The 101,749-nt window shown below is 51.3% G+C and overlaps 3 protein-coding genes and 1 long non-coding RNA gene across 11 annotated transcripts; 2 read left to right on the top strand and 2 right to left on the bottom strand.

Moving 5' to 3' along the window:
* Positions 1–7,468: 7,468 nt before the first annotated feature.
* Positions 7,469–14,850, top strand: PKDREJ (polycystin family receptor for egg jelly). Its single transcript, XM_016126717.2, is given in 2 exon segments — positions 7,469–9,075; positions 9,077–14,850. Coding segments are annotated over 2 exon segments (6,819 nt in total). The 5' UTR covers positions 7,469–7,858; the 3' UTR covers positions 14,679–14,850.
* Positions 14,851–19,333: 4,483 nt separating this feature from the next.
* On the top strand, positions 19,334–24,945 carry CDPF1 (cysteine rich DPF motif domain containing 1). The gene is made up of 4 exons (XM_016126737.2): positions 19,334–19,627; positions 21,565–21,677; positions 22,584–22,695; positions 23,918–24,945. Exons 2-4 carry the CDS (start codon positions 21,565–21,567, stop codon positions 24,062–24,064), a joined length of 372 nt encoding a protein of 123 aa, XP_015982223.2. The 5' UTR covers positions 19,334–19,627; the 3' UTR covers positions 24,065–24,945.
* A 209-nt stretch (positions 24,946–25,154) lies between these two features.
* Positions 25,155–83,328, bottom strand: PPARA (peroxisome proliferator activated receptor alpha). Of its 8 annotated transcripts, none has more exons than XM_036237667.1 (9): positions 83,253–83,328; positions 80,954–81,035; positions 73,836–74,019; positions 50,478–50,724; positions 45,067–45,227; positions 43,252–43,390; positions 42,269–42,471; positions 35,790–36,237; positions 32,613–32,863 (listed from the first exon to the last, which is right to left on the bottom strand). In XM_036237667.1, the coding sequence occupies exons 4-9, from the start codon at positions 50,683–50,685 to the stop codon at positions 32,616–32,618; spliced, it is 1,407 nt and encodes a 468-aa protein (XP_036093560.1). In that variant the 5' UTR covers positions 50,686–50,724; positions 73,836–74,019; positions 80,954–81,035; positions 83,253–83,328; the 3' UTR covers positions 32,613–32,615. The 8 variants fall into 8 exon arrangements, with proteins under 8 accessions (XP_015982222.1, XP_036093560.1, XP_036093559.1 ...); XM_036237666.1 differs by lacking the exon at positions 83,253–83,328 and adding an exon at positions 81,646–81,939; XM_016126731.2 differs by lacking the exon at positions 73,836–74,019 and having other exon boundaries at positions 50,478–50,727.
* Positions 83,329–91,033: 7,705 nt separating this feature from the next.
* LOC118613821 lies at positions 91,034–96,271 on the bottom strand. Its single transcript, XR_004955927.1, has 2 exons — positions 95,300–96,271; positions 91,034–91,924 (listed from the first exon to the last, which is right to left on the bottom strand). It is a non-coding gene; the product is annotated as an uncharacterized LOC118613821 (long non-coding RNA).
* Between the last annotated feature and the right edge of the window lie 5,478 nt (positions 96,272–101,749).

Here is a 101,749-nt window from a genome sequence, read left to right as displayed (position 1 = left end):
CTGTGATCCTTCCCCCCGTGGCTGGGACGCCACACGCGTGGTCGAGGGAGAGGGGACGCGTGAGCCTTTCCCAAGGATGGTGTGCGCCTCAGCCCTTCCGGGTCACAGTGTCCCTGGGGTCCCTCATGGTCACTAGGCGAAGTGGCCGGGGCTGGTTCATAGAGGCCAGCTGGGCTCTCATTATGGACGGCGCCTGCAGCCAGCGGAGGACCGGGGACAGGCGAAGCGGCTAACGGGGGAGAATCAGAGGGTCTCCTTCGGTGGAGGAATAGAAATCGATTGCTGGAGGTCCTGCACCGGCCCCAGGGCCCCGGTCGTTCTCGGCCCGCCCCCCGCCATCTGCTGGTGTCCGCGTGCCACTTCCCTGCACCAGCGGTGCAAGCGGCCGCGTGCCATCACCCCAGCAATTGTGGAGGTGGCCGCGTGCCGCCTCCCTCCACAGGGTGGTGACCTCGTTTCTGGTTGTTCTTGGGGGACCTTCCAGAGGAAGGAACCATGCTCCCTGGAGTGTTTGCATGTGCCGGGCCCTGTGCTTGGGACTTGCTTTACCGGTTAGGCTCCCTCAGTCCTGTCCCTAAACTAGTTGGGTGAAGCAGTATTGCGCCCATTTTCCAGGTGAGGAAACTGAGGTTCGGAGAGGCCGAGGCGCCCAGTCCCCCAGCACAACGGAGCCCGTGGGGAAATGCCAGTTCGATGGCGGTGCAGCGGCACAGCCGGGGAATGGGCCCCCGGGACCCGGGGGACGCGCCCTCCGAGAGGTCCCCCAGCTTCGGCCGGGGGGCGAAGCGTGAACAAGGCAGCTGTCACAGGCCACATGGAAACAGCCGGCCTCCTGCCCCTCAGAGGCAGAAAGGCGAGGCCGATGTGGCTTGACAGTGGGAAGGAGCCTCAGTTTAGGCTCAGCGGGTGGTCCCCATGGCCGAAGCCCCGGCACCCAGTGCCCGCAGGGTCTGAGCCTGGCTCTCCTGCCGCCGCCCCTTCCGCATTTCTCTCTCATTCCTGGAGGTGGCCTGCCAGGCCCCGGGCGCCGGTCTCCCTCTGGCCGTTCTGGCTCTGGCTGCAGCCTTCCCACCGCCTCTCATGCGTGCCTGTCGTGGGGGCCCTGCCCAGCCCCCCGCCGAGCGCGTGGCGAAGGCTGGCCTCTGGGAGAGGCGGCACGGTGCCCTGTGGCCCTCAGCCGCTCCCGTCTTCTTTCAGGAATGCAGCTTGTTCTACTGCAAGCGGTTTTGCCTCCCTTGTGTCCAGGAGAACATCGCCGCCTTCCCTCGGGAAATCCGGCAAGACTTGCAGAAAAGGAAGGTTCCAGCAAAGAGGCCCGGCGCCCAGCCCAGTTCTCGGGCCTGAGTGCCGCTGGCTGCCAGGTCCCCAGAGGCGCCTGCACGGGCTGTGGGTCACCTGGCCTCTGTGGCCGTGTCTGGATGGGCTGAGCCGGGACAGCGTGTGCAGCTGGAGGGAGCTGGAGTCTGGCCCGCAGCAGTGACGCCCCCGGGGCCGTGCCGCGGCGGCGGGCACAGGGCAGCCCGCGGACTAGACGCCCTGCGAGCCCAGCCCGGCGCTGCAGAGCTCGCGAGCCGCTGACTGCGGGCCCTCTCGCCCCCTCCTGCAGGGCTGTCCCCCGGCTCGTTTCCTGCTCACGCAGGCCTGGGCTCGTAGGTCTGAGCAGATTCTGTTGTGCCCTTGTCCACGCCGCTCCGCCGGGCCCTGCGGACACAGCGGCACAGGGACAAAGGCCGCTGTGTGGCGCCGCGGGTCCGGTGTGGGGAGACCCTGTGTGGTCACAACGGCACGCCGGACCTGGAGGTGCATCGGGAGGTCGAGTGTTGGTGCTTCCGGCCTCTCGTCACCCCTGCTCTGGCTCTAGCTCGAGGTCAGGCCCACCGCTTGGTCGTAGAAGTTTGTTCCAATCAATCTAAAAGAATAAATGCCTTTCACGTAGCCAAAAACAGTGCAAACATCTTTTTTAAAAGTGGACTGGCATCGTTGGACTCTTGACATGACCTGTTGGGTTGCCTAGTGTACCCCAAAATGATAGGTTTGAAAGTATGCTCTAATCTATACTGAGTGTATCTGCAGATGTAAGGAGTCAAGACGAGGTCATACCAGAGTAGGGTGGGCCCTAATTCCAATGGCTGGTGTCTTTATAAGAGAGATCTGGACACAGACCCAGGCACAAAGGACAGACAGCCATACGAGGAGCGTGGAATGGTGCAGCTGTGAGCCAAGGAAGCCAAGGACTGTCGGCCGCTGCGACAGCCAGGAGAGGAAGGAAGAGACCTCCCTGGGGTTCTTGGGGGGTCCGAGGTCCTTGGAGGGTCTAGGGCCCTGTTGATGTCTTTGCGGTGAGTTAGAGAGCAAATTTCATCTATATTCGCAGCCACTCCCCAGTGCCAGCATCACCACCTCAGTTCTGCCTCAGATCATCAGGCATTCGATTCTCATAGGCACCGCTCCCTGGGGCCAGAAGGGTTGGAGACAGCCGGTGTACAGAGGCCAAAAGGGGTGGGAAGGGCACGAAAAGATGTCAGATACACACGGTGGAATTCCCCGGCAAGCTAGCTGATTTCACCAGGCCTTTCTTTCTTGCATGGCCCTTACGTTTCGAGAAGCTTCCTTGGTCCTTATGCTGCGTGGATGGAGTCAGCAGGCAGGGGTCTCAAGCTCCTGGCAAAGACGGGCTCTCACCAGCCACAGTTGTGTATAGACCCAGGTACATCCTGCTCCTCCTCTAGCTCACTGCACGAGTCAGCTTTCTGGGCCTCAGTTTCCCCACATGCCACACAAAGCAGTGGGACCTCACTTCTGGCACCCTCCTCGTTCTGAACCGTGGGCTCCCGCACTGGTGGCAGAAATGCCGGGCGATGTGGTGCAAGGTCTCGGAACAGACACGGGTGAGAGCAGTGCATTCGCAGAGGAGCCCTAGGCGGGTCCCGCGTCCCCACTGGAGGAGCCCTGGTCACAGCCTTGCAGGCCACACCTCCGCTCTGAGAGCGGGCCCCCTCCGGGTGCAGCCTTCAGCACCCTCACAGACCACGCCCTGGCCAGGAGCCCGCTGCTGGTCGCCTGCCATGCCAGACGCCCGCAGAGCTGTTTCTGAGATCTCCCCGGTCCTGGGCAACAGAGAACAGACATTCCCTCTCAGTGGCCGGCTCAAGTCACCGCGCAATTTAAAAAGGACCCGCCACTTCCTGAACCGCTGGTCGTGACGCCAGCTCGGCCTGAGACACTGGTCCCGCCCAGGATGCCTCAAGGCCTCATGAAGAATGTTTGGGTCCCTAGGAAGCCTCGCTCTACCCCAGTTCCCAGAGATTTGGGCCGGCGCGGGTCCACGGGCCTCAGTGTTGATAAGATCAGAAGTGCTGATAAAGACGTAAAGCTCTGAAAGCGTCAAGTACCGAGCCTGCTCACAGCCATCCCCCCAGCTTTACTGCAAGGGCACAGCAGGTGCACATCAAGCAGGACATTGAAGCCAGCCAGCGGAGCATCCCTGTACACCTGTGCGACGACCGTTCGCTTCCGGGCACGAAAATGTAGCTATGAGATGCGCCCGAAATCTTTTGAATGAGACATTGAAAGCGTTCACCAACTCAGAAAGCCCACCAGGGACCGTGACCGAAGGGCCGCTGCTTCCCGTGCGGGCATACCTGGGTCAGGGCGGCGTCGAACAGCCTGCAGGCCTCGTTGCTCGGGGTCGAGAGCGGGAGCCCAGCATCCTCCCACGCCTGCGTGCAGCAAGAGCCAACATCACGGCCTATGCCACGCAGCCCTCCAGACAGAAACTCACAGGGATCCCCACCCGCGATCTCAAATCTCCGGTGTCCTGTCCCTCCGCGTTCCTCATCTGCAAATGGGCCAGGCTCCCTGCACTGGCAGGTCCCCAGGGATCCCTCACTAACACCTGGCCTTGCTGTGCCTTGGTGGGATTAATACATTGTTAGGGGGTCCTGGGGCACTCGGCGGACCCAACGCGTGTTGCTGCTTATCCCAGGGGCCTCACGGGAGGGGCTTTTGGTCCCTCTGGGCGCCCAGGGCCCACGTCTCTCTGCGGGGTGGGCCTGCGCCTGCGCCTCCGCCTCCGCCTGAACCGGGGTCGCGCGCAGGTCAGATCCAGGCCCGCCAAGCCACCGCGGGGTCGCGCAGCCGCTGCGCACGGGGCCTCCGCATACCTGGCAGTCGCGCAGCGGGGCGGGCGCGGCCAATGGTGTCGGGGATTTCAGTCAGGTACAAACTCCAGAAGTCCCCAGACCTTCGGGTGCGGGCAGAGTGTGGCGCACCAAGGGGCGGGGCGGAGCACCGTGCGCTCCCGCTGCCTCACTGGTCGCCATCGGACCCGCCCGCCGCCCACATGTCACCGGGCGGGCCGGCGGTCCCTGAGTCCACCGTGCCTGCGGACAGCGCCGCCCTGCGGCCGGTCTGCACGAGCAGGTCCGCCGTGACCGGGCTGCTGCAGCCAGCACACTTCAGAGTGCGCATCCCTGTCCCCGCGGTCCCCCACCCGACAGCGCACCAGGGGTGGGAGCGCCAGACGCTGGGCCTGGGGAGCCGCTCACCGTTTTCCAGCCCCATCAGGACCCCCAACCTTCATACGTTCCTGGTGACAGTGTCAAATCGGGCAGCCGCTTGAGCTGATTCCTCAGAAAGTTAAACACAGAATGACCCAGCAATTCCACCCCCAAGGATACACCCAGGAGATCTGAAAACAGGGGTTCAACCAACCCCTAGCACACTCATGTTCGTAGCAGCACTACGCGCGATTTCTAAAAGGTGGAAACACCCCAAACGTCCGAGAACAGATAAATGGATGAGGAAGCTGTGGTCCGCCCGGACTGTGGATCGTTACTCAGCCATAAAAAGGAATGAACTGACACCTGCTCCAAGGCGGACGGACCTCCCCACCCGCTAAGTGAAGGGATCCAGACACGAAAGACCCACACGAGGCAAATCCACAGCGACAGAGGGCAGCTTAGTGGTGACCGGGGCTGCAGGGAGGCGGGAATGAGGGTGGGGTGAGGGCTAGGGGCGCTGGCTTCCCTTTGGGGTGATGAAAATGTTTGGGACTAGATGGAGTAGGGGGTAACATAGCGCTGTGAATGTGCTAAATGCTACTGAAATGCACTTTCAAATGGACAATTTTATGTGAAGTTGACCTTAATACAAAACATTTCTGTTGATTTTTGAGGTATTTGGTGTTGCCACCCCTACACTTCGCACCCCAGGCGTGTGCCTCTGTGCTCCACCCGTACCGCCTGGGACACCCCCACTTCCTCCCCCTCCTCCAGTGTAAGCTGGTGCCATACACTGGAAAAGAACCTACAGTATCTGGCGGTGTAAGGGAAGATATCCAGACCCGAGACGGACATGGCTCCCTGCGCGACCAGAAGGCCCAGCATTTCACGGACGCCACCGAGGTGCGGGCAGGAAGCAGCGGGCCAGGCCGCCCGAGCGGGGCCTGTGGGGAGCCTCGCGCTGCACCCCTCCAGGGTAGAGGTGGGAGTCGCGGGTGGAAGGGAGTCTTTGGAAACTGTACCTGTGATGTGGCATCTCCCCTCCTCTTTCCATCACCCAGGAGCAATGGCGTTATCTTCACGGAGGCCCCTCGATCTGCGCCCCTGGAGGGCGGAGGCCCAGGAACTGGTGTCAGTAGCTCTGAGCGACGAGTGGGAGTGAGGACCCTGGGGGGAAGGACACACTCCCAAGTGGTCAGAGCAAAGGGTGCCTGCATTTCACATGGCCCCGGTGTGGGTTCGTGGGCGTAGAGGGAAGACGGGCAGGAGCAGGCCTTTACCCAGGACAGTTCCCGGGGAGAGTGAGGGGCTCGCTGGGGATAGGAAAAACAATCTGCAAACCCAGGGCCAAAGAATGTCAGGGGGGACCTTGCCTGAGTGGCAGGCCGGGGGAGGGGCCCGCAGTGAGAGACACCCTCCAAGGAAGAGTCAGGACACAGACACACACCCGCAGCCACGCCACACCCTCCACCCAGGTGCAGGCCCTTTCATCTGCTCTGTCCTTCATTCTCACACAGAGTCTAGAGGGGGCCTGGGGAGGAAGGACAGGCCAGAGCTTGGTTGAAGAGACGTTCGATGTACGATGACGTAGAAATTTTCTAATTACCTGGATCCAGACATTTTAATTATGAAGAAACCTTTCTTTCTCCCTTCCTTTCCCTTCCTTCTTTTAACAAATGGTGAATGAAGAACCTTTTATCCACGGGAGAGAACAAAAGTAGCCTCATATGCGTGGGAGGGGGGAGACGTAAATGTGTTTTCTTAAAATCTGAGACCAGCTTACTTAACAACCGGGCACATGCAAGAGGGGACGAGCCTGAGACTGATTAGCAAAGTTATTTATGGAAAGACACAGTCATCGACCTTGACATCCATCGGAAAACAAATAAATTATAGCATATTCCCTCGACACACCCAGACAGTGCTGACCTATGATGGTTTCACTTAGGGTTTTTTAACTTTATGGTGGTGCAAAAGCGATACACATAAATTACATGGAACAGTCAAGACTTCATTGTAAAACAGGGCTCGCATTCGATGATCTGACAACTGTAGCCTAATGCAAGTGTCCTGAGCACATTTAAGGTGGGCGAGGCTAAGTGAGCTACGAGGTCCGGTCGGTTAGGTGTATTCGATGAATGTATTTTCGACTCACGATATTTTCAGCGGACGAGGGGTTTATCAGGACAGAACCCCATTGTCAGTCGAGGAGCATCTGTACCAGGCAGCTGTGAAACCGAATGAATAAAGCTACATGAATCATGGGGGTCTACCCTCATGACCTCGTCTACACCCAGTGACCTCCAAAAGCCTTCCCCACCCCCATACCTAGCACCATCACATCAGGGATTAGGGCTTTACCACATGAATTTGGGGGTGACACAAACACTGAGTCCATAATCCCCCTAAGACCAGACTTGGGTGAGGTGACCCACAGGAAACTGCTGAGATCTGACCGTGTTTGACCTTCAAAGCGGCAACTCTCTGGGGCCCAAGCGAACACATGCCGTCATGGGCAGCTCTGATTGGGCTCCAACGGGCAGGACGTGCTCAAACCAGTCAGGACGCTGGTTCGTTCTTCTTCACTCAGATCTAACACCAGGGCCGGTTCCCCGGGTGTGCAACCTGGGCAGTCACACGGGTCCTCACACTTAGAAGGCCACTGTGCTTGGCTCAAAGCTCTGCTGTCACCATCTTGAAATCTTAATCACTTTTGAATAAGGACACCCCGTTTTCATCTTTCCCAGGGCCTCGAAAATCATGAGATTTCCACGGAAACTCCAAATGTCTGGAAATTGAACAACGCACTCTTAATTCACGGGGCAAAACCAAGACAGGCAAAATTAAAAATACTTTTAATCCAATGACATAAACACCAACTAAAATGTGGGATGCAAATAAGCTGAGATTGGGGGAAACTTACAGCGTGAAATGCCGCATCAGAAAACAAGGTTGAAAATCAATGACTCACGGTTTCGCCTTAAGAAAGCAGAAAAAGAAGAGCGGATCAGAAACGCAGTTAGACCTCCCTGGGGCACAGGGAGCTCCAGGCCCTCTTGATTCCCAGCGTCTCCTGAGGGTTCTTCCAGGGGCGGGGACTCTGCTATGGGGCCCTCTCGGCAGTCAGGAAACTGGGCCGCATGAATCCCGCAAGCAGGCCCGGCCCTGACGCCTACACAGGCGGGGCAGGGGGCCCGGCGCCCGCAGCCCGTGTCCCACTCACGGCTCCACGGACGTCAGCAGCCCCGATCCCCGTGACACCGCTGCCCCTTGACCCCCGCGGCTCGCGCCCCCTCGGCCGTTGGCACATCCCGGAGGACTCCGCAACGCCTCCCGGCTTCCCCTAAGTTGGCTCTATGCGTCCTGTGTTCGCGCTTGTCCTCCTGGGCCTGGGCCTCGGCCTGGGCCTAGGCTGTGGCCACCTTCTTCCAACCCCGACTCCTCGAGGGACCCTGGTCACCATCCGCGTCCCTGCCGTGCCTCCTGCAGAAAACAGTCCCCCACCCAAGGCCGTGGCCCATGTATCAGCGGCCACACTGTGCTCCATCGTGCGCTTCAGAGGGCTCACGCTATTCTCAGGCCATGTCTGGCTCAGGCTGCAGCCCCGGACAGCCCAGGGCAACAGTGTCTTCCCGAGTGGTCACCGCGGCATCGCCTCATCCCGTGGCCGCGCGCGGCTGCTGCGCGCGCACCGCCTCCACGTGCGCGTCCTCCGCCGCGCCGCACCCACCCACGTGGTCTTGCCCCTGTCAGCGCCCCGCCACTGGCTCTCCCTGCAGGGGCTCTGCCCTCTGCGACGCTCACCTAGGGGGCTGGAATGGACCTTTCACCTCGGGGTGGTCAGGCCCCGCGAAACCTCTTCAACCCACCGCCTGTCTCCTCGCTCCCTTGTGGCCGGAGACCCTCATTCCAACGCGGGGTTCTTTAACCAAACCAAGTTTCCAACAGATGGACCTGAGACTGTTGGTATAGAAGCAGACAACTCAGACATATCCCAAGCCATGGACCCTTTAATGTCCTCTCAGTTATCAACAAATGCAAGTTGTGTTATCAAAAAGGTAAAGATCAATGCCAACAAAGACGGTTCTCCCGTGGTACTGACCATGAAGATGGACCTTTCTCTCAATGCTACCGCTGAGTATGACTGCCCGTTTGCAGAGTCTGTTGTCATTCGCTGGGATATTTATTCTGTTCCTTCATTATATGATTTGCCGGACTGGAGGAAACCTTTGGATATACCAGAACTCCAGCTCTCATCAGCTAGAACAGATATGCGCATTCCCAAGAGGTCTTTATCATGGGGGGTGTATGTGGTCATTTTCTCATTGACCATTACCGCAAAAAAACCTAGAGTGAATGAGGAAAGTCGTTCGCATCGCATCTATATCACTGTTGTTAGAAGCCCCCTGGTGGCTGTCATTTCTGGGAGCGCCAACATAACAGTTAATTTCACAGATGAGCTGGTTCTGGACGGATTGAAATCCTCAGATCCTGATGCAGAAAGCCCTTTAGACGGAATCCATTTTTCGTGGTACTGTACCACGAATCCGAACAACTACGAGAAACAGAAAATAAGTAATAAACAAGGAAGTTTGTCACCCAGATCAGGCCGATCTCCAGTGGACAGGGGCTTCTGACTCTATACTGACTTTTTTGCCAAAAATACTTAAAGGGGACCGTGTATATTTTTTCAGAATGGTGATAAAGAAGGGTGACAGAACAGCTTTTTCTGACAAGAAGGTACATGTGCTCCAAGGACTAAGACCTACAGCAAATATTGTGTGTCTTGAAAATTGTGACACAGTTTTGGTTATATCAGAGAGATTTTCTTTGTTTCTAAATTGCCCAAGTTGTGCAGTAAGCCATGATGTCTTTCAGTGGTCGCTTCGATCATCTCCAGAGAAGGAGATGTCCTTTGATTGGCTGGGGCAAACTGCAACAGGGAGGTATAGCGATTATCTGTCTGTAAAAGCTTTTGCATTCAAGCAATTTCCTGAAGATCAGTTTTGGTTTTACCTAGATCTAGACACTTGGAGTGGAGTGAGATTGGTTCTCAAGTACCCCTTTGTTATTAATCGTGCCCCTGAAATAGGAGAATGCGAAATCGATCCAGCTAATGGGACTGCATTTTTTACTAAGTTTGTTGTACGGTGTAGGAATTTTAAGGATAAGAACATCCCTCTTACATATAGAATGATAGTCTCTGATTTGCATGGTTTTGCTAGAATCAGTTCTTTAAAAGAGAACACGTTGGGCTCCATTCTGTATATGGGTGATGCGCCAAATTCACCACCTTCCTTTCTCCCTGCGGGTGTGCTGGCCAATAGCTACCACATTAAGATCTATGTCCAGGTGTATGACTCTCTAGGAGCTTTTTCTCAGGTGACTTTGTACGCCACTGTACATGCTCCTACTGACAAAACCTCATCAAAGACCGTGCTGCATCAATTACTCAACTTCACCATGGGCCCAAATTCGGTGATATCTCCTTTGCTTCAAAAGCAGGACTTTTTATCTGCAGGTTACTTGACGTATGTCGTAGCCTCTGTTTTGAATAGCATGAAAACAAAATCGACTCTGCAAGCAGACAAGGCCCGACTCCGTGAATACCTCATCAATCAGACTTTGAATTTCCCTATAAGCAATTTGATGGAAATTAGCCAGTTAGTCTTGGCTGTTGCCACACTGACCCAGAAACCCTCGGAATTCACTCACATGGCTCAGAAAATCACCACAGTGAGGATTTGGGAAGCAAATCAAGCTCTGCAAGAGTATCAACAAAAAAACAAACTCTTTCACTCTGAACAAATAGAAATCTTGAGCACTGGAATATTAACGAGTTTGTCTAATATCCTTAAAGTGATTGCTCATCACCAAGTTGTTGCAGATCCTTTCTATGTATTAGAATCGCTGGCAGACACAATATTGGCTGGTAAAGTGCCTGAGAATGAAACCACCATCATGTGCACCACGAGTTTTAACATATACGTCAAGAAAACAGAAAGAGAGTGTTTTACCGGCATCTTAGGCAATGAGAAACACTGTCGAAATTGTTTTCGTCCAGCGCTGAATGTGAGCAGTGTTCCTAGCTTGCTTGCGAATGCGCCAATTTCTATGATGTTCTGTGAGTTTGCAGAGGACCCCTTTCCTTGGTTAAGTTATCGGGAGAACATTTCTGCAGATGTGGTTGGATTCAAAATGACAGCAACCGCAGCGAATGGAAGCATGATAGAGATCACGCCTGACGTCGCGGAAGTGTACCTCGGCAGGAAAAACTTGAGCTTTGCAGCTTTTAGTCTCATAGTGGGACCCGACAATGAGCCTAGTGAGGTCGACGAGTCCTTGAGAAGGACATCAGGGGGATTTAGCTTCAAAGTGGACAGCGAAGCAGGGAAGGAGGTGCTGGTTCACATTTTGACGGAAGTGACTGTGCCGTTCACGGTGCTGGTGTATGCCGGCAGTCACGTCAGCCCTACGGCTTTGGTGGCCACCTTCCTCGTGCCCCACGACATCCCTCCAGTCGCCAACCAGAGTGACCTGTTTGACCCAGCCTGCACAGTTAAGGTGGCTCGTGTGGTTTGCCTTCCACTGTCCCTGCTGAAAGCCATAGCTCAGCGAAGCCAATCAACAGAGTGTGCCATCTCCGTGGTCCTGCAGGCTCCTCGTTTTGTCACGAAGCTCAGTGACAAGATAGTCAGAATCTCTCTTTTCTACGTTCACTGCTTGGACATGTTTGGGATCCAGAGTGATTGGAGGGAAGACATCTGTGTTCTCGGAGAGGTGACCACCTGGGACAGAGTGCACTGTGTCTGTAAGAACACGAGGAGGGCCAGGCGCCAGCTGAACACAATCAGACTAGGCAACACTCACCTGCATGCCCGCTACTTGACGGCCAAGGTGATTGTGGTGCCAAATCCCATAGACCTGCGGTTAGAGGTCATCAAGGAAGTCAGCAGTAACCCCGTGACCATTTTCACTGTGCTTTTCATTATGCTCACCTATATATTGTTAGCATTATGGACCTTGTACAAAGTTGAAACTGACGAGTTTCTTCGGGACCATGTGCTAGTTCTACCTGATGATGATCCTTATGATCAGACATGTTACCTAGTCACAATTTTCACGGGAAGCCGTTGCGGGTCTGGAACCAGGGCCAACGTCTTCGTCCAACTCAGGGGAACAAAAAGTACCAGTGACGTGCATTGTCTCAGCCACCCACATTTTACCACTCTCTACCGAGGAAGCATCAGCACTTTTCTCCTGACGACAAAAAGTGACCTGGGGGACATTCACTCCATTCGTGTTTGGCATAACAATGAGGGCAGGGCCCCCAGTTGGTATTTAAGTAGAATCAAAGTGGAAAATCTGTTTAGCAGACACATCTGGCTGTTCATGTGTCGAAAATGGCTTTCGATTGACACCTCTTTAGACAGAACGTTCCAGGTTACCCACCCAGATGAGCCTCTAAAGAGAATGGACTTTTTCCTGATAAATGTGACCGATGCTCTGGGGAAAAATCACATATGGTTCTCTGTTTTTGCTGATGTCGTCGGTAGACCATTCAATAGGCTCCAGAGGCTGTCCTGCTGTTTGGCAATGTTGCTGTCCTCCCTTCTGTGCAATATCATGTTCTTTAACCTAAATAAGCAAGAAACTGAGCCGAAAAGAAGCCGATACATCAGATCAATTGTAATAGGATTGGAAAGTGTCTTGATTACTCTCCCTGTGCAAGTGATGATCACGTTTCTGTTCACATATTCCCAGAGTAGAGATCGAGCAGCACTAGATGAAGTCTCTCCTCGAGAGCATTCCTTGATGTTGGTAGAAAGTGAATACTGGGAAGAACGTTTGAAAAAGTGGCATGCTCAAGAAACTGCTGAGGCTGTGACCAGAGTGGCTCGAAAGCTTCCCCCTTCGAAAAGACCTAGACTCCGTAAGTCTCCCTCCAAGGCAACCTCAAAAAGACGTCGAAAGCTTAAGAAAGCAAAAAGCAAGGTCTCACGTGCAAAGACAAACACAAATGAGAATGCCAATAACGAAACCTCAAAAGACAGTCAAGGTGTTGAGTCTGCAGAGCTGTCTTCCCACCCGGTTCCTCCTCCCATCCCCACGAAACCCTGGATTGTTCTGCCTCAGTGGTGTGTTTATGTCTCGTGGTTCTTGGTTTTTGCCACTTCTAGTATATCCTCATTCTTTATTGTAGTTTATGGACTGACTTATGGCTACGAAAAGGCAATAGAATGGCTCTTTGCATCGTTTTGTTCATTCTTTCTGTCAGTGTTCCTGGTGCAGCCATCTAAGATCATGCTCTCGGCAGGCATCAGACTGAATAAGCTCAAGTACTGTAAAAACCTTCCGTGGGTAAGCCACTATCGTTATACCGAGATCACGCTGCAAAACATGAAGTTGGACCCAGATGAAATGCGCAAGCAACATGACTACATCGTCGGCCTCCGAGGCACCAGGATGTACCAGCCCCTCAGGGAAGACGACATCAGAATATTCAAAAGAAAGAAGAGGCTCAAGAGGAGAGCGATCCTGTTTCTGAGTTATGTTGTGACTCACTTTATCTTTCTAGCTCTACTGCTGTTGCTGGCGGCCCTCCTACGCCACACAAACACCGTCTATTATAATGAGTTCCTTCATAATCAGTTCTTTGTGGACCTGGATACGGTGACCAAGCTGCAAGACATCTATTCATGGCTCAATGATGTGCTGGTGCCTCTGCTCCACAACAGCCTGAATCCAACCTTTCTTCCTGAAAGCGCCTCTGTAATCCTCGGCCTTCCACTGATGAGGCAGGTGAGGGCCAAATCTGGTGAGACAGCTTGCCCGCCTGCCAAAAACTTTGTGCAAAGTAGCATCAAAGGAGAGATCCACTGTCATCCCAAATATGGCACTGACCCAGAAGACACGGAAAACTACACTAGCTCTTGGATAAAAATCAGTAAGCGGGCAACAGACAAGAACACCAAAGGGTTTACTTACAAGCCTCAGGAGAAGAGATGGCCGTATCATTCCCATGGACTTCTCCACACCTACGGGTCAGGGGGCTATGCTTTCTACTTCTTCCCAGACCAGGAGCAGTCCAATTCCACAGAGAGGCTCGAGGGACTGCGAAGCGGCAAGTGGCTGGATGAGAGGACGTGGGCCGTGATTCTGGAGCTGACGACGTTGAACCCAGACGCAAATCTGTTCTGCAGCCTGTCGGTCGTGTTCGAGGTTTCTCCGTTGGGAGTTGTGAACACGAGCCTGTCCCTGCACTCCTTTGCGCTTGCCGATTTCAACAGAAAGAAATCAGCAGAAATCTACTTGTACGTGGCCATTCTCATTTTCTTTCTTGCCTACGTTGTTGATGAGTGCTACGTCATTACGCAAGAAAGGGCCGCCTACGTGAAGAGCGTGTACAATTTGCTCAACTTTGCTCTAAAATGCATATTCGCCTTGTTGATCGTGCTGTTTTTAAAGAAACACTTCCTGGCCGCCGGCCTGATACAGTTTCACTCATCGAACTCCGCGGATTTCATTCCCTTTCACGCAGTCTCTCAAGTAGATCACGCCATGAGGGTCACGTTGGGTTTCCTGCTCTTTCTCACGATCTTGAAGACCCTCCGGTATTCCAGAGTTTTTTATGATGTGCGCCTGGCGCAGGGGGCCATCCAGACGGCGCTGCCCGGCATCTTCCACGTGGCGCTCGCGGTGTCCGTGTACTTCTTCGTGTACATGGCTTTTGGCTGCCTGGTGTTCGGTCAGCACGAATGGAACTACAGTAACGTGATGCGTGCCACTCAGACCATCTTCTCCTACTGCGTTTCGGCTTTTCAGAACACTGACTTTTCCGAGAACAGGGTTCTGGGGATCCTGTTCCTGTCATCGTTTGTGCTGGTGATGATCTGCATCTTGGTCAACTTGTTCCAGGCAGTGATTTTGTCTCTCTATGAGGAAATGAAGCAGCCCGTGTACGAGGAGCCTTCAGAAGAGGTAGAAGCGATGGCCTATCTCTGCGGCAAGCTCAGGACCATTTTTGGTTTTCTGTCCTTCCGATTCAAGGTATTACAGGAGCCCGAGTTCTTCATGGACATGCTGTATGGGCAGCCGGAGAAGAACAGCCGCCGCTACCTGGGGCTGAAGACCAGAAACATCAACGGGAGGAAGATGGTTTATCTGGTGGTGTGATGGCCCATGGCAGTTTCTAGAGCCCCAGGCAAGAGACTCCCCCGGAGGCTCAGTCTTGGGCTTACGGAATGGTTAGCGTCTCAGTCGTGTCTTTCTACCCAAAGCCCCATATCGCTCACAGTGCAGCACCTCCGCCTTTGGAAGTATCCCCGCTCTTGGCCTCAGCTCTCAGGAACATGAAGGATGGGGGTCCGAGCGGAATGCAGCGCCTGACGAGAGAGGAGGTGACAGTGTGTGAGTCCTGGGTGAGGGAGTCCTCTAGAGGGAGTTGCCTGTCTTTGGAGCCCAGGGCAGTATAGAGGGTTAGAGGCCCAGGTTTGGGGGAGGGAGCTCAGGAGCCCCCAGCACACCACCCTGGGAGTTCTCTTTGCAGACCGGCGCATCCTCCCCCTCATGGCCTCCATCCGCCCCCATCCCTACATTCTGGCAGGGCCAGGAGGAGCCTGTGGGGAGTCCCAAGACTTGCCCTGGAGCTTGAGAATACAGGGGCGGAAACAAGGGTCAGCATCCTGAAGCTTCCCATCTACTCCCTAAGCCTCCTTCATGTTAAAATGTAAAAGTGAATATCACTTTCTGGCCTTGAGACAAAATGTTTGTTAAATACCGAAGAGGTGCGTGTATGTGTTCAGAGAGATGGTGAATGTCATATATATTGGATATATAAATATATGCTTCCGGGATTTGGGCTTTTGGTTATTTACAGCCTGGATTGTTATTGAATAATAAAGAACATGTTTTATTGTTTAAGAGAAACAAGCGCTGACAGCTATTGTATTTTTGCTCAGAAGCATGGCATTTATGGAGCTGCTGTTACCAGAGTTAAATGTGCGACTTCTGTGAGATGCACAGTGACCTCTGCACGAGGGGCATCAGCACAGGCATCCTTGCCTGGAAGACGGGGCTGGGAAGGCAGGACAGCAGAGTCAGCCACTGACATTTCCTGGGCGTTACTTGTTAAGGGAGCACCTGTAATCCTGGCAGGCACCCATGGCAGCTTCTAACCGTGCCTCCTGGGAGACCTCTTGGGGACACCTCCAGGGCACAGCTGGTGTGTGGGGAGGAATCTTCTCTGCCAGGTGAGAACGTGAAGGTGTTTAGTGACCTGCTCGAGGCCACTCACACAGTTTTGGTCAGAGGTCAGATATAGATTTTCTAAGCCCCCTGGGAGTAGGTCACTGTAGGTCATGGGAGTGACCCATTCCACAGTAGCCCACTGGTTCTGCTAGGAGCACACATTTCTAGTTAGCATCTGTCTTCACCACTTGACTTCTCAACAGTTTGAAAATAATAGTCGACTAGGGTGGGGGCAGTTGGTGTGAAATGAGTGATTACTTTTTTCTCTTGGAGGCTGGGCATCTGCCAGATGCACCTGTCCATGGAACCGGGCAGCAGTTCATGGTTTAAGCGCCAGTTGCAGGTAGGACGGGGTATGCCCCCATTAGAGCAGGGCTCCCCAGCTCTCCATGCTGTGGATTGGTATTGGTCTGTGTCCAGGGAGAACCCGGGCTGCACAGCAGGTGTTAAGTGGGGGATGAGGGAGGCGAAGCTTCATCTGTATCACAGTAGCTCCCCAGTGTCAGCATCACCTCCTGTGCTCTAACTCTGAACATCAAGTGTTTGATTCTCATACGAACACCAGTCCTGGTGCCAAAAAAATTGGGGACGCTATGTTAGAAGCTGTGAAGACCAGTGGCAGGTGTGTCAGAGACTCACAGCTCTGGGGGAGGGTGGCAGCGTGCCCAGACAGCCTTCCTAAACGGAGCAATCAGCTGAAGTCCTGCTCTCTCCTGGCACCCTGGGAGGATCGGGGTTATACTGGCTGGCCTCCCTTCCCAGGGAGACATTTCCAGGGCTGGGAGGAGCCCCCCAACCCGGGTCAACAAAGAATCTCATGATTGGGAGCTGTGAGATGGAGGTGGAGTTACAGGGTCGTATACGCAGGGCCCAAGGGGGCAGTCCCTGCCGAGGAGACCTCAGGGTTCCAGTTGGGGGACCCCGGTACCAGCATAGAGGTGGTCCAGAATGGAGCGAGGACCAGGATGGCAGCCGCGTGTCCTGCAGTGGAGACTGGACTCTCAACATGTGGTTACAATGAGGAGTCTAGGCAGTCACAGGGCCTCTCCCATACGTGGCCAGGAGCAGAGAGCGTGGCGGCTTCTAATCTGGTAGAGTCATGACAAGCATTACATGGTTTACAAATTGAGATGCCAATTATAACATTATCGAGAAAATAAAGTACCAAGTGACACAAATCAAAATTCAGGTTTCTTTTGAGGGGCGTTATCAATACTTTTCTTTATATTCTAATCTGCATTCAATTGCTTATTTCTTGATTTTCAGATTGCCTTTCTCAGTCTGCACTTAAATACATAATGTGTAATACTCATTTAGGAATGTGATTTTTAGAAAGCTTATAAGAGATTCTCATAAGACCACTTTTATGCCACATTTCATAAGTATTGGCAGAATTTATAGGTAATTATTTTCTCTAGCAAGCCCACCCCTAACGCTGTGGGGGCCCAGTCCGGGATGAAAATCTGTACATATATAAGTATTTAATTAAAGTTTATATAACAACCGACAAACCATTACATAAGATAGTTTAATCCACCTATTTGACAAATACACCTCCATAAAGACAAAATGCAAATTATATGTAAAGCCATGGTTTTCAGATAGCTGAAAATGGGCAAATAGCAAAGAACTGAATTATTGTGCACCTCAAGGGTTTCTGTTCATGGGCCTCTGATGCTCAGATGAGTCCATAACCTGTTATGTATGTATTCTGGAAGATTCGTTCTGCTTGGCTTCATTTCAAAAAAGTCATTGCGTTGATAATGATTTTCACACAATTGTGTGGTATCGACTATAGTGCCAAGTTAGACAATCTTTCCTGAGTCTATGTAATTTGCAGGTAATTTTTAAGTATTTGAATTGGGGGACACTTTACTGTGCTGAGCGAGGGGCGACTGGACTCGTCAATAAAATTCTTAAAGCTTTAGATTTTGGATTGAATCATGAATATTGGTATCATGTTTAAACACTGCGAGGAGGACGCACATGAAAAATTATCATCGTTGCAGGATATTTCCATTTCATTATATAACTGTTATTTTTTTCATTATCACCACCATTTCTTACAACATATCTAGATTGATACAGTTATTTCTTAAGTTTTCTCTTTGCACATTTCTTAGTGCTGGACTATTTTAGAGAAAACAGAACTGCAGCAGGTTGCTTTGTTCTACTCTCTCTTCGGCAAAGACTATACTTTGACACACAGTGGCCAGAAAATGGTCTCTACAGAAATTAATTTCAGGATTGTTTGTACATGAATCTTCTTCAGATTCCAGCAAATGTTTGCTTCCTAGGTTTAACTGGCATAGGTTGTATTTGAATGTCAATTTTATGTTTCATTTTATAACTATTTTTTAGAGCCGTTTGGGTTCATATCGAAATTGAGGGGAAGGTGCAGAGATTTCCCATAGAGCCTCTGCCCGGGGCCCCTGCATCCACCAACATGCCCCGTCAGAGTGGTATAGTTGTTACAATTGATGAACCCCATCAACACATCATGATCACCCAAAGTCCACAGTTTACATAATGCTCACCCTTGATGTTGTATTTTCTGAGTTTGAGTAAATGTATCATGACAGGTATCTACCATTATAGTATCATACCGAGTATTTTCACTGCCATAGAAGTCCTGAATGCTTTGATTTTATCCAAAGAAAGTCACTGTTATAACCACAGTTGAGGTCATGTTTTCTAGTAACAAAATCAATTCCTGGGTCCCAGGCCGGGGCTCCTCTTGCCCACCCAGGTCTAAGAGTAGTCTGTTCCCAGAATTACTAAAATATCTGTATAATCGTAATTTCTCAATTCCCCAAAGGAAAACGTCTCAGACGCCAGGCTCGCAGACTACAGAGTCAACCCCAAACCCTATAGAACGGCGCCTCACGTACACACGAGTGGAGGCCAGGAGTGAGGCGGGTGGGACCGCCATTGCAGGCACTGGGACTGGGAAGCCTGGGAGACAGGAGAACCTTTGGAAGCCGCGGGGGTTGGGGAAGATCGGGGAGGTCGAAGCATAGGCCCAGATCACGACGGGCATGGCAGGCCACTTTAGGGCTTTCAAGGAGCACAGTGATAGGTCCCAAGGGTCCACGGCTTTACAGGGTCCCAGGGAGCCACAGGGCTACGCAGAACCCACCTTGCCGGTTGCCTTAGGGCAAACTCGCCCTTGCCTGCGGCTCAGGCACAGAGGTCCTAGTGGGGGACAAGCAGCACGCGCGTTAACTAAGACCAGGGCACTTCAATCCGAGGAGCGCGAAGAGCGAAACCAAGGAGGGAGCGCGATGGGGATCAACCTCCGCGCAGTCAGGTTCTCTGAGGGACGCACATCGGCGGGCTCGACCCAGCAAGAGACGGAGGACCTTGGAGCCGCCACAACAACAGGCCCAGTGGGCGGGCTCTGGCCGCCGAAGGCCCTGTCCCGCCTCAGACACCACAGTTTCCGAAGCCCAGGATCTGACTGACCCGTAGGAGGTGGAAGTCCGTCACAAAGCCCGCCCTGCGCCCCGGGCGCGTGTGGAACGGGCCGCGCATGCGCCGTCGCCTGCGCACGCAGGGTCGGGGACGCACATGCGCCGTGCGCCGGGGCCGTCGGGGGCGGGGCCGCACGAGGTAGGATGTGCGTGCCAGGTACGCGTCTTCGCGCGTGGCTGCCGCTCGCCACCTGTCTCGGCCCTCAGTGGAGGTCTGCGGGATTCCAAGCGCGGTTCCGAGCGCCAGTGCTCAGAGCGGCTCCCTGAGGCGTCGGGAACGCGACAGAGGACGCGGGAAAGGCCTCCCGCTGCTGAGCTCCCGGGGTCGGGCCTGGACGTGCGGGCCCTCCGGACCTCGGGAGGGGCGTTTCAGGAAACCGCGAGGAAGGCTCAGATGTAAAGGTTAGGACTAAAACCCAAGCAGAGGTGAAGGGAAAAAAAAAATAGGTATACTCCCCCCAGACTGAAACACAGAGAGGAGAGGGCACAGCGCACCCCGGACAGAGGCCGACACCCTGAAATTTGCAGCTGGAATCCCAGCAGGAGGAGGGAAGGAGAGGAGAGGAGATAGGAAGGAGGAGAGAGAGAGGCAGTGACGGTTAAGAATTTTTTAAAGACAATGAAAGATTACAAACCGCAGGTCAAAAATGGCTTAAAGAAACACACAGGCAGGATAAATAATTTTTAAAGAAAAGGAATTCTGAATTTTCCAAACTGCTGAAGGCCAAAGAAAATATCTTGAGGGCGGCCAGAGAGAAGTTGCACAGGCATGAGGTTGGCGGGGCTTCTGGGGGGACGGCAAGAGCAGAGGCAAGCCACAGGGAATTACGGGGTGCGGGGGAGCTCTGAAGGTTGGTCCCCGAGCCTGGCGCGCGCGTGGCAGAGAGTCGAGTGACTGCAAAGATTAATACACACACTAGAGAGGCCTCGCATGCCTCTGGGGAGCCCCTTAGCATTGCAGCACCGCGCACAGCCTTGGATTTTGTACAATTCTTTTGCATCTTACCATGCTTTTATGCATCCGTTGGAAGTGAGAACGGGGCTTTCTGGCTTCTTTAATCTGTGGCTATCATGAGTTGCATTCATGAGTTTGCCCATGTTAAACCCGCGTTGTTTTCTGAGATCGGTTATGATCACTTAGGCTTGTATATTATTTTATTCGATTTGCCAGTATTTTGCTGAAGATTTTTGTATGTGTGCGGCTGAAGAGCATGTCTGTAGCCTTCCTTTAACTGCTTCATCTGGTTAAGGGTAACCCTGGCAGTTTTGGTGTGCATGTAACACCTGCTGTGCAAAATCCCTGGGGAAGTATGTATATTCTGAAAAAGTTTCTATATGTTGGTATTACTTCTTGTTTAAATGCTTGACAAGTCACTGGTAAAGCCATTTAGGCATGGTTTTTCTTGTGCACGTGTCATTTCGTTTTCTGGGAAATTAATTATGAATGCAATTTTCTTAATAGGAACAGGGCTATTCAGGTTTTGTGTTTCTATTTGAGTCACTTTTGATCATTGGTGTTTTTTCAAAAAATCCATCCATTTCATCTACATTACCAAATTTGGTAAAAAATTGGTCACAATATTCCTTTGTTTTCCTTTTAATGTGTATAGGCTTAGCGACATCCCCTCTTTCATTCCTGATTGTGGTCATTTGTATCTTCTCCCATTTTTCTTGATCGGTCTAATGGGAGGTTATCAACTTTACTCAAGTTTTGAAATAACCAGTTTTGATTTTATGGATTTTTTTCTTTGTCCATTTTCTATTTCTTTGATTTCTGTTGTATATTATTATCTCCTTTGTCTCTGTTATGTTTAATATGCGTTTTCTAACTTCTTCAGTTAGAAACTTAGATGATTGGTTTTAAACCTTTTCCAACTAAACATTTAAAGCAGCAAATTCCCTGTGAACACTGCTTAAGCCGTGTTCTACATACCCTGATGCACAGTTGTACTTTAGTTTTCATTTCTAAATATTTTCTAATTTCCTTTGTAGTTTCTTCTTTGAACAGTGGCTTATGTAGAAGTATATTGTTTAATTTCCAGATGTTTGTAGATTTTCCAGGTACCTTTGTTACTGATATTAATTATTTTGGTATTGGAGAATGTACTCTATGATTTTATAGTCTTTTACACTTTGAGGCTCATTTTTATGTCCTAACATATACTGTTTCTTGGTGAATAACTCATATGATTTGAAAATCATGTGACCTTGAGCAGGTCTTGTACTTACCCTAAACATGAGGTTTCCAGCCCCGTGTCTCCAGATGAGAAGCATGCAGCAGGAGGCTTTGAGATGTGGGTATTCTTTGGTTCTGATGTGCCTGTGTCTTGATCTTGCAGATGGCGTGTGAGGCAGAGCACCGTCCCTTGGGTGTATTTGAGTGCCAGCTCTGTGCCTTGACAGCTCCATACAGCTATGTGGGGCAGAGGCCCCCCAACACCCAGTCTGTCGTGTGAGTACCAGTGTCCAGTGGCCCAAGAAGCCCCGCCCAGAGCTGGCTGGCTTGGGTCTGACACGTGGCTTGGGCGTTGGCTTTAGATCCACCCTACCCTGCTCTAGACCTTTCACTGTGTCCTGAGGGGGTGTGGGGCATGGCTCAAGGGCCATCCAGTTCTTCCAGAACGTGCGAGCCCCTTCCTTCCAGCTGAGCCTGGGGTCCAGCACCTTCTCCAGCTGGGGGCAGCAGCACTGTGACTCAGGCCGGAACCGCTCAGCAGCTGGGCGTGAACGGAGCTGCGGCCGGGCCTTGTCGCCATCCTGCTGGTTCTCAGCGGAAAGCCTGCCTGCCTGCGGCTCGTGCAGTGGCGGGAGTGAGGGCTGAGGGCCGGCTTCCTGTGAGCTGCCCAGGGAAGGCCTAGGGTACGGCCAGCAGGTCCCCGGGCTTGATTGTTGTCCTTCATGAAATGGCACGTCTTGAGGAGGTTGACAAGTGTGTCACCTTGGACAAGTGGCAAGGGGCAAGGCTTCTTTCTTCTGGCCGGTTGTTCTGTTGACCGCAGCCCCACGGGTCGCCTTTCTGACGTGTGCTGAGAGGCCAGCACTGTGCCCAGGTTCTCCCTGCCTGGAAGCAGACATTTCGGGAGTGGGTGTCACCGTGCTGGGGCGAGGGGAGGGCTTGAGAACTGGATGGAGGCCTTGTGCCTCCGCCCCCATCCTGCTGGGTCTGGGGGCTTGAGCTGTAGCTGCCCTCTTTCCGGCTGAAGAGGGGCGGTCGTCTCCACCGGGGATGTTTCAGCCCAGAGCAGGGGACCAGCCCCTCCCGCACGCGCCGGCCTGTGCAGGCTCCGGGGAGGTCCGTGCTGCTGCGGAACTTCCGCCGGCAGAGGTGCCGATGCTGGCGTCACTTACTGTCCTTCAGCCTGCTGGAGGAGAGCTACACCATGAAGGACCCCTTCGCCTCGGACGACAACAGGTTCCTGGTCCTCGGCTCGCGGTGCCATGTGTGCAGCAGGCTGGTGTGCGCGGGCCCGGTGAGTGCGCCCCGTGCGGCTGTGGCTGTGATCCTTCCCCCCGTGGCTGGGACGCCACACGCGTGGTCGAGGGAGAGGGGACGCGTGAGCCTTTCCCAAGGATGGTGTGCGCCTCAGCCCTTCCGGGTCACAGTGTCCCTGGGGTCCCTCATGGTCACTAGGCGAAGTGGCCGGGGCTGGTTCATAGAGGCCAGCTGGGCTCTCATTATGGACGGTGCCTGCAGCCAGCGGAGGACCGGGGACAGGCGAAGCGGCTAACGGGGGAGAATCAGAGGGTCTCCTTCGGTGGAGGAATAGAAATCGATTGCTGGAGGTCCTGCACCGGCCCCAGGGCCCCGGTCGTTCTCGGCCCGCCCCCCGCCATCTGCTGGTGTCCGCGTGCCACTTCCCTGCACCAGCGGTGCAAGCGGCCGCGTGCCATCACCCCAGCAATTGTGGAGGTGGCCGCGTGCCGCCTCCCTCCACAGGGTGGTGACCTCGTTTCTGGTTGTTCTTGGGGGACCTTCCAGAGGAAGGAACCATGCTCCCTGGAGTGTTTGCATGTGCCGGGCCCTGTGCTTGGGACTTGCTTTACCGGTTAGGCTCCCTCAGTCCTGTCCCTAAACTAGTTGGGTGAAGCAGTATTGCGCCCATTTTCCAGGTGAGGAAACTGAGGTTCGGAGAGGCCGAGGCGCCCAGTCCCCCAGCACAACGGAGCCCGTGGGGAAATGCCAGTTCGATGGCGGTGCAGCGGCACAGCCGGGGAATGGGCCCCCGGGACCCGGGGGACGCGCCCTCCGAGAGGTCCCCCAGCTTCGGCCGGGGGGCGAAGCGTGAACAAGGCAGCTGTCACAGGCCACATGGAAACAGCCGGCCTCCTGCCCCTCAGAGGCAGAAAGGCGAGGCCGATGTGGCTTGACAGTGGGAAGGAGCCTCAGTTTAGGCTCAGCGGGTGGTCCCCATGGCCGAAGCCCCGGCACCCAGTGCCCGCAGGGTCTGAGCCTGGCTCTCCTGCCGCCGCCCCTTCCGCATTTCTCTCTCATTCCTGGAGGTGGCCTGCCAGGCCCCGGGCGCCGGTCTCCCTCTGGCCGTTCTGGCTCTGGCTGCAGCCTTCCCACCGCCTCTCATGCGTGCCTGTCGTGGGGGCCCTGCCCAGCCCCCCGCCGAGCGCGTGGCGAAGGCTGGCCTCTGGGAGAGGCGGCACGGTGCCCTGTGGCCCTCAGCCGCTCCCGTCTTCTTTCAGGAATGCAGCTTGTTCTACTGCAAGCGGTTTTGCCTCCCTTGTGTCCAGGAGAACATCGCCGCCTTCCCTCGGGAAATCCGGCAAGACTTGCAGAAAAGGAAGGTTCCAGCAAAGAGGCCCGGCGCCCAGCCCAGTTCTCGGGCCTGAGTGCCGCTGGCTGCCAGGTCCCCAGAGGCGCCTGCACGGGCTGTGGGTCACCTGGCCTCTGTGGCCGTGTCTGGATGGGCTGAGCCGGGACAGCGTGTGCAGCTGGAGGGAGCTGGAGTCTGGCCCGCAGCAGTGACGCCCCCGGGGCCGTGCCGCGGCGGCGGGCACAGGGCAGCCCGCGGACTAGACGCCCTGCGAGCCCAGCCCGGCGCTGCAGAGCTCGCGAGCCGCTGACTGTGGGCCCTCTCGCCCCCTCCTGCAGGGCTGTCCCCCGGCTCGTTTCCTGCTCACGCAGGGCTGGGCTCGTAGGTCTGAGCAGATTCCGTTGTGCCCTTGTCCACGCCGCTCCGCCGGGCCATGCGGACACAGCAGCACAGGGACAAAGGCCGCTGTGTCTCGCCGCGGGTCCGGTGTGGGGAGACCCTGTGTGGTCACAACGGCACGCCGGACCCGGAGGTACATCGGGAGGTCGAGTGTTGGTGTTTCCGGCCTCTCGTCGCCCCTGCTCTGGCTCTAGCTCGGGGTCAGGCCCACCTCCACACCGAGGTGGAGGCCCCCCCGGGTTCCTCCTCAGGCCCGCTCCTCCCAGCCATTCGGTTGCTCGCCTGCGCCCTCTCCATAGCAAACTTGGCCCTTGGTGCCTGCGAAGTGCAATCCTGCAGCCTGCCGGGGTCCCACGGCACCGCTCCCCATGGCGCCCTGTCTGGACTGTGAGCCCACCTCCTGTCTGCTGGTTCTTAGCGGGAGGCCCTGTGGTGTGACTGTTGCAAGCCACCTGCACCTCCTGGGAGTCTTAGAAATTTGTTTTGTGAAGAGAAATAAAGAGCCTTCGGGACCAGGCCTGTGCTGGCTTGCAGTCTCAGATGCCTGTACTTGTAAAAGCTTTCCTTGCTTCATGTTATTCCGCCACATGGATGTCCTGTCCCAGGGCCACACTCTCCCAGGCACGCTCTGTGCACCGAAGGACAGAAAGGGACTGTACGAGGGAAGACTGCCACGGGTGAGTGGGTGGGCGCCCTTTTCCACATACGATGCTGGGGATTTGGTTCGAAACAGTTAATCTTCACAGCACCACTCAAGACTCACCAGATCATTTTAAAAAATAGTTTATTTTTTAAAACCATTAAGGCAGATCTGTACCCTGAAATTAACTCTTTACATTCATCAGTCTTACAGTAGGACATTCCAAACATAGACGTTCCATAAATTCAGGATATAAATCAATATATACAATCAGTTTATCTCCTACTGGGGAAATGAATTAAGACCCAAGATTTTTTTTCAAAAAGTTATTTTATAACCATTTCTAATTGCCTGGAACCATGTTCAGTTAACGCCACTAGGAAGATTTCATGTGCTGTCTGCTTTCTCCACACACCCCTGGGTCTGGCTTCCCTGGGTCCTTGACCCCAGCCAGATCCAGAGAAAGTGTCTGAGTCAGTGAGGACGCCGGAGCCTGCTCAATAGAATCCCTCTTTGGAGTTGCTCCCATTTAGTATAAAAGAAGGGGTCTGTCAGCCCCTAAATACTGAGTGTAAGGCACCAATAATAGTAACGATAAACACCAGGAAATCTGCACTGGCCTGATGTGTGTGTAACACTAGTCCCCTCGGGCCCTGTGGCTCCTCATGGGGGATTGGGGGGAGGACAACGCACGGGAGGGTTACAGGGTGTTTTATGCTTCGGGTTTGGCCATCTGGAGGGTATCAGAGAACCAGCCAGTGCAAATATTCTATCGGAATATTTCGAATTGCAAAGTTCTTTGGTAGTAACCCAAGGGAATAATTCCCTGCAGAGCAGATGGCTACTTACTACACAGGAGTTCGCAATCTTCAGAGACACGCTGTGTGAAGTCGGTGACTTCGAACCTGGGTCTGAGGCAGCCTTGCTGGTAGAGATGACAGACTCGCTGTACTTCTCTGCTTGTGAAGTGTGGCAGAGGGATTGGTTACACAGAGAAACAAATTCGAAGTGGCTCAGGAGACATGAAAAGGATGAATGTGCAACCGTATTTCAGTTAAAATATTCCAACTTCCTTTTTGTTTCCAATAGGTACGAGGCCAGGCTATTAAGAGTACATGTCAATTAACACTGATTTCAAAGATCCAAATGTTTGTTATTAGATATGTGATTGTAAGTTAGTTTAATATATTGTGATTAAAAAAACTCAAATCACAGTATTTAGGATACAGCTATTAACATGGTTTGTTTTATCGTATAACGTAGGAAAAGTAGTGATAATCCAACACAAATACTGCAGTCTTACCAAAAAGGGAACTGAGTGGTATTCATCTTTTGTGAGGTACATTGTTTTTAGGCCTGAAAAAAAGAACAGACCAAGTGTGCTTTTGAAAAGAAAACACATTTCCCCAAAGCGAATGATTTTACCTTGAAAAGATGGGTCACTCATTCGTCTTCAGGGCCTGAAGTGTGACTGACCTCCCTGCCTCAAGGAGGCTGAGTGGAGACTTCAGAAGGTGGCCCATGCCCTTTCCCCAGCTCGCCCCTGTCCCAGGTGGCCTGCGCAACATGTATTAAGGGATTTTAGATGCTGGTGGGGTGGGATGGGGAGAGCCAGAGAGGAGGAGGCTGGGGGGTATTCTCTGCTCTGTGGAAAAACACAATTTTCACATTTGACCCAAACTAGCAAACATTTTAAAGGAAGGAAAAAAAAAAAAAATGGACCCAGGACACTTTGCTATCTATAATGTGAAAAATGGATGTTTCTCAGTTTTTTTTTGTGTTTGTTTGTTTTTGCAAATAATGCATTTAACAGCCATGGGGCCACTTAAGTCCTCGATGTTATCAGTTGCTTCAGTCAAGATGTAACACTGAACACGGACGCAGTGGGATCTGTTCTTGCTGGCAAAGGATTCCAAAAGGACGCGGCTGTATTTCAGCTGGACCACAATTATGGTCCCCCTTTCTCGCGGTGGGGGTGAGTAAACAGTTATATTTCTTGTGTCTCAACCTGAAATTTTGAGAAGCAAATGACAGTCAGTAGCCCCACTCCAGATCTGAGAAGGCGCCTTGAGCTGGGAAAAGGCAGTGCCCAAAGGAGCCTGGTTGCTGGCCTCCCATGTCTGCTCCCGTAGCGAGGGCACATGGTAGCTTTTTCAAAATAAGCCTGCAGCCCATTCTACTGAAATGAAGTTTAAGAACCTGCTGCATCCCACAAAAATAGCATAATGGGAAGCATTACATAATTATTCAAACTACAGCATGACAATTCGTTGTCTTTTTTTCTTACAAAACTTCCAATATCACATTTTTATATTGTAGTTCCCAGAGAAATACAACATATTGGATTTCCTATATTCTGAGTCAGACCAAACATATTGCTTTCATTCTTACTCTAGTTTTTCACAGGCTGGGGGTGGGGTGTGTGTGTGTGTGTGTGTGTGTGTGTGTGTGTGTGTGTCAATGACCATTTTCCTGAAATGGAACCTAAAATGGCACCTAAAACTATGTGAATCTGAGCAAAAACTTCAGACCTCGATCTTCGAGCCCAACCTGAGATCTCTCAGGCAGGTCCCACAGAGGAGTGTGTGCCCTGGGCAGGGTCCCTGCACTCGACCACCTTATGGCATCAAAGAGCCCCTTGGTCTAGGGAGGTGCTGTGAGCATGGTGTGTGGACAGGTCAGCCTCTGTGCCTCAACCTTCATCTGCTCCTCCCACTAGAGCACCGTGCGCCACCTGTGAGCCCTCTGCTGTGGGTGCTCGCAGGCCCTTCGCTTCTGACCGTGCCGGTGGAAGGCTGCTGCTGTCTGGGGGCAGGAGTCTCCTCAACTGGCCACTGGATGCTAGGCTTGGTTGGTAAGAATCGTTACCCAACAGGGTGTCCATGAGTCAGCCTGGCCCAAGAGTTAAGAGAAGCTGGGCCACTTCACCCGAGAACAAAGGCAGGACCTGGCTTAGTATCTGGTAGTGCCACTGGTGTGAAAACTGGGAGTATGGGGAAAATCTTCCATGGACACTTTTTAAGACTTGGTAGGCCCTCCGTGGGTGACATTGGTCTTCGTTTGCAACTTTTATGCACAGCATAAGTTCCTTGCTTCTCCTGAATTGACACCACTGTTGTGAACTTAAAAAAAGGCTGGAAGCAAGTGACCACCCGCCCCCCAGGAACACGGCATCAGGTGACCAGGCTAACACACAAGAGCACGGGCAAAAGACGGGCCGGCTGCACCGCCTGTTGAAAATGGCTGGCGAGCGTGGGGAGGTGGGGGAAGGGTGCTACCCTGGGCCAAAGACTGGCAACCGCCCAGTGGCCCTTTACCCGAGCCTGGCCGTTCACTTTAAGATGGAGGTGAATCTATCTTGATCCCTCCGGGGGCTAAGAATCAGAGGAGACCCGGTATGTGCTCCTGTTCTGAAAGCTGGAAAGATCCACTGCATTCGTGGCAGCTGTGAGCACTTCACGTTTTCCCAGCAGGATCTGCGCTGCAAAAGGCCCCAGAGGCCGAAGAGATGCTCTGAAGGTAGCTGGCCTCCCTGGGTCCGTGGAAGTTCCCGGCTGAAAGCCAGGCCAGTGGTCAAGTTCGTTTCAGCTGGAAATGCCATCGGTTGAAACAGTGGACTCACATTAAGACAGGAGTTCCTAAGACATTTCAAAGATGCCTGTGACCATTGGGTCAAGACCAAAAAACTATTGCGCATCCGGCCCCTAAGTCAGGGCACCTAGTGTCACTGTGTTTTGAAAAGGCGGCAAGAGGCGGGAAACTCCTGGAGCTGTGCACAGAGGCACAGATGTGACTACGGGGGTCAGGACCTTGGAAGTCTGACCCTGGCTGGTGTGGAAACACTCCCTCCATCCCCGCCAGGCAGGACTGCCCCGTGGACGGGCTTGTGTGCGGCCCACCGACTGAAAGGGGAGGCCCTGGGTGGTGCATGACTATAGGTCTGGCCACCGCCACTTCTCCTAAGTACGGTCCCACTCAGGCTGCTCACTAAACCAGGCAGGGACTATTGTACATGTGTGTCCTTGAGGCTCCCTTTAAACAACAGAAGCACCTTTGAAAGTCAGATAACTGTCACTTCTCGTAGTACAGATGCGAGGTGAGCACGCAGCCCGCGCCCTGACCAGAGAAGGCCTGGCCAGAGGTGCACAGAGGAGGGGGCGGTGGTCTGAGCGCCTTAATTTTAAGGGCCTTTTGATGTCTCTACTGAGGTAGCTGTTATGCTGTAGATCTGGGGGAACAGTAGTTGCTAAATTGATAACTTACTTATCAACAAACATCAGAGGATTAGACTTGTGCCTTGAGCCCCTGCTCAGGTGTTTGGATGCTGAGCTGTTCTTGGACCAGCCACAGTCCTCAAGGCCATAAGCGTCTTAGCTGGGCACGTGGCAGACCCGCATCAGTACCAGCAGAAAGCTACATTCTATGCCCTTAATGAAAGGCGAGAATCCCTTAGAACAAGGACAGCTCTCACATGTATTCTCAAGTGCAATGGGAAGTGAGTTTCTCTGTCCTCAAGTTCACCTTCATTATTTGCGTGTCTGCATATGCTCCCCAGAAGATGCTCTGAACCATCTCACCACAGTGTCATAGAAAGGTCTCAGGGAAACCAGACAGCTAGGTGTGAAGGAACAGTTCTCGAGTGCTCTGACAATACTCAAGCTGCTCCTGAATCCTGTGCTCGCTGGTGCAATTGGGAGCTTCCCACTTTTGATGATACTGGACGTCACAGAAATGGCTTCCTGTAGTACAACCCTCTGGCTTCTCGCAGGGTGGCCTCTACAGACTCCTGTGTGAGGGACAACCAACCGGAAATGCTCAAGAGGTGGTAGGGAGGGACATGCTGTCGGATCAGGTAGAGAGGACCAGGTGGGATCCAAGCCTGGAGCTGGCAGCACGGTTGGGAGGCACATCTCCGATGAGCCTGTTGCCCCTTCGTTCTCGTCAGCACTCAAGACCGAGGCTGTCTGGTAATTTCGTGGTCTCGGAGGAGTTCATCACTTTCCACTATTACATGGACACGAAGGAGCAGGTTGACGTGGTGACTTGCTGAAGCAGGGGTCAAGGTGGAGCATGTAGCCCAAGAGGTGGCTGCACACTCGCAGCTGGAAGCTTCTTGAACCTGCTTCTACATTTCTATTGTACTTTGTGCTGATGTCAGCTGAAACCTAGCAAGCAAGACCTGCACTCCCCCACCAACTCCTATTTCAAATACTACGCTGTACTGAACTGGTGAGTAACATCTATATTTGACCGTCAACATTCTAAGAAATCTCTGATTAGGTGACCCAAAATATTTTGAGTGGCAATTAGTGACTCTGTTATTTAAAATGAATGGGAACATGTGACTTTTTCTATTAATAAACGTGAACAATGTCAAGTGACTTTCAAGCTGAGGTCACTTGTGGCTTCCTCTGTGGCTTCACCAGGGACGGTGCTGGTAGCCTGGCCAGGTCCCAAGAAAACTAAAGCTGGGTAACGCCACGAATGCAGAACCCATGCCTCCTGTTAGCTCGACTGTTACCGTGGTAAGTGTGAAACACGAGGCTACTCTAGATCGCTTTTGTGAAAATCTAAACATTACGAATGACTTTTCGAAAAGCCCAGGTCTTGAGGCATCTCTCTAGGGTCCATTGGAGCGAGAGGGCAATGGTCAACAAAAGCATAACACCTGGCATTGGTATCCAGCCCCCCACACCCGTGACCTTGGACAGCCCATTGCCCCAGCCTCACGAATGCAGGGTCCTCATTCCAGGCAAGAGCATGGAGGGGCGCTGCACGCGGTGCAGCTTGAATCCTTTCCGGCTGAGGTGGCCCCTTGATCAGCGTCATTCATGTGCGGAAATACTTTTGCTTCCTTAGATCCTTTGATTAGATCTTAAAAAAAAACCCACCAAATGTGGAATTTTTAAAAGGATGTTCTAATTGTAACTTTTGCTTTTTTCTAATTGAAGTCTTATAGTTTTGTTTTTTCTATTGTTACATTTTCCTAATGCTGATCTTGAAAAGTTTATGAATACCAGTCCTAATCCTTCTTCGAAAGCAAATGATAATGACCTTATAAAGCCAGATTTTCTAAAGATAGAAAGGGAGGGGTGTCAAGGATACAACCTGTGGGCAAGGTGTCCAGTGGCCCCTGTGGATGTGATGGCACTGGCAGGCACAGCCCAGTCTGGCCGGGAGGAAAGGGCCGCCGAAACTCTCCGATGGGACAATGGCTCTACTCTGATGAACAGAAAGAGAGTGTGCTTCCAGGGCCACCAGCTCCAGACAAAAGCCATGAGCTGCCTTCAGAGGGGGACTGAAGCTGAGATGTGGATCTTTAAGGCTAAAATGAGTATTTTAGATGCTGGAAAAACCACCCTACGTCCGTGGTTCAAAAAGGACACTTAACTACCTCAACCTCGGTAAAAAGCACCAGCCCATTATGAACCCTGAGACTAAGTGAAACCATCATCCATAGGACTTAGCCCTCCCCCAACCCCTGGAGGGTTCTTCAGGTGACCTGTCAGCCCCCTGCCCCACTGTCCCACTCTTGCTCTAAAGTCACATTTGTCTTGTCTTCTCCACTCCGGGAAGCAGGTACTACCACCAAGAGCTACAAAAATAAAGCTGCCTCATTTCAAAAAGCAATGTGTGGGGAAAGACCAAGGAGCTGCCTTGGCCCACGGGGCCTGGAAGGACATGTACAGATAATTTGTCAGTTTGCCCCTCAAAACGCTACCAGGGCCCCCAAGTGGCCTGGCTCGGTTGATTCGGATTTGAGAAGAAACAGAGGTGAGGAGACCAGGACGCGGAGGTCTTCTCAGAGGGCGTCGTGAGCCTGCTCGCCGCAGACGCCAGCTTAACATGGGCCTGTGGTCAAGTGCAGAGCGTGTCCCAGTGGTTTTCCGGGACCTTTACACACCCTGGAAACAGGCCTCTCCACATAGCAGAACCAGGAAAAGTGAACTGAACTAAACAGCGGCTGCATTTCCATAGCTTATCAAATAATTTTTTGAAATTCTAAATCCTATGCTTAAGAGCAGCACGTTGTCTTTCTTCAAATTCAGGAAGCAGAATCGAAGGCATCTGAATAAATATCTGCTGCATTTTAAATATCTAACCTTTGGATACACCTAGATTTACAGAATTATAAAAGTTAAAAAGTGCTGATTAGTTTTCAAAATTATAAAGGCGCACGACAGTCACCGCTGGTACCAAGGGAAGACACACTAGGTATTCTGAGGTCACCAGGTAACACAGTGGTGAATTACTAACATGATTGAAAGAAGTTTGCATTGATTAACACCAGGCATGTTCGACTTAGACCACCGAACATATAACATTGTTCTTCTTAATTTCCAAGTCTTGACTAACAGCCGCTGGTCACCAGTGTTTCTGTACTTTGCACGTGCTTAGAAGTGCTGATTAAAAGAAGGAGCAAGTATGGAACAGGGTCCTCGTTACCTGGGGATTGTACTTCCTGTTCCCGAAGGTTAAAACAGTGGACATCTGTGCAAAGCAGCCTTGCTCCCCTTCCTCGTTTGTAGTGCTGTCGAGGTTCAAGATCCTTGAAAAATTCCTTTTTCCCTTGTTCATTTCCGGCAGCTCAGTACATGTCCCTGTAGATTTCCTGCAGCAGTGGGTGCAGAGCCGCGTCCGACTCCGTCTTTTTGATGACCTGCACTAGCTGCGCGTGCTCGGTGACGAGCTGCCGGAGGTCCGCCATCTTCTGAAGGAGCTTCGGGAAGAGGAAGGTGTCATCCGGGTGGTTGCTCTGCAGGTGCAATCTGAGCACGTGCACAATCCCCTCCTGCATCTTTTCAATCTGTCCCACGTTCAGAAGGCCGGGGCGATCTATCCTCGAAAGAAAGAAGAGACGATTGAGTGTGACATGTTAATGCCTAAGCATTCATGGGTTTGAGAGGCCACATGCCCTGATTTTACATGGCCTTTCTCGCCAGAAGCTTCGTTGTCTTTAGATCCTGTCAACTTGTGTAGAGAACTAGATTTTTCCAAAGTCGCTAGGCCTACCAGGGGCAGGCATGACAAATGCTCATTCCTAGATATTTATACTCTCTTAAATCGACAAGGCCTCGCGGGGTGGCCCTTTCCCTCTGGATTTACCTAGCCACCACCTGTCAGGGGAAATCCTCAAAACGTTAAGAGCAACTATACATTCTAATGATGATTACAACGACCAATTTTGCATAATATGAGAGATGGAATTCTTTATCCCAAGTCAAAACCAGATATTCGGTTTCAACTTTTTCACTAAATAGTTAAGGAGAGTGACCACGTGAGACCTGGGTGTTGTGGTAGAAAGCACTGTTGCAGGAAGCTTCTGACATGAATCAGCTGAAAGAAAGTAGAGCAAGATATGAATGGAGGGCAGATACCAGCCGGAGAGGATGCTGAGGAGACCTGGAACGGGGAGGTCAGGTGCAAGAGGGGCCGACGTTCACACCGGGCGACCTCCCTGGGGGAGCTCTGCCATGGGCACCGGACTTCCTGGGTAGTCTCTGACCAGGCATCCTGCTCTTAATCCAGAAAATACACCCCCAGCCATGTTCCATAGCGGTGCTCTCTTTAAAATCCCACTCACTAACAGGGTTGTCAAAGGTATTGTTAAGGATGTGGATCTTTCATGGTTCTCTCTCTCTCTCTCTCTTTTTTTTTTTCAGTTGTAAAATACATCCTTGAACAATATGGTGTGTGTAGGGGGTTTGGGGCACTGATCCTCAACAGTCAACATACATGTGTTACTTTTGACTCCCCCCAAACTTGACCATAGGTATCCTTGGGTATCTGGGTGGGAGGTTGAATCTGTGAACCCCTGCAGATACCGAAATCCATGGATGCTCAAGTCCATTATATAAAAGGGCGTAGATCAATGCATATAGTTGGCCCTCTGCATCTGTGGGTTTCCAGCTGTGGACAGAAAATACTGTTTTCAATCTGCAGCTGGTTGAATCTGTGAATCCAAAACCCAGGGACATGGAAGGTCGACCATATATTTATTGAAAAAATCCGAGTAAAAACCCACATTGTTGAAAGGTCAAGTTTTTACAGGTTTTCGATAGAGAGTTTTAAAAAATGAATTGAATCCCCCATAATTTTAACCCTACCACACAGGTTTAATGTCTACCTCACCAGATCTCTCTCTATATATAGGATTACTGTGATTATAATTTCTTCTATAAAACTGTGATCACACTACATAAAAATTGTCTGTAATTGCTTTTTACTCGTAACACACATCTTGAGCATAAAAGGACAGAGACGGATCGTGTACAACTGCTTTGCCATTTTACACTTTCGCCAGAACATAAGGACTTCCTCTGCTGGGCTGTCCAGCGGGGGCAACAGGGACAGGCCTCGTGGGGCTGGGCTACTCTCACCCAGTTCCCTTTACAGAGTATGGGCAGCTGTGACAGTCTCAGTTCTGCGAGTTTCAATCACGGGGGACAGTACAGCTTCCAGCAGTTTGTGGGAGCAGACGCCCCATTGGTCTCCCCAAAGGCTAGGTAAGAACAGTACCTTTACAGTAGAGGGATGACCTAGACCCAGGACAGTGCTATTTAAAGGAACACGACTGAGCCAAAAACCTGGGGGCTGCTGAGCCAGCTTCCCACAGAGAAGCCCAGAATTACCTTCACTGGGGTCCATTTCCTTTAGCAAACTTCACAATTGCTCCCTATTAGCCACTGATTGTTTATTCTGAAATAGCAGAAATATACCAATAGTGACTGTGACTGTGCTAACATTTTACAGAATCCCGTGTGTAATACAGTTACAATGAATACAGTACAGATGTATATATTCTAATAATGTAATATACGGTCATGTGCCACTTAACAACAGGGATACCTGTGAGCGAGGCGTCCTCGGGCAACTCTCATTGCGCCCGCATCACGCAGCGCACTCACACCTGCGTGGCACAGCCCACTGCACCCCTAAGCTGTGTGGCTCAGCTGCTGCTCCCGGGCCGCCAGCCTGTGCAGCAGGTGGCCATACAGAACACAGGAGGGTAAACGAAGCACAAGCCAGCACAAGCGGGGACGATGCCGTCCGGGAGACGCACAGGCGGAGGCCGCGGCCCCCGGGGCCCACGCACTGTGCCGCGGCGGACGTTCTTTTCGTAAGTTGAAAGAGCACCCTCTAAAGGCACAGAAGCGTACTACAGCAAGTATATAAACGAGTCCCGGGTCAGTTATTGTCGTTACCAAGGGTTATGGACTGACTGCCCGTAATTGTATGTGCTAAACCTTTAAACAACTGGCAGTGTTGTGGGTTTGTTTATGATAGCATCGCCACAAACACGTGAGTGACGTCTTGTGCCATGACATTATGACACCACGACCTCACTAGGACACAGGAATGTTTCAGCTCTGTAATAATCTTAGGAGATCACTGTCGTACATGCCATCTGTCATTGACCAAAACGTGGGTATGTGGCACATGACTGTCGTAATATTATACGTCATATATTACATAATAACTAATCATATCTGATACTTGATAGATCATAATTATAAATAAAACATACGTAATATACAATATTTATTTATACATAACAAATACTATAATATGATATGTTATCGACATAATTCTCACGAGTTAATTCTAGTCAGCGGCGACATACGGGCTCAGATACCCTCCCGCCTTCCAGTGCTCACTCCACTGCGGCCCAGCTCCCGCTCGCAGGGGAGGTACCAGTGTCGAATTCAAGATAAGGAGTCTGTAAGCAACATGGCAGCAGCAGATTTAATCCATAACTTACCTCCACAGCAAATGACAGCGGCCACAAAAAGGGAGATATCGCTGTCGTCCAGTTCCAGGGCGTTGAACTTCATCGCGAAATCAAATTTGGGCTCCATGATATCACAAAACGGTTTTCTGAGGCTTTTTAGGAATTCGCGAGTTATGAAACCATTTCCATATGCTACCAGCATTCCGTCTTTATTCATCACAGAAGACAGCATTGCAAATATGGCCTCATAAACTCCGTATTTCAGCAAAGTGACTTGATCATTCAAGTCCAAATTTGCAAAGCCAGGGATGGACTTGGCGAACTCCGTGAGCTCTGTGACGGTCTCTACAGACGTGCACTGGCAACAGTGGAAGATGCGGACTTCTGCCTCCTTGTTCTGGATGCCATTGGCCACCAACTTGGCCACAAGCGTCTTCTCAGCCATACACAACGTCTCCATGTCATGTATGACGAAAGGCTGCAAAGAAAGACACTGGAGGTAAGTCAGGTAATTGGTGACAAGCTGCCCTCCTGCTTATGAATAAACTGTATCCAAATCACCCATGGAGAACAAAAATATGTACAAAACACAGTCCTCGTCCTTAAACAACCTCAAAATGAGCTGGAGACAAGCTGACCCTAACGGAAAGCTAACAACAGAAATCAGCAAGATAATAGCGGTGCTAAGAAAGTGAAGTACTGATTTTGGCAAAGAGGTAATAGGAGAGTCTTAGCAAAGCAGTTTTCAATATCTTATAATGTTCTCTGAAGTCCTAAGTACTACTGTAGTAGCCTTAGTTACAATAATTCTTAATTTTACCATTGTATAAACTTTAGAGAAGACCATCACTATCTAACATTGACTGTTGAATGAATAAAATTGGGCATGTAAATAAATACGTACAACTCAAAGCCAGTGTTTGTGTAGAAGTAAGCAAACAGCACTGTTAAACCCTTGCTCTCTTGAGGATAAACTGGAGGATTCGTTTCCCATGCATGAGACTGAATCCTTCACATCAGAGCTCCAAGTTCTGGTTCTGAAACAAATCCCAAATCCCTAGGGCAGCAACCTACATGTCTCCATGCCATCTGCACCTAAGCCCACTGGTCCTGCATTTTATAAAGACCTAGTGGAGGGAAGAAGCCAACATGCCCATTTCTCGTGGGGCTCAGAAGAATGGACACAAATACCTCTGCTGGCCAAAATTCATGCCGAATGTGTGTGCAGGGCAGCAATGGACTGTGGGCCGAGCACTGTTCGCTGGAGTGTATAAACAGAGCGCATGAGCAGCCAGCCCCGTGACTTTAGACTCACTCTGCCAGTGGGCAAACTATGCATCTGGATCTATGCCATGGTGTGTCCACTATTTCTGGGCTCCTGAGAACACCTGGAGAAATCGCAGTACAAAACCACCTAGGGGCACCTGTGGGCTGTACCCGGCACAAGCAAGGTGCATGTGTTGGGACAATCCGATGGATTGCCTTTAAAATGTCTAAACAGAATAAGAATTTGCCATATAGTGCTGGATGAAAATAACCTGATTCCACAGCTGAGGATAGGGGATAATTTTTAAATTACTACGAGTGAAAAAATATTCTGAACACAAAACTCCAAGCCAAATTTTCCTAAATATCTCAAGTGTGATGAAGGAAGACTCAAACTGCCTTCCTCCAAAGACTTTAAAAGCAACCAGGTCGCCACTGATTCAGAAATGTCTGGGAGCAGTTCAGCTCCACAGGAAGTAGCTGCTCAGATCGAAGGCATCAGTCAGCGCTTACAGGATGCATGAGAGAAACACTTTTAAAAGACAGACAACAGCATTCCCTCAATTCCAGAAAACACACTATTGGGCCACCTTGCCTTTATTCAAATCACGAGCTTTTAAAAAGTCCATTCAACAAGAAAAAAAAAAAAGAGTACAACAGTCAAAAACATTCAAGAAACACTTAAAAGGAAGCCAGGGCCTCGAGAGCCTGTAACATCATGAGTGTGGCTGAGGGTCTTCGGGAACAGGCAAGGTGAGCGTGGCTCCCAAAGTATTTGGCTACAGAACGTTTATTGTTATTATTTTTGGAGGGAGCATCTCATAGGACTAGCACAAGGCCCAGTGCAAAATGAAAAAGTGGGGCCCTTTGTTCAAAAGTGATTAAAAATTTCAAGATAGTAACAGCAGTGTCACTCCCCAGTGGTGCAGGACACAGGCCCACAGACCCAGCCCTGCCCCAGCCGTACGTGAAACACACTCTTGTGAATGGGGCTTAAATGGTAACAAGTATTTCTTTTCGTTTTTATAAAATCATCACTTGGACTTTAGAAGGCGAGCCCCATGAATAGGCAAAGTTAGAAACCCTTGGAATTCAAAACAAGTGGTACCATTAAGAGGCCAATGTTTAATGAAGCTAGAGAGAAACTAGATTAAAATAGTCGAAAATTTGCCAAGCTTGATTGATAAACATTCCTCATAAGACTATTTATAAAAATCCATGCCTTTTGGAATGTGCCTATTATACTCGAATCTAAAATTGAATATAGCTGACATCACAGAAGGTCACATCAATAAAGTACTCCGCAAAGATTTTAAACAGCACGAGGCAGGAAGCTGCAGCTCCCCCGAAATCCCTCCAACCGAGCCCAGCAGACTCCCTGACTGCTCCTACAGTGCGTGTGTGCCTGACGCTGTTTACGGGGGTCATGGTATCGCTTACACAAACTCATTCCCAAAATATACTGAAAGGCATTTTCTATGAAAATCAGGCAGCACGATCTTTTAGTAAAAACTTGTGACTCGGTAGAATTGCTGTGGATAGAACTGTTTAATAAGCGTTTGGTCAGGTTTTACTACACATTTATGGAAACTATAAAATATGTTTTTCAATCTAAAGACAACTTGTGTCGTATGTACAATATTTCGACCTAACGCAAGAGGAAAACCCCACGATGTGGTGCCAGGCTGCATCTGTCTGAGGGGCGATACTATGCCAGGAGGGAGCAGGAGGCCCTTGTCCCAGAGATCCTGAAATGCTGACAGTAATGTTGAAATTTCGCTTTCAAAATGAGTTTTAGCACCTGTTCTCAGCCACATTTCGAACATGAGTCTCTTTGCTTCATTTCTTTTTTTTTTTTTTTTCCAAACAAGACATTTTAGTCTATTTAAGCCCAGTATGCACACCAGACTGGCTGCAGCGGACCTATGGTTTTGTCTAAAATTCAATTATATGCTCAGAAGGTAAAGATTTTTCATAACTGAAGAGATTCAAAGACTAAAGACAATTCCTGACAATTCTGAGCGATACGAACTGACCAACTGAGCTGAATAAACTTCTGATGGTTTGTCAGATTTAAAAAGCAGCAGGGCTCCTTTACTGTCACCTTATAGTTGGAACTGCTGAAGTCTAAATAGTCGATGCTGCGAGTTGGGGTCTTTTTAACAAAGCGCCGCACTCATTTTTCAGAGGTACAGCTAAGGCTGAGTGAGTGAGATTGTACATGTCCGTGTGAGTTCACGAGTATGCGTGTGAGAACAGTGCTGTGCTGGGGCCAGGGCCCCCGGTGACCGGGAAGCAGATGTCGCCAGAACGGCACCAACTTCTGCGCTCCTCATAGTCCCTTGTGCATGCTGCTTTACTGAATCTTTCTATGACAGCCCTGACCCCTCCCAGATCAGCTCACCCACTTTTTAAGGCATTGTTGCAGCACCTCCTCAGAAGCCATGTGCAGAGGGGACTACTGTTCTTCCAGTTCCTCAGCCCCACTTCTGTCCCTGTCACCCCCATGTCAAGGGCAGCTAGTGTCCTGACAAACTCGGACCTCACAGTGAAGGGCCCTACTCATTCTCTGGCCCACCGCTCTGACATCTCAGGGGCTCAAACCAGCCTATCTAGATGGAAACAGACATTTGCCATCCAGAGCATCACCGGCCTCCCTCGGCTGCAACCCATCTTTCCCCAAAGGGACGTAATCTACTAGGCTTCGGTGCAGCTCCATATTCCTCCATCCTTTGCCTTCAATCCCCTAGTGTCCCCCTCCTGGTCACCGGAGCATTTTGGTGAGTTCTAGGTCAGCCGTGGGCCACAGAGTAGTCTTCACAGGACAAGGGAACAGTCTACTGCAAGGGTGAACTCGGCTCCCTGCTTCTAGCCAGCCTCGGCTCTGCTTCCATGCTGAAGATCTGTCCAGCAGCTATCAAGGCACCACAAGTTTGGGTGACAATTTGGGAGCTCAGTGCCCTTGCCCTGGCAGGCCCTGTAGGGGACCTTCGCTTGGGTGGGCAGGAAAGGGAGCCCAGCCCTGAGTGATGGCAGAGTGGCCCTGTGTCACTCCAAGATGAATGCCTGTCTCCCTACACAAGTCCAAGTTTTCATGGTTGCATGACCTAGAGAAATTCATGACCCCCCACCAACGCCAACGCCCCCCCAGGTGGGCTGGTGCCCCTGCAGCTGTTAACACCAGACGCGGCCTCTCCACACCCCACGCCCGCAGATCTGGGTGTTTGGGAGACAGACGTCACCTCCCTGACCCAGTCCCGTGTCACGGAACATCTGTGAGGGCTGTGACATCAACCCAGGCCAGAGCTTTCGTGGAAAGCTGAGTACTGGGCCACGGAGCATGGTCGAGGCGGACAGGTCAGGGCCTAGGCTTGGTCTCCCTGGTACATTCCCCACCAACAGACGGAACTTCTTTCTAGACCTAGGGCTAGATGTGCAGGCTGTGGTCTCCGATATCCACTGCGGTGACAAAACCAGGGCTCTGGGCGGATTTGGGCAGCAGCGGCAGGCATCCCACTGGTCAGCTCTACCTCCGGAGCAAGCACAGACAGAAGAGCAGAGGCTGTGCCCACGCTGGGAGCTCTGAGCTCTGGGCACACTAGGCTGGAGGGGGCACTGGGTGAGGGCCACGCCTCTGACACGGAGAACACGAGGGGGAACGCGAGCCTGGCTTGGAGCAGACAGTGAGACTGAACGCAGCGAGGACACCTGGACGTTTCCTTTCAGACTGGAAAGCGGCCGTGCCCAGGTCTGCAGGCAAGGCGAGGAGTTGGCACTGACAGCCAGCAGGACACCAAATTCGGTTCTTCTGACACAGTGAAACCCAACCCTAGACGGCTGAGCTGCTGCTTAGCTCCTGGAGACCAAGCGCAGGTTCCTGGCCGAGGGGAGCCGCCCGTGACTCCTCGCTCCTTCTAAGACGTGTGGATCGTGGTGGGGACCGCAGAGATACTCCGTGGGCCCAAATTCACATTAAACAAGAGTGCTTGGGTAAGAGTAAAGTTGACTTTTAAGTTTTCCTTAAATTCTGAAAATCCAAGGGAGAAAGGCAGAAGATTTCAGAAAAGATCTAAAAAGATCTCAAAAAGATCAAAATGTTCGGTTACCCTAATTTTGGGCTATACTAACTGTTTCCAGGATAGAAATTCAAAGTTGAACAGTTACTTGGCTCTCTCCCTCACTGGTCAGAAAGGGTTTGATCTGTACGAGCCTTTGGGGCCATCCAGTGTGGGTGTGGCTTCACTGATTTAACAGAATTTGCTTGAACCTTCTAAAATGTCCCAGCCTATTTAATTGAAGAATTCATGAAGGAATTAAAAGACCCAGTAAAAAAAGAGCTTTGGTTTGTTCACGAAAGTAAGTAGCTTGTGAAACACTTTGTTTTCCTGTGACTAAAAGTTCCAGCTTGTAATTCCCCAGAAGGATCACTTCAAGCTCTTCATCAGTACAAATGAACCTGTCTCACCAGGCTCAGAGGAGAAGGCAGACTGTCTTTATTCGCTGGCAACCTTTATTCGTCTTTATTCCCCCTCTTTGAAGGCAGCTCTGAGATTACTTCCATAATGCAGATGAAGACTTAATTAACTACAGGATGAAGGCAGGATGGTGCCAGGCTGAGCAGCTGGCAGTGTGTAGGGGTGTCCACCAGGGGCACTCACAGGTGCTACTGAAAATGCCTGGAACTATCCAAAAAAGACAGTAAAGTATCTGGAAACAAAAGGCCCTTTCTGAGCCCTAAGATGTCATTGCTTTCTCATTGAAAAAAAGGAAGATGTGTTTGTGTATGTGTGTGTGTGTGTGTGGGTGTTGGGGGCTGGGGGTTGGAGAGAAGGGAGCAGTTTTAGGAGAAAGGATACAAGAGCGCATTTTGAATGGGAAATGGTTTCATTTTTTGGCATTAAAATGAAATTTTTTGATGCACTTCAGAAACAACCCTAGAATCTGATAAGCTACTAACTAGATTTTTTTTTTTTTTCTGTATTAATTACACAGTCTTCATACAACATGGTCGCTAGGAGCTTTGGGGTGGACTTTACCCAGTAGATGGGGTTTGTTGTCAATCTACATCTTAGAGTCTCTGAATGAAACGTTTCCATCCTGTTGTCTCTTGGTTGCCTTGGAGATAAATGGTATTTTTTCTCAACATTTACTACTCATTTCCTCAATCCTTCCCTAAGACTTCAGCTGACATGTTGCCAACGGAACACTTCAGACTCAACAATAAACACAGCAAAGACACCTACTGGATTGTTGCTGGCTTTTCCCGCCAGGATGACACGAGCCTTGACCTTGTTCATGTTGAAGTTCTTCAAGTAGGCCTCGTAAATTCTTTTGGCAAGGGACTTCAGATCTGCCATTTCAGAATCTTCTATGTCGTGTTCACATGTAAGGATTTCTGCTTTCAATTTTGCTTTTTCAGATCTTGGCATTCGTCCAAAGCGAATTGCTAGGGGATTTAGGGGGAGAAATAGAATAATGGGAAACAAACAGAAATGAGCAATGCAGAGTGGGACAATGACACGTGGCCGTATGACAAGTTTGCGCCGTGAATTAAACTACCAATGAACATGTGTAGGTAAGACAAACTCCACCTCTCGATATCAGTCAACTTTCAACGTGGGAGAGATGAAAATAAAACCCAAACTCCATGAATCCTGGACCTATTTAAAAGGTTAAAATAAAAGGCAACAGCATGACTCGTTTCGTTAGTCGGATGGGCTTAAGGGTGCTTACTGTTGCCAGCACATAATCGGTCCTGCAGGTTAAGGAGATGAAAGTGAGCCGCAGAGTGAGTTTATAGAATACCTTCTTCTTTTTCAAGAGGAAAGATTCACAATTTTCATGAACTCGTTATTTTAAATTTACCTCCATATAATCATTGGTGTGTTCTAAAATTAGAGTATGGTTGAATACAAATTTGTAACAGGGAAAATGTTTAAAATGGTACGTGTTTTAGATGTATGATAAGAACATTAAGACATCCTAGGAATTTCCAATCAGTTTTAAAATCTTACATCAAAGTCTTACTGGTAGTTCAAAGTTTCCGGCACTAACCCCAAGCGATCTGCTGAGTGTCAGTTATGATTTTTATTTTTCTTAGGCCATTATGGTTACAAAACGATCTGGGTGTTAAATGTTGCAGCACACTCACTCCAGATACAGTCAGTTCCCACCAAACAATAACTGAGGCATGGACTGGGAAAACGCAATGGACAACCTTACCTACCGTTATGGGACATCCCAACCGAAAGGCACTTGTGGAAGCGACAATGTTGGCACTTGTTTCGATTCTTTTTCTGAATCTTGCAGCTACGATCACATTTGTCATAAACCAGCTTTAGTCGAATAGTCCGCCGGAAGAAACCCTGCGAGATTAATGTACGGTTTATTAAATCAACGTCACTGCTTTAGTTACGTTTCTGGTTGTGCATTATGGCCTTTTTAAAATGAACTAAATTTAGAGAAATAGTTCTAAAAAGTCTGATATAGTTGGGACAAATTGAAAATTTTTAATTTCATTATAAGTAAAACTAAAAAAATAAGAAAATGAGGCAAAATTTGATGTAATTTCAAAATGTCCTTGTCTGGCTTAAGACACAATTATAGTCTCCCAAAGAGTTGCTTAATCCTGTTAAAATTTATACAAATGTAATTTTTTCCTGTCCTATGACATATCCATATTTGTGACTAAAGACTTTCTGGGAATTTTTGTGAAAATAGTAACTCCATAAAAGACAAAAATTATAATAAAATACAATAAAAGGAAGCTAACTTTATGTGAACAGTTCTTTTGCTCTTTAAAAGCACCTTAAACTTCACCCAGTATGAAATGATTTTACTATTTGGTTCATAAAAAAACAAAACTAAACAAAAGTAACTTAATTGTGCAGAAAAGGCCACCTCACAAGTAGCTTTTGAGAAGGCCTGTGGTTAGAAACTTGTAAAGGCGTCTCTATTTGTAGCTGGTTCTTTTCCTCCTTGCCTTCCAGTCATTCTTCCACATTTCCACATGGGGGCCCGAATGGCGCATCGTGAGAGGGCACGGCAAATTCTTGGGGAAGGCACAAGGAAGGGTGATATTTCTATTTGATCAGTTATCTGGGTTTGTAATGGAGGACAAAGCAAGTATGAGATTAGGAGGAAGGGTGAGAAGAGAGCGTTTTAAAGGTCAGGATGTGGAGACGCTCTGGCTCACACAGCCTGTCCTGCTGTGGACCACACCTGGCTCCAGGCAGGATGCTGGTGTTTCAGGAATGCGGCCTGTGCAGTGTACTGGTGAGGGCTGCGGCATTTTCCAGGAGTTAGTAAACACATCCAGCCTGTGCAAGGAAAGGCAGCTTCTGATGTTACCAGGTATCTAACTGCTGGCTCCCCCACGTATCACGTACATGAAATACCAAACCTGAGAATATGCACACAATTCCAAAAGTATGTGACGATGCAAGGCGGCCTCAGGGTAGCATAGGATGTGTCCTTCTGATTATCATGCTGGAAAGTCATGGAAGGGCTAGTGACCCAGTGGGCAGCAAGCTGGAGGACATGGCTGACCTCCTGTAGTGCCGGCCGTGGGTCACGGTATGTGTAAGTCTAGCTGAAGATATGCACAAGGGTGCTTGCAGTTCGGGTGCAGACCCCCGATGCGCAGGAAAGAACTACTGGGGGGTCGGGAGCAGCGTGGGAGGAAAGAGTGCCAGGTCTGGTGTCACTGGCGTGTGCTGTGGGATGCTGAGCGAGGCACTGTACATCTGCTGGCCGTGAGGATCACTGCCCTCCCTGACGCTGTGAGGGTGGAAAGAAAAGCTCTGACCTTGCACCCTAACAAAGGGATTGCTCTGAAGATGGTTGACTATTCTTTAAAGAATACTTTTCTCTAAGTTATTTACAAAGTGCAGGCAACAATCTGTCAAAGACTCTGGAGAAAGGAACTGATATGTTTAGGTCAGATTCTTACCTTCGGCTTTTGGCAGATCTATTTTTGTAATGACAAACATTTGTGAGTAAAATAAAAGGAACCCCTTTCTCCTCCTCCAGGGGTCCTTACCTTGCAGCCTTCACATGCATGAACCCCATAATGGTAGCCTGAGGCTTTGTCCCCACAGATCCTGCACTCAATGTTCAATGCTGCGCTGGAAGACTCATCGGCACTACCAGGAGCCATAGGATAAGTGACTGATGAGGGACTTGAAGCCGGTGAGAGGGTGTCTAAGAACAGAAAGCAAAAGCTGATGAGTTTTCAAGGCATCCCCAGCCTCTGTCTCAATGGTTGAGGAGGACAGGATTTCGCACGAGAGGTTTTCAGTGGGAAGGCATCAGCTAGTAGGCAGAGCTTCCACCCTAAGTCAGCCCCTGTCCTGGGCCATCCCACTCCCTCTGCGCTCTTAGGACTACCCATCATGCTGCCATTGCCACAGCACCTGCTGATCTGTCCCTGGGTTCTGGACCCACAGATCTGGCTGTCTCACAGACACCTCCCCTCATGGGTCTCCCTAGCCCTCGCATTTGACATGCCCTACAGAACTTGTTACTTTGTCTGCTTCTTTCTAGCTTTTCCACAATTTTTAACTCAGTAAATTGTACCAGAATGCAGTATAAAAATCCATGTGGGCAACACCAAAAGCATAATCCATGAAAGAAAAATAAAGTTGGACATTCTTAAAATTAAAACTTTTGCTCTGCAAAAGATAGTGTTAAGATACTGTTAATAAAAACTGGAAGAAAATATTTGCAAAACACATATTTGATAAAAGACTTGTAACCAGAATATACAAAGAAGTCTTAACAGAAATAAAACAACTCAAAAAATGGGCAAAAGGCTTGAACCAACACCCCACTGAACAGGATACACAGATTGCAAGTCAGCATATGAAAAGATGCTCCAATTGGTCATTATGAAATTATGAACTAAAATAGTGAGACATTACTATATACCTATTAGAATGGCTAAAATCAAAAAATCTGACAACACCAATTGCTGGCAAGGATGTGGAGCCATGGGAACTCTCATTCACTGCTGGTGGGAACACAAAATGGTGCAGCCACTTTGGAGGGCAGTTTGGCAGTTTTTTATGAAGCAAAAAGTCTTATGGGAATTACATTCCTAGATATTTAGCCAAGTGATGTGAAAACTGAAATCCACACAAAAATCTACACGTGAATCTTAACCGCCCAAATCAGAAGCAACCAAGAGGCCTTTTGTCAGGTCAGTGGATAAACAAAGAGACAGCCCCAAAAGGCTCCACATCTATGATTCTGAATATCTGACATTTTGGGAGAGGCAGAACTACAGCAATAGTAAGAAGATGGGTTGCTGGGGTGGGCGTGAGGCAGACAGGGTTGAAGATGTGAAGGGAAGGGGATTTTTGAAAGCCTGAAACTATTCATGTGAAAATGTAATGGTGGATACATGTTACTACTCGTTTGTCAAAATCCACAACTTTACAGTACAGAGTGAACCTTAATGTTGCAAATAAAACAAAAATAATTCAGGAGGTCAGGGGCTCCCCTGATGGAATGCAAAATGCGACAAGAGAATGTAACTGTATTACAAATGTATGAAACAAGCTCACTGACGATGGCGGGGGTGGCACTGACCAAAGGAACCTTGGAAATGAGCAGAATCTGTGAGACTAAAGGCCAAAGGGACCGACTGTCCTGTATGTTACCTGGTAGAGTAGCTAACAGGGGTATGGCTTACCAAGTCTGACATTGCTATGCATGTACACTGGAAATGAATAATTAAGAGAATGGTGGATGGTGGGAGTTGGGTTTCTCACTTTTGGAGGGGGAGGATATGGATAAGCAAAAAGAGACTAGGATGATGGATGAGAGTTTCAAGATACCAGCATGAACTCGGGCTTACCTTAATACGGATACAGGTGGCCAACTATGGAAATAGTTACAGATAGGTGTATATACAGGGTTTAGAATATACACATATATGTCCTTGCTGTCAGCTTATAAAGCCTAAGAGAAAAGACACTCCAGTAATAACCTGAAATGATCAGAGGGGATAATACCCAGAACTCGCACGGAGCTGGATGTAGCCCTGATGCTGCCGCTCACCGTGGGAAACTCTCAGAATTCTCTGGGCATTTCGTAAAGGACCCAAAAAGGCTTTGCCTTAGCAGTCAGAAAAAAACTACCTCTAGAATCGACACTGCTATAGTACCATCTAACAAAGCTTACAAACACAACCTGAAAGGATAAAACATCTTCCAAATAACTCGACTGCACCCTAGAATAAAACTCAGGAAAATTTATAGGAATACAAAAACGTCCATTGCTAACACAGTCCGCAATGCACGACATCCAATAAAAAAATTACAACACTGCACAAAGAAGTAGAAAATATGACCCATGATAAGGAGAAAAACCAGTGAACTGAGATTGACCCAGAAATGATACAAAAGATGGATCTGGTGGACAAGATATTTTAAAAAGTTATTATAATTGTATCCTAAATGTTCAAGAAGCTGGATGAAAGACTGAACATGTTAGGCAAATACAGGGGGTATAGAAAAAACCAAATCATGTTTTCAGTGATGAAAACTGTAATACTGATATGAAAAACACATTGAATGAGAAAAGGAGCAGAGCAGACATTGCGAAATAAAGATTAGTAGACTTGAAGATGTAGCCAAGTAAACTAAAATGAAAGAAAGGAATAAGACAAAAAAAGGAGAAAAAGAAGAAAAGATGGTTTCATCTGTGAAATCTACCAAGCATTTACGAAAGAAAATCAATTCTACAGATATACTTCCAAGAAACTGAAGACAAAGAAATACTTCCTAGCTCATCCATGAGGCCAGCATTGTAATCTGATACCAAAACCAGACAAAGACTTTACGAGAAAAGAAAACTAGAACCAATATACCTCATGTACACAGACACAAAAATTCTCAACAAAATGTTAGCAAGTTAAATCCAATGATACACAAAGAGGGTAATACATGATGACCAAGTGGGATTTATGCTGGGAATGCAAGGTGGTCTCAACTTTTAAAAATCAAACAATAGAATTCATTACATTAATAAACTAAAAAAGAAAAAAAATCACTTTTTTTTTTATCTTACTAGACGCAGAAAAAGTATCTGACGAAAGTCCAACATCAATTCTTGATAAAACTCACAGAAAACTAGGATTGGCAAGGATCCTCCTCAATCTGATAAAGCACACCTATGAAGAACCACACCCAACATCATACTTCGTAGTGAAAGACTTTCTCCTAAGATCAGAGGCAAAGTGTCTGTTCAGCATTGTACTGGTGGTTTAACCTATGGATAAGGCAAAAAAAAAAAAAAAAAAAAAAGGCATCCAGCTCAAAAAGGAAGAAAACAGCCTTCACGTACAGATGACATAATTATCCATGTAGAACATCCTAAAGAATCTATGTAAAAACTACCAGAACTAATCAGATTAGCAAGAGTGTGGGATACAAGATCAATATTCACGAATCAATTGTATTTTTTCCTAAATAGCAACAAAAGATCAGAAATGGAAATTAGAAAAATGCCATTTACAATACCATCGAAAATATGAAACACTTAGCAATAAATCTGACAAAAAAATGTGAAAGACCTGTACACTAAAAACCACAAAATGCTGCTGAGTGAAATTAAAGAAGACCTAAAGTAAAGAGAGAGAAATAAGTTCATGGCTTGAAAGACGTCGTATTGTTAAGATGTCAATTCTCCCCACATTAGCTCTAGACAACACGAACTCAATCCAAACCTCGGCAAGCTTTTTGGTATAATTTGGCGAACTAGTTCTAAAATGAATATGGAAATGAAAAAGACCTCAAAAGCTTAAAACATCTTCAGAAAAGAAAGTCGGGGAGGTTATGCTACCTGACTTCAGGCCCCATCATAAAGCTACAGTCATCAGGAATCTGTGGTACTGGCATCAAATGAGACGAATACAATGGAACTGAAGAGAGAATCCAGAAATAGACCTGCACATGGTCAGTTGGTTCTTGACAAAGGTACAAACGCAATTTAGTGGAGACAGCAGACTTTTTCATAAACTGTACTAGAACAATTATAAATGTAAAAAGAGAAAAGAGTTTTGATCCATATATAAAAATGAACTCAGTGAATCGTAGACATCAATTTAAACCTAAAAATATAAAACTTCTAAGAGTGATTTGGGATCAGGCAGTGATTTCTTAGATATGACACAAAAAAGCATGATCCATGAAAGAAAAAAAAAACATTGATATACTGGACTTCAGAATAATTAAGGACTTAGGCTTTTTAAAAGATACTGTTAAGGGAAAGAAAAGACAAACCACAGACTGGGAGAAAAACGTAAAAAATGTATATATCTGGTGTTTAATAAAGAACTTGTTTCCAGAATGGACAGATAACTCTCAACAGTTATTTAAAATTGAGAAAACAACTCGATTTAAAAATGGGCCAAGATTTGAATGGAAACTTCACCGAAAAAGACACGTGGTAAATAAGTGTGTGAAAAGATGTTCCACGTCCCTTGTTCCCTACGCTTCGCTGGCACAAACATGGCTGCAGTCAGGCGCTTGCACACGCCTCCTTTCAGCGACTGCTCCCAGCGGGCTTGCTGGGCTTTGGAGTGCACATACTTCTGATGGCTCTCAGGTTTCACCCGTGTGCACCGCTTCCAGCAGTGTCAATGCTCCCTTTCCCATGGTCACTAAAGCTGGCACACTGCCATGAACACCATCTTGCTGGTAGTGGGAATGAGCGAGAAGACAGCTGGGGGAAACGTGATCCAGGCCAAGACCTCAACAAGAGGGCCTGTGAAGGGGGCAGAACCCTGAGACCCGTCACCAAACACTGCCATGGAGGACCTTCTTCAATGCCCTCTCAAAGTCAGAACCCACATACACACCTCGTTCCCAGCATGAGTGCGCTTTTCCCCGTGGCCAACCCCAATCCAGTGTCCTCAGTCCTGACCCAAGCCACACTCTGCCCAGAAGCTCTGTGGAGTCCAGTCCACCTAGATGGAACCTCCTTCAGACTGAGGTGCAGTTTATACCACATGATCCTGGGTTGGCTTAAACGTCACCTAGCAGGACAAACTGTCCCCTGATGTCTTCTTTCCCAGTGACGCAATAGGTAACATTATCTGAGCACACCCCATGTTCCATCTGTCTTGTCATTCTTAATGCAAGAAGTGGGGAGATGGTTCATACACATTTCCAGATTCAAAAAGGAATCGTTTTTTTTTTTTTACAATAGGGTTCTCTGCTTTAAAGAAATATAAATTCATGAAATTTTTGAAAAATGCATCTGGCTGCCTTAACTTAAAAGCATCTCCTAGGATGCTTTTAAAAGAAGGCACCCTAGGAGATGAGAAATACATTCTAAAGCTCCAAGCCCACAGCAGTGGATGTCACCTTTTCCAGCTAAAGTGAACAATTTCCTCTGCAGAAAAAACATTTCTAAATAAAGCTTTCTAAGAAACAGCGTACTCACCTGTAATGACAGATCCCTCTGATCCTGGACCACTTCCTAAATACTGGTAATCTGTAAAACTAAAGCTTCCAGAACTGTCCTCACCCAAGGATTGAGAAATCTCTTGGATGGTTCCCATTTCTTGCAGGAATTCTTCAGATAATGGGCTTTCCAGATCATCAGCCTCAAGTGGGGAGAGGGGGCAGATTGGGCTTTCTGTGTCCACCATCTTGACTCAATGGTGCCAGTCACGCACCTGAACGCCAGCCTACTAGAGGAGAGAGAAATGACCGGTGAAAGCAACATAGGACACTGGTTTTCTGTTAATGAAAACATCATTTATCATTGAAGACATACGGGAATTCATAATCTAAGAAGTAACACTGTTGACCGTCTTTTCTTTGGTTGGCTTCAGTTTTGATAAACACACTAATAAATGAAAACCTTTAAACAAAATATCTAAGGTGCCGTCGCCAACCACGCCGGGAATGAGTCACTCATCACCGTGTGCTGAGCTCAATCCACTATCACTGCAGTGGACAAAACAGCAACGTACACAAAGTCCCTGCTCTCTTGGGACACCATTCTGGTGGAGACACAGACAGTGAACAAATAAGTAACATATGGCATGTCTGAGGGCGATTCAATAATAGAGTAGCTGGATGGGGGATACAGGCAGGCCAGGGAAGGCCTCGCTGATTGGGAGACAATGAGAGTTGAAGGAATGACAGAGTAAGCTGTGTGGGAGTCTGGAGAGGAATGCTCCAGCAAGTCCGATAACAAATACAAAGGCCCCAGGATGGCGGCACGCCCACTGGTACCTCCTAGGGACGAGCAGGCCAGTGTGGCTCAGGGGGAGGGGCAGGGGGACAGCAGGAGAAATGAGCAGTCAGCACGCATACTGGGTGCGACACTGTACGTTCTCCTGTACCCTTGGGGTGAGCCGTGCGGGCGCACTTAAAAAATGCGCAGCAACAAACACATCGCACTTTGAAAAGTCTCCATACATAGGTTATGCCCGTGGAAGCTGGACTGTTTCAAGCCAAGAGAAAGACCATTTTCTACACGGATGCTTTGATGGGCTCAACTGTGTCCCCCCAGATTCATGTCTGGAGCCCTCACCCCACGACCTCAGAATACGGCCACTTTGGTAAATGATAAAGAGGTGGCACACTAAAGGAGGTCTTCAGAGTGGGCCCTACTCCAAGCTGACTGGCATCCCTGTCAGAGGGGGAAACTGGAACTCACAAAAAGCCCAGTGATGTGCGAGGGCCGAGCGCGGGAGTGGAGGGGGGTGCGGGAGAACCCCGCGAGGGCACCAGGGGAAAGACCAGGAGGGCACGGCGGGACGGCGACGTGGGGTCGCGGCGGGAAGACTGGGTGAGGGGACCTCAGGACTACGACATGAGGGCGTGGCGGAAGGACCGGGTGAGGGCACCAGAGGAAGGGCAGGGTGAGGGGACCTCGGGAGGCCCGCGTGAGGGCGCAGCTGCTGGACCGGCTGAGGGCGCGGCAGGAGGATCAGCTGAGGGAGCGGCGGGAGGTCGCGAGCGGGCGGAACGGCCACGTGAGGGCGTGAGGGCGTGAGGGCGCAGCGGGAGGTCGGGTGAGGGTGGCGGGATGACCACGTGCCCGTGGGGCGGGACGACCGGGTGAGGGCACCAGAGGAAAGACAGGGTGAGGGGACCTGGGAGGCCCGCGTGAGGGCGCAGCTGCTGGACCGGCTGAGGGTGCGGCGGGAGGTCGCGTGAGGGCGCGGAGGAAAGACCGGCTGAGGGCACCGGAGGAAGGACCACATGAGGGCGGGACGACCGGGTGAGGGGTTGTAGGAGGACCAGGTGAGGGCACCAGAGGAAGGGCAGGGTGAGGGGACCTCGGGAGGACGGCCTGAGGGCACCAGAGGAAAGACCGTGTGAAAGCGTGGCGGGACGACAGCGTGAGGGCGCGGCGGGAGGTCGCGTGAGGGCGCGGAGGGACGACCGAGTGAGGGCGCGGAGGAAAGACCGGCTGAGGGCACCGGAGGAAGGACCACATGAGGGCGGGACGACCAGGTGAGGGGTTGTGGGAGGACCAGGTGAGGGCACCAGAGGAAGGGCAGGGTGAGGGGACCCCGGGAGGCCCTCGGGAGGATCGCGTGAGGGCGCGGCGGGATGACTGGGTGAGGGGCGGCAGGAGGTCGGGCGAGGGCGGAATGACCGGATGAGGGCGCAACGGGTGGACAGGGCGAGGGCACCAGAGGAAGGACCGTGGGAGGGCGGTGGCCACCTGCCCGCCAAGAAGCCTCGGGAGAAACCAGGGTTGCCAACACTTAGATGGCAAACTTCCAGCTTCCACAACTGTCAGGAAACAAATGTCTGTTGTTTCATCCGCCCGTCCTGTGGCGCTTTGTTATGGTGGACAAGCAAACCGACGCGAACACAACGGCAAAGTGTTTCCCAGGTTGGTCGGGCTCCTGCTCTGGCTCAAATGCTGACCACTTCCTGTGACCCCTAGGCCAGCGCTGGGTGTCCTCAGCACATGTGGGCCTGTGCGACTTGTCCCCCTCCCCCATCTTACCCATCTCGCCCTCCCTCAGCCCCGCGGTGACTACAGCTCTGGACTACAGCCTGGTCCAGATTCTGCCCACCACTGACGTTTCCGCGCCTTCCCCACTTCCATCCTGAGCCCGGGGCTGGCAAGTCACTCGCTGCTTAAGGAGGCTGACAAGCTGACAGCTAGCTTCCGTATTGTCTTCCATCCAAAATGGTCACATCACAGAGAGGACCAGACCGCGTCACTAGCGGCAGGGCTCACCGCTAGGTGGCTTCCAAAACGTCAGGAGCACAGAACGCCAGGCTCGTGAGCCACGTGAGAACGAGACCCTAAAGCAAACCCGTCAAATGTGCCTGTGAGAGAACACTTGCACATTTCAGGTTTTCTTAAAGCAAATAGTACCATTTAGTGCAAAGATGAAGGGATGTCTCAGCTGCATTTAGAAAAATGGGTACTTTGTTTGTGAATTTCATATCTCACACTTTTAGTTCTGACAATTACCATAGTTGACAATAACACACAAGGACAAAGAGAACTGATAACTTTTCAAGGACTTAGTCTTTATCTCTAATCTCAGTGTAAATACAGCTCTGAATCTGCATTTTTTCCACATATTTTATTCCACATTATATCTGAAGGAGGATTTCTTCAAATGGCAAGCAACATAATGAGTAACCATCACTTCAAATACCTTTCACCGTAAACAAGAGGTTCAAACCTGCAATCACTAACTGCCCATGAAGCTCAGGTTAAGTGCCATCAGACAGGTGGGAGCGGCAGTGACATCAGAACACTGTGACCACTTCTGCTTTTCTCGGAGCATTGTCAGCACTGTGATGGGACACGCAGGCACACAGTTGCCTTCTAGACCTGCAAATACTCTCTCGTCCAGCCAGGGGCATCAGAATAGGAGGCACTGATCTCTGACCAACAGACCGAGGTCAGTTTCCTTGCCATTGCACTCAGGGAGTTAGAATGTTTTGAGACCTTCCCATTTTACTTTCTGGTTGCTCTTAAAGCATACCTGAGGTTTAGTCAGAGAAGCAGCAGTCTCATTGTGGATGGAGACATGAACAAGACCGAAGTCCTCTGCAGAGGAAGCAGCACTGTCCCAAACTCTGGCAGCAGGGCTGGCTTTCCCTATCACTGATCACACTGGCCCCTTGCTGCTTCCAGCTGGAGCAGATAAGGAACGATTCCCTTTGAATGTGTCCCCATGGTAGAGAGCAGAGCCACATGGGCACATGCCCACCCGCCTGCCCTGCAACTCCAGGCATGCTCTGTCACCAAGGCTCTCCCCCATCAGTGTCACTTCTGCTCAGGGAGCAGAAATATTACAGGAAGTCACCACCTCTTCACCTAATATCCGCACAACATGCCATTGCCCAGTTCAAGTTGAAGAGCAAACCAGGTGCCAGTTACTGTGTCCCATGCCCAAGTGCTCTGGAGGGATAAAGAGATGTGACAAGTGATCTCTTTTCTTAGCGGCTCCCAGACAGGCGGGAGGCAGCAGTGACAAAGAAGCAAGACAAAATGGCTCGAGAAATAACTAGAGAGTACCAATGGAACTTAAACAGGTCTCCAGTTTCCCAGCACAAAGAGTGCCACACAGAGCCCGAGATGATGGAGAGCGAAGGGCGTCGAGAAAAGGTACAGCTCCCGTCCCACGTTCTGGCAAAGACTGATGTCCTGTACAGCCCTGTCACTCCTGCCTCGACCTGAGACCCAAGCAGTTTCTGGAAGCACTTTCTTTCCCATCCAACTCAAATGTCAAAGCTGCCTCCTGCATATCAGAAACTCTGATTCAAACTACTGAAATTCTATTTTTAGGTCTCAGTAATTGAGCATTTATCCATAAAAATATTTCTTTGAGAACTATGAAGCATGGTATAGGAAAAGTATAGACCATATTTTTAAAAAGAAATAGAAAAGAAAGGAGGGAAGGAAGAGAAGAAAAGAAAGAGAAATAAAGAGAAAATGAAAGGAAAAAAAGGAAGAGAATTCTCTTAGTGTTTAATCTAAACACAGGGCAGGTGAAAACACTGGAAGAATTTTAATATCAATTGACAAACTTTAACACTAAGCCATTCTCCATTTTGGAATTTCAGGCTAAAATGAGTTGCTGGTGGCATAATGAGCTGACTCTGTGAAGACAAGGAAGTGGTGTGCACTCTCTTCTGGTTCCCACAGTACCCAGACTCTGGGCCCAGTTCTGACAGATCCCCAACACTACACAATGCTGTAACTTTTTACGTGTCTCCCACTAGACTGTGTACTGTGTGTTTCTCGAAGATGGGGACTGTGTTTCGCTAACCTTTGTATCCTTACTTCTAGTACAATCCCTACTATGTAGCAGCTGATCGATTTCTATTTCTAACGTGTGCGTGGCTAAGACTGGAGTAGAAGGTTTACTCTTGAAGTTAGTTACCCCACCAGTAACTAGGTGGAGGTCTGTGAGAATTCACCTGGGCTCAGCATTAGCACCTGGATGGCAAATGGTATGCAGTCAGCGTTCCAAAGACAACAAAATGTAAGGTTATTTAGAACGGATATCAGAGTGGCTCTACCCTGGGAAAGTGACCAGAAATTTGCAGAGTGAATTATAATCATCTTAATTATGTAAAAACAAAGCATGCAAAAGGGAAAAAAAAAAGTATAATAGCAAAGAAGATACCGAGTTGGTGGTAGTGTGAGGGTGATGCATGGCAACACCTTGAGGTGCCAACTGCCCAGGCACGGGACAAGCACACAACAGGCATTCCATGCAGACTGCTGCGGAAAGGCATGGATGACTTCTCAGCTCGACTCTCTCCCTCAGAAGCAGCAGAAAGAACTTGGAAAGTGTTCTGTGACAAAATTAATTAGGTACTTTGGAGACAGTTAAGAAGTTTCATCATCTAATTGGAATAAGACTAAGGAGAAATCCCTTCACTGATGGCTTCTGAGGGTGTCACTGTATCTGAAACACCTTTGCCTTCCTACAGAAACTCCATGATAAATGGAGTTTCTTGGACCCTAGAAGGCTCTTGGTAAATATCTGCTGAAATCAAATATTAAATAACAACTTGATACTGTCCCAACTAGCAAAACAGCATTCTGTGGTTAAGATCAGATAATCAAGAAAACGAACAAACAAACAAATGCAATTGGACTTGAATTTTCACACTCGGAACTTATATTTCACTCAAAGGGTCCAGGTAAATATTACTACTATTATCTTCCTGTAATCAATCCTAATTTATTGTGCTGTAAAACCCTCTCAGATTGTCACTCAATATGCTTAGTAATGGTATCTTATAGAAATCTATCTACATTTCCTTTTACTAAATTAAGCCTAATGAGACTTCACTGAGTGATTTAAAGGTAAAAGATACAGTTTTTGTCAAAAGAGTGCCATTTATGTGGTAGATAAGACATCTCTCAAATAATGAATTTTTTCTCTTTTCCACCAATTCTAACACACTGCTTTGTCAGATTTATACTTTTCTGTATACTTTACAGATATTACATTCAATATTTAGAATGCTTTGAGCTTAATCTGTTGGGCTAGAATTTAAAATAACATTTTGAAATACACAAAGAGAATGCTACAAAGTCCTCTGTACCTTCACCTGGCACCAGGATTTCACTGACATAGATTAATCATTACCATCTGCATAATGGTTAACATGCTAACGAAGTATAGAAAATGCCTAGGAGACCCATTTAAAACCAGAAGAACCAGAGCATAACAATGGTAAAGAAACTGAGGACGACTTACTTTAGTGAATGAAATCAAACACATTCTGAGTACTTTGCACACTACACAGGTTTAACCAGAGATCTCTAGATCTTTCCCAACAATGCCAAAGGCAGAGAAACCCTATAATTGAAAGAATGTGGCACGTGAAAATGGGTGACAAGCCCATGCTGCACGGAAGAGGAGCTAAGAGCCTCTGTCCTTTTCTCTAAATGTCCAAACAGAACGTTTGCAAACACTGCCAGGAAAGCTGTCTCCAGTTTTACACAAAGTTTGTGCTGCACAACAGTATTACTTCCACCCCAAACCCAACACTCCTTCCCACTTTCCTAAAAACAGAGCTACTGTTCTTAAATACAGTAATCTTACTGATTGATAGTGACATCAAAATAATTAAAGGGAAGCTGCAACTCTGGACACATTTTGTGTCTGTTGCAATGAAATGTTAGTAAGCTGAGAAGCTTGTCATAAGAATCAAAAGTCAGCAGAAATGGAATTCATACTTAACAGGTGAAAACTCAGATCCAGTACAGATAGGACCAGCAGCCATGGGGATGACACTGAAGCATTTAGCAGCCAGATGATAGAGAAGCCATGGAGAACCAGGGCCTGGCCAGTGACAAAACTGAATGAGTTTCCGGAACGAGAAATGCCTAACAGGCTTTGGCAGAAGTAGATCAGGCACACGACGGGCTGAGCCTTCATTTCCAGATTAAAACTGATGGTCACCTTTGGGGCAGGAGACTGTTTATGAACTTCATGAAGCAGATGGGCACGCACCTGAGCAGTGAGCCTAATGCTGGAGAACATGCCTGCCGAGGCCTCTCTTCCTTAAGGGGGGCCCACAGCCAGGGGGCAGGGACAGGGACAAGTAATACTGACCCAGCACCCTCAATGATAGTCATGTGTATTATTGTCTGTAATCTTCTTGGTGCCAGGGCAGGGTAGGCAGTACTGGTCCCATTTATGGGGAGAAAATGCAGAGGTTCAGAGATAAATGACTTGTCCAACTAGTAGGTGAGGGTACACAAAGAAACAAATGCTTGAGAGGCAGTGTGAAGAGCACTGTAGCATGGGACGTCCTGGAAAGCCAGGGAAGGCTCCAAAAAGTAGGGACACACAAGCAGAATCCTATGGTGATTAGAAAGACATGCTCATTCGGCTGTGGTCATTTGGAAAAGAGAGACAGCCAACAAATACGGAAAAATCAACTTGGAGGAAACGGTACACAGGAGGAAGAAAACCAGCAGAAACATTATCATCCTTGGAAAGATAAGATACTGCGCTTGTGAAAAAGCAAGAGTCGTAAAAAGGAACATGCAGAGAACAAAAACCTTTCCTCGGGATTAAAAACATGATCACAATTTAACGGAAGGGGTGGAGGAGACGGGGCAGAGGCCATTACCAGCAGATGCGTTCGAGAGCGTTTCTCAGAAGCCAAGGCCATGATTTCTTGGGTTGGAAGAGCCCACTAGTCTCCCAGCAGAACGAATGAAGAGACCCATCAAGGCAGATGACTGGGAACCTTCAGAGCACACTGGGGACCAAGAGGAGACCCCATCCATTCCTACAAGCTTTCGGGGGGGTTAGGGGCGGGGGTGAGGGGGAATACATCACATGCAAAAGATCACATATCAGAATGCTCTTGGGTTTCTCACCAGGACTCGACACCTTTAACAGGCTGAAGGAAAATCCCTCCCATCTGCTAACTCTACATTCAGACAAAACACCTGTCAGATGGGAAGGTGGAGTCCTGACCATTTATTCCTTTAGTGTGGTGATGGTCTCTCTCAGAGACTCCAGAATCTCGCCCCCCTCCCCGGCTCCCATCAATATACTTGGTACTTATATCATATTGGGGGAAACTGTTGGCGAACATGGTTTTTTACAGAGTTATGGAATTTAATGCACACCGACATCGAACTTGTAGTATTTTGACAAGTGTTAAAAGTTGCTTGTGCTTCATTTGCATCCCACTGTTGTAGTTTCATAGGCCTTTGTGGGTCAATCTCAGGACCTGACATCATTATCCATCACTCAGACACAACGCCGCTATTATTCAGCGATTCTCATGACGGAGGCTAACACCATGTACCAAGTATACACGAACTCATTTCATCCTTATAACAACCCCGAGGTGGCACTGTTAATACTTTTAATTTACATATAAGGAACTTGGAGTCCAGAAAATTCGCAAGCATGTGCCCAGGATCATAGAACTGAGGGGGCTGAGGTTTGAACCCTGAGAGCCAGCCTCTAGCTTCTGCTCCTAATTGCCATGCTACAATCCTCTGTATAACTTACTGCATAATGTTCTCCCAGGGCTGATGTTTCACAGCTTTCAAACCAACTATCAACAATGTAGAGACCTGAGAACCTATTTTTGAATCATCTGCAAGTTGGTTTTCCTTCCGTTCATCTATGTTCATCTATATCATACTCTGTGGCATAAATTCAGTTCTTTGCCAGAGTCTTTGGTAAAGTTTAAAGAGGAGAAAAACAAAAAGAGTGTTGTTCTAATTTGTTTTGAATATGAATACTGGAGTTTTATGTAATGGCAGAACAAACCATGAAGGATCATTGGAATTCCCAGGCCTCCTGCTGCCAAACATCCTCATATTTAGTGAAGAACTGCCTACTCATTCCACCACTGGATTCCTTTTTTACGTGTCCTCACATTGGGCCACCTGAGTCTTAGATGAAGACCTCAGAGCCAAGGTTACCACTCTAGCACCAATCAAGAGCCAATCTTTTTTTTTTTAAAACAAGCTTTAGAGACATAATTGGTATACAATAATCTCCACATATTTAAAGCATACGATTTAAGTTTTGGCGTACATATATATCTACGAAACCATCATCACGACCACAACAGTGAATATATCCATCGCCCCCAAAAGTTTCCTGTGCTTATTTGTAATCTGTCCTTCTTGTCCCTCCATGCCTCCTCTCCATTCATTTGCTGTCACCACACATTAATTTGCACTTTCTAGTTTTATGTAAATGAACCATCAGTATATATTCGTTTTGGCTGACTTCTGTCAGTCAGCATTAAGTACACTGGGCCTTGAACGACACGTGGGTTAGGGGCAGCGGCCATCCATGGGGTTTCTAACTGCCAGCTGACCCTTGAATAACGTGGGCTGGAACTGCATGGACCAGCTGACTTGCACAGGTCAACTGAAAAAACCTCACATATAAGTGGACCACACAGTTCAAACCTGTGTTGGGCAGGGTCAGCTGTATTTTGAGGGTTACCCACGTTGTCCTGCATACCAGTAATTCATTTGTCTTTACAGCAAGGTAATAGTCTAACCCACAGACACCTCAGTTTCATCCAGTTATCTGTTGATGGATCTGTGAATTCTTTCCAAGTTTTGGCTGTTACAAATAAAGTGGCTATAAACGTTTACATTCCAGTCTCTGTATGGACACAGTGTGTTCTTTTCTCTTGGCCAAACACCTGAGTGTGGGATGGCTGAATCATACAGCAGGTATTTCACTTTTCAGGAAACCATTAATCTATTTTTGCCAAAGCGTGTGTATCACTTCCCATTCCCACCAGCAGTACATGAGAGTCCCAGTTCCCGCGCATCGGGGCCGACATCTGGCACAGTCCATCTCTTTAATTTTAGCCATTCTAATGGGTGTGTATTAGATCACGCCACTACTGTGAAGCTGTGAAATGTTAGCAGTGCAACTATGGGTTGAATTGTCATTGCCCTAATGACTAATGATGATGATGGGCATTTCACACACTTGTTGGCTACCAACATATCTTCTTTGGTGAAGTGTCTGTTGAAATCTCTTGCCTATTTTAAAATTTGTGTTATTTTCTTATGTGTGAATTTTCAGTTTTTTTTCTGTATTCTGAATATAAGCCATTTAGGAGGTTTATGCTTTACGAGGAGCTCTTCTCAGTCTGTAATTTGTGTTTTCATTCTCCTAAAATGGACTTGTGAAGAGCAAAAGTTTTCATTTTGATGAAGTCCAATTTATCAACTTTTTTTCTCTTATGGATTGTGCTTTTGGTGTCATATCTATATAAATCTTTTCCTAGGCCAAGGTCACAAAGATTATCTCTTGTGTTTTCTTCTAGAAGTTTTATAGTTTTAGATTTTACATTTAGATCTATGACCTATTTTGAGTTAAATTTTGTATGTGGCGTGACATATGGATCAAAGTGCAGTTGGGGTACATAGACAATGAATTGCACAGGCACCATCTATGGAGAAGACTGTCCTTACTCCACCGAAATGTTTTCATATCTTTATAAAAAAGAAAAAAAAAAACTTGGTGGTTTTTATTAGTAACAAATACAATTTTTTTTCAAATGCTTTTTTATCTATGAAAATGGTCATATAGTTTTCCTTTTTCATTCTTTTAATATGGAGGATTACAATAATTTTGACTCTTAAACTATTTGCATTCCTGGGCTAAACCTCACTTGGCTATCACATAATACTCTTTTTATATATTGTTGAATTCAGTGTCCTAAAATTTTGTTTAGAATTTTTGCATCTATGTTGATAAGGGATATTGGCCTTTGTTTTTCTTTACTTGTAATGCCTTTGTCTACTTTTGGTATCAGGTAATTCTGGTCTCATAAAATAAATTGTGAAGCACTCCCACTTCTTCAATTTTCTGTAAGATTCTGTATAGAACTGGTACCATTTATTCCTTAGATATTCGGTAGAATTTACAAGTGAAGTCATCTGAGACTGGAGTTTCTTTATGGGAAGGTTTTTTAAATACAAAGTCTATTTATTTAATAGATGTATTAATATCCAGGTGGTCTACTTGAATTCAGTTTTAGAAGTCTGTCCTTTTCATCTCCTCACACAAACTCAAATTCCTGTTTAAACTCAACCCTGAAATCCATTTAAAAAACCCATATTTATCAAGAATGCATGAACTTGTTCAGAGTTCATTTTGAATCCTAGATGTATGATACTACCAGTTTTTTACATAAAACTTCATTGTTAGTTCCTACATAATGTTAGGAATAATAAATGCTGAATAAACAGGAAAATGCGAACACAAGTAAGCTATTGAATAGATTCTTTTTAAAAAGTACTAAGGAGATCACAAATGAAAAAATTCATCCACTAAGAAGACATGATGACCCTAAACATGTATGCAGCAAACAATAAAGCCTCGAAATACATAAAGCAAAAACTGAAAGAGCAGAAAGAAGAAACAGATGCATCCTCCATTATAGCTGGGGATTTCAACCTTCCTCTTCACAACTAATAGAATTACTGGACAGAAGATCAGTAAAGTTACAGAAGCTCGAACAACACAATTAACCAACAGGACCTAACTGACATAAAAAGAACACCCCATTCAACAGCAGCAGAGTAAATCCTTTTTTTCCAGCACCCACAGACCATTCACCAAGAGATCATATCCTGGGCCCATTAAAGAAAATTCAGGACATTTAAAAGAACTAAAACCTTACAGTATAGATTTTCTAATCACAATGAAATCAAAATAGAAATTATTAACAGAAAGACAACAAAAAAATATATTTAGAAATCAATCAATATACTTCTAAATAATCCATAAATCAATTCACAAAGAAAATTTTTAAAATACACAGTACTGAATGAAAATACAAATATGACATATCAAAATATGTGGACTCGAGCAAAAGCAGTGATTTTTTATATTAGCATTAAATGCTTAAAATAGAGATGAACGATCTCAAATCGATTATCTAAATTCCTGCTGGAAAAATAATAACAAAATAAACCCAAGGCAAGCAAAAGGAAAGAAATAATATAGATAAGAGCAGCAACCAATTGAAATCAGGAAGAGAGCAGAGAAAGCTCAATGAAGAAAAAACTGGTTCTTTGAAAAAGAAATCGATAAAATCAATAAACCTCTAGCAAAATTGACAAAACTAAAAATACAACATACACCAAAATTTCATCATGAAAAATAAAATGGGCTACCACTACAGATCCTGCAATGAGTAAAATGTATATAAGAAATGGCTACGAACAACTTTAGGCTCCTAAATTCCACAACTTAAGAAACAGATCAATGCCTAAAAAACTACAAACTACCAAGTACTTAACCAAAATGAAATGGACAATCTCAACAGCTCTATAACCACTTAAAAACTGAACTTGTGATTAAGAATCTCCAGAAAAAGAAATTTCCAGCCCAGCTGGTTTCACTGGAAATTGTACCACTTAAAGAAGAATTTAACACAACACCAATTTTATATAATCTCTTCCCAAAAAAACAGATGAGGCGGAAATACTTCCCAATTCATTTTCATGAATGTAGTATTATTCTAATATCAAACCCAGACTAAGCCAGTGTAAAAAAAGCAAAACAAACAAACATAACCACAAGGAAAAAGAAACAAAAACTACAGCCCAATATTGTTTGTGAGTTTACACATAAAGTTTTTCAATAAAAAATCAAATTAAAAAAATGTGTAAAAAGAATTATATACAATAACCAAGTGGGATTTATTCCAGGTGTGCAAGGGAAGCCACCATATCAACAGACTAAGGAAGAAAAATCATATGATCATGTTAATGCAGAAAAAGAATTTTATAAAATCTAACTCTCACTCCTAACAAAAACTGTCAGCAAGTTCAGCATAGAGAAGATCTACCTTAACCTGATAAAGAACATCTACAAAAACCTAACACCTCACTTAATGATGGAAGACTAATGCTTTCTCCCTAAGATGAGGAACAAGGCAAGGGTGTCAGTTTTCACCACTCTTGTTCAGCATGGCACTAGAAGTTCTAGCCAATGTAGCTAGGCAAGAAAACAAAAGGCATACAGAATAAAAGGAAGAAATGAAACAATCCTTATTCGCAGATGGCAATTGTCTAGATAGATAATTCCAGGAATCTACAAAAAACCTGGAACTAGGATCAAGTTCAGCAAGGTTGCAAGATCAACACATAAAAATGAACTATAATGCTATTTACTAACAATAAACATGCAAAATGAAAATTAAAAGCAATGCCATTTATAGTCACTCCAAAGAAAATGAAATACTTAGGCATAAGCTTAACAAAACATATACAGGATATGTGTAATGAAAATTATAAAGTGCTGATGAAAAATATCAAAGAAGAACTAAAGAAACATAACTGTACGTCAACTATAACTAAAACATAAATTAAAAAAAGAAGAAATATATCATGTTCACAGATTGGAAAAACACAATAAAGATGTTAATTTTCCCCGAATTATAGGTTTAAGGTAATTATATCAAAAGCCCAACAATATTTGTGGATGTAGAATGGTTTGCTCTTAAATTTATATGGGAAGGCGGGTGCCCTAAAAAGGTTAAAACAATTGTGAAAAGAAGTATAAGGTGGGAGGAGTGAGTTGACCTAATATTAACACTTACTCAGTCCAGACAATGGGGTTCTGATGAGGGCAAAGACACACAGACCAATGGAACAGAGAAAGAAACCCTGAAATAGGTCCACACAAATATGTCCAATTGATCTTTGGCAGAAATGAAACAAACAGTGCTGCAAAAAGTGGATACTCATAACAAAAATAAATAAACCTCAATCTAAGTCTCGGACCTCATATGAGAATTAACTCAAAAACACAGAAAATCTTCAGGATCTATGGCTAAATGAAAAGTTCCTAGACTTGCTACCAGAAGCAAGGAAAAACTGATAAATTGGACGTCATCAAAATTAAAAATGTTTGGTCTGTAAAAGACCCTAAGAAGAGGATAAAAAGACAAGCATGGTTTGAGTGAAAATATTTGCAAATCACAGATCTTTAAAGGACAAGTATCCAGAATATGTGAAAAATCTTCAAAACTGAACAATGAAAAACCAAAATTCTAATTAGAACACAGGCAGAGACCTGAAATTGTCATTTTACTGAAGAGGATATGCTGATAACAAAATAAACACATAAAAAGATGTTCCACATCATTAGCCACTAGGGATCCGCAGACAAAAACCGCAGTGAGGTATCACTGTGCACCTGTCAGAATGGCTAAAATAAAAAATACTCCCACCACCAGGTGCTAGTAAGTATGTGGACAAATGGGATCACTCAGACATTGCTGGCGGGAATGTAAAACAGTACAGCTACTCTGGAAAATGGTTGGGCAGTTTCTTATAAAACCATAGGACCTGCAATTGCACTCTTGAGCATTTATCCTAGTGAAATAAAAACTTATATTCATACAAAAACAGGAACACACACCGAAAGCACAAATGACAAAAGGAAAACATAAACCAGACATCAAAACCTTCAAGTTTTGTGTTATAAACACTACCATCAGGAAAGTAAAAGGACAACTCACTGAATGGGGGGAAATACTTGTAAATCATAGATGTGGTAAGAGACAAATTCAGAACATATAAAAGACTCTTAAGACTCAACAACGAAAAGACAAATATCCTAATTAAAAAAATGGGCAAAGGGTTTAAATAGACATTTCTCCAAAGAAGATATACAAATGGCAAAAAGAAGATATACATGAAAACATGCTCAGAGTCATTAGTCATCAGAGAAATGCAAATCAAAACCACAATGAGACACCACTTCACACCCATTACGATAGCCAGAATCACACAGACGGACAGCAACGAGTGCTGGCAAAGATGTGGAGAAAATGGAGCCCTCACACACTGCTCGTGAGACGTAAAAGGATACAGCCATTTGGAAAACAGTCTGGCAGTTCCTCAAAAAATATTAAACATACAGTTACCACAGGACACAGCAATTCTACTTCTAGAGAAGTAAACACACACACCTACACAAATCCTTATTCGTGAATGTTCACAGCGGCATTATTCACCAGAGCCAGAAAGCAGAAACTACCCAGATGTCCACCAACTGATAAGTGGATAAATAAAATATACTCTATACGATATTTTTGATAAAAAGAAAACGAAATGTACTGATCCACGCTACGAGGCAGATGACCAAGCGAAAAGCCACATACTGTGCAATTCACTGACAGGGATGGAGAGCGGCTTAGTGGCTGCCCAGGGCCGGGGGACGGAGGCGGAGAGGATTGGCAAACGGTTTCTTTCAGGGGCAACAAAAATGTTCTAAAATTAGATTGTGAAAATGATTGTACAAACCTGTAAGTATAAAAACCACGGAATTGTGTTCTTGAAATGAGTGTTGTGTGGAATGCAAACCATACCTCAGTAGAGCTATTTAGAACAAAATCAGAAAACTGTCCACAAATGTCCACAGCGCCTTTACCCATAACAACCCAACCGGAAACAACGTAGGTGCCCCTGATGGGTGAACAGCTGAACAGACCTGGTGCATCCACACCAGGGAGTAGTACTCGATCATACAAAGAAATGAGGTCCCGACACACCCAACGGCTTGGGTGAATCTCACAGGAATTACGCTGAGGGAAAACGACCAGTCCCAAAAGGTCCCATACCGCACGATTCGTTACACAGCAATCTTGAAGTGGCAGGTGACAGAAACGGAGGGCAGACTGTCAGGGACAAAGAAGGGCTGGGGGAGGAGTCCGTGTGGCTGTAACGGGCCGATGCGAGGGGTCGCGGGTGATGAAACCGCCCTGTGTCCTGCAGGCACCGAGGTCGCTATCCTGTTTGTGATGCTGCACTATCGTTTGCAAGATGTTACACTGGGGGTCTGGCTCAACAGTACTGGGGGTCCTCCATGTTGCTTCTTACGGCTGCACGTGAATCCATAATTTGCTCAAAATTTTTAAAAATTTAATTTAAAACGGAACTAAAAGGGGAGTCAATTAGGAGTGACATTTTAGGGACAGGTGAGCTGCTGCTCATATTTATGAATTCAAACATGGTGATAAATGTAGCTAGGATATACAATGTAGGCATCGTATCTCATTTGCTTTTTAACTTCTTACAGAAAAGTGGCGCGCGCACACACACACACGAACAGTACAAAGAACACCGTAAATCCTTTACCTGCACTCACTTATGACGGACATTCTACCTATTTGCTTTTTCAATACAGGTAAGTGGCCAGCCATATAGAGCGAGTGTGTGTGTGCGCGCGTGTGCGTGAAGCGTGGCCCTGTCTCCCCCAGTACACAAGTGTAGGTGTGTTATACGGATATTCCCTGACACAACCACAGTGCCCTCATCCATTTCAGTAAATTGAACAGATATACGACACCTACGATTCAGTCAAACGCTGTCAGCTGACCCACTCTTCTCCTTGGTGGCATTTTCCCTGCCAGTGTGGGACCCAGTCTCAGTCCAGGGTCAGGCACTGCATTGTGTTGCCATTTCTCTTTTAATCTGCAACAACGCCACAGCTTGTCTGTTATGATGAGATTTCTCCTCCTATTTTTAAATGGAAAGGGGGAAACACCTGCACTCCCGCCGGTGTTTCTGGGGGTACCTGCAGGAGACAATCAATACAACCAGGAGCCCCCACTCGAGGTGCCCTCGGGCCCATCCGGAGGCTGGTTCTCCAACAGGCTCCCAGCCTCGCCAGCAACTTCCACGCCCTCACTTTGCTCAGTCTGCCAGCTGGAAAGGCTCACAGGGCTTTTCCTTCTCGGAACCAGAGGCTCCCAGAGCCACATAGCTTCGACTACTATTCACTTCAACAAATAAAACTGAAAACCGAATCATTCTGTAAATTCCCAAATAAGGAGAGAATAAAAGAGCAGAAGCAAAGCCTACCTGGCGCTGCTTTCCAGTAGCTCAACACGAGTCAGAGCATTTGGTAAACCAAGCGCCTTCTCCAGCAGCTGCTCTGTCCCTGCCTAAAGAAACAGGGATGAATGCGACTTGACACTAAGGGGACAGAAGCGATCTGTTTAAGGAAAAAAATCTGGAGTTTTCTGCTATCAAGTAAAGCTCTGCATACAAATAAGAGAAACGGGAAACCTACTGAGGGTTAACTGGTACGACCCAGGGCTGGGGGTTGAAGGAGACAGTCGTGTTTCTGGGGTCACCGATTACGCGCTTCCACCGGTCCACGTGCAGGAGCGTGCCAAGAAACCTGTCACAGCCATGATACTTTATATGCAGGAGGTCCCGCATGGCCGCCCAGCCAGCAAGAACGCATGTCAAAGGCAAGGACCAGCTGCCATCCTACCTGGTACCCAGCATGCCCCGATGGGACCTTGGTCTTTCACATCTGCACAAAGTCACAGTCCAGGGTCCTTTGACAGGCTGGTCTGTTGTTTATTTGGAAAGACTGCTTTCTCCCTAAATAACCTGCATCCACCCCGTCTCCGCCCCAGCACGCACGGCGCTCCCTCCCACCTGCACTCACGTAACAGCCTCCTAACGGCCCCTTGCCAGCTCTCCCCACTTCGAGGGTCTCAGTGTTGCTGGCAGGTGTATCCTGAAGTACAGCCCTGACCACCCCAGCCGCCGCTTGGGGACCTCTCCGAAGTGCAGCAGTTCCAAACACCTGGATTTGCAGGTAAGGAAAAAGACCAAGGATGAGCACTGGCCAAGGTTACATGGCTGCTCGAAGGGCGGGCTGGACCTAAAGTCAGTCTCCCTGCTCATGAGCGGGGCGGGTTCTCCCATCGCACCTGACCATGCCACACAGCTTCAGCCCTCTGAAAGCGCCGTCTGCCTTGGCCAGCCCGCGGCTTCTGTCCCTGGCTCCGGACAACAGCCAGAGGGAGCCTCTGACAGCTAAATCATGGTGCATCGCACCCCCGCGGACAACCCTCCCCCCGGGACTGCTTCCACAGAGTACAGCCAGAGCCCTCTCAACACCCGCAAGACCCTTCATGGTGACCTACTGCCATCTCTTTTATGGGACCTCGCATCCTCCTCCTGTCCAGGACATTCCTCCACAGTGACACTTCCCCATGCTCCTCCCACAAGCCCGGCCTGGCTGCCAGCTCCTCCAGGACACTCCCCGTTCTGGTGTCTGCCCAGCCATTCTCTCACCTCCCAGTCCTTCCTCAAATGTCCCCTTCTCAGTGAGGCCACCCTAGGCCATCGTGCAGCCCCCTCGCCGTCCCCAGGGCTCCTGCCTGGGAGTGCCAACCTTGCTACACATGCCTTCACGTGTTCTAACGCACCAAGCCACGTGCTTGGTCACTACCCTTATCCGTCTCTCCCAGCCAGAGTGCCGGCCCTCTAGGAAAAGGGGTTTTGCGGGTTTTGCCCGCTTACTCATCCCCAAGCGCTTAGGGCGATGCCTGGTACCGAGGAGCTTAATAAATATTGGAAGTGTGACAGTGAATGGATCAATCTTCTCTTCACTCCCCTGTGCAAAGCCTGTATCCTGGCCAAAATAAAGGACTCACCAAACGCACCTCATGCTTTCCAGCCTTGACACTTCACGCTATTCTTGTACCTGGAACGTCTCCCATTCATGTACATTTAATGGGAAGCGCCACTTCCTCCTGAAAGCCCTCCAGGACCCACCCAGGTGTCTCCACTGCTCACATCACAGGTACTCACTGATGCCTTTTATGCCCTAAAAGAGAACTCACATCGGCCACCTTCCTCTCCTCAAGGCGAGTGTTCGATGAACACTGAACAACTCTAAGACCAGTGCTGCATTCTGAACACTGTTCCCGTTCTCACAAAACCAACTCGCCACACTTAGCGTAAGGGACCGATGACAGGAGCCTCTACAGAGGGTATCACCAGTGTTTAAAGGGTGAAGGCTTTCCTAAAGAAACAAGGATGAGTGCGGCTTAAATAGCAAGAATGCCAAGGGGACGGAAAACATCTGTTTAAGAAAACAATGGAAGATTTTACTGTAAAGTTCCAGGAGTGCATCCTAAGACATTCTGGGATGCAGTGTCTTTAGGGCCTTCAGGGCCTTTGATATTGTGAATTCGGTTCCAAGAGTCCACACCATTCACTGAAATGAAACGTCCTGGCACTGGATGCCAGTGTCCCTTGTGTAGGACATGAAGCCTTTCCAAAGAGAACTGACACCGTTCCAAGGATGACTTGTCTCTTCCATGAACATGGTATAGCCACCTATCTATCTGGCTCTATTTAATTTCTCTCAATCATTTAATCAGTGTTCCGACGAGAAGTCTTGCCTACTTTTTAGATTTATTCTGAGCTCTCCAATACATACATTTAAAAAATTTTTAATGACCAAACTACCAGAGTACTTTTAGGTTTACAGAAAATGCTGAGCGTATATCTGAGTACGAGGAGTTCTTACGTGCTTCCCAAACTCCTTTGTCTTCCCGTTAGTGACAGCATAGTGACAGTTAGTGGGGGAGGACAATTTCCACCGAGGAGCCAGCGTCAACATATTACTAACCACAGTCCACGGTCCACTCTTGGTGTTGTACAGTCTGGGCATCTGGACAAGTGTGCAATGACATGTATCCCTGGGACAGTACCACACAGAGTAGCTTCACTGCCCTGCAGCTCCTCCATGCTCCGCCGGTCCGTCCCTGCCCCTCTGACCGCTGGCAACCACGGAGCCTTTTACCGCCTCCGTAGTTTCGCCTTTTCCAGGATGTGACAGAGCTGGAGTCATACGACTGCCTTTTCGGTGTGGTTTTCAGGTGTACGATACTTTGGATGACAACACTGGTGAGGTTACTTGCCAAAACGCTTTCCAGAGTGGCGGTGCCACTTTGCGTTTCTGTCACCCGTGTACAAGCGCGCCTGCCGCTTCTGACCCTCGGCCGCACCTTGTCAGCCTTTTTCATCCTAGCCATTCTAGTTGGTGTGCAGTGGTCTCTCTCTAGTAATGGCGACACCTGCCACTGTCGAACTTGCATTTTCCTAATGACTAATGGTGTTGAACATCTTTTCACAAGCTCGCTCGCCATCCGATGCCCTTTGCTGAAGAGTTAATGCAAATCTTTTGCTCATTTTTGCTTTGGTTCTTAATGGGCTGTCTTCTTCTCATTGAATCATGAGTTCTTTATATAGTCCAGATACAAGTCCTTTGTCAGACATGTTTTGCAAATACTTTCTCCAAGGCAGTGACTTGCCTTTTCATTTGTTAAGTGTCTTTCAATGAGCAAATATTTAAAGTTCAGATGAAGTCTAATTTATTTTCTTGTATAGTTCATGCTTTTTGAATCACATATAAGAAATTGTTGCCAAGCCCCAAATCTCTAAGATTTCTCCTGTCTTTTCTTCTGGAAGTTTTATAGTTTTAACTCTTACAATTAGGTCTATGACCCATTTCGAGTTCTTTTATAACTTTTTTTAATATGGTGTGAGATGAGGGTGGAGGTTCATTGTTTTGTACACAGCTAGAAAATTATTCCAGCACTGTTATGTTGGAAAGAGTATCTTTTCCCACTTAAATGACTTGTCACTTTGTTGAAAATCCATTGACCATATATGGTGTGTCTATTTCTAACCTTGCTGTTCTATTCCATTCATCTATTTGTCTGTTTTCATAGTAGTACCTACTCTTGTTCGCTGTAGCTCTGTAACAATTTTGGAAGCAGGGAGTCGAAGCCCTCCAACCGTGTTCTTTTTCAAAGTTGTTTTAGCTACTCTAGGGCCTTCATTTTCCATCTCATTTTAGAATCAGCTTGTCAGATGCTACAAATAGGCATGCTCACATTCGATTCTGATTGCTTTGAACCTGTAAACCATTTTGGGAAGAACTGTCATCTTAACCATACCGAGTCTTCTGATTTGAGAGCATAGGATAAGGTGCAGTTTATTTGGGTCTTTTAAAATTTCTTTCAGCTATGTTTCAATGATTTCACTGTACATTTCTTGTGCGTTTTCTTCCTACGCTTTTCCTATATTTTGATGCTTCGTTACTTTTTAAATGCTAAACTAACCTGGTATTCCTAAAAGAAACTCAGCTTTCAGCACACTGAAGCCATCTTCTATCTTCCATTACTTTCAGTCGAAAAGTGACCTCTGAATTGTTGCTCCTTTGAAAGTTATGGCTTTTTTGTTGTTTTTATTTTGTTTTGTTTACAAATGATCGCTGCTTCTGTTTTTTTCATCAGTTTTACTACAGTGTATCCTAGTATAGATTTTTGTTTTTAATTCTGATAGTTCTTTAGAATTCTTGAATCTGTGAGTCAAAGTCTTTCACCAGTGTTGGGAAAACTGGCCACTATCTCTTCAAGTGCCGTTTCTGCCGCTTTTTCTCTCTTATCCTCCTAGAATTTCAATCGCGTGGACGGCAGAATTCTTCACTGTGTGCTCTCCGTTTGCATTCCATTCTATTTTCTCTCTGTGCATCGCTTTGGATATTATCTTCTGATTTATGCGATACCTCATCTCTCATCTACTCTGCTGCGATATCTACCTTCGGAATATGCAATCTGTTGTTGGGGGACTAGTGTCATTATTAGGCCCCTCCAGCGCCCGCCATGCTACAGTCACTGTGGGTCCAAGAGTCAAAAAAAAAAAACAGACAAATTCTCCTACCCCCACGGAGCTGCTGTCCTAGAAAGGGAGACGCAGGAGAGCCGACCATGAAAGCGCCTACTGTGTGAGATGGAGACAGGCTGGGGAGCGGCTGCCATTACGTAAGGGGGTCGGAGAAGGCCCCCCGGGGGAATGAGCACTCACGACAGTCTTCCTTCTTGCAAGTGGAGACCTGGAGCTGAGAAAGTCCCATGGGGCCCCACGGCCGCCCCGCACCCTAGCCCCCTCTGCTGCCTGCCCCTCGGCACCGGCTCAGTGGAGCAGAAGGAAGGCACCGTCGGGCCCTGCGCTCGCTGGGCTGTTTCGTACATGTCGCTCCCCTAAAAGGTTCGGGGTACCAGCTTGATGTTAGCTGCCCAGTACACCGGGCAACTCCGGTCACGACTTTTATCTCTGATGACACAGATCTGCCCTAACAGGTCACTCACAGTAAAGTACAAACAGGACATACTGTCGTCGCAGCGGCCTACACCTCCTTGGCAGGTGTTAGTTGCCAGGCAGCTGTGAGTTCCAGGAGAGGGACCATGGGCGGGGCCAAATAATGGTCCACGCCCACTCCTGGAGCCCTCCGTTCATGACCTTGACAGCAAAGGGGCTCTTTGGGTGGGACTGAGGCACCCTACGGGTTGATCTGTGCCCCACAGGAAGATATGTCCACGTTCTTCCCTCTAGCGCTTCGGATAGAACATTTTTGAAATCGGGTCTTTGCAGATATAATCATTCATCAGATGAGGCCATATGGGAGTAGGGTGAGCCCTTAATCCAATACGACTGGCATCCACATAAAAAGGGGAAATCTGGCCACACGCGGAGAATGCCGCATGATGCCAGAGGCAGAGACCGGCGTGACGCTCCTACGAGCCGAAGCGGGCCAGGGGTGACGGCCACCAGCAGGAGTTAAGAGGAAGCAAGCCAGGGAGCTACCCGGGGTCTCAGAGGGAGCACAGCGCTGCCGACGCCTTGACCTCGGACTTCACGTGTCTTGAACTGAGAAAGAACACATTTCTATCTGTCAAAGGCCCCGGTTGGTGGCGTGTCGTTACAGCTGCCCTGGGAGGCTGATGCCGGTGCCGACCCCAGAAGGGGAGACTGGCCTGGATGAGCCAGGAGGCCCGACCGAATAGCTTGCGCCCTAAACGTAAGAACTTCCTCTGGCTGCGCTGAAGCAGAGGGAGGTCAGAGAGGTGCAGAGCGCGAGAAGGACTCGGCCCTCGCTGCTGGTTCTGACAACCAAGGGGCCACGAGCAAAGGAAGGTGGCAGCTCCAGCTGACGACTGGCGAGGAGACGGGCCACGGGTGGTTTTCAAAACTCACAGACTTGTACATCTAAAAAGCATGAATTTTACTCTATGTAAATTACCCCTCGATAAACTGGACTTAAAAAAACAACGCAAACTGTCCCTGCTGCCTGGTTTTTAAGGAGCCTAACGGAAAGAAGCCAGCCTGGTGCCGAAAGACGGCCCAACGCATCCTCGCCCGACGGAGGCGGGCGGCCTGGGCTCCGGCTCGCGATGCCCCTGGCGGGATGCAGCTGCCTCCCTCCCACCGCTCCGGCCACAACGCGAGAAGCCTGTCTGTCCTCCAAGGCCTTGAGCCACCCTTTGCTTATTATCCCAGGAAAGGGGCTTGCCTTTGTCCAGGGAAGAATTTGCCTCATTCTCTTGTGTCAAACCAAATGGTGTCAAGCTAAGGGGAACACGAGCCAGCTCCTGTCCCTTTGAGCCTGCCCTTCAGGGAGCAATTATCATGCTGATGTGATTAAGACAGACTCACCGCTCAGAGGGCCGATTGGCTTTTACTGCTGGAACCATCCAGACAGAGGCGGCAGAGGCTGTAACCATGTGCACACTGCTTCCTGAGTACAGGTCATCAGATGTACGATTAGATCACGTTCACCTACGATTTGATTCTGCTGACTAAAGTGGCTCAAAGGGATTTCACTTGAGCACTTAATAACCTTAGGAAAACAATCAGGAGAACTAAATTGGGTTATGAAATTTCCTGCGTAATTTTTATTCACTCTTTCCTCACTCCTTAGTTCTGTTAGTGAAGGGAAATTCTGAATTTAAAGACAATTATTAGCTGAGCCACATGTTCAGATCACTGTTAAGATGCTGCTCGCTCCTCCAGCCACATGGTGCTACAGGAAGAACAGGTGTGCCCACCTGCCCTCCGCCGCCCCGCCACCTGTCCTGAGCCTAGGAGCCACACCTCACGGAATGCGGTGCTCCCGCGAGCTTTCTCCAGCCCCCAGGACACACTTAGCTCGGCAGAGGAGTGCTGAGTCAACGAAGGTGCTCAGGGAGAAATGGCCGAAGCACCGAACGGACAACCGCCACAGGACAGGCCGAGTCTGCCCAACCGGGGCGCTTCAAACGGCCAGGAGGTTATCTGAGGGCCAAGATTCCTCTAGTCTAGGGGAGGATCAAGGAAGGCTTCATGACGGAGGTGGCATTTGATTAAGCCTTGAAAGAATCTCAGACGGAGGGCGGACCAACGGGAGCTGCGGGCTCACAAAGCCGGACCTGTGGCACCTACTGGCCGCACGCTCAGGGACAATGGTGGACGAAGCAGCTACGGCTTCTGACCTCTGACCTCCGGGGGTCAGCGACTCATGGGGAGAGGGACTTTCGTCCAACCATCACGCAAACAAACACATCATAACACGTGCACTTTGGAGGCGAGCACCGAGAGCTGTACGTGTCGCGTGAGAGATGCGTCCGGGCAGGCAGTTCCAGGAGGCTCCCTGAGAAAAGTCATTTTAGGCTGAGATCTCGAGAGTAGAGGGAAATGGCCGAGGTGGGGCTGAGGGCCAGGGGAAGCCGCAGAAGGACTAGAAACGGCCAGTAGGGAGAGAGTGGCGGCCCCTGAGAGTCACTGTTAAGACTAGGAGGTAACAATAAGCAAAGAAACAGCTACAGAGTTCTCCCTATGTGCCAGGTACAAGCAGCCATGGAAAACATTAGTATTCACCCCACTTGCAGATGAAGAAACTGAGGCACAGGCTGAGCTGCTAAGCAACGGAGCAGGACCCTGCCCTGCCTCTACTGCCCCAGAGAGAGCCCATTTACTGGGCAGCAAGGAAGCCCAGGGTCAGGGGAGGGAAAACGCTGGATATTCTGAGTTTGAGTCTCTGAGAGGGTCAGGAAGGCCGGTGGATGTAGGGCCTGAGGTCGTGACAACGGTGACCAAGTGCAGGGGCCTTTAGGGAGGTGGCAAGGCTGGCCGCATCCAGGTAACCGCAGAGATCGGAAAACGGCACAGGGAGAGGAAAAGCCGGGAGGGCTCTGAGGAAGGTGCACACACCTCCGAAGCGGGTCCCCTGGCAACTTAACTGCATGTTCGAAACACGATAACGGCAGCTGTTGGAATCATCGCGTTTATGCCTTACGTTGGAATTCTGTCTTTTCATCTATTCGAACTCGCTCCTTTTCTGAGATCTAGGTTTAATGGCTTGCTCTCGTCTCTCAGAGGCTTCGTTCTCAGAGACTTTTAACAGACATCATAACTGGGCGCGTATCTTTTGAAATACCTTCTAGAAATGGTTTGTCTTCTCAGAAAGCCCACCTTTAATTCCTTCGTTCCAAACAGGAAAGACGTGCTTCCTAGGTATCATGCTCCTCTGTCAGCCCCTGAATCAGCCATGGACGCATCTGCTTCTGTTTCCCTTCTAGATTCTCGTAAGTCTTGTGCCTCTGTTCATATTAAAGATTACCGGCTATCCTTGAATGTGGTTAAATATTCACTTTCACTTAGACTTCTGACCTAGACCCTAAAAGCTAACTTTGCTAGCTTCATCTAAGTAAAGAGAACCGAGCGGGAAAGAAATGTCAATAATTATTAGTTTCCAGAAGAGAAGAAAAATGCCTCGTTTTTCTCTTCTTATGGTGATATCCTACTAATATTCCTTACAATCTACATTCACACACAAAACCAGGGACCTTGAAAGAATTACTACCCTTTCTACCTGACTCTCCCTCCTTCCGCCACCACCCACTGTCACCCCCAGCCAGGAGTCGTAAGCTTCCTCTTTCGGTCCAACACACCAGCACTGGATCTGCACTTTCTGTCGCCTGGCTGGCGGTGACAATCCTGGGGGTTCGGCTGCTCCGGCGGTGGGTGCGCAACCCCTCACCCACCACCGATGGGCCCTCGGTCTCCTTCAGAACTCGCGCCCCCACTGGGTGAGTACTCGCACCTTTGCTCTGCACTTTTTCCCAGTTCTAGAACCTTCTTTTTCCATTCTTGGCACCAGCGTTTCCACCCCCACGTTCTCTTATCGCCCGTCATACGAGTTCTTTTAACCTGTTTGTACTGGTCTCCCTCTCAAGCAACATCGGCTTGGGATGCACGTAAGTAAGACCTGCGAGGGCGTCTCTTCTTTCTGCCTCTCGCCGTCTTCGGTCCCCTCCCAGGCTCTCACCCGCCCACTACGCTCCCACTGTCAGTATCTTTGGAGGACTGAACTTAAAAAATAAAAAATAAAATAAAAAAATAAATCTGTTGTCTCGTTCGGGACTCCTCACCGAATGCACTGGCGCAGGTTTATTTTTATGATCTGAGAACTACAGCAACAGAATACCTTCCCTTCTGGAAAACGCTCTTCGTGAGCAGGTTTGTTCGAGGGAGAGAGCACACGAAAGTTGCTTTCTGAACTTCTCTGCGCCCTGGCCTGCCCGCTGTGGACAGTCAGGAGAAGGCTGCAGGGACAAGGGCCCAGAGGCCCCCTGCCTAGACCTGGGGACAGACTCTGTCACGTCTGTCAACATGGAAAGAAAAGGCGATCACAATACTTGAGCGAAACTCTCCCCTCACAACGCTAAAATCCGAGGATGTCACTTGTTACTATTGTAAATAACTCCTGCACACCACGGGGTGATTCCGTTTAAAACAGATTTCAAATTCCTCTGAACAATTTCCCTTTTAAACATCATTCATATGAATCCCATTCCCAGACAGAAAAACAGAAATAGAAAGCGAGTGGACAGTTAATAAGACACTAACCGAGGTATCAAGCTGCCCTATAAAATGAGATTACAGTCTAGAATTTATTAAACTCACTCTTAATCCTAGGCAGAGGGAAATGTACTTGTGCTGGCATCCTAAAAAATGTCGACTTGTCCAAAAAGAAAGCTGCCTGAAATGCTTCTAAAAATTCTTCCGCGAAAATAACCGCCCCATTTAACATAGAGGTGATAGAAGAAAACCTGCTTCCACATAATCAAGATCTGACTGCCATTTGATTCTGCAATCCCGTATCTTACAAGTCGTATTGCTTAACTCTAAGCATGCATTTCAATACTCGTGGAAGACTAATGACTGACATCTGAGGGTATTTCAGAAAGAGTCACATCCACACGTCAACCTGTCAACCTCTAAATAACCCAGTCCCTCTCACAGGGAACTTGGCAACTTGTCACCTTGGTGTTGTTATCACATAACCACACACTTATTCAGTTACAAATGGCGGTAAGAAAACTTGGGGCCTAACTCGCTCTTAAAAGTAGCGGGGGAGGGAGGGGAACTACAAGATACTGTTTACTTAACTATTTTATAATTTCGAATCAGTCCCAGGAAGCTTCATCACTGTGGAGACAAGTGCTCATTCTGCATTCAGCTGCCTGACTCGTTCTATGCAAAGGTTTGCTCGTGGCCTCTCGTCAAAAGACTGCCAATCGGAACAGAAAACACTATTCTTCATTTGCAAATCCCTTAAAACAGGGCAAAATAAAAGCAGTCAGATGAGTGACAGGAAGACAGAGAGATTTAACCGATGTGTCCTAAGTTCTTGCTCACATCTCATTCCCCACAGAACGTCAGTGGGACCCTTGCCCCAGTAAACATAAGCACTCCTCACCTGGCGCAGGTTAAGACATGCCCCTGTCCTACCAAGGTGGTTGTCTGGAATTCTAATCCATGATCTTGCAGAGAGAGCACTTTCTTTCATTAGGTTCCCAGGCCATTTCATAAAAAGTCTATTTAATGAACAACATACCCCAAGGCCAATGATAATTATGAACAGAATCGTCTCAACTGTAACCGTCACCTCTGTGACAAGGATGTACTGGGGACTGCGGCATGGCATGCGGGATCCCCGATGGAGGAACGCGCAAAATGCCAAGGGGGCCTCCTCTTGCAGTGGGTAGGCCCACTATCTGTGCCCCCCCACCTGCCCGCCGCCACCCGCGTTTGAGAACTGTAGAAAACAGGCCCATCAATAAACACTTGTTAAATTAAATTCTGTCCGTCGTTTATTTGTTCGTCACAAATTTACAAGTACCCACTCGGTGTATAGGACCAGCTGGGCAGAGGTGAGTCAGACACGCCCTGCTTGTCTCACCAAGTTTCACCCAGCGGGGACAGTTGAGCTGACAAGGGACCGTGACGTGGGGCTGTACCTAGAATAGGCCCAACGAGGTCATGCGCCAGTCTGGGGAGACCCCTCCCGGCCTGTGTCTGCAGACCCTCTGGGGGGGAGGCGCAATCCTGCACATGGCCTGGGAATATCAGAGATGCCGGGGTACGGACTAACGTCGCCCCCCAAACCTGAGGGCACAGCCACGCTCGGAGAAGGCACGGACCACTCCTGACAGTTTCGTTCTCACTGGTGTAGCATTCCCGTTTCCCTACTCGAAAATGAAAGAAAACACCGTGTGTCTGGGGGAAGGTGTGCTCCTTTCTGGAAGCCTCTGGAAAATCATAAAATGGTCAGAGCAAAGGAAGTGCAGGTGCCAGACGTGGCCGAGCAAGGGGCGCGGGCCGCGTGGGGTGCGGCGCCTTTCTCTGAAAAACGCCACCTGCGCTGCCCACGGTTCTGCACATTTTGCACAGAATCTTCACGTGAGGCGCGACTTTTGGGCCTCCCGACCCTTCGGGGAGGTGGAACGGGAAGGAACTCTGTCTTCTGGTGAGAACAGTTTGGAGAGGTGACCCGCAGGCCTGGCAAGGGGCAGCTAAGGGACGAGAGTCTGGCCTCTGGTAAACCACCTGCCTTCCCACCACATCGAGCTGCTCCCCTGATGCACATCGAACTTCCCAGACACTTTCTCTTGTACCATGTGCTGACCTCGAAACAAACGCAGCTCAGCCACAAAAATAACTATACTTGGTCTAAGCGAACAAGGAATAGATTCACCTTGTCAAGTTCATAAACTCTCTAGACACCACAAAATTACTACTGATATCTAGAAGCAAAGGATGAACACACCTCAGATAACAGGCAAATTGAACTATATTATGTCTGTTTCCCACAGAACGGGCCAGAAAATTCACATGCACTAGCTTCGTTCCGTAAGAACCTCACTGCCTGCAAGGAGAAACAAGATTTTTAAAAATTACAGTCCATTAAGACATCTAAGGCAAACTGTTTGGTTCTTACCTTAAAACTATCTTAACAGCGAGTTGGAAATTAAAATTCTTTGCCTAATTTTCCTTGACCACATGGCCTTAGAGGTGAGTCAGCTTGTTCTATGTCATTAAAAACACAAAAATAACAGATATGGTAAATGTCTATCCTATTGACAGAAACTGCCTTTATTTGAAATGCCTATGAAACTTTTAAAGTGCCAACTCTATACCAAACCACCAAAAACCATAAAAACAGAGGCCCTCCAATTCCACGAAAGCGGAAATCATACAGGCCACAACCTCCAAATGCAACGCAATTAACTGCTATGAATGTCCGACACAAAGACAGCAGCCACTTGCCAGTTGAGACCCTTGTCCCCTGCGCCATTAAGAACACACCCTCACATGCAGAGGCCGTGAGAGGAAAAGGGAGAAGAGGGTTTGGAGCGTTTAAAATCTGCTCACACAAAGCCAAGAAACGCTTTAATTAAATTTTCCTAAAAGGTTGAAGACTATAATAAAAACATAGATGCTCATACACATTATGCCGGAAAAAGAGCGCTGAACAGCAACATGTTATGGCAAAAAGAGTTTCCCCCTCTGCGCCCCACATGAACGGATCCACACTGACGGGCGCAAAAGTGAGCATGACAGCCCCAAGCGGCTACTCCATAAATATTTGCAGAATGAATGAATTTAAGAAATATATATATATTTATACATCCATATATATGGATTGGCTAAATACTTACTGTATCTAATAAACATGATGGAATGTTATACAGCCGTTTGGAATGACAAAACACAAACTTATTCACATGGAAAGATTTTTTCTTAACCTAATACTTCATAAAAGCAGATTACCAAAGAGTTCATATAGAAGAAACATGTTTTTTCTCTCCTCTCATTCTTTCTCTCACACACATACGATGTTTAAAAATCTGTTTACGAGTTTGACAAACATGAGCTAGTAAAAAGAACTATTTTATGATTATGGAATGGCTTTAATATGTCTAAGAAAGGAGAAAAGAGAGAAAAACATTTTTCCTACTGTCGATTAATTTGCTTTGGCTTCAAAGTTGTACAGAATTGTGTCAGGCTCACTGTCTGGGCCCTCTTAGGACAGTGATCACGAAATCGGTCCCATCTGCCGCTTTTCCGGGCACCCCTGCCCCAGCTGATGGCAGGTCCAGCTTGCTACTCAAACTGGAATAAAAGCAGCCAGGGCTGCTCTTTAGGTCTGTGACTTCGGCTCAGGCTGTTAAGCAATAACGTTTTTCAGTTATATTATCTAGTTTTCAATTACATGGAACCAGCCTGCCATAAAGAAATGAAGTGCCTGGTGACACCGACATAAAAAAGTTTTCAGAACTGAAAACGGAAATCTATCCACACTTATCTTACTTTCAAAGCACTAAAAACATATCCAACGTGGCATCACAAAGTAATAATTAACCCTCAGACGGCTAGTCCGTAGGGCAACAGAAGTGAACACTTAACTATTTCGGTCTGGAAACGTTAAGAAAATCAAACCTCCTATTTACCTGTAGTGACAGCGGCTTGGTTCTGAGCTTGTCTCGCCACAAACTGTTCCTTCGCAGAGGAGGCAGGGCCTTTAACTGCGGCCTTGGCAGGAGGAGGTAAAGGAGGAAATGATTACGATATGTCCTCTGGATTCTCCCCAACTCTCCACCACCTTGGAAGAGGAAAGTCACTGTGACCCCACTTCTTCGGAGGCGATGGTGTGGTGTGGCACGGTCGCTCCCAGGGAAACCCTGAGCGTCGCCCCCACCGCTTCCCCAGCCTGTCCTTCCCCAGCAGCCCTGGGATCGGAGGGGGGCCCTCTGGCTTGGGGAGGGGTGCTGGAGTTTACTGGGCGCGCAGCCCCGAAGGTCCCAGAGCGCCCTGCGAAACCCAAGGCATTATACAACACTGGGCTGTTCTTAGAAAGAACCTTGACATTTGGGGCACGCCGTCCTTCCTTCAAACTCAAAAAAGCGAGGAAACACGGTCGTGCACTTTCCCCTGGAAGTCTGGGCAGCACCGCCCTGCGCCCCTGGGGCCGCGCGGCCGGGGCCCGGGACGGGCCCGGGCCCGGGCGCCCCGCGCAGACCGCGGAGCCCGGGGCTCGGGAGGGCGTCGCGCGCGGCACGGCGCGGCCCGGCCCGGCCCGGCCCGCGCGGCTCGGGCGCAAAGCGGGGCGGCTCGCCAGGGCGCCCCACGACTGCGAACTGACCCGCCAGCGAGCGTCTCCCGTCGCACCGCGCGCGGCCGCGGGGCGCGCAGCCCGGAGGGTCGGTCTCCCGGGGCCCGGGGCTACTTAGCCTCGGAGACCCCCGTGGATTTCGGGAAAAGTTGTCCCGCCGGTGACGCCCAAACTCGCCCGCGCCGGACGCCCCGCCTGGTGGGCCTTCGCGCCCGAGGAACGGCCAGAGGACCGGTGTCTCCGCGGTCCGGGCGGCGACAGCCGCGGACGCCGGGGCGCTCGGAGGAGGCGGAGCAGGGGCGGCCGCCGGGCCGGGGGCTCCCACGCCGCAGCCGCCGCGAGCGCCGCAGCCCGAGCCCCCGGGCCCCGCGCATGCGCCGCCGGCCCGGCCCCGCCCCCGCCCGCCGCGGCTCCGGGCCCCAGGGAGGGGGCGCCCGGCCCGCCGCCTCCCGCGCGCTCCCGCCCACCCCCTTCACCTAGGCCGTTCGCGCCGTTCGAGCGCCGATTGTGGTCTGCTGCCTTTCCTTTGCTCTTTCTTCCTCCCCCTCCTTGTTTTCCTCTCCGTCCGCTTCCCTTCACTCCCTTCTCCGTCCTCCCCCTCGCCTTTCCATCCTCTCCCCCTCTTCACCTCTCCTCCCCCTCGTTCTCCCCTCTTCCCCTTTTCCTATCTCTTGTCTTCTCTCTCTTGTTTTCCTTGCCCTTCGCTCCCTCCTCTTCTCCCCCCCTCCTCTCCCCGCTTTCCCTCCCCTCTCCCTCCTCCGGACCGCCCCCGGGCCCCCCAGCCGCGGCCCCGGGCGGGACACACCCCCCGGGCGGCGGGGCCCGATTGGCTGCCCGCGGGGGCGGGGGCGGGGCCGCCCTGAGCTGCTCTCCTCTCGCGCCCCGCAGCCACTGCGCTGGTGGGGAAACTGAGGCGGAGAGGTGGAGGGACCGCCAAGGTCACCGGACGGGCGGGTACAGCGCCGCGCTGGGACCCGGCGTGCGGCTGGGCATCGGCGCGCATCCAGCCCCGCGCACCAGGAAGGGCTGATGTCCAGGCGCGGCTGCGCGCCGGGCTGCGGGACGGGTGGAGGTTCCCGCCGGCGCCCAGGCCACGCTGGCGAGGCCCCTCCTCCCTCGGGGAGCCGGGCTCGGCTGGTCTGTAGGATGAGCTGGTCTAGACCCCACCGAGGCGCTGGGCCCTCGCGTTTCGGGGTGCACGGGGCGCGCGGTGGACGATGAAGGACCTGTCCCCAGGACCCCAGGATGCAAAAGTAGGAGAAAGGGAATGTGAGCTGGAAGGAAGAGTCAATAGGTGGCGGAGGTGCCGAGCAGGGGACTGAGATGCGTGAAGGGCAACTGGGACGGGCGCGCGGAGCGCTGCCAACCCGGACCACCCGCCCCCACCCCAGCCTGAGCCGCCCGAGAGCCGTGCCCGCTCCGTCGGGATGAGGGGCTGACTTTGTGCCCGGCCAAGGCGCTTGGGCCTCCCCCAGCGCGGGCGTCAGGTCGCGGCATCGCTGGGGCTCCCCCCGCGGAATGCACTAAGCCTCCGGTGCCAGTGCATCAGGGCACCCCTCCTTTGGGAACGAAATGTGCGCTATGCCAGGCCTCCAACCTGCCACCCCTCCCCGCCCCCACGCCCGCTGCTCCTGCACCGTTCTATTTGTAGCTGCGCGTCCAGGAGGATCTGCTCAGGGCAGAAAAAGGAGCTCCAAGCTAATCCTGCATTTCGCAGAGAGCCTGGAGAGCAGGCCTACCTGGCCCTCTCACAGGTGTCTTTTAAACTCGCCCTTGTTGATTCGCTCCATACCTGTGCTGAACTTTGCCCCACCCTGCAGAAGCCCATATAACCTCCGCGCTGCCCACATTGACGGGTCCGACTTCTACTGCACTTGCCAATATTTATATTGTGCTTCACAGTTTACAAAGTAATTCGTGTCCATGATATCCTGGATGTCTCCCGGGTTGGGCAGACAGTAGTATTTTTTATTCATGCATCTAGGGGCTGCACTGTGCTGGGTGTCATGAGTGTAGCAGCGAAGGAAGCTGAACATGACGTCCAGGCTCAAAGACGTCACCTGACATACTCCAGATCCCAGGCTGTCAAGGACCAAAAGTCCAGACGCAAGGGTGTTGGCACCTTTTCCCAGATGCACCGTGATTGCCTGCCATAAACCCAGTCCAAGCAGGTGGTCGGACCGGAAAGGCCCAGTAAAACCTGTTTTAAGTGAGGACAAAGGAAGCTATGTAGGGCTCAAGAGAGTGGTGCGCCCCCCCAGCAGACATAGAGAAATGGTACATTTGGGTTATTGGGGCTCCCAAGATTTTAGAGGAAATTTATTTTTCATGCATGTGTCAAGATATGTCACTGTCGAACAAATGCCTTCAGCCAGCACCCCCACACACACACACACACACAGGTACCCAGGTAGAAGGTGGAGGGATGCACAGGCCTCTCTCGTGGGAGAATCCTGGCCAGAAACAGCTCCGTGCATGTTGTTCCCGGGGAACTGCGGGTCCCCGTTTTCCATGAAGACCTTGTGACACAGCCCACATAGGAGACACTGGCACAAAGAACGCCCGCCCAGCCCCCAGCTCCGGAAGTTTCTCCTGCCCTCCCTCCTTCCTTCCCTCAGCATTGATGGAGTGTAGACAGCACAGCAGAGACAGCTCTCTGCGCAGGGACTGAGCAGACTGTCCCTTGCAACTGTGGGGACAAAGTGACAGCCGCGTACCTCTTTGCAGACTCCATGAGTACAGAGAGCGTTTGGGGCACATGCACCTTAGTCCGTGGCTTCCATTTACCTCGTGCTAATGCTGTTTTGCCCCCCATTTCACATTTTCTAATTTCGAAGATGTTCAGACAGATGATCACTTTGCCCACGTTAAGATGGGGAGACTGAGGCACAGGCCCCCGCTACACCAGGTCACAAGGCCAGTTGCGGGGCCCAGGAGAAGAGGCAGGTCTGCTGAGCCCCCTGCCCCGCCCTGCTGGGCCACCTCTGCTGACCTGCGCGATCCCACCAGAGCGGCCTAGGCTCTCTCCTGGCACCCCTGGAAACTGGTGCATTCAGAGAGGTCAGCTGCGGGGCGACCGGAAGTGGTAGGGCATCTGCCACTAGAGACTGGGCGTCAGGTTGGCCTCTGACCCTGTAAGCAGGTGGCATCAGCCATCTGTGTTCAGAGAATGTGAGACCTGACAGCTGACCCTGACCCCTGCCAGGGGGCGCAGCGCCTCGGGGGGCCTGGGTGTCTGTTTGCCCTGCAGCTTCAGTAAGCCCTTTTCCAGGAACCGTCCAAGGCCCCCGAGGTTTGCCTTTGCTGATCGGCAAGGCCTCCTAATAAAGTGTATGCTTCTGAGGTCATCAGCCAGGGCAATGGCCTCTGATCTCCTGAAAGTGCGCTCTCAGGTCAGGTAGTGGAAGTCAACAGGGGCAGCGGACACAGACCGAGAAAGGGACAGTTCACTGTCGGCAAGTACAGAGCTGCTCCTCGGCCCGTGGCTGGACATCGGCCAGTGGGGGGCAGGTGCGCGGTTGCCCGCTTGCCGTCCTGAGAGTGATGGCAAAACCTCAGGGGTCCAGGTTTCAAAGTCATGTTACTTTACGTGGAACTTACAACAGTCCCACAGGAAGCTGGGTTCATCCTCATCCTACAGATGAGGAAACCGAGGCCCAGGAACGGCGTCTTTTGGCCACGGTCTCTAAGAGGGAGCAAGAGCTGTGCTCTCAGAGTCCAACCCCACGCCGCCATCCCCACCTGCCCCAGGATGCCTCCGGGGGTTGCTGTCTGGTCCAGAAGCCCGTGCTCCTGGCCCGATACCACGACTGTCTCTGGCAGACCCAGAAGCACAGTGTTAAGGGTCAGCCTTGGGCTCACTGTTCCAGGGGGCGGCGGCAGCACACGCAGAAGCCTGTCGCAGGAGAGAGGGGCCATGCTCGAAGAGAGCAGGGTGCAAATGGCGCACGGTGGGCAGAGGTAAGCAGACGGGCTTTGCCGTAGGCTTCACCTCGACGCGGGCCTCTGTCCCTGATATCTATCTGTCTCTGTCGCTCTTGAGAAGCCCACGGCGGCCTCTCACAGCCATGCCGCCCCACGCCCCTGCCCCTCCCCAGAGTCAGACGTCCTCCTGGTCAGCACATGCTACCCTCGCGTGCTTAAGGACAGGAGGACAGGGGCTGGGTCAGCGATGGGCTCCGTCCAGTTCAGAGCATGGGCTGGCGACCTCGTAGGTGAGAGTCTCACTGTAAAGCAATGAACCATGGATTCGCCTGTGCAGGGACCTGGGGTTCCCAGTGATCTGACCCAGGCCAGGGTCCCCACCATAAGCTACCCTGTGGTGGGTGGGCGAGGTCTTCAGGTGTAGAGGTAAGACATGGTGCACTGACCCACAAATGCATAATAAATGCAGGTACGTGCACATCGCCACCTTTGCCCAGGACACGCTCCCCCTAATTCCCTCCCGATATTAGTGACAGACCTTGGATTTGGAATCACACAGACCTGAATTCGCCTGCCTTTTACTCATGCTGTCACCTTGGACAAGCGACCCGACCTCCCGCCTGCACGTCCTCGTCTGTAAAATGGGGCAGCGATGCTCCCTCCGTGGGGCTGAGAACTAGGAGGGAGCGTGGAGGGAGCGGAGGGACAGGGCCCAACAGCTGGGCCACATCCGAGACAAGCCGACCACCTGCCCGAGGGCTCTGCCAAGGGCCGCCTCCTCCAGGAAGCCCGCTTGACCTCCATCCCACCAGCAAAGCCACCGTCTTGCCCCACACTTCCGGCTTGGCTTTGGTCTAGTTCGGCGCTGTCCTTGCAATGGCGGGCGGTCCCCCTCCCTGGCCCACGTCCCAAAGTAACTGACAGTGATTGAGCCCTGGGACATCTCTGACACCGGGCCAGGCGCCTATTTGTTGCTTCCTCACATGATCCTCAGAGCTGCCTGGTATCTGCCTTTTACAGAAGAATCTGCCGGCCAGTCGAGGCAGCCGGAACCGGAGCCCGAGCGGCCTGCAGGCCCCGGCCGGCTCGAGCGGGGAGACCGCCGGGCGGCCTCACGCGGCGCGGGCCGGGGGCCCCGCTCAGGGCCTGCACCACGGAGGCTCCATCCACGGCGCCAGTGGACGGACAGGGTGTTCTCTCAGTGCCTCCAGGCCTTGGTTTTCACTAAAATGAGGAATCAGCCCATGGTTCCCAGTCCCCTGAAGGGACAGGCCGCATTTGACAAATCGTCCCCGGTCTGTGGCAGAATGGGGGAAAGCAGCAAGGACCTTGTGGAGTTTTCTGTGACGCTTCATCTAGTCTGTTTAAAGAAGAAGCCCCTTTCTCCCTGAGAGCATGTCCTTTACGGCCTTTTGTTGTCAGAAATGCCTTTTCTTAATAGAAATGCCTCACATAAAATGTCGATGCCGGTCGCTGGGGGTGGTGTGTTTTGACTGGCAGTCCCCAACGCTGTTCACGGTGTTTGCTTCCGAAGTCCAGGACGCGCTGCCCAGACAAGCCGTGTTGACTGAGAAGCCCACGGCGGGTTGCGAAGGCCTCCGGACAGTTTCCCAATCTTTTCGTGTCCACCTCTCTCCTCCGGCTGACTTGTGATGTTTACTTTCCAGTCAACACTCGGGCTCTCGTTGGGACCTACAGCACGAAACACAAAATCCTGCATGAGCGAGGGCCCGATCGCAATCTTTGACAAGCGAGGGAGCAGCCCATGGGCGGCCGCCTGGGGACCTGGCAGGCTACGCCCACCCAGGGTCCTGGCTCCCGGGCCGCTGGGCGCCCTCATGGCGCGGGCTGGCCGAGGGAAGAGGGTCCCTCCGCCCGGGAGCCCGAGGTGTGCAGGGGAGGGGGCTGGCTACGGGCAGGGGCACAGCTGGATTCTGCCGAGCGGGAGGCCCGGTGGGGGTTGCGGCGCCATAAGCGATCGCTTCATCTCCTCAGGTGAAAGCGTGAGATTGAATCAACACATTTTGCTGAGTCTCAGAAAAAACTTTCACGTGACGATGAAGCAGGTGCCAAGGACTGAGCAGCTGGTTTCCGAGCATGACTCCCATCTCGGCCGTCCGGCCGCCCCAGCGCTGCCGCCCTGGAGGGGAGCGAGGCGGACTCCCGCCCCCCGCACGGGCGCCGCAGGTGCTCCCCCCGCCCACCCCGTCCCCACGGCGTGGCCTTTCGGGCTGCCAGCCTGACATGAGGGCGGGTCCCCGGTGAGACGCCTCACCCCTTGACTTCTGTCCCCACGTGCCCAACCCGCCCAAGGTCAAGACCCAGCCTTTCCAGGCCGGCGAGGACCCTCGGGGCGAACACGGCTGCAGCACCCTCTTGGGGTTTCTGCAGGTTCTCAAGGATCCCGGCCGTTCTTCGAGGCTTTCAGCAGGACTTTTTTTTTTTTTAATGTTTTTTTTTTTTTTAATCAAAATTTTTACTCATTTCCAGAGAGAAAGTCGTTCCGAATAACCTGGCTCGCCATTACTGGCCGTCGACACGCTGGCTGTCACGCCCGTCCTCGAGGTTTGCTCCCCGCGTGCGGCCTGCCTGTCCTGGCTTCAGGTTCGGCTGGCATGCAGCGCGGGGACTCGGCCTGTCCCTTGTGCTCCGAGCGTCTTTCGCCCGGCGCGGGGGGCGGTGGTCACCACTCAGGGATTTGGGAGCACACCCCCGGAGGAAGAGGAAAGCGGGCCGGGGCCCCGTGACCAGGCAGCGGGTCAGGGGCCTGGAGCCCCCACTCCCCGCCCCCCGCCCCCCGCCTCCGGCTCGGCTGCAGAGGTTGTTGGCAATGCGTCACTGTGCATGGGGCACTTTGGACTCGGCACTGCGCGGCCCGAGCAGCGCTGCAGGCAGCCACTTCTCCCTCTGCTCCCAGCTGCGGAAACTGAGGCTAGAGGCCGACCCGTCGCCCTGAGCTGATCCCCGGAGCTTCCGGCCTGGGCCCGGCGCCCGGAGGCCCAGCTCACGTGTCCTCGCTTTTTCCACTGCGCCCACCACTCCCCTCCCGGGCTCCGTGACCTTGGACAGTCACGACCGCCCTGCGTCCTTTCCGACTGTAAACTGAGAGGCTGGGCTGGCTGATCTCAGACGTCCCCTGCCAGCTCGGATTCTGAGTTGTGCTCGAGGGGGTGTGACTGTGACACGCCCCAGAAGCCAGCTGCCAGGGCCCACGAGGGAGGCATTTTTTCCCTCCCTCACCAGGGGAAGCAGACACATGACCATCCCGGCTGAGCACTTGTAGTGAATTATGATCAGCATCTCGTGCTCTGTGCTGTGGAAATGCGCTCAGGCCCGGGATCAGCCTCCAAGCTCGTGGCCTCGCAGGATTTGGCTCTCTTGCTCGGCTGGAACCTCCCAGGCCAAGGCGGGTCAGCTCAAAGTCACCCTGAAAACTACACAGAGTAGACGGATGGCTCCTTGTCCCCTCCAGCAGAGGGGATACTCGCTGCGACTTCCCGTCTACCTGCTTGCTTTTCCAGTGACTCCCCCCGTCCCATGTACTGCTTTGGTCTAAAAACACACTCTGGCTTCTTGCTGGAAACCAGCAGAAGTGATAGATCTGCCGATAAGAGGAAGATAGATGTCGGCAGGCCGGCAAGCCCGGGCAAACTCACAGGGCAGAGGAAGCCCAGGGCTCGTTTCCCAGTCAGATCTGCTCCTCCTGGCATAGTGAGTTGCTTCCACCCACTTTGGAAGGGAGCCTGAGAAGTTGACTGGGGAGGGGCCTCTTGGCAGGACCTGAGGGTCTGGCTGGAAATTTCTGGACTGGGGTGGGGCGGAGTCCTTAAGGGCAGGACCCAATGGAATCCTCTCCGGGTCCTTGGAGCCAGGCAGAAGCCCTGAAACGAAGCCTGAAGAGGCCGTGTGGGCGGCACAGAGCTCATCTGTGAGAGAGGCTCCCTGTCCCCGTCGCCATTGTGCTCCGAGCAGCGAAGTCGAGCTGAAAGCCAGCTCCAGTCCTGGCTCTGCTGGGTGCAGTTGGCTAATTGCCTTGCCTCTCAGTACCTCGGTGTCCGCACGGGGAGAATTAGGGCTGCCCTTGGAGGCTCCCTATCAGGGTCAAAGGTAATGAAGGTCAAGATCAAGGGCCCAGTCAAGAAGACTCCAGGCCCCGCCTCCTTCCCCACTCTACCCATCACGTCCCTTTGGCTGGGCCCTGATTCCTCACGCCCCTCACCCACCAGGCACCAGGCTCTGTCCCACGGGCACAGTCACCCTCTCGCCACAGCCCTGCACTGCTGGTGGCCTGATAGGGCTGGCCAGAGCCCCGGGACCTGACACCCGGGGCGGCCAGGGTCCCAACCCTAACTCTCTCTCCAGCCTCTCCACTTACAAGCCACTGTGTCACACTTGCTTTTCCTTCTGCAGGGTATCTCACGTCTTTCTACTTTCTAGACTACCGCAGGCATCGCCTCCTCTGGGAAGGCCTCCTCGGCTTCTCCTCTCCAGCTAGTGCTCCTCTTCCATGCTCCCTCAGCCCTGTGCCTCTGCTCATCGCCCTGGGCTGTACTTGTCCGTTTGCTGTCCATCTCTCTCACTAGACTGGAAGCTTCTTGGGGCTTGGGATCTCGTCCGAGACGATCGACAGCAACGACGGCAACGGAAATGGTGAATAAAAACGTCACCGCGCTTTTGGCATTTCACCTCCTTCACGTTCCGACCTAACAATGCCTGCCTGTTTTGTGCAGAAATTCCCTAGCGATCGCTTCTGCTCACACTGCGGTATCTTACAGTGAAATATATTACATACACGTTCTATAACTTTCCTTTTTTTTTTTTTAATACAGATGCTATTCGCCGTATTTAAATAAACCTTTATTTTTTAACATCGCAATGTTTCATTGTGTCAAAATACACACAACATAAATTTTCCCATTTTTCAGGATACATCGCCATCAGCCCTGGCCATCTCTGCAGCTTTTTCCATCTTTCCACACCGAAGCTCTGTCCCCGTGAAACACTGACTGTCCATCTCCCGTTCAGGATTTCGAGTTGCCATGGAGAGATTTCTGGAAGAGCTGGCGAAATCAGGTGGTGTCGCCTCAGTGTTAAGCATCCTGATTTTAATCATTGTGCTGTGGTTATGGTAGACTGTGGTTCTCAAACCGTTCGGTTCCATGACCCCTTTCTACTCTTAAAAGCTGTCGAGACCCCCAAAGCGTTTCGTTTATGTGGGCCACACTAGTCGACGTTTCCGGCATTGGAAATTAGAGCTGAAAAAAACTTAAATATGAATTCATATAAAAATAACAATACTGAGTCCTTCGTATGTTAACATATATAACATTTATGAAAATGATTATAGCGTTCAAACGGCCCCCCCCCCCAAAAAAAATTTCTAAAACGTTCCTGCAAATCTCTTTAATGTCTGGTTTAAAAGAAGGTGGTTGGATTCTCGCATCTGCTCCTGCCACGAATCAGCTGCATGACGCCGTTTTTGTTGACATCGTGAAGAAAATCCAGCCTCCCAGAAACAGGAGGCGGAAGAGGGAGGGACAATGTAAAAGCCCTTTCAGGTCATTGCCGATGGTCTTCGATACCGCGCCGAAGTTCGACGAGTGGATGGATGCTTCTTCTCTTTTTTAACGTAACATTCTATCGCAGTACGTTCATCTGCGATAAAATCCGTGCTCTTAAAGGACCCTCTGCCCTTCAAAGTCCAGTCTTGACAAGTCCCCAGGCAGCCTCCTCCACACCCTGCCCGGGGCTGCTCTGACCTGTTAGGGCGCAGCTCTGGAGGGGAGGCCCGCCTGTCCTGGAGCCCCTGGGCCCGGCCACTTCCGGCCACCTGGACCCGTGACCTTCCTGAGCCCCTGGGGAGCTCCGGGCAGCCCCGCAGCAGGTGGGAGGTGGAGGCCACGAGCAGGACTGACCAGCCAGGGTGGCCCAGCTGTTGCCAGGCTTCGGTCTCCCGGCTCACTGCTGTTTCCACAACACCTGGCCACGGCCGAGGGATGTGGGCGCAGGCAATGCTTCTGGAACCTTCCGTGGCCACGGCCCATGTAGCTGTGGAAGGACTAACCACTTAGATCAGCAGGCAGGACACCCCTCCATCTGTGCGACACCCCGTCCTGAGTGCGGTGTGTGTCGCACCCACACTCAGAGCGCGCCCAGGCACGGAGCTGGCCCAGGCCACCCTGGCCACACAGGGCCTTTTCTTAGATCGAACTGGTTTACAAGAAAGAGGACTTGAGTCTCCTTCAGTGCGTGTCCTCTCGTGTCACTGGGAAGTCGCGGGCACTGAATGTACACTTGCTGGGTAATGAGTCATCCGCTGGCTGGGTGCTAAAGAGACAGCGTCGGAATTTCTTCTCCCTGGCTGCCTCAAAGGCTCCATTTTCCTCTGTTAACATATAACGCAAGAGGTATTTATTTCAAAACAGCAGAAAAAGAACATTGGCTTCGGCAGGCTGTGACCTTGAGCGGATCACTCCCACTTGCGCAGAGTGGGCACAGCCAGTCCTCAGGGTGGGAGGTGACCACTGCCAGGGCTCGCCCCTGTGCCCCTCCCTGGGCCCTGCGCTTGGAATGGCCCCAGAGCTAGTTTGCCCTTCAGCTGTGCGCCTGGCCTTTGACTGGCGCTTGCCGCCCACAGGGGAGAGCCGGAAGACCCCAAAAGCGTGGCTCTATTCCTCCACCTAGCAGAAGGCAGACGAGAGTGGGAGAGCCCCCAGACTCCACACAGCCGAGTCACATGGGGAGTGGAGGTGGCCCTTCCTGACTCTCGGTTCAGGGCCACACCTGCCACCTTGGGCAGGTACGTGTGCGCAAGAAAGCATGTGTGTGTACGCTTGTGTGCGCGTGCATGCGTATGCATTTGTGTGCACACACATGCATTTGCATGCCACCTGAGTGAGTATGTGCACGCATGCCTTACACCTGTGTGTAAGCACGCATGTAGGTGCGTGAATGTGTGTGCATATGCGCATCTGTGTGCATCTGTGTACACGCGCATCTCGATATGATTACGTGCCTCTGTGCCTGCGTGTGAGCATGTACGCGTCTCCGTGTGCATTTGCATTTGTCTCTGTGTGTGCTCATGTCTGTGTACGGTGCACGTTCACATCCGTGTGTGCGAGCCTGTCTGTGCGCTCATGTCTGCATGCACGCACACATGTGAGTTTTTTGTTCACTCCCTGGGTCAGTCCAGAGGGACATAGAGGTTCGAGGTGGCAGGGGAGGTGGGTGCGAAGACGGGCCTAGTGCAGCCGCCCGCCTGGGCCTGGTCGTGCCCTCTACCTGCCCAGTCCGCTCGGACCCAGAAAGCCCGGGGAGGTTGCACGCAGCAGAGTCAAGGTCAGGGGGGCGGGACGCTTCTCGGGTCTCTGCTGCCAGCACCTTTGACCATCTCCACTGCTGATTTCCCAACCTTTCCCCCTTGGGAGCATCTTGCTGTGTGCTTTGGTTCCAAGCCAGATCTTAGAGCCAGCGGCAGCGCTGTCCTTGGGAAAACTCCGTCTTCCAGCTGCGCACAGCAGTGTCCGCACCCCGCGTCCGCGCCCCGCGTCCGCGCCCCGCGTCCGCGCCCCGCGTCCGCGCCCCGCCGAGGGTGCCGGCGCAGCGCCGGGTTCGCCCCCATCGCTGCTGAGCTCGCTGCCGGGCGCCCTCCCTGGGACTCGGGGGACTCCTTTCGAAGGCCTGGCCGTATTTCGAACAGCGTCGTTTCCTCTGTCATTCGCTTCACTGGGAACAAAGACGGAATTGTGACGGCTGTGGGAAAGCGGCAGCAGCGTGCGGGGCACAAAGAATTTATTTTTTCCCTCCTTGATCCGAACCCTATCACCAGGCCCACGGGCGGCCCGGAATGCAGAGGCAGCTCCGGGAGAGGGCTGGGGCAGGCAGTGCGGGCGGCCGGTCAGCCGGTGCTGGTCACGGCTCCCGCTGTCCCCGGAGTGCCCCGGCGGGTGTCCGCTCTGTCCCGTGACACTGCGATTGTCCTCCGTGCGCGGTTGGGAGGCACTTAGCCTCTCCTGCCTCACTCCAGACACCGGCCTCTTCGGCCGCCGCCTCCAGACCCTGCGCTGGGCGTCTCGGCCTCGGCCCGGGCCTCCGGCGCTGCTCCCCGTTGCTCCCGGCTCTGCCTGGGTGGTCCTCCGCCCGGCGCCCCCCATCGCCCTCCATCCCCCGACTGGCTCCGTGAACCCCGCAGGAGGCATTGCCTGCTGGTCTGTCTGTAGCCCATCTCTCCCGAGCTGCCACCTGAGATGCCCCACAGGACCCCCCTTGGCGCGCCCCATCCGGGCCAACGGTGCCACCTGCCAGCCAGTTCTGTCTAAGCTGGACACCAGGAAACGGCCTTGACACCCCATACTCTGCTGCCCATCCACACCTATCTCTAGTTCCAGCCAAGATTCCCCCAAGAGCATCACCTGCCCCCCACAGAGTAATCATCTGCTCCCCAAACAGCCCCCAACTGCGCTCCCCTGCCCCTTGAAGAGCCTCTCTGACCCTGTCACTGTGCCACCTAAAATGTCCCCAAGTCTTCCTATTGCTGTCAGAGAAAGTCTCTTATCCTGAGGGGTCTCTGAGGTCCCCCGGTGGGGAGCCTATAGGGGCACCAAGCATGCAGGGAGGAGGGGAGAAGAGGAGGGGGGAGGGAGGAGGGGGCAGTGACCCAGACCTTGGCCCCAACCCTGAGAAGTGCCAGGCCAGGGGGTAGTGCACTAAGTCCTTGCCTGTGCAGTCAGGGGCTGGGGGTCCGGGAAGGTCACTCTGTGGCAGGGGCGTGGGGAGGCGCCGAGGCCTGGGGGCCTGTAGGAGGTGGGCGGCAGTGCAGACAGTTGAGTGTGCCGTGGCAGGGGCAGTTTGGGGGTTTACGGGACCTAGGAGAGCTGTAGGGGAGTAGGGGGCACCAAGAAGCCAGGGGCAAGTGGCAGGTAGGGGCAGTCCTGACCAAGTTCAGCCCGCAAAGCTGGGGGACGGAGGGGGTGAGGTTCCCAGAGTGCCCGGAGCTCGTGTAGTCCTCACTGGCCCTATGGGACGGTACCAGTGGGCCCCACTCTGCAGGGGAGGCAAACGAGTCGGGGAGAGGCCACGGAACCCGGGCAGGTGGAGCTGCGAGGACCCAGGGGCTCAGGCCCGGTTTCCGGGGGCCCAAGCACTGTGCAGTCCTGTTGCCTGGGGGAGGGAGGGAGGCAGGGCGGGGGCTCCGGGGACCAGGGCTGGGCTGGGGAGACGCCCTGGCAGGAGCATTGGTGGCTCCGAGCTAGGAGGGGGCCAGGGCTGGTGGGGCAGGGGCTTGACACCAGCTGGTGCCAGGCCCCTTGGCCTGGAAGGAGGGCGGGAGCCGGTCAAGGTGCCAACCGCCCTGAGTGGGAGGTGGGAAGTGGGAGCCAAGCTGCTCCCGGGGCCTCGCCTCTGTGGGCTCACCCATAGGAAGAGCAGGGCCCAGGGGTGGGCTGGCATGGGCCCTCGGAGCCCGACAAGACTTACAACCCAGATGCCGGGCTGCGGAGGGGCCGCAAGTGAACCGTGTTGGAAGCACCGTCTGCGGGGCCTGTGTGGGAGCCCGAGGTCGCACCCCCTCCTGGGGGCCAGGTGCTCAGACACTCCAGGCTGCCACCGAGCCACCCTGCCAGGCAGCCGCCTCTCAGGGAAGCTGGAGCCCTGGGTCCGCCTGAGCTGCACGGGGTAGAGGAGCCCACAGCACACTGGCCACCTGCCCCTCCATCCCCGCGCCCCACCCACCCCGGGGAGCCGAGGGTGTCTGCAGGCTCACGTCATCGCCCAGTCACTCCACATCGGGGACTGGGGTCCAGCAGCGGGCAGCCTGAGGTTGACTCCATGAGACAGCAGAGAAACACGGCCTCCTTCCGGCCCAGCCCTGGGCGCGGTGGCCTGCTACAGGGGAGGGGCCTCGGGGTGGGCGGACAGGCTGGCTTCCACCCTGGCTGGTCCACACTGCACACTGCGACCTCAGCCTGGCCTTTGGACTTGGGGCCACGTCACAGCCACGGAGCGAGGCCTCTGGCCTGGCGGCTCCAGGAGGATAACGGTGCCCATGAAAATGTCCACATCACCCCCCACCCCACTGCTCCTGACCCTGAGTGTCCCCAGGACCCCCTCCCGGCTGCGGTCAGATAGAAGATTACTGCCCACAGCACTGTCGGGCACAGACCAGGCACAGAAAGTGTCACCACCAGCCCCCTCTAAGGAGTGAGGAGCCCTAGGTCTCTGGACGCAGCTTCACAGGTACCCTGGGCTGAGAGGCCAGCGCTAAGGACATGCAGATGTGGCTGTCCAGTAGCGGGTGACCGCAGACCACCCGGCCGCCCAGGGGCCTGGATCCCGCTACTGCACCTGACGTCTCAAGAGCCAGACACCTGCCGCCCAGGTGCTGATGGAGCCCCGACTTGTCTGCCCAGCCTCATCTGGGCTGGGCGTGGGCATGACCCCAGCATGACCCCAGCATGGTATGCCCCAAACGCCACAAGGAGCCCCTGCCACGGGCCGTGCCTCCCGCATCTGGGCCTGGCCCCAAGAACCACACTCCTACTGCATGCCTCTTTCTAGAAGCCTCTAGGCCCTCAAACCACATCCTCCTGACTCCCCCTCACCTGCTTTTCCGAGAGCCAAGGGACTTCCCTGCCGCGCTCCTCGGTGTCCCCAGCCACCAGCACCTGGAGGTGTTCGGTGAGGTCGGTGTGGCTCTGGATTACTCCTCCCCGCGTCCCCTCCCTGACGTCTGCGGCTCACAGGCGTCTCTGTCCTGTCCCTGCAACCCCTCCCGCAGCCCCCAGCCCCTCCCGAGCCTCCGCCGCCTCCCACGCCTCCCTGCCAGGCTTTCCTCTCCTCCTTCCGGGGTCCACACTGCACAGAGCTCTGCTCTGAACCCCCACCCCGCTCCCCGTGGCTCTCCTGCCTGCCCCGCTCACCTCCTTCCACCTAAGTGTCTGAGGGGACTGCCCTCGGGCCTTTGCTGCGTACCCCGGGAGGAGCGGCCCCTGCCCTGGCAGCACCCCCAGAATGGCCGCGGCTGGCCGCTCCTGCCGTCTGGTGCTCTGGGCTGTGGGTGGGGAGCGCTCACCCCTGCAGAGCCCGGTCTGCCCCCGGCGCCGATGCCCCTGGAGTGGGACCCCAGAGAGTGAGCGGTGGGAATGGGGACGGGGGCCAGAGGGCCCCACGTGCCCTGCAGGACGACTGCTGCGGGAAGGGTGGCTGCGTTTGGCTGGGTGTGGGCCCGCCCCCACCCCCAGGGCCCCCTCCTGGGCGCCTGCCCAGTGAAACCCCACCACCCCGCTCCGGCTCCCACACCCTCCGATCCGGAAGCCACATGGCAGCCGGACTGAGCTTTCAAACCACACACCTGATACGGCCACTCACCCTTTAAAACCTCCCACGGCTCCCTGCGGCCTTCAAAGACCCAAGGGTGTCCAGGGCCTTTCGTGGCCTACCCAGCCACCTCTCGTCCCCGGGCCCTGCTCCCTCCAGGTGCTCCCTCACCTGTGGACACCCACACGTCCCCCCCCCACACCCCTCGCCTAGTGTCACCTCCTAGTCCTTGAGGACGTGGGGTAGCAGTCACATCGCCTCTTCTAGAAAGGCTTCCCAGCCCGCAGGCCGGTGAGGACGAGTCTCCCACAGCCCTCGTGTGGGGGTGCAGCTGCCAGCGCCTTGCACTAACACCTGCCGCCCTGACGAGGCCATGTGTTCCTGATTCACGCCAGAAAGACAAACCCTCCCCTTGGGGCGGGAATGGAGGTCGTGGGCAGAGGCCTTGCTCTGCCCAATCAGTCAGTGGGTGACCTCGGGGACTGTGTCTCCCCAGGCCTGCTTCCTCATCCATGAGACGGAGCTGTCCCCCCAGCTCAGGGGCAGTGGGGTGTGGCGGGCGGGTATGTGGGTGGCATCTGGCAGTCGCTTCCAACCCCAGCTCTGTGACCTTGGGTTGACCTTGCCCAGCGTCTGTCTCCTGGCTGTGAAATGGGGACAACGGGAATCCCTAGAGCCTGAGATTAAGTAGGGTGACGGGGGGCAGGAGCTATTAGAGCCAGGCCTGCAGGGGTGCCCCAGGGACCCGAGCACCCTGAAGCTCCTAGCTTGCCCGGTCAGGAGGCTGGCCCGGGGGGGGGAGGTCCCAGAGGAGGAAGGGGACAGGCCAGGGGACAGTGGGCATGCTCCTGGCCCTCGCCTGGCTGTCTGCCCTTGGCAAGGTCACCAACTTCCTGAGCTGACCGCTCCTCCGAGGCCCCAGGACAGGGCCGGGCCCCACCTGTGTTCTGAGCCGGGTCACGGCTGGGCAGCTCGGCCACGCTGGGAGCTGGCCCGGGCTGAGGGCGGCGCTCGGCCAAGCCATGTGTCTGCATTTAGTGCCAGACTCGCTAAAGTGAGGGGCACCTCCTCCTCCTTTGCCTGTCATGATGGGGCAGCCGGGGGCGCGCCTCTCCCGCAAGCCCAGCCCCGGGCCCCGGGCAGCGCCCAGCCTGAAGGGGCTCTGAGTCTCATTCTCAGAGGTGGCCTCGGGTTTGGGGCCAGGGCCCCCGACTGGACCCACTCTGGCTGGAGGCGTCGCTTTGCGACACCCTGGCCTCCTCCCTGGCCTCCGTGCCCTTGTCTGTCCAGGGGGTGCTGTCAAGTCTGTAGTGGGATTACGCAGGCTGGCCAGGGTGGGATTTGAGGGGCAGGATGGCAGGACAGGCGGGAAGTCCCCACAGGCAGTGCCTGGGGCGGTCGGGGAAGGCCTCCTGGAGAAGGGGGCCCAGGGGCTGAGGGAGGCTCGGGGGCCATGCCGAAGGGCCAGGCCACAGGACTAGGGGCAGCAAGGCCAGCGGCAGGGAAGACTGCGCATTGGCGCCTAGTGGACCAGGACCCCACTTCTTCCTTCTGACTAAGGGACCCCGACCTCTTCCGCAGCGGCAGAGCCCGGAGCTTTGTCCACATCCGGCCCTGGCTCATGCTGTGTCCTCCACCTGGGATGAGCCTCTCCTCTTCCCTTCGATGACCTCCTATTCGTCCTTCGAAGCCCGACTCACACGTCACCTCATTTGTCTGTCTGTCTGACAGATGTTATCCGGGTACCAACTCCGTGCTGGGCGCAAGGCGCGAAGGAACAGGGCCCCGGCCCGGCCGACGCAGCTGGCTTCTCTCTCCTGCAGCACGGACTTCGAGTTAGTGCCGCGGCGACTGTCGCCTCGGTACTCGTGGGTCTCACCGTCTGCAAGGGGCTCTTCTGAGACTCATCGGGTCCGGCGCTCAGCATGGTGTCTCCGAGATGTCGAATTTGAAGGACGGGGTGGGGAGTCATGGGGCGAGCACCTCATGACTTTTTCTCCTGGGGTGGTGGCCCAGGGCACTCTGAACCCGTGAGACACGGTCTTCTTGTCTATGGGGCTGGGTGGGGCCCCACACTGAAGCAGACCTCTGTCTGGCGGGGGGTCAGAACAGAGAATAGAGGTGACCTCACCCCCTGAGCTCGCCGAGGGGGCGTGGCCCCCCAGGAGAATGGGTGCCGGGCAGCATCGAGCCTCACCAGGAGGGGTGCAGGCTGATGCCTTGGGGCTCCGGCCTGGCCTGGCGTGAGTGTCAAGGTTGAACATTCTGTTGGCTCCTCCTGGGCTTGAGCCAGTGGCCACCTGCCCTGGCCCTCCCCAGGGAGGTCACGCAGCCCGGGGGGAGGGGCAAGGCGCCTGCTTCCGGACAGATGGCATGGGGAGCAAGGCGGCTGTGCCAGGCTGTCCTTTGGTCTCTGGGGATGGGCACTCGGTGAAGGTGCTGTCTGCGGTGGGCTGCTCGCTCTGTCCAGGAGGGGCCTGAGGCGGCGGGGGGCAGGGCAGAGGCAGGAAGGACAGCAGGGCCTAGGCGCGGGTCACACCCAGGCAGCTCAGCCCCTCCGGCCAGCCCCCCTCACCGCTCCCAAGCTCGCCTTGGCTGGGTCGTCTTCTGGTTTGTAGTATGGGGCAAACACTAACCATGACTCCCTGGGGACTGCTGGAGTTTCTCCTGGGGAAGCCTGTGGAGCCACAAGAGGCCAGGATGTGGCAGGCCGGCCGGCACTCGCGCCCCCGCCCTGCCAGCCGGGACGTCGCTGCCTGGCCCAGCTTGGCCTAGCCTGGAGGGGTGCTGCTCCCCTTCAGGACACCGGGCCACACAGAGCCCAACACTCAGACTGGCTCAGGGGGACCAGCGGGGCCTCCACAGCTCAAGGTGGCTGCCGGGAGCTGCCCGCGGGGGCCGTTCCCTGTGCGCTCAGTGCTGGGCCCAGCAGGCGAGGCTGGCTCTGCCCACCAGGAGTCCACAGCCCCTTCCATCTGCCCCCCCCCAATCCCTACAGCAGACCCCGCCCAGGCCCCAGATCAGCCAGCGACACTCTCGGCCAGTGGTTCAGGGCTGAGCGTTTGTCCCAAGCACAGCCGATCGTAGGTGATGCGACAACTTTTGTCGAGACTAGAGGGGGAAGCGAGAGAACTTTCTGTGATCCGGGAGAGTAAGGCGGAGGTGGCCCATCTCTGCCGCGTCGGGGGCGCCTGGCTGAGTTCGGGGGTCACGAGGAAGAAAGCAGTCAGCAGAAATGGGGGAGGTGGAGTCCCAAGAACACCCTTTGATCCAGCCTGATGCTGGTCTAATTCCTGGATTTTTTTTTTGTTACGTAAGCCAATAAATCCCCTGTGGCCTAAGCTGCTTTGGCTAGGGTTTCTGTCACCTGTAGCTAAAGCTTCCTGATTAATTCTGAGACCGACTCTAGAGCAGACTCACTGTTTGGGGCATGAGTGGTCCCTGGTGCCCACACGGAGTCCCTTGCCCTCCCACCCCTCAGGATAACACGTAGCCACCCCCACAGCTCCCCACAGCACACATGCACGTGACCACAGGGTGTGACTGTGGGAGCTTCTCATTCCTTTTCCTACTCTGGAGCTGGCAAACTCCTACTCATCCTACAAAACCCAACTCAGGACTTCTGCCTGTCCCACGAAGCTCTTCGTGAGCTCTTCCCCACCCCACCCCTGCCGTGTGAGTCTTCTCTCCCTGGTCCCCCGGTCTTCTGAGGCCCCGTGCACCAACCCCCCCACCCCCGCAATCACTGCCCTGCCGGGACTGTCTCCGGCTGCGGCGGACGGAAGGAAGGATAGTTTTGCGCGCCGCACCCCGCGGGCCGATCCCACGAGGTGATGGGCACTGTTCGGGCGGGCCCGCCGCCGAGGCCGCCTGTCCCGTGAGCTGCTCCCTCTCCACCTCCAGCTTCCCACAAGTGCCCGAGGTGTCAGGACGTGGGGAGGTCTGGGTACAGGGTGGGGGCGTGCCTCCGAGCAGGTGTCCTCCTGGGACCCCGGGCGCTCCGGAAGGGGCGCCTTCCAGGCTGGGGGACCTTGGGCAGGTTTCTCGTTATTAAGCTGGGGAGAGAAAAAGTTAGCACCCACAGGAAGGTCAAGGTGACAAGACAGTGCCGGCACCTAGTGAGGAACGGAAGCTGGGCACCGTCATCGGGAAGGCCCAGGCGGAGGGGGCCGGGGAGAAGGGGCAGCGGGAGGGCGTCCCAGGCAGAGGGCCCAGCACGAGCTGAGGCTGGGTGCCATGTGCTCCAGGGTGGCAGCGGCTGTGGGGAGAGGGTCACCCCTGCTGCAAGCGACGGCCCTGGAGCTGGGGGAGATCGGGCCGAGGCTGTGATCCAGGTGCCGGAGGACTGGGTGGCATCTGGCCCTTCCGGCCCCAGTAGGGCCTGTGTTGGGCAGAACAGCGGCCCCGCCCAAGCCCAGGGAGGCCACATGGCCCATGGCCTCCCGACGAGGCTGCCCAGCTGAACACCGCCCTGGCCCCAGTGCCTGCTGGAGCGGCCGAGCCCTCCGGGCCTGGCCAGGCCCCCAGATGGCTTCCCTGTGCCCACCAGGCTCCCTCGGGTCCTGATGGCAGCTGCCCCCACCCATTGCACATAGGGCAGCCCCACCCACTGGGCTGGCTGCTTGTCACTGCGGCAAGGGTCAGCCAGGCAGGAAGAGCCTGCGGCTCCATACCAGGTGTGCCGGGCTCTCATCAGCTTCCAGGGATGGCACCTGCCCAGCTGCCTATGGCCATTTCCACACTCCCTGCCCTGCTACAGGTCTGTCCTTGTGACCCCAGAGCTTTGGGGGGGGGCGTGTATACAGCTGAGTGATACACCCAGAACTCCCTTGGGAGGAGGGCTCCCCTAGACTCTAGGAGAATGGCAAGCCAGGGCCACCGAGCAGCGACCATGCTG

This window comes from Rousettus aegyptiacus, unplaced genomic scaffold (assembly GCF_014176215.1).
Source record: "Rousettus aegyptiacus isolate mRouAeg1 unplaced genomic scaffold, mRouAeg1.p scaffold_m13_p_2, whole genome shotgun sequence".
NCBI classification, from domain to species: domain Eukaryota; kingdom Metazoa; phylum Chordata; class Mammalia; order Chiroptera; family Pteropodidae; genus Rousettus; species Rousettus aegyptiacus.
This window is presented reverse-complemented; position numbering and strand designations above follow the sequence as displayed.

Coding starts and splice junctions, on each gene's coding strand:
- CDPF1 (XM_016126737.2), top strand. CDS start 21,565: ATGGCGTGTGAGGCAGAGCACCGTCCCTTGGGTGTATTTGAGTGCCAG. Junction 21,678..22,583: donor CCCAACACCCAGTCTGTCGT/GTGAGTACCAGT, acceptor ACTGTCCTTCAG/CCTGCTGGAGGAGAGCTACA. Junction 22,696..23,917: donor GGCTGGTGTGCGCGGGCCCG/GTGAGTGCGCCC, acceptor GTCTTCTTTCAG/GAATGCAGCTTGTTCTACTG.
- PPARA (XM_036237667.1), bottom strand. CDS start 50,685: ATGGTGGACACAGAAAGCCCAATCTGCCCCCTCTCCCCACTTGAGGCT. Junction 45,228..50,477: donor AGAGGGATCTGTCATTACAG/GTGAGTACGCTG, acceptor TTCTGTTCTTAG/ACACCCTCTCACCGGCTTCA. Junction 36,238..42,268: donor GAAAAGCCAGCAACAATCCA/GTAGGTGTCTTT, acceptor CTTTCTTTGCAG/CCTTTCGTCATACATGACAT.